We start from the raw sequence: 144,179 nt of genomic DNA, 5'->3' as shown, positions 1-144,179 counted from the left end.
CCTCTTCATTAGAAGGCTGATCCATGTGTTTTCATTGATTCCTTCTTTGGTCATATAATGTTATAACTTAAAAGATATCCAAGCACTTGAAAGCTTATAACATTAGCCCATTGTTGAGGCAAATTAACCATCTATTTAGTGGTTTATTTTGCTTTTATTTGCTTCAACTTTTATCTTGGAAATAATAATTAAATATTTTATTAATTAAATTAAAGAAAATATGCTAAATACTAAAATGGAGTCATTAGAATTGAAGCTTCTAATATCAATGTGCCACTGAAAATGGCCATTTCAATTTTCTAGAAGTTCCTTTCTTTGTAAAATGATGTAGTTGGATTTGTTGATCATGAGATGCCCTTTCCAAAGGGCATCTCAATCAGCATTCAATATAAAATATGCATTTAAAATACATTAGAAAAATCCATTTTAACTTAGAATTTAGAACTAAAGGATTCTAACAAGATGCTACAGATCAGAAAGCAACATGTAATGCAGAACTGCATTTCTAAAATATCTGTAGCCAGATATAAAGCAGTAGCTTTGGCCTATGCAGAATAATTATGTTTACATAATGCTTATGTGTTTGAAGAGTAAAGCTAATGTATAGCAATGTTCCATAACATATTTCATTTTTTAGGGATATAGTTCAACAAATTATTTAAGTTTCTATCTGAAAATTTTAGGGTTCCACCCAAATAAATTTGTAACAAAATTTCTATTTGTATGGTGGGAATCGCAACTTTATGTATTATATTTTTTCTATAAGAAATAAAAAATCTGTAATGTTGGTGGGAGAGTTCGCCTTATAGGGCAAACTTGGATGGGTTATCACTTCATGAGTACAGAAGTATAGAAGTTTAATTATATTTACATTGATATATACAATCTCTATATATTAATATTCTTAACTTCTGATTCAATGTCACAATTTTTCTCAGGTTTATAGTTTGGCAAGAAGAAATAACACAAATGCACAATATACATATGCACACTTATTAAAATATTTTTGATTTGTTTATCTATAATTAAAACAACAACAGCACAACAGGTGCTCCTGGTGTTGGTACGGAAGTGATTTATCCATGAGATGCTTTGCTCATGCTTTGCTCTATATGGAGTAAATTCTGCCAGTGATACAGTCCTTTAGGTGAAGTTTGGTACAAGAGTTGGGAAACAAGCTAAATGTCATCGCACCAAATATTTCTTATCCTGGCTTTTCATCAACATTCCAGAGCTTACATGAACAATCTACATGTTAATCTTAAAAATTGGATTCCTCTGATTTTTAAAACAGCATCAAAATCATTAAGAGCAAAGTATGTGCTCTGAAAAATGTTTCTCTAGCTTTCAGGATTCTAGAAAGACTGTCTCCACTCAGATGCTAATATATAATTTTATTTAAAAAAAAAAACAAGTCTTCTTATGTTGATGAAGACTTCTAATATAACTACCAATTACATAGTTTGCTCTGTCTTTGTCTATATATTAATATTTCCCAAATATAAATAATGTGTTTGCCTTTCAGACATATTAGAATTAAAAAGGCTGAAAGCGACACAAAAATAATTTAGGTAAATTGACAAATATAAGCATTTTGGGAATATTTCCCAGTACTTTTTATATTGCTAGATAGTCTATTAATACATTGATAAATAACTTCTATAATTCTGACATATAGTATTTTGTTGAGTGTTAATTTATATTAAAATATTATTATATGGCTATAAATAAATCCTTTCTCTATAAGATTAGATGTAATAAGAACAACATAAAGTTAAGAACAATATAAAGTTAAGTATTACCTAATATGGGGATAATTTGGTAACATCTAAGAAGTAAATTACTTCCCTTAAGGTTATATGCATTTTTACATTTGTTTATCTATTAATTTATTCATTCATTAAATTTTCATTAAGCATATAGTGTCCACAAAACACTTTCACCTTGTTACACCAATGGATAAAAGAGGGCTGAAATAAATTGTAAATAATTCCAAACAACATGAATCTTCATGATCTGCAAAAAATATTTTTAGAAATCACATTGACTAATGAATGACTAGACATTAAGTCAAAATGCCTAGGCCAACCACACCATCTCAGCACTGTGTGTGACTCTACTCACGTTTTCCCTTTCTCTTAGATCATAACTTCTTTTTATTCTTCCTGCTAAAACAAACAAGAAAATTGCTTCAATTTATGCATATATTTATTTCTGATCCCTAATTCTGGCCACATTGACATTGCCCTTATTGTTCTGCCTTATCTACATAAGATAACCTTTTAATTAGACCCATTTTTAAGAATCTGGGTATTTATAATAAGTAATTTTTCAGCCTATTTACTCTGAAATCTTTAGTCACTACTCTATCTTAAAAATGTACTTGACTTGCTATTCCTTGTTAGCTTTCCGAATGCGGTTTACACCATAGAACCTTCTTTGTTTCTTTTATTAGTTTTTTTCTTGTCTTCCCCTTTTCTATTCCTTCTCTCCTTTGAATCTGTTTGCTTCAGAAGTACCCTACTAACAAAATACTATGTAAGAAGACAAAGAATAAGTAATCATTTATTATTTGTCTTTGGTTTCTTTCTTTCTTTCTTTTTTTTTTTTTGACAAGCTTTGGACAAAATAAGAATTCCACAGTGAGAATAGAGGAGAGGCTGACTGTATCCATTCTCACTTTTGTAGCCACTACTGCAGTGTTAATATGAAGCCTTATTTGCCTATCAGATTATTTAATTTTCACATTTAATTTTAACAAAATTGAATGAATTTTTGAACCAAAATGTATCAAATAAAGTTGAAAAATAACTTTGAAAGATGGTGGAACCCCTTTCACTTCCTGGCTGATACATAAATGAAAATGTGACTCAGCTTAAAAAGAAACAATGAGTCATTGATATTGAGAATATTTGCATAGCAGTGTTTAGGAGACTAGGTGTTCTACAGGTAACTTAATCTAATAAATCTGAAGCCAAGTGTGAAGAATACAAAATTATAATTTTGAATTTTTATCTAACTCAGACATCATGTAGCTGAAGTCTCAGGAAAGTCATTTAATCTCTCTGGGTTTTGACTCTGGAAAATGATTAAACAGTAACGTGCACCTATCATTAGTGAAATAAATTAAAATATAAAATGTCCCACTAAAATCTTAATCTCATATTTTGACTTTTGACCATGCCTCTTCTCATATAAAGGAAAATTAAGGCAGGGAAGATTAAGGGGAAAAGGTAGGGGAAATTTTATTGAATATTTTATATGTGTCTGCCAGCATTCTGGGTATTTTTGTTGATTGTTCCATTTAATTCTCATAAGTACCCTATGTGGTAAATGTTATCTAAACTATAAGGTTGAGAACTTTGTGGCTTGACGAGATACTCTGGGTAGTAAGTAATGGATTGAGCAGGGACATACTTTGTGTGACTCTCATTCAAGTTTGTATTTGAATGATGTGATACTAAATGTGAACGAGCTCTACCTTTCTAGCTTCCCCCACCATCTGTTGCCTTCCCCGAGAAGACAGCAGAAACTCCATGCAAATAAAACACTTCTATTGGCAGAAACAACGTGTTAAATCTATACCAGCATCTTTTTATGTCCCAAAGGACTTCACACACTTGTTTCACCTTGTTCTTTAAGCAGTCTATAGTTCCCTACCCCATATTTGCACCTCTGACTCAGATTTTCTGATTCTGCTATTTTAAAAACTCTCCTTAGTGTCACACATTTTTTTTTTTCAGCTACTCTTTTTACTCAGGGGAAGGAAGGGAAAAATTATCTTAGTTGTTTGGTAAGGTGAAAGAATATATCAAGACCTAAATATTTCTTTGCTTTTATTGGCATTGAAAAATGCCATTTGACTATGGTTTGATTGGATTTCACTACCAATTATTTAACATTATTCTTCTCCCAAATACTAAGATATTTTGTATCCTCCACTTAAATTACATGGAAGCAAATAGCATTTACTTCAACCTATTTAACTATATTTTCACTGAACACACAATTTATTATCTCTTGGTGTACCTTAGCAGACGAATTTAGATTTTGAAAAAATGAAATTTATCAGTATCTACAGCATTTTATTTTGGCATTCATCATTATAAGAGAATAAGACACATATTATCAGGAGAAATCATAGACAAAAAGAAAAAGTAATCTAAAACAACAATAAAATAGTTAATTCTCTTCTGAAACATGAGGGAGCAAATACAAATGACCAAAATAACAAATCATCCACCACATTTTATAGTGTGTTATATATCATAAAAATGAATGGTGGTTTGCAAATAAGTGTTTTTAGACCTCAATTTGTTCCTGTCTTTTCAGTATTTGATGTGAGGGATTGTGCTACACTCTGAAAATAAATAAAGGCATGTGTGTGTATGTATATATATACAAAAGTAGTTGATAGCCGCTGTTCTAAATTATATGTTGTGATGTGTTGATTAAAAAAATAACTTTTATAGAAAGGCAATATAGTGTCATTGTGATACCTAAAAGAGTTTTCAAGGTATTGTATATCAGAGACCATCACTTGCATTTTTTCACTGTAATCTCCCATTGATTAAAAAAAACACTCCTAAACTAAATTATGTAGCGTAACTGTGAGAAATAAAATTAGTAAAAACAATATAATTATTTTGTATATATTTGAATTTTCATGGAAAATGTTCATGCTTTTCCTATAAAATGGTGAGTTGACATCTTTTTCATAAAATGTGAATAATTCTATAGTAAACTCGTGCCTTCATAGTTCTCCTTATTAAATAACGTTTATTAACTATATCTTTGTATCAGTGAATAAGCCAAGATATATACATATATATGTGTGTGTCTGTGTGTGTATATATGTATTTTATATATACATACTTAATTTAAGAAAAAACTTATAACAGAGAATTAGTAAAATTTGCTTAGATGATTATTGAGTATATTATAAAATATTAAAATGTCCTTTATTACTTACAAATTACATACTTTAAAAATAATTTAGTACATCTGGGAACAATCAATTTCATATATAAGCAAAATTTAATGGGAAGTTTTAATAGTTATGATTAAAAAGTAAAACTTTATTTTAAGAATACAACTACACAGAATAGTCAAATATTTTTTTCTTGTAAAAAGTTAATGATCCAGAGCAATACACTATTGGACAATTCTAGCATTGTAAATGAAAATAGCAATTCTAGTTTATAGCATATGAGAGAAATAGTTTGTATTTTAGTTTAAAAATTACAATGAGAAATTAGCATAAAGCTACAATTAAGAACTACAATTCTTTTAACTTAAGCTAGTAACATATAAGACACAAATTTTAACAACTTCAATACATGAAGACATTAAAGTAGAAATAAATGAAATATTTTAGTGAATATACTAAAATAATAAAAAAAAAAACTCCTCTCTGAGAGCTTGGTTAAATTACATAAAGTTGAGAATAGCCTATGTTCATCTACATTGTGTAGGTGCTCTTCATTTTATATACGTGAACTTAAAAAAATGGGAGAACCATTACATCTCAAGCTGTATGCCAATGTAAACACTGGCATAAGTTTACATTATATCTCAGCCACATATCACATTATATATGCCCAGATAAAAGAAACAGACAACGAAATATTGGGAGTGCAAATATCAGGTCAGAAGATATCCAGGAATAAATATAGTGTTACGTAAGCACTATATTACTTAACATTTAACATGACGTGATCATTATTTTAATACTTTCTTTCAAAAGTCACTGAAAGTACAGCATTAATTCCAAGTACCTAGTGTACAACCCTCTTGCCAAGCAATAACTATCTATGTTAACCAAATTCTTTTTTTGCATTGTTACTAAGAGTTCTTCCTAATATATTATTATTTAAATTTAATATCACAGGTCTTTATACCTTATTTATTTCTGATTTTATAGAGTGTTTCTCTAATTTATTATTTTGTATAGAGTTTCTTTATTTAACAGTTAGAGGTCTGATAGGAAGAGAAGATGACACTGTGTCTTAGAACTGAATGCTATTTCTCTAATTGGGTTATCATCTTCTGTACAGGTATGTTACTCCAAAGTCAAGCAGTGGAGTGCTACTGTACTTACCAACTATATAGAGTAAATCTTTAATTTATCTGATTCTCAATTTTATCATTTGCAAAATAGGTTAATAATAAGATTAATAACCATTTTATAGGTAAACATACAGATGACAAGAAGGTATACAGTGGTAAATAAGAACATGAAAAGATGTTCAAAATCATTTGCCATTAGGAAATGTGAATTAAAACCACAGTGAGATATGAGATAACACTACCCATCTATTTGAATAGCTAATATAGGAAAAAAATAACTGACAATAACAAATGCTGGTAAGGATGAGAGCTAACAGGAACTCTGATTCATTGCTGATGGGATTCTGAAGTGGTAGAGCCACTTTAGAAGAGAGTTTGGCATATTTTTATAAAGTTAAACAGAGACTTAATCATGCATCCTAAAAATCACACTATTAGTCATTTTCTCAAGATATTTGAAAACTTATCTCCATAGAAAAATCTATATGAGAATATTGATAGCAGCTTTACCCATAATAGCCAAAAACTTGAAGGAACTGTTGAGGCCCAGAACATGATATCCCCAAGTGTGGTACTTTGGCTGAGTGCTTTGAGCTGTAGGAGTTTGGAAGGGCCTCAGAAGCAAGAAGTTTCTCCAAACTTCTCCCACTCTCCTTTCTTTTTGTGCTAGTTTTTACTGCCAAAGAAGGTCATAAAAACTAGAATTCTCTTCTCTAAGGCAGATCATAGAAACCAGAACTCCTCTCCCTCACAGCAAGCCATAAAACCTAGAGAGGCTACTCTCTGACCTGCCTCCCCTAAAAGTCGTCCATAAGACCCTCATTTCAAAAGAACCATGCCCCATATCCAGGGGGAGGGGGGGAAGAATGCCACACAAAGAGTCCAAGAAGAATCTGAGAAAACAGTCTTGGCCAATCCCCCCAATTTATTACCGTGATTATACTCTTTTTATCCAATCACATTTCTAAATGGCAAGCCATTCTCCATCAAACCTATACATAAAAAATACACAGTTTTCCCTGGTCTTTGGGTCTTCATTTCTGAAGGCTCCCATGTCATATCAAACTCTGTTAAATAAATTTGTTGTAATTTTCTTTTGTTAATCAGTCTTTTATTTTAGGAGGGTTAGCCATGAGTGACCCTTGTGATGGGTAAGGAAAATGTATTACATATCTTGACTCTTACACAACCAATACGTGCTTCAATAGGTAAATTAACAAACAGTGGTACAGCCATACAATGGAATATTATTTTAAGATAAAAGGAATGAGCTATTGACCCATCTAAGAACATGAATCAATGCTTAATACATTTTACCAGTTGAAAGGAGACAGACCACAAAATCTACATATTGCATGATTCCTTTCATACGCTATTTTGGAAAAGGCAAAAATTGTAGGAACAGATAGAAATTATAGAAAACAAGGAGATGGGGGAAGGAAAAGCTGTTGATTAGAAGAGAATGTCCAGGAGGAATTTTAGGGTGAAGGAATGGTTCTGTATCATACAAAGGTAGCAAATACATGACTCTATGCAATTGTCAAAACCTACAGAACTATAAATCAAAAGAGTGAACTTTAATGTATGCTAGAGTTTAGTTAATAGTAATATACTTGTGTCTGTTTCTAAGTTTTGTCAAACGTATCACAATAATGTGAAAAGGTAAACTGGATGAGAGAGAGACTGGAAACTAGGTACTAGATTTGCAATTGTTCTGTGAATGTAAAATACGTAAAATAAAAAGAATAATATGTTCCTCATATGGTTGTTAAGAGGATTAAATGATTTACATATGTAAATTATATAGAACAATGCTTGGGATAGAAACATTATTTAGTGTTGGCTAAATATTTAAACTGTCATTCCAGCCTTTTCTTTTCCACTTTTTCTAAAAACAAAACAAAAAATCTTCTTTCCCTGGGTGAATTATTAATGTACAACTTGGGCAGCTCAAGTACTGCCCAAATGAATGAATAAATACATGCTGAACATAAAAACATAAGAAGAAACATCAAAAATAATATGTAGAAAAGCAGGCTGCTTTAGTTTTCCCTTAAAAAAGAACAGAGCTTGTCCTCTTCCTTTTTCTCCCTTTTTTTCCCAGAGCCTCAGGAAGGAGCACAGCTATGGAAACAACTCTGGGACTGGATGTGCAAAAGGCTGGCACATTGGGAGATAGGTTATATACAAGAGTGTGAGCAAGTAGTAAATATATTGAAGCTGAGGGGGCCAGGTTTCTGATTGTTAGAAAAGGGTTTACAGATGTGGGAAGGAAGAGGGCAGAAAGAACCAAAGGCATTAGAATGGAAATAGATATAGTGTGTTCCAGCAAATCTGACCGGGAAACAAGCCGAGAGCCACACGAGAGTACTGCAAAACAGACTTTTATTACGCAGGTGGAGTCAGAAGGACCTTGCTTCCAAATTCTGAGCAAAGTGGAGTCTAAGCGTGGTGGCTTTTATATGTTACAGAAGCAAATGGTTACAAAGTCTGCACCAGAGTGAGGTCTCCTCTCCTGTTACTCTATAGCTGCTTAGTCGTGCTATTTTGCACAAGATTGAAATCTAGTCAAAAGTCACTCTTTTAGTTGCTTAGTCATGCTAGTTTGCAGTTCTGCTACTATTAGGAAGGGAGTAGAAAACTTCTCCCTTACAAGTGAACTTATATTCTTTTTTAAAAATAAGCATTTATAAAGATATAAATATTAATACAAATATGGGTGTATGTATGTGCCTCTCTGCCTCTTTCTCTCTCTCTTCCTCTCTCTCTCTTTCTCTCTCTTCAAGTCTCTCTCTCTCTCTCTCTCTCTCTCTCTCTCTCTCTCACACACACACACACACACACACACACACATTTTCTTGGTTGCTCTACTGAGAATACATTAGAAGCAGTGATGATACAGGAAGCGAAGCTCACTGGGCATCCAGATCTTGATTTATAGGTCCTGTCTTCAACTAAAGAACCTAGGGCTTCTTAGAAAAATGGTTGTTATTGAGGCTGAGGCAACAATAGCACAAGACGAGCCCGGAACATCTCATTGGGCCAGAAAATAAAGAAGTACTCAAGACACAGAAACTCATGCTAAGAGTGTTCTCTCTGGCCAAAATTGGGCAATTTTAGCTTTAAAATGAATGTTAAAAATCATGAGCTGACATCTAATGAATAAAATGTAATGGTAGGCATCCAGACAAAGATAAACAAAAGAATATATAAACAAAGAGGGGAAAAGAGAAAGTTCTTCCTTAGAGGGAAATGCCAACTAATAAATTTAGAAGGAAGGATGGAAATAGAAAGTCACCATGTGACAACTTTCATTTTGGTGGTTGATTCAGAAAGACGTCATGAACGGATGCTAGAACTGGTGGGTGGAGATCTGATGAGAAACGGGCATTACATTTGAAAAAGAGTATAGGATTTTCTTAGAAATATCTCCCCACACAGAAGTTATCAAAAGGCTGTGAAAAATAAAATGTGAAAGGCCTATATTCCTAACATGTGAAAAGCTATAGGAATATAGCTGTCAAATTCAGGATGGACAAAGAAAGAGTAAGGAACTGTAGCAGATTGCAGGGGACGAAAGGGACAAGGAAAACCTGTCCAACCCAGGATCCTGGACCAGAAAGCAGATTGTTAGGACAGTTGGCAAAATTTAATGGAAGTCTATGAACTGGGTGGTAGTGTTGTATAATTTTCTGATTTGAATGGTTGCATTGTGGTTGTTTTGTCATTAAGTGATAGAGTGTTTTTGTTTTGTTTTGTTTTTCTGACATGCAAAAAGGAGTATTTAGGGATGGTGAAGTGTAGTTTTTACATCCTGCTCTCAAGTAAGAGAGGTAAGGTGATCGAGCAAACATGGTAAAATGTTAACAATTCAGGAATCAGAATGAATGAAAACTAAAGGATTTGGGAGCTCTTTGTATTGTACCTGCAACTTTTTGCGTGTGTGAAGTTATTTTAAAATAAAATATAAAAGTATGTTTAAAAGATAATAAAATGAGAAACAAGATAAGTTTTAGAGTAATTGTGCAAATTTTAAAAAGAGAGATGAATGATGTGATCCATAGATTAATCTGAATAAGATTTACTGCGTGCTTATCATCAAGTTAAGGACAGTAAGATAGTTGGAGGAGAGTAGTATGATCTTCTGCTCAAAAGACTTCCACTCTCTCTGGAGACATAAAGCTAAATTTGATGTTAACTGCTATATTTTGAAATACTATATTTTCATTTGCCTATGTACTTTCTTGTTCCTTGTCTTATGCCATGAATTTCTGAAGTAATTTACGATAATATACGTAATTGAAGAAATATACATTAAATTATAAATAAGAATAATATATTATTAAATAATATATAGTTATATAATATTTAAATTATAAAATTAAAACAATAATCAGGGAAAAATGAAGTAAAGACTGTATATAAATGAAATGCAATTTTGTAGAACCTATTGAATATGTCATTGTGTAGCTCAGAAGAGGCTGAGATAAAGACCATGGTTAACTATTAAAGGATTTGATTTTGATTTTTGAATGTAAATGTTTTAACATTGAAAATAGACTCAGTTAAAGGAAATTCTTGGGAAAACTTTGGGAGCTAGTCGGAATTAAGATTAGAAATGGCCAGGTTACATACAGGCACCTTGATGACAAGGTTTGATTTAATTAAAAGAAACACAGTATTGCAATAATTTTGAGACATAAAAATACAAGTCAGATTTGCTGAAATGGTTCCTATAGAAGTAAAGGATACTGTTCTTCCTTTCAGTTCTTTTAATGCACAGATATCTTATATTTTTCACCTGAGGGCTCCTTTTGTTTTCAGTACCTCATTGGGATTAGTTAATAGCAGTTATGTGGCAGACATATGGTGTCGAAAATTGGACTTTTAACAAAAGAATTTGTTTCCTCAGTTTTCCTGTCTGGTTGTAGCAAATGTAAGCATATATGTCTTACAATCACTTGTTTGTTGCACACAGAATTACTTTTGTGCCTATTTTGCTCCACCTGCACAAAACAAAAGCAAATAATAGTACAATGGACAGAATTTCCCTGAGTAAAGGTTGCTTCAATTACTACTTGTGTTTAAATTTACTATGTATAGAAAAAACATGTCTGTTTGTTGCACCCAGTACTCCTTTCTAAGTTTCTAGAAGATTAAAATTGTAGTTCAACCCCCACCCTATCAATTGACATCTCACTTTTATGTTTTGCTGCTTTATGGAGTGCTAAATTGCTTAATTAAATTTTACTCGTTTATTCTGCTTGCTCATTCATATCCTACTTAATCCAGCCTTCAACATTTTCTTCCTTTAAATGAGCATATGAAACCTTATGATGTATTTTTTATAGGTGCATTTGGGCTGTGAGAATGGATAAGTGGTTTAATATGTAAGGTGCTATTTGTTGAAAAAAGAACTTAATACCCCATGTGAGTATAAAAGTCATAAGCAACATTAGCATGTTGAGTGTCACAAAGCTTTCGGAGGAGCCAAAATGGGGTTAAATGTTTGTTTTTATTAGGTGTCATTATGGATTGTTTCCAAGCTTTTATTCAATCTTACACATTTGGAAAACCTTTTATGCTTGAAACTGAGAATTGTGCATGAAATACTCCTGTAACAAACTCCCTGTTTGGGGTGCATAAGAAGAGAAAAGACGACCATTTTCTTTGTTGGAATCACTTCCTAACTGAAGGTATCTGCTACACGATGAAGGATTTGAAATGTTCCCACACTGTTCACTTCAGCACTACTTCCAAAACTTCCTGGTTCTTCTTGGAACTCTTCTCTCTTCAGATGACTTCATACTTTTATATAAAAAGATTACGGCCATTTAAAATGAGTCCTTCACAGTTTCTCCTTGACATATTTAAGGCTTAAACACAACTTTGCCAATCTTGTCTCTGTCGCGTCTATCATGAATGATGTTTTTTCATGGTCCTGAATCCTGCCTCAGTTCTGCTGAATTAGCAACTATTAAATTCATTCTTTTTCTATTCCATGTAATTATGCTTAATATTTTAACATATTAATTATTTCTATTATTAACTATGCAGTTAACTCATTTATTGGCAGGACATCTATAAAACCGAGCTGCATCTTTTATTACAGACCAGATTAACAGAGTTAGTGTAATTACAAGTAGGATCTCTGTTACTGGTTGCTAGAGTTCAAATTGAAGCTCTATTATTGCAGTATTTTTAATCTCAAGATACTTCAGATTTTCATTTGTAATATTATAGAATTCAATATAATTGAGTAATTATTGTACTCAAATGAGCTAATATACATATAGGCCACAGCCTGATAATGTTGGATCTAATTTTATTAATATGTTTAATATTGTTAATAGCCAAGAGGGTGGGGAGTTCTGTAGGTTTGATTAGTACCTTCCAGTTGCATTATGTGACATTAGTCATATTATGTGCCCTATCACTAGATTGGGTGTCACAGGTTTCCCTGTGGTAGGTGCCAGTAGAGCAACGGCCAGCCAGTCCATCTCCCATGAGCACCTACCAATCAGAATGAACACAAGTAACTCACAGATTTAAAATATAAACAGCCCACCACTGATCCAAGCTTTAATCTGTTGTATGCTTGATCCTGGGAAGTTGAGGTTGGGCAGAGGCCGCTGGAATATGAATATGTGTGGTGGGACCATCCTTTGAGGACTCACAGCAAAAGCAAATTGCCTACCTGTGAGAAGGTGTTTCAATATTTTAACTGGCTCCACTGGGGCTCTCTCAATGAATACCATCCTTTCTTTGCCCCAGTGCTAACCCCTTTGATCTTAATCTCCAGGCAAATCTCCCACCAGATCTAGAGTCATGCTGTATTAATTTCTATTCCTTTTTCTCATGCAATTTAGGTCTATCCCATCTCATCAAATGATTCCTTTCACCTTCAAAACTGTAGAGATTTTTCTATCAGGGAAAATAAAAAATAATCTCTTAACCACTCAAATTAATATCTTATCTTGCTCCTTTTCATGGTTGAATTTTGTTTGTTTGTTTTCTCAATATAGCTTCCTGGGCTGGATGCCAGTTAACCAATAACCAGTCAGCCTTTTGAGTGAGTATTGACTTTAATAAACATATTACATTGAGTAGAAGTGGAATTCAACAGACCCAATGAAAAATGGAGCTCTACTCTCATTGTTAAACCATTATCTTCATGCACATGGCTTCTAAATACCTATGTTCTGATTTAACGTTCTGAGGTCCACTTTTATACATGCATTCACACACATATGCATAATATATGTGTGCATATATATATAACATACATATGGAGATGGATATATATATATAGATATGCATAGATACACAATATCTATAGATACACCTGCATATATACACTTATATGTATATGTACACACACATAATCATCTTTCACATGAATATCCTGTTGTCTTTTCAAATTTATTATTTCCAGAGCATGTTGTGTGTGCACTTAAGCATTTTTCTGCATTCCCCATCTATTAGTGTCTCCTTATTGTAATTATACAAAGTGAAAATTGTGGCCTCATCTGTGATCATTCTCTCTGCCCTTTACCTTATGTTGAATGAATTTTATATTTTCAACAGTTCAATCTCTTACATTTTAAATTTTTAAATTCTTACTTTTAAAATCATGACCATTTACTTGGACTGCTTGATATTCTTCTAACTTATATTCTTTTTATTTTTCTTTTAAAGGCTGGTCAAGTGAAGCAGTGGGAGTGGAGAAGAACAAAGGAATCTGTAACTGGTTGTGATCAATTAGTTCTAAATACCACTGCACTCAGATGAACTGATATTCTTCTAACTTATTTTCATGTTTCTACTTTCCTTCCTCTTGAAGGCAACCCAGTGATCTTTAATGAGTTCCGGAAATCTATATCCTAGAGCAAGGCAGAACTGGAAACCTTAATGCTCCATCAAATACAAGCACCAGCTTGTTCATGCGCACTCTCTCCCACGTCCACCATGCTTGCCTTCCCACAGTGCTCTCACGCCTGTAATCCTAGCACTCTGGGAGGCCGACGTTGGTGGATTGTTTGAGCTCAGAGTTCAAGACCAGTCTGAGCAACAGTGAGACCCATCTCTACTAAAAATAAAAAGAAATTAGCTGGACAATTAAAATATATATATAGAAAAAATTAGCTGGGCATGGTAGTGCATGCCTGTAGTCCCAGCTACTCGGGAGGCTGAGGCAGGAGGATCGCTTGAGCCCAGGAGTTTGAGGTTGCTGTGAGCTAGGCTGATGCCACAGCACTCTAGCAAGGGCAATAGAGTGAGACTGTGTCTCAAAAATTAATTAATTAATTAATTAATGGCTCCTTTATTAACTCTTTGACCAAAGCATGCAGTCTGGGAGTTACCCTTGATCTGCCATCACCAATATATAGTCCATCTCCAGGTCCAATAAAATTTATATATCTGAAATGTGTTTTATTCTGTGATCTTATTAAAATGCAGGTTCCAATTAAGTTTGTTTAGGGTGAAACTTGAAGTTGAACATTTGCATAAGATCCCAAGGGAGGCCAGTGTTGACCGATTGAGAACCCTACTTTGAATGACAGGAACCTATGGGGTCCTACATGATCTGGCCCTTTTGCAATCTGTCAGAATTCATCACGTAACACTTCCCATTTGCCTCGATAATCTTCAGGCTCCTTGACTTCTTTCATTTCTTTAGTGCATCAAACTCTTTCACATGTCCAGGCCTTTGCATGGAGAGTGTCATCTGTCCAGAATGCTCTTTACCACTTTTCATACCATTACCTCCCTGTATTCTTTAAATCTCAACTACTTGTATTCATCTGACAAGTATTTTCTGAGTGTGATGGTTAATTTTATGTGTCAACCTGACTGGTCCATGGGATGCCTAGATATTTTGCTGAACATTGCTCTGGGTGTGTCTGTGATGAGTTCCTGGATGAGTTTAACATTTGGATTGTTGACTAAGTAAGCAGATTACCCCCACCCCCACCCCCGCCGTGGTGCGGGTGGGCCTCGTCCAATCCGTTGAAAGCCTGACTTGAACAAAAAGGCTGATTAAGAAAGAATTCTCTCTCTCTTGCTCTGCCTAATTGTCTTTGGGCTGGGACATCAGAGTTCTACCTTAGGACTCAGATTTGGACTCAGACTAGAATTTATGCCATTAGTTCTTCTACATCCCTATATATATGCTCTCTAGTAGTACTGGCATAAATGTTTGAATAACATAGCAGTAAAGGACATAAAGGAAAAGAAATAGGATTATGAGAAAAGAAGATACAGGTTATAGGTAGTCAGGGAAGGTTCCTATTAGGAAGTAGTATTTTCACTGAAAATTAAAAGAAGAGTTAGCAGGTAGATTCCGGAGAATAATTTCATGAAGAGGGAAATTCCTCTGTCAAGATGTTGAAATAGTAATGTTGAGGCTTAGAACATGATAATCCAAAGTGTGATGCCTTGGCATGCTGAGTACTTTGAATTGAAAGAAGCTGGAAGAGCCTTAGAATTGAGAAGTTCTCTCTGACTTTCTCCTTCTCTCCTGTCTCTAGCCCATTTTACCCCCCAAGGGAGCCATAGAAACTAGAATTTCTTTTCCTCAAGGTAATTCATAAAAATCGGAAGTCTTCTCCCCAAAAGCAATCCATAAAACCTAGAAATGTGACTCTCTGACCTTGCCCCTTCTCCCCTGAAGACCTGTATGTGACAGGGGTCCTGCCCTATACCATGAGGAAGAAATGCTACACAGAGAAGACAAGAAGAATCTGAGCAAACAGGCCTTCCTGGGTTTTCCCCCTCAGTTTATTATCATCTGATCATACCTCTTTTGTCCAATCACATTTCTATATGGCTCTCCATTCTTCATCAAAGTAAGCATAAAAATACAGTTTTCTCTGGGTATTCTGGTCTTCATTTCTGAAAACTCTCATGCCATGTGAAACTTTGATGAATCTATTTTTTACGGTTTTCTCTTGCCAACCTTTGTTTTGTTAGAGAAGTGTTGGCCGTGACCCTCATGATGGGCATGGAAAAAGTATTACCTTTTGGCTCCTACAGTTTCATAACCAGTTGAGTGCTTTCAGAGTCTTAAAAATGAAAAAGAAATCAATGGGTCTGAAGTAAAGTAAGCAAGAAGATTTTTGCAGGATGATATTAGAAAGGAGGCAGAAGGTAAATGATACAGACATTTGCAGGCTTTGGTAAAGAATATAGATTTAATCTAAGTGCAATGGGTATGCAATGAAATAATTAATCACGAAGGAGATATGACTAATTTGTGATTGCTACATTTTACTCTGGTGGGATCTCTGTTTCTCTCATGATAGAATCACTGGCACCAGACTTGATCTACTCCTAAAAACTATTGTAAAACAAGATAAAATATATGAGAGAAAACATTTCCAATACAGACCAATAAGCAGAGAAGAACCGTGATCATGGGAAGAAAGGAAACACACAAAGTGGGCCAGATGCTTGTTCATGATGGCTTCAGGTTTCTGCCTAGAGACTTCTCTGCTGCAAAATATGAAGGCAAATGAATAGTGATACTGCTGAACTGAGGCGGGAGATATTAGATTTCTGGACTTTGAGATCCATCAATTGTACAGCTCTGGATATCTAAGAAGAGGGAGCTGTACAGAAAGGGCTATCCAAAAGTCCCTGTGGTGAACCGTCATGGGTTTTTGTGCGAGGGCTAAGTGGTTCACTTCGGATAGAACCCCACTCCAGCCAGGGTGGAAAGACCCCCAGAGCATACTGAGCAGTCAGTTGAGACTCCAAAAAAAAATGCCATAATTAAGCAGTAAGGACCTCAGCTTGCTGGCAAGTGGTATGTTCTAAATGCTAAGTGCAAAACAAAAATAGAATCTTCTTAGAGATCGAACCTGGCAGGACCAAAGTATTGGCCAAAATCGAAAAACCAACAAAACAAAATACATTGCCCATTAATGGGACACAAAATAATCCAAACACTCCACAGTATAATCCACTATGGCTGGCAAAAGTTAAAGAAAAAGAAAAACTTGAGATATGAAGAAATAAGGAAGGTCATCCATAGACGAAAGAAAGAGCAATTAAAAAAATCAATGCTGAAATGATCCAGATGTTGTAATTAGCAGGAAGAAAGTTTAGAGGAGCTGTTGATCCCTTTGTTTATTATGTTCCCACATAGAAGACACTGTTGTTTTCTTGGTGTGATACGGAAAGGAGAAAGGGCCAGGGTAAAAATGGCTAAGCTAATAAAAATAGAAAATGTTTATGTATGTTCATATATGGGAAAGTGAATATATGGGAATTCTTATTGATTCTGAATTTAAATCATCAACACATTTTTTAATATAATGTTTTCGTTATTTTTTGTTTTTTCCTGGAAATAATAATGCCTAATTATAGTGGATTTTAGTCTTATAAAGGGAATGGAACTTTCAATCTGAATTGCCTGATGACTTTGAAATGTGCGTGTTACAGTGGTACAAGATAATATTTGACATCTTGACTTTGAGAATAAAAGGCATTATATATAAAGTTCATACATTTGCCCTTGCTAATTCACTGTTATCATTTTAGAGTCAAAAAGAGAATATTAAGAGAAATGTTATATTAAATGATTTGTCACATAACACTTGGACTATCTTAAACATGCCTCAAGCTCTCTAAGCTTTCATTTCCTTCCATGTAAGCTCGAAATAATGACACAGATTTCAACAGGCAACTCTTTACTGTAAAGAGAGAGAGATGTGCTCCTTTCACCTCTCCACTTCCTGAAGTGGACACTGGAAACTCTATTCAGTTATTTTTGGAAGTGCAAATTCTTTTGCAATGTGCTATTTTTTATTTATATGTGACATGATCAAACATACACCAGCACCTAATGACACTGATTCTCTTCTGATCTCCTGTTTTGGTCGGTTAATCTTTTCTGGACAGAGTTCTTGCAATACAAACCATGTCTTCTCATGGTACAGTTTTGGCCACAAGTTTCAAAAATCGATTTTGAAATTCAGAAACCAAAAATTGATTCATCATTTTGCTTCACATTTCTGTTATGTCATCATTCAGAAAAGGCCCAACAGCCAGCACTGGAGCTATTAGTTTCTGTTTGGGACAGGGAGGAGAGATTTCAGTAAAACAAAATGCGTCAAAACAATTGTTTGCAAATCTATGGTCCTGTTGTTTCTTTAATATGTAAATAATAACAAAATTCAGAAGACCTTAATCCTGACTATGTTTCTTTACTTCCTAGGTGTTATACTATGTTGATGAGCCATTTAAGCAAAAGGATCCTGTTTCCTCCTGTTCAAGTATAGGCAGATGTCCAGCCAGTCTCTGAGAGATGTGGTGAAAATCAAGTCAAACTATTTATAGTGCAGGCAAGCAGTAAGAGTGATATAATGGATTTCATTATGTACTATATATATATATATATATATATATATATATATATATTATAACTAGTGAGTCAAACAAGTGATATTTTCTTAATAAAAATCAATAATATAAAATACAATAGGTTTTTATGGATAGATACATTTTATACAACATCCATGGCTAAGATATTTTCTTTGAGTCAAGAAATTAATTTCATTTCTTACAGTTTTCCTTTCTGGGAAAATTTTCTTCAGTCATTTCATTCCCTCTAACTATAGTTTTAAAAATGTTTAAGCATGTCAAAGCCAAAAAGCAATATTCTTGAGGAGGATCACCTATACATTAAATATTAATAAGGTCTCTACCATGTAAGAGGCACTGCTGCACATACTTGGAATACGTGGAATACAGCAAGAACAGAATAGAAAAAATAAATACAAAAACTCTACTTTTGTGGAGTTTACATTCTGATGAGCAGATTCCCAAAGGCACAGTAGAAATGAAGTTACTGTGTATCTATACTTAATACATTTCTTTATCATTTAATTGTTTACCTAGAAAACATTATTTTGTGCCTCAGATTTTAGGTCATCATGCAACAAATAAAACTTATTTATCGATTTGACATTAAAATCTGTAATGTGGAAACTTCTCCAGTATTGCCCAATGCAAGAAAACACATTTAATCATTATTTTATCATCAAGGTAGGTACTTATTTAGTAATATTTTAGTGTAATATTGTATTAACTATGGCAGAAAATGCTTTTATTTTACTAAAGTTTACAATCTAAGACTAAAGAATAATGACAGGAACACAATGTTTACACATGGTGCTTTTGGACTACTCCTAAATTTATTTTTTCTAATGTTCCTCCAGAAGGTTCTGATCACTCTTCTCAATCAAAATGGATACAAATAGTTAAATGCCTAGGACCAAATAATCCAATATTCTAGGTGACATGGAGGAATCCCTGATTAAGTGATTTTTAGGTTTTTTTGCACATGCAGAGCTTCATTTTAATAACTATCTCATCTGTTAAGGCAATGATTAATCTCTTGTTTTAAGGCAATGATTAATTCATTAAAGGAGAAACTGTTTAAAATCTGTACTTCACTCAAATAATCATAGCCATGATATTGATTTTTTTTTTTAGAATTCTAAATGCCAAATAATATAATTTTAAAACAAAGAGCTCTAAGAGCTAATCTACTTCAATACCCACCCCACACATTAAACAAAGGTAGAAATTAATGGCCAAATGTTGTTAAAGGTTTTATATTCTTGAAGCAAATTAGTAGCTGCTGAACCAGGACTTAAATAACTCCCAAACTTCTCAATTTCACACATTTATAAACTTGTCAGTATTATTTAAGCTCTTTTCCTTTTTTTTTTAAATCAACATTTTAAATTGGTGTGAATACAGCCCTTCATCTTTAAAGAAGGCTTACTATATGGTTAACTTTGAACAGACTTCATCCAAGTTCTGTATTTTACCAGGAGATTAAACAACTCTCAGTGTAATAGTGAGCTTTCTAGGTTCACCAATTTTAAAAAAAAATTTAAATGGTTAAAAATAGTTTAACATCTAATTTATAGCTAAAAATCACTCACGGGATTTCTAAAACATGAACTTCAAATATTTCTTATCTCTCATAACTCTCTATAGAGCTAATAAAACAACAATGAATTTTACTACCTTCTTAGTCAACAAAATATATAAAATTAATAAAAATTTAAACAGGCACTTGAGTATATCAAATTAGTAAATGGATAATTTGTGTTTCTGTGTGTGGGCATGTGTTTGCAAGCACATATAAGATCAATGTGGAATTCAAAGCATGCTGGAGGTTTTTTGATTACCCATTCATGGAAATCATTTATCCAACTAGAAAACGAGATTTTTACTTTTATTTATTTTATTTATTTTGATAATGGATTTGATCTAGGTTGCTAAATTGGGGCCAATCCCTTACTTAAATTATAAAACTTTGTGTCTCCATACTTCGGCCTGAATCTCCTTCAGACACATCACATCAGTTGTCAAAAGAATATTTATCCAATGAAAGGCATAAAGACCTCTGAAAATAAGAAACAGATTGCTTAATAGCAATATTCCCTACACAGAAGAAGATGACATTAGGTAATAAAACAGTGTCCCATTCTGTGACTCCGCACCATGTGGTCTCAGTACATCTGAGAAGGAAGCAGGCATTTATTACTTCATATCTCCTCTGATACTTTGGGATTATCACTTAATTAACTTGGTATAAATAGATTGAACAAGTGGTGCAAATCCCAGTAGACACAACACTTAGAATTCTGTGATGGATACTCAAAAGAAATCCTGGAAAATGAACTAACAAGAAACAGAGAAGTGACACCTGCTTCATTCAGATCAGGATTTGAGTTTATTTATGCTAAACACTATGTTTTTATTTTTTCTGCACATCATTTTCAGTGCTGGTTGGCACATTTAGAAGTTATGAATAGAGATATGGACAAACATTCATTGAACGATTATAAGACCTTTCCCGTGCTTCTCAGTTTGGGGGAATATTAAAGGATTAGAAATTAATTTAAATTCCAGGCACAACTTTAAATACTTGCTCAATCAAAAAAAGGAACTGTTAATTGATGCTGGAAATATACATTTATATTACAGGTATTAAAGAACATGTGTGTTTTATTTATTGTAAAAATACAAAAATTATAGATATTAATTAATGTGATTGAGGTTTATTATTTTTAAAGCTCTCCACAAAAGAGAACTTAAGCCTATTAATCAAATTTTTCTGTGACCATTTAGGAATATGATTTGACACTTTCTGAGAGTGTTCTACCTCATATATTTTAGAACTTGATTATTAAGTCAGATTAAAGTGTAGTATCTAGATGTTTTAACCAAATTGCATCGAAAAGCAAGCTCTGAAAAAAACCCCAAGAAACTATAATGCAATTTTAGCAAAACTGTATCTTAAATGCATGTTCTGGCAGTAGCTATTCCAGGACTTTATTGTTAGTGGACCTTTCTAAATGGAAATAAATATTCATATCAATTGTTAACAAAACTGCACTGGACATTTTATATTATAATACATTTTAGAGTATATAAAGAATAGCAAACTGAAGGATAATATCATTGACCCTCCTCATAATTGTTTTAGAGCTTAAATGAACAAATACACATTCGTGTTTGCTTCTAATGCCAAAAATGGCTTAATAAATGAAGCTTTTAGTAATGGACATCTCTGTTTCATGGAAGTCACTTATGAATTTCTACTAGATGTCTCAGGCACAGATCAATTGAATATATCAAAGTCTATTGTGCAGAGATATTTTTCCTCACTGGTACTAAAAAAAAAAATAAAAAATAAAAAAGGACTTTTTTAAAACTAGAACTGAGATGCTTAAATAAGGGATTCTGAGAGTCTGTTTTGCTTGATCAAAACTTCCAGTTTGCTGACAGACAGGGACCCTGGAGAGCCATCTATTTCAACAGCTGTTTGTATTTATTCATTCCAGAGATCACAGCCTTTTATTTGAAGTGACTGTATGGTCATCATATAATGAGCGAAGTCATAAGATTGTTCTGATAATATTAAAAAAAATGGGAAAAATGGCAAAATGCTGTGTAGGTTTTTTTCTAGATTATTATTCAATAAGAGTTATCTACACTTTTATGAATTTTTATGCTCTTTCATTTTCCAATATTCTATTTATTAACTTACAAACATAAGTAACAAATAAGATGGGCTTTACAAGATTATTTAAATTACTAACACATTAAATAATGTTAGTTTTTCTTCCCACTTTTCCCTTCTCATGTATACTAGGGGAAGTATCTATGAAAGTGCTGCCCACATGAAAGGTCACTTTATATAAGAAATAGCATTAGAAACCAGCTGATGATTCCAATTAAGAATGGAGACAATCCAGATGTTTTCTAGATCCTCAATATACTACTAGTGGGTCCACTTATTTCTGAAAATTTGAAATTCAGCAAATTGTTTTCACTCCTATTTTTGAATGGACACTTAGATTATGAGCTCAAGAGGTGGTTTTGAAAAATATCAGAATAATAGTATCATGAGAATAAAGGGAAATATTATCCTTAGAACTATACATAGATTTGGAATTACTTTCTAAATTTCATTCACACACGCTCATCACCAAAGGACTGGCTTGGGTTTTCCCTCCATCTTGTGGCAACTAGTCTTGGGCTGGCTTTCTGTTGTGCCTTTCTGATTGGTACTATCCTTATTCTTACTGCACAACATTTTTGACCATGTGTTGCTTCAAATAACCTGCTGAAACTGAAAATATCTTAACCCCTATTAGGTTAGGATCCTTTATTTAAATCTAGCAGTTCTTGGTAATCAATATGTGTAAGTTCTGGCCCTACAGGTTTTAAAGGGTGAATCCCTTTCTCTTCTCAAAAGATAAATATTAATTTTTTTAGCAATTTATGTATAATGTATAATTTATAATCAAATGATATAATCTGTATAGGAACTGCTGGCCCATTTCTATAAGGAGTCAGTATCATAAATTTACCACTTACTGTTAAAAGATATCTTTCCAGCTGAATTAATGGCTTTTATTGGTTTTCTTCTGGATAGAGGAATGGATTTTGACTTATTTGTCCACCAGGCCTTACTGCAAAGTAATAGTAATAATGAAAAAAGTTTATGGTCTGTTATTTGTTGAGTGTGTCTTCTATGGCCCATGCATTGTGTTAAATGATATGGATAGACAACCTAATGTAATCCTCACAATTTTGTTATTATTAATATTATTATTAGCTCCAACTTTCAAATGATTAAATGGAGAATCAGATAAATTAAGAGATGTCAAATTTAGTTTTGAATTACAGGAAGCATTAGATTTCAAGTCTATATAACTTAAAAAGTTAGGTTTTTTTCTACCATCTCCAATGTTCCAAATTAGGTCTCAAATACTTCTTCCTGGAGGTTGTGGACACAACTCCCATGTGCCCATAAATCAAGCCAAAATTGAGACTACAAGTGAATATGCAGATAGTTACAAATTTCAAGAAAATCCATGCCTGTGAACTATTTAGTACTGGAAAGAATTATTTTCAGAAAAGAAAGAGAGAGAGAGAGAAAGTTCTGTTTTTAGCTTTGGGGAACTTGGTAACCAAAATGAGGTAAAGAGTTTATAGGATATGTATCATCTAGCTATTTTTTCTATAATTGATTGCTTAAGTTAAGAAAATGATGAAGAAAATGATACATCTAATCTTAAGTTTGAACATAAGAGAATTGCTACATGAATTAGAACATTAACGTTTCCCTAATAGAAAAACACCTGGTCCCTTACATTATATTAAATCTCATGAAAGATGTCAGACAGCCTCCACAGCCAGAGCTTCTCAAAGAGAAGATGAATAGAATGATGATACCAGCACTAAATAGTTAAATTCTTATATTAATAATTTTTAATGATCCAAAAGGAGAAAAAAAAAAAGGGAACTCTATAAAAAACAAACTGGCTGCTTGTGAATTCCCATCTTTGGGATATTTAGAACAAATAAAAGGAAAAAAAAAAGATTATACATGCCTCAATTGGGGAAAGTTAAGGTTTATGACAAATTGCCAAGAAATGAATCATGGACAGAGGAAAGCTAATACCTGAAGTTCACAGAGGTAAGAGTGGCCAGCCCACTCTCGTCTGCCTTGGAAGGTTCGCTTTCTTCTGTCTGGTGCTTTAAACTAGTTAGTACATGAGGGGAGGGAGGTATAGGTTATGAAATATCAGTATGCTTTAGGCATTTCCATTATAATATTCAGAAATATTTTGTCTGCCTGGGTAGCTAACTGATTTTCCAAAAACAATGACCTAAATCCACATTTCCTAGAAGCATTTTGCCTAATGATTGATCTTCCAAGTAGAGAGTTCAGCCTCTCTTTAAGTATTTTTGGAGCCATTTTGAGATCTATTGTTTTAGTTGATGTATTATTTTGAATTATTGTCAATTTTATGACTTTTTAAGAATTAATCAATGCATCTAGAATTGCTTTCTCATTTATGTTTGTTTTTCTAACATATAGCAAATTTACAATATTTTCTAACTTTTTGTAAGTGCATTTTTCTTTTGTCTTTTTAATATTCAAACTGTTTTTAATATTTTAAAATATTTTTCCTTCTTTAGTTAAAGACTCCTTCTTCAAAAATATTTTATTCCTAGCAATAAATACTTAAGGAAGGGTTATAGCAGGTTTTAGAAATTTTATCCACTGCATTTATGCCTTTGTTCTTGCTGTTTTATTTCATTGTATGTGCTTATGTTCATTCCATGCATTAAACAAATTAGTACCTGCCAATATTCATTTCTGTTAGTGTTTTCTTAGGTATTGATATTCTGACAGGAGAAAAAAAAAGGGGGACTTTGATAAGTCAGAATCTGATTGAGCTTCATTAAATTTTATCTTTCAAGGTAATTTTTAAAAATGCAAATGCAAAACAAAAGGATACATTAAATATTGATATCAACATTGTGAGTAAAATTTCACTGTTTCAAAACACATTGTGATTGATTGTTCACTTCAGATAGTCAACAGTTAGTTGTTTATTGAGCAAAATCATATATAGCACTGTTTGAGAACTGTGAATTAGAGGGACACCTTACTCAGTAGAGCACAAATGTTGCTGTAATTAAGTTTTTTCAGCAATTAGTTGTGTAAATAGACTTTGAGCTAGAGACTTATGTTAAAATCCCAATCCATCCATGTTCCGAAAATATATCCTTATTATCCTCACCCCCATCTGTTTTCGAACTCTCCAGGGTGTCTATCATATGTAGAATAGGCAACTATTGGCCTTAACATACCGATTTGGCCAGTATTCATTTTCATTTTGCTGTAAGACTTGCTCCTATAGAAGCCACAGTTTTCAATGCAGGCAATATCCCTAAGGCTGGCAAACCAAGCTTATCTATTTGGTTCTGTGGCATATTGATAATAAATGGGATAAAAAACGACTTTCTGGGTCAAGCTACTTAAATCTGTGTTGTGTTTTTGGCTTAGTCATTGTAAAAGGAGGACTTTCATAGATTGCCATTAGAGAGATGTCATGTCATACCACAGGGGAGGGGGGAAGAACTGAGTGACATCCAGTACCCAAGCAAGAAGAACTGAGGGACATGGCACTTCTAGGGGTGGCTGGAAAGTACACACATGAATGAAGCAGAATAATATGTTCAGGAGAATTCGCTCAGTCAAGCCAGTCTGGCAAAAATCTAATAATATTTTAGAGTTAGAAAGCTTTATAAATACGGAATATTTTGGTATGTGCATTGTAGATTAGTGCAACCCAGTATAACTCTATTCTTCTGTGGACCGTACCATGTTTTCCATAAGGAAATGGACAAATAGAGTGAGAGCAATGTGAGTCTTGACCTTATCTGTTGCACTTCACATGCCAACCTATAGCTCTAACCTGCACTTAGTTCTTTCTAGAATAGCAAGAAATATAGCTCCTTTCCCAAACCACTCAATGTTTCTAAGTAGCACTAGCAGAGGCAAGCCGATCTAGGAAAATTTCTAGAGCAAAATCTATTCTACAGGCTAGATGCATAAGAGGGGAGATACGGGTAAATGGGTTCAAAATGTCATTGTAGTGTTGTTCTACTAAGAACTCATCAAAAAGATTAAATCATGAGGATAGGGATTGGTCATTTTGGAACTGTGGTAAAAAGGATTTGTAAAACTGTTTTGAGGTAAGAGGTTTATAATTAATTCAACCAAAATTTATAAAATTGTCTACTGTCTTCTAGGCATTGATCCAGGTCCTCAGTGCTGGGAATATAGTAAAGGATGAGACCGATGGCATAAAAATGCATAACTACCAAATGTAATTCTTTACAACTTCTGTAACAGGGATACTGTTATTAGTCAGGAAAGGGCATAGCAAACAGAGCTCTAGATATATGAAGAGTTGATTAAGAAGGAATGAATTGAGTTAAATATTTTGGGCTCAGGCAAACAACCTGGAACCTGCTCTCAACTGGAGAATGAGAAAGAGACCAAAATACTACCATTCTGATGTTTTATTGAGGGAAAAAGTCACAGTCAGAAAAATACAGATTAGTAGCCTCAATTTCACTAATTGAACAAATATTTGTTGAGCAGGATTGTCCCAGGAAAAGGGAAGCAGAGTTGACCATCTAGTGGGGCCATTGTCATGTTAAACAGCAGTAAAGTGAATACTATAATGATAAATATGTAATGTGTACATAAAACTAAAGAAAACCATGGCCACACCTCCTAGGACATGGAAAGAAAGTATTAGCTGTATTAGTTAAGATGCCAGTAAGTTTTATGTGCACATACAGTAGTAACATTCATTGGATGTCAGAAAGGTGGGAAGGAGAGAGAGGAGTGGTGTATTCACACATAACAGGTGCAGTGCACACTGTCTGGGGGATGGACATGCTTGTAGCTCTGACTCAAACAGGGCAAAGGCAATTTATGTAACCTAAATATTTGTGCCCCTGAAATTATATATATATATATATATATATATATATATATATATACACACACACACACACACACACACATATATATATATATATATATATATATGTATGTATATCTCACTAACAGAATACTGAACTAAACATGGCATACACATGAAGGACATTTATCTCATGACTTTTAAAGAATTTCAGGTTAATCCAATGGCTATCATGTATTCTGGCTTCTTCCATTGGTCTGCTAAACCATGTCACCCTTTATAATCAAAAGATGGCCCACACTTAAGACCCCTGATTGACAAAAATCAGCAGAATTTCCATGATGGCATTGGACCAGTCATGGTCTATATCTTGAGATTAGGGAGAAGCCTACACTTTGGGCCTTTTGCTTCTTCAACCCTGAACAAAATCCAAGATCTGTTAGCCAGAAAATGAAGGAAAGAGTTGTTGCAAAGCCTTCAACAGAATCTGCCATAAGAAGCTTACACAGAACCTTCAATATTTTACTTGGACAATTTGCTTGCATGCAAGGTTGACTAATCTATTAAGTACAATGGGTACAATGCATAGGGCCCATGAAATATTTGGAGACCAAAAAGTAGTTTAATTTGTTTTGAATCAAAAGAAAAAATGGACTCTTAAGACAAAGGTAATGCTTTAATACATAGCATTAATATATTAATTTTTATACAACATGTGATTGTGAACCATAAAGTTTAATATAGAGGAAGGGACCCATAGATGTCATAATAAATCCTTAGCTGTATAAGGGTAGCATGCTAAGTACACAAGAAGAGGAAGTGCATTCAAGATGAAGAAAACAGCATGTGCTTTCCTCATGGGAGAAGTGAACCATCTATCCTGTTCTCCCCATTTCAGAGGAATAGATAGCCACACTCTCAAATTCCCAAGTGACCCTAGAATCATTATGTGCATGAGCAGAGATCTGCAGTAAGGATACTCACGTTAATTTATTGCAAGTCAATTTTCAATTAAACTGGACATAATAAACAAATTTCCCCAGGGGTGCTAATGAAAATAATGCAGCAACATAATTTTAAAAAGTTTTGCTCCTTATTTTTCAAAATGATAGATTAATATATCCAAAAGGTAGGTGTGCTTTATTTCAGGCTAACTGTAGGCCAGGCCAACAGGATGCCTTAAATATGTGTGCACAAAACACACACACACACACACACACACACACACACACACACACACACACACACACACACACATGTTTTTGCTTTTGACACCTTTTCCAAACTGGTATATTTGATAAGTGGCTATCTCTATATCTTTGCTGTCAAGGTCCTTTATTTGCCAGCTGGTTAGAAAAGAAGGAGGCAAAGGTCGATTTGCTTTTCCCCAGAAACAAATCTGTCTTGTCACTGATGTCCCACTCCAGCAGCCTTGTGGGACTGAGGGATGCCAGTCTTCCTCCTTTCGGGCACTTCTTGCTCAAATACAACCACAAGAGATTTTGTTCTAGATGGATCGAATCTGACATGAGAATGGCAATCAAGGATATTGTGCCAGAAAAGAATCTAAATCACAAAAAGCTTGCCCAGATATTTCTAACAGAGCACTTTGAACAGCTTCTTGTAATATATCTGCACACATCTAAGTTTTCTGGCCCTTATAAGTACAAGAGTTTTATTTTAGAAAGCAAAACTGCCAAGTGGAGTGATCAAAAGAGTCAGAACTTCTCTGGCAGAAACAAATGTGGCTCAAGCATTAGTAAATATGTATGCCATAATGAAAATATATTTTTTATAATAAACTTTCTCACTCTCAGCTGTGAATTTCCATGGGAATTATTTCCAAAGACAGGCTCCAGGGAAAGCATCCATTAATCTGCTGAATGAATTTTTGAATCTATTCTCAATGCTGAGACCCCCTCCTGGTGCTTGGTAATTACCCCAATATTTTCTGCACGCTTGTTTAAACGGCTTCCTCTTGGGCTTCCTGTGAAGAAGGCCTCTCTCTCTGCTGGTCTGAAAGGCAGCATGCCTTATCGCTCTGCCTCATTCCATCTGCGGCTCCTAGGGGGTCCTGCTAATCATTGTCATTGGAACATTGGATGAGCAGGCTGTGGACATAGATAGATGCCATGCCAGAGGAGACCAGGGGCTTTCCAACAGAGTGCTCATCTTCATAAACACATCATCTCTCCAAGATTCAAAGCAAGAGATGAACCCCTTTACAGCAAAGACCTGCACCTTAATTATACAAATACAGTGATCAGAGATATTAGCACTCTTTTCAAAGGCCGCAGATTTAGTAGAATGGTGTTTTGTGGCCTTTAACAGAAAATAGTTGGTGCTCATGAAAAGCAGAACTCAACAGGGGGAGAAATAAAGCAATAGGAAGGAGAAAATGGTTTTAAACAAAAATGCTATTTATAGAGAAATACAATTTAACAAGCAGTTGAAGCAAAAAAAAAAAAAGACAAGAGTTGTAAAGTGTTGGGCTGTAAAAGAACTTCAAAGTGTATTCAAATGTCACCTTGATTTTCCTCACATCTTTAGGTAGTTAAGTTTCAAAAGATAAATGTGATCCACAATTTATCCACATGTGATTTATCTATAGACAGAGAAAATAAAGCACAGTGATAGTTTTTCATATGAAAAAATCCTCACACAGGAAATACTTATTCTTTGCTTTTCTTAAATAAAGATGACTTTTATACTTTTGGAGACTGTGACATGTGCAAATATTATTTTCTAAATAAGTTAGTTCAGAGGTTCTTTGAAAGTGTCTGAGAGGTATCTTAGGACAAGCTATGTAACTTTACTCGTGTAATAAATGGATTTGTGTAATTTGATTCAGCAAACTAAAAGATATAAGTTAAAGAATAAGAAATGAGATCTTTTTTTGATCAACAAGTATTTGTACAAAAGAAAATTAAGTAAAAGATTAAGGAAAAATAAACCATCCCTTTTAATCTTAGGATATAAGAATCTAAGTTCAATGAATTTATTCTGAGCTATCTGAGTCTCACTTTCTGAAGTGTTTGAAAGAGCTTCTCATTTATAATGACATTTATTTCTAGGACATAAATTTAAAATATTATAAGCGCTATTGTTCTACTTGTTTTTATCCAAATAAAGTAAAATGAATATTTAGGAAATAGTCTATCCATTGTCTCTTGGGAATCCATGCTAATCACAAATTGTCTCCACCACTTTACCAAAATGTCTTCACGCTATCAAGTCACTTTCTGCTGCTAAGACCAATGGTCAGTTGTCAGTTCTCATCTTGGTTGATCTATTAGCAACATCTATCATGGTTTCCCAGGCCCCCTCCTTGAGTATTTGCTTCCTGGACTCTAGGACATCATTCTCTCCTGATTTTTTTTTTGGGGGGGGGGTTAAATAGATTTTATTTGGCGAGCCACGTATCAGAATATCTGACCTGTCACCTCACTGAGGACCCAGAACGTGTTAAATTCGGTGTTGTTGTAGGAAATTCAAGCCACGCGGTGGCTTCCAGGGAAACCTGAGCAAGGGGGTTCCGGGTGGGTGTCAGATGGCGCCGCCCTGGGTTTTTTTTTTTTTTCAATTATTATTCTTTTTTATTTCGGCATATTATGGGGGTACAGATTTTAAGGTTTCAATAAATGCCCATTTCACCCCCTCCCCCCAAAAGTCTGAGTCTCCATCATGACCATCCCCCAGATGGTGCACATCTCACTCATTATATATGTATATACCCGCCCCCCTCCCCCTCCCACCTGCCCAATACCCTATTACTGTAGTACCTATGTGTCCACTTAGGTGATGCTCAGTTAATACCAATTTGCTGGTGGGTATATGTGGTGCTTGTTTTTCCATTCTTGGGAAACTTCACTTAATAATATAGGTGCCAGCTCTAACCAGGAAAATATAAGATGTGCTATGTCACCATTGTCTCTTAGAGCTGAATAGTATTCCATGGTACACATATACCACATTTTATTAATCCATTCTTGGATTGATGGGCACTTGGGCTGTTTCCACAGCCTTGCAATTATGAATTGTGCTGCTATAAACATTCGAGTGCAGGTGTCTTTTTTGTAGAGTGTCATTGGATCTTTTGGGTAGATGCCCAGCAATGGGATTGCTGGATCAAATGGTAGATTCACTTGTATTGCTTTAAGGTATCTCCATATTGCTTTCCACAGAGGTTGAACTAGTTATCCTACATCACTGACCAATTCGTCTGGCTTATCCCTATTTTGTTGGTTTATCCACATTCTCCTAATTTCTAATCATTTAAGCATCCAACCAAATTGCTCAGTCGTTGGATTTTTTCCCATCTATTTGAGCCCATTGGAGATCTCTTTCAGTTTCATTATTTTAAATACTACCTTTATAATAACATTCAGAAATTAAAGCTTTCATCCTGCATATCTGCCTTATACTCCAGACTCTTACCAACTTTTTACCTGACCTAACCATTTTAATGAATAATGAAACTCCCAAACATAACACACTCAAAACTCGTGACCTTCACCCAAATATGCTTCTCTTGAGATTTCCCCAACTCTATAAATGGAAAATCCATTTTATCGTTGCTGAATCAAAAAACCTTGGATTCACCCAATTCTTTGTTTCTTTAATTCTCCATTCTCAATATATCAGCAGTTTTTTTTCTTAACACAACATTCAGAGTGATCCTTTTAAAACTCAAAGCAGACCATGCCACTCTTCTGCTCCAAACCATCAATGGCATCTCATGTTGCTCAGATCTAAGACCCACTTCCTTTCATCGGGCTACAAAGCCCTACAGAATAAGATTTACTACAACTTCTCTGAATTCATCGTGTTTTATTTTTACTTTTGCTCATTGAACAACTGTCACATGAGTCTCCTGCTGTTCCTGGATCATGCCCATCACGCTCTCCCCTTTGCTTTCCAGATCTTTCCATCTTGAAAACTCAACCCTCACATTTCTGTCTGTCTTAATCAATTGTTTCTCTCAGATCCTTGTTCGTATATTAACCATGCTCTCGTGAGTGCCTGTGGGCAACCTTGCGTAAATTATCTTAACTTTCTGGTACACATTTTTCTCATCTGTACAATGCTAATAAAACTTACTTTACGGAACCATCGTAAGATTTAAATGAGATAGTCCAATAGCATTTATTAAAATCACATGAATGATATGCCCTACTCTCAGTCTGCAACGAAACATGCTCCTAGCGCTATACGACATGCTCCTAGTGCTATACAACCGTCTATAAAAGCTTTAAAAGTCTATAAAAGCTCAAATTGAGCTAAAATAAAATTTAAACAAGCATTGCTCCACCTATTGAAATGAGAGATGATGGATTTATCGGGTTCTCTGGAAATCAACCAGAGAAGGTTAAGATTAGTATCAAGCCAGACAAATTATCAAACTATGTGACTAGAAGTAGAAAAATCCCTGTTATATGTAAAAGCAACAAAATGAAGAGAGTTCAAGACAAAAATATTCTTCAAAGTGAGGTGTCTCAGAAGAGTCCCCTGTGATAATATCGTACAGCTCAACTCAAAATGTTTAGAATGTTCCAGAACTGATGCTGTCTCCAGGGTCATTATCACATACACCAATAGTCACATTTGAGAAGCAGGAGTGTAGCTGATGACATGGACATTGGTACTTGGTCATTTGGGCTCAGATCCACACTTCTGCTAATTAGTAGATCAGGACACTATGGCTTCATGTTGGGATCGTGATTCAGCTGGTCTAGCTGCCTAACTTGTCTTTGCCTAAGCTTCAGATTTGTAAAGTGGGAATAGTGCGCCTCCATATTATTATTATTATTATTTTTGAGGACTAAATAATCAGTGATATAAACTCTTAGGACAGTGTCTGATTTGCAGTAAATGGTCAATAAATACTAGTTATTAGTAACATAACCCCAAAGCAAATCTTTTCTAGAGCCCTGCATGGAGAATCATGCAGCTTTAAGGAAATGTGTAGCTAGGATCTAATGTACCTGGATGGCATTTTCCAGGGATAATTGTTTCTAGCTATTAGTGTTATGGCTCCAGCAATGCCAATGTTTTGAAATCACTGTCGGGAAGAGGATAAGGAGCCACTCTCCTGTCTGTCAGCTCTCTCCTTTCGGTCTGTCTGTAGTCTCAATTTCTCAAGGATGGGATAAAAACATTTTGAGCTCATTGCATTGGGTGATCCAGTTCTAGGTGCAGGTCTGATCTAACTCTCACTTGTCGGGGCAGAGCAGCCTAAAGAAAGTCAAACAACCCACTTTAGTTTTGGAGTGCCCTGAAACTTAAAATTATTCTCTAAACCCTTGGAAAACTTGAAACTCTTGAATATTACAGCTTCCTGGTGAGGCACTCAAATCCATCTGTCCTAATTTTCTGCCTTAATGATTTCTCAGGGATAGTTTATTTTTCATGAGCGTACTCTTCTAGGAAACAATCAAAATCATCTATTTTCGTCTGGACCCAATATGGGGCACTGTAAATCAGCTAAATCCTCAATATACCATGCCTCGTGTCTCACTCATAACTGGATTTTGATAAAAAGAAAAAGGGAATGGCTGACATCTTTGAGAATAAGGGTATCTTTTCTTTTCTAAAGTAAGTCTAACGTTGACAATTCTTGCTTCACCAACCATGTGTTTGGAACAAATACAGATTTCAATTAAAGATTATATTTAATATCTAGCATTATCTAAAATGCAAATTTTGTTTTACTTCCATTTCTTATCCTGCTGACATTTCAGTTGCTTTCTTTTGTATATTCTTTAATTCTTTGGACTGGAACTCGTTCCGCTGAGTGCATATGTGAGTATGTATGTAACATAATTGTGGAAGAATAATGCATCATCCCTATTTTTTGCTCTCATATAAACCACATACCATTTTAATTCTGAATAAACTGCACATTTAGTTGTGGCTCAGTATTTGGCTTTCTTCCTTTACATGTGTTATGAAAACTGTTCTTTTATGATTTATAACCATAAAAGGAAAAATATTTTTTTAAATGCTAATGTGAAATATGCACAGGTCTAGGTACAACCTCTGGTGGATTTACAAACTCCACTGATAAGTGAAATTGCATATGTTGGCCAGCCATGGTGGCTCACACCTGTAATCCAAGCACTTTGGAAGGCCAATGTGGGAGGATCACTTGAGGCCAGGAGTTGAAGACCAGCCTGGGCAACATAGTGAGACCCAGTCTTCACAAAAAAATAGAAAATTTAGCTGGCTGTGGTGGCACACATCGTAGTTCTAGCTACTCAGAAGGCTGAGGCAGGAGGATCACTTGTGCCAAGGAGTTTGAGGTTGCAATGAGCTATGATCATGCCACTGCACTCTACCTGGGACAACAGAGTAAGACCTTGTTTGTGAAGGAAAAAAAGTGATTATGCTGATATAAAAAGTGAGATGTTGATTTCGGCAAATGAGTACATCATTTAGACAACTTCATACATTGTCATAAGTTCAGGAAAATTCTCAAATTGAAACTTTGGGGGATGTAATGTCTGTTACATTTTCTTTATTTCAGTTAATTTTTCCCAAAGAAAGCTAGCTAGTTCAAAATTGCAAGCTAATTCTCATAGCAATAATCTTTTATGAAATATTTATTCAGTATCTTGGGTGAGTTAAAAGTTATCTATTCTCTCTCTTTAGCAAATAAAGATCTCATAAGATACTTTCTCATCCATTCTATGAATCCATATAATTGGGAGCTTGCAGCCTACAGAGCCCTCCTTTTTCCTTAGAAGTTTGAGGCTGGCCCATTTATAGTGAATTTCTTCTTGAAAAAAAAGTTTTATTAAATTCGGGCCCAAAGAAGTCTTTGTGAAATGTTTTTGAGAGGTAGAAAAATGGGAAATAAGAACAATTTGATCACTCAACTTGCAAATAGCTTTATGTGTGTGTGTGTGTGTGTGTGTGACACACATAAAATAGAATTTATTGTGTAAACTGTATGGATTTCTCTTTTTAAAGTGTAAAACATTTCACAAAAAGCCTGAAAATTATATGATGAATAAGGGAATCTCTGTGATGAAAGACCCACCTAGAGATTCCTACAAATAAATCATCAATCTACAAAATCACAGAAAACAAAAGAATGCCAGTTGTATAACCAACAAGTATTTGTTGAATCAAATAAGGCTCAGTAAAGTTAGCTCACAGAGAGGCAGAGCCTCTCACGTTTCTGAATGTTAGATAAGAGAGCACATAATGTTTTCTTTCAGGGCTGCCATTTTCTTCTCTTCAATCCACTTTGTAACTTACTCCGCACAACTTTATGGCTTGAATGGTAATTGCATACATCAATCTCATCTCCTTCTAAACTATCACCTTGTGTTCCGTTGCCACTTACATAGATGCACTTTTTTCCTCACTATTTTGACACAGTTTGAAGAAATGTTTCAGTGGAGACCTTTTTTCCCTTAAATGTGAGATTGCTTTTTTTGAAAGCTAATTGAAAAAACACTATACATGGAGCAAGCACATGTTTCTGTTTAGTATTCATTCTATAAACATTATTTAGCATCTATTATACATAAGGTGGTCTCTTACACACATTGAAAAATAGAAAATGCTCTAAGACCTCTCCTTTCCTTTCTGATAAAGAAGTTTTATCAGAACGATAAGAATATGGTGGCTACTATTTCCCCACCCCTCTGGGCTAGCCCAACGCTACTGGCAGACTGTGGAAATCACACCCTTCATCTCCCCCTATCTGTCACAGGTCAAGATTTCTGCTAGTCTGAGCCTCAGACACACATGTTTATTTACTACATCTTTTTTTTTTAAAGTTAAAGTAACTTTTTATTTATTTTTATTTATTTATTTTTATTTCAGCATATTATGGGGTACAAATGTTTAGGTTACGTATATTGCCCTTGCCCCCCACCCCTGAGTCAGAGCTTCAAACATGTCCATCCCCCAGATGGTGCACATCTCACTCATTATGTATGTATACACCCATCCCCTCCTCCTTCCTCCCATCTGCTCCACACCTGATGAATGTTATCCCTATATGTGCACTTAGGTGTCGATCAGTTGAAACTAATTTGCTGGTGAGTCCATGTGGTGCTTGTTTATCCATTCTTTGGATACTTCACTTAGTAGAATGGGTTCCCGCTCTATCCAGGAAAATACAAGAGGTGCTGTATCACCATTGTTTCGTATAGCTGAGTAGTACTCCATGGTATACATATACCACATTTCATTAATCCACTCATGTATTGATGGGCACTTGGAGAACAAAAGACATTCTATAAAAAAGACATCTGCAATTGAATGTTTATGGCCGCACAGTTCACAACTGCAAATATATTTACTACATCTTTTGAAACACACAAACAGACATAGACATGTGCACACACACACACTTTACTCATATTGGACATTGGGCATCAACAATCAGATATTGACAGTGCCATCTAAACCCCTTTGAAAACAGGAAATATTTCCTGGACTTGCTTGCATTCAGAAAATCACATTATTGATCAGAACAAAAATTATTTTCTTTCCTCCTTTTATGGATATGCTGAACTCAATATTAGGCTTTGTTATCTTTTCATCATTATCCTTGACTTTTTGACGAATGTTTTTGCAATATGCATTTTAGTTAAAACTCATTTTTGCAAAGATTTTTTTTTCTCTTCAGTCTCTCTGTTATATACAATGCCAATGAGCACAGCAAATACAACAATGTTGGAGATAGAGCTGCTATATGATTCACTGCCGACACTAACTTCTGAATCGTAATGGCCGATGTCAGATATTGACAGGAATCTTCTAAGAGAGACTTGGCTTAGAAACCCAATATGGGCCCAGAGACTCTGAAGAGAACCATTAGCATACTCTCCTTCCCCAAGACTCATCAGGACTTGGTAATGGAGGGTATCATTGAGAATCCTCCCAAAGTCCCAGAGTTTAGCTTAATCCCAAATGTCTCAAATTTGAGAAAATGCACTTACTGCTGAAGGAATAGAATAAAATTTGCATCTCTGTAAATGTGGTGGCAATTATTCCAAGAACATTGAGCAGTTTGGACTTGAGAAAAGAAAGGCTGTACCTTATCAAAACAGTGGAGAAATTGAATGTGTATTCATGTGGAAACTTTTTGATGAAGGGCTCTAATTCCTTAAATTCTTCTTTTATGAACTCTCAGGAAAGTACACTTAGGGGAAAAGCATGCCAGCTACACAATGTTGCAGAATTAGGCACTAGAAAAAGAGCTCGCAATGTTGAAAAATGTTTAAGGTCCACAAATCTCAAGACTTAAGACCACACCTTCTCTGCTTACCCCAAATAGCAAAGGGAGCTGATGTTAAAAGGCAAAGAGAAGAATTACAGTTTAGATACATTATTCACTTTAGCTGAACATTCTCGCATGATATGACCCTGAATAATTACCTGTCATATAGTTTTTTTTTGCTATTTACCCAGGTTATGGCCAAATAAAGATGCTCTTGTGATAAACAAGTACCATCACAAAAAAATGACTACAATTTGAAGAAACTGACTCCTCTACCTTATGACTTTGAATACATGTTTGAAGTCTGAATGCAGAAATCTGCCCACATGCTAATGCTGCAATAAACAGAGAGAAATACATAAAGATCTAAATATATTTATAGGTGTGAGTATAAAAGTGAAAATATATGTTACATATTTGCAAATAATCTCCTGTGATCAATAATTATCTAACATATTAAACATTTATTTTTCAGCTAGTAACTTAGCTGAAAAGTTGCAGTTATTTTTATTTAGATAATATATTTTTAAATGTATGCATAATCTATGTACACTGTAGTGGAAAATAAAGTAACTGGTTCACAATGGTAATCAGATTGCTTTACTGTAGTATTACCGGAAAAAGCCAACCACTTGTTTTAAAACCTGCATCAGCTAGCACTCTGGGAGGCTGAGGGGGGAGGATCATTTGAGCTCAGGAGTTCGAGACCAGCCTGAGCAAGAGCGAGACCCCGTCTCTACTAAAAATAGAAAGAAATTAGCTGGACAACTAAAAATAGAAAAAATTAGCTGGGCATGGTGGCACATGCCTGTATTCCCAGCTATTTGGGAGACTGAGGCAGGAGGATCGCTTGAGCCCAGGAATTTGAGGTTGCTGTGAGCTAGGCTGATGCCATGGCACTCTAGCCTGGGCAACAGAGGGAGACTCTGTCTCAGTAAAAAGCCTGCATCAGGCTCTGCCTTCCATGTGGCAATGCACAGTGTTATTTAGTTGAATAATTTTGATTTAATATCACCATGTTTGTGTACCTTTTGAAGGAACTTTTCACATGGACTACAAGGTGAATGATACCCAGTAAAATTGCATAACAGGGCAGGAATGCAAATCACATGAGCTGGCAAATATGACAAGGATTTTGCAATATAAAATATTTATCTGATTAAGGAAAAGAAATCTTTTTGGCGGATCAGTCTATAAGCAAACTTCTGTACATGTTTGACATTGCTAAATTTTTGAGTGAAGGGATATATATATATAATTTGCTTAACCATAAATACAAAAAATTGCGATCAGAAGGAATTTTAAGAGTTCTCTTTGCTAACAATAAGTGATTTCTTTGAAATAAAAGTGAGAATTTTCCTACTGTTTTCAGCAAAAACCTTTCATAACTAGGCCCATAAATTTGAAAATGAGACAGAATTATCCCTCAAATTTTTGCTTTTGATAAGTTCATTCGATTTTATACTATTTCCAAAGCATTATAGTTACTTTTTATTAAAGTATAATTTACATTAAAGAGCATGAACTAATGATGAGTTTGCAGGTTCATTAATCTTTATGAAGTTAACACATTCATGAACAAAATCCAGACCAAGAAATAGGGCACCACTTACATTTCAGACACGGCTCAAGCCCTCTCTCAGTAATGCCATCGAGTCTCTTTAGAGATAACCACTTTCCCAAAGATTAAATTGCTTCTGAACACTATTCAAAGGGACTTTCATATCATGTATGCTTTTATATCTGACTTCAAACTCATGAATGTGCTATTAAACCATATTGTTTTAGGTATAACAGCTGTCATTTGTTTCTATTTATTTCTATATAACATTCCATTATGTGACTACTATACAGATTAGCCACTCTATTCTTGTGAACAATTTTGCTTTTTCCAATTTGGGATCATTTCAAATAATGCTTCAACGGACATTTTTGAACCTGTCTTCTGCTGCACAAATATAAATATTTTTCTGTTCTTCGTACTAGGAGTGAAATTGCCTAGTTATGGGCACTTGTATGTTCCTATTTACTGGAGACTGTCAAAAAGTTAAACAAAGTGGTCATAACACCAGCTTGGAGCTTGTAGTTTTGTCCTAAAATCTGTTAGTATCTTATTTCATTTTTTGGAAACCCCTGTACTGCTTTTCTTCACATATTGCTTCTGCACTACTGTCTTTCTCTACTCCCTTCTTAATTCCAATCACACACATTTTACACGCTTTCTCCTTGTCCCATATGGGTTGTTAAAAGAAAAAATTCATGATCTGATCAGCTGGCAACTTGTGTCCAACTGAAGCCTGCCCACTGTGACTGGCCAAAACTCAGCTATTTGTCACTGAACACACTCAAGGTAGACTGCAGTTTGTTTACATACATAGTTAAGTTGCAACTCACTAGGAAGGCACCTTTATGCCAAATGCAATTTAATTTAACAGGATCTTACTTCTTTTTCAGTATTTCCTGGCCTTTTTAATCTATCTGTGCTTCGGTTTGGTCATTTACATCAATTTATTTTTCAAATCATAAGTTCTTATTCGAGTTGTGTCTAATGAATTGTCAAACTCATATTGAGTCCTTAATTTTGGATATTATGATTTTCTAATGTTAAAGTTGTATTTGAACTATTTTTTATAAATTCTAATTTTTGCCTGAAATTCTCCATTTTTCCATATATTTTCTTAATTGCAGTTATCTTTGATATCCATGACTGCTACCTCCATTATTTGTTTTTGTTTCTCTCCTGTGGTTTTTTTTTTTTTTTTTTTGGAGGGGAAGTTTGATTTTTCAATTAGTTTTCAGACAACTTTTATTTTATGCTAATATTTCTGGCATTTTTTGAATGCCAGATACTGTGTGTGAAAATTTGTGTAGGTTATTTGTAAGTAAAGAGACATATTTTTCTACCTTAGCTCCTAAGAAGTAGTATAACTATACATAAGGGGCAGATTGCTTTAATCTTTCAAGAAATTGAGCTGTCTGGAGGCTAGGTTTCAGTATTCATGAGTGCAATTCTGTATTCCTCTATGTTTCTTTTCTTTTTTTTTTTTTTTTTTTTTTTTTAGACAGTCTCACTCTGTTGCCCAGGCTAGAGTACCATGGAGTTAGCCTAGCTCACAGCAACCTCAGACTCCTGGGCTCAAGCAATCCTCTTGCCTCAGCCTCCCGAGTAGCTGGGACGACAGGCATGTGCCACCATGCCCGGCTCATTTTTTCTCTATACATTAGTTGGCCAACTAATTTATTTCTATTTAGAGTAGAGACAGGGTCTCACTCTTGTTCAGGCTGGTTTCGAACTCCTGACCTTGAGCGATCCGCCCGCCTCGGCCTCCCAGAGTGCTAGGATTACAGGCGTGAGCCCCTGTGCCTGGCCTCTGTATTTCTTTATATTCTCATTGGACTTATCTCCTCAGGGATCCCAGATGAAATCCTAGGATGTGTTCCAGGACTCACCACCCTTCCCTCCCTGTGTCCCATGTCTGTTCAACCCCATGAAACTCCCAAACAAAAGACTTTATCAGCTTCTGAGCCTTTCTTCTTCTGTTAGGCTGAGGACAGATCACCATAAGGTAATCAAGGTAGGGCTGGTTGAAGGTTTACATCCCGGATGCAACTTGTAAATAGGCAAATAACCCCCAGGGTCAGAGCCTCTTCCAATATCAAGTTCACTTCTCTTTGTTATTTTTTTTTAATCTCTTTAAGATATTGACCTCTAAAAGTGTGGTTGACTTGATGGTTTTATGATGTTTTAAAATTAATTTTTAGCAATACTTTATTCACATTTTTAGCTTTTCTCAGCAAAAGAGTTGGTCTGATTCCACTTGATCTCCCATAGCCAACAGCAAAAATCCAGGATACTTATTCTTCCCACAAACCGTGCTACATTCACACCTGTATTATTCAGCAAGTGCAACAATGCTATGGGTGGTACAATGTATAACTTTTGGTTTAATTTATAAGCATGTATTTTATCAGTTTAATAAAATATTTTAAACATAAGACCTAACATTAGAAATACAAATTTATTATTCACATATTTGGGCTTCTTTATGTTCCCAGTGTCATGTTTGGGTTTAGTTCCTTAAGCCTTATTTAAGCAAATTATTATAAGATGATTAGAAACTGTAGTCTAAGCATAAACAAAAAGCAATAATTTCATAAAGTGGTCTCTATTTGGTATATAAATGTAGCCACATGAAGCTATTAATTTTTGCATGAAATATGCAAATATTCTATACAATTCAAGTCATTTTTGTAGGACTATATTTTCTCCCTAATTTAAGAAAATATGTTTTTCCTTTGGTTTTAGCAATTTTATAAAATTAGAAATAATTATTGAAATAGTGCACTTAAGACATTTCTGATGATTATATTCAACCATGAATATGAAGAATTATATGTATATATTTTAATCCTACCAAGTCTCCTAATTTTGGAGGTGTCAAAATTTTTCATTTATTCTATTCCTGGCTCAAAAACCTAAGAACACCTTTTTATTTTTTTCCCCTCAGAATGAATTTCCAAGTTAAGAACAACTTTTTATTTTCACAACTTGAGAAGAAATAAGTATTTTTGGTGAAAATATGATATATTTATAGTTTGCCAGAACATCCTTCCAAATAATAATAATATAAAGAAAATAGCCCATCAGTAGAAATTTAAGTATTTATATGCATATATAGCGATGTCTACTTGAGCAAATTTTTTTTGCACTTGTTTTGGTGAAAATGCAAGTAATACTTTCATTACTTGTAAGTAATAATTTGTAATACTTGCACTAATTCAATATTGAATAAAATAAAGTGGAGTATGCTATACTGATTAAATAATTCAGTAAGCTCTGCTGTCTTGTTAAGCTTCTGGTCTCCCAACCATCTCTAGAAACCTGATCTTGCTAGAGACTGATGGTCTTTCAGTAGCTCAATGACTTTTACTCAAGTATAATTATTGAGCAATTATATAGTATGCCTCTCCTTCTTAGGCTCACTGGGGAAATGCGTTTGGTGCTGAACAGAAAACTCTTCAACTGCATGCTGAACCACAGGGCATAACCTTCTTCTTCCCCTCTACTGTGGTTCTCACTCACATCTCCACCGTCCTGCTAAAATAACTCTGCCAGCAGCCTGGCTTATTTCTTAATCTTTGTGCATGAAGAGGTCCTGACTCTAGTCTGGGTCTGTCCTTAGAATCTGGACCCTCAGTCAGATCATTCTTGCTCCGACTCCTACCTACATTCACACGAGTTCATGGCCGGATCTCTTGGCATCAACCTCTGTTAATCTATGACAATTCTCTGCCAATGTGCTGGAACACACCACTGCTGCTCTTCATTTCTCTTTGTAGTAGTTTCTGCCATTTGCCTTGATCATGACCAGAAAATTTCATTTGATAATGTCTTCCAGACTCATCTCCGCCACCAGGACCTGGGCACTAGGGCTTATTTCATGGTTGTGTCAAGCCCTGGCCACTCTCTTACCTCAACAGTAATTTGTTAAAAAAAAAAAAATATATATATATATATATATATATATATATATATATATATATGCCAGTGGTTCTCTCTCATGAATTCAGAGACACAAAATAAACATACAAACGATCTGATATAAACGACCCTTTGCTGTGTCATAGAGTTGACCTCTCATCTGTGTCCTCTATTAAGGACACAATTATTCTAACTATAGGGACAAGTTTATTACTTTAAAATGACAGATATAATTTTATCAGTTTTAAAAATAAGCAAACAGAACACATAATATCTGACATTCAAGGAAAATGTAAAGCTTGAAGAAATGAACTTTTATTTATTCATTGCAGCAAGACCCTGGCATATTTATGAATTTGGCTATTACCAGTGAAGGAAATTGGGTTATTAGCAATCACCAAAATGAAGTCCTATAGGTCCAATCCCATATTAAAATTACATGGCTTTTGATAAAGTCACTCCATTTGACTTAAGTCGCAGCTTCAGGTGGGATGAGAGTGGAAGAATGAAAAAAGAATAGCCACTCTAATGAGTCTACCTTGGGAATTGGGGGTGAAAGTATTTTTCAGCCAGATTATCTATACTTACAAACCATGAGACTTAATCAAATGAGTCAGTTAGTTAATCCATCAACACCCCGTCCCTCCAAAAATAAAATCTATGATATATGAGTATATAACATTTAGGAAAAAAACTTTTCTTTTCACCAGCTATACTATTGGCAGGATTCATTTCACTTAACTGTTTTATGTGATCATTCTGAGATAATTTAGATGAGGTACATTAAGAAAACTAAACATTTATCCATTTTTATTGCCAAGTAATGCAAAAGCATATATTCTCACACTGTGGCTGAACATTATGCTACCACTACATCCAGATGTGTTTGGGATGAGCTAAGACTTGGAAATTAGCCAAATAAAATATCAGAGTTCATAAGCATAGATGGATTTCAAATGGAGAGAAATTTATGAATGAGTCAGGTATAGAGTGAGGATCAGAGAGGGAATGAAGGATGGAATGAAATTCAGAGATAAGGCTAAGAACTATTTTTGGTAATAAAATATCCTTTCAACATTTTGATGCAGCAAAACCATTGCATTAAAAATTTTATGTAGAATCAAACATATCACATGTTCTGTTTCATCACGAATATATGAGATTTTATAATGAGAGACCCCCCCAAGGATTTATTCTCTAAGAGTTAAAGTATTAAAATATACACATGTAAGATTTCGTCATAGTTCTGCATCAATAACTGTGCATAGATGATTAACATAGAAATATACAAATTTAAGCAAAATGACTTCGTAGAAGTCTCAGTAGGGCTGGATGAAGAGGGTGATTTTGAATAAACAGCTTAATGGTCATTAATTGTACTATTCCTTAGACAAAGGCTGTATTAACAGAAAGATAATATTTCAAAGTTGCCTTTCAAAGTTGTTCAAAGAAGACTTTGCTACAGAGAGTGGATGTCCTAGCTCCCCACAATGAACGTAACAGTTATATAGCTCATTACAAATCACTGTTTTGTGATTCTGCTTCACAGCTAGAGTTTTTTAAAAATATGATTATTGTGGATTAATTTTTAAAGGACTAAACTACTTTAGCTACGTTGACAAAATCATGATTGTTCTCCAGAAACATTGAGGAAAAAAAGCGCATCCATTGCATCAAGTTAGACTTTTTTTTTTTTTTAATTTCAGAATATTAGAGGGGTACAAATGCTTTCATTGCGTATATTGCCTTGGCACGGCCTGAGTCAACTTTAATGTGCAGTCAGAAAATTTCAAAGATACAGTGTTCAGTTGATGGGTTCTGACAAATCCATACACTGATACTTAGAGCATTCAAATCAAAATATAGAACCTTTCTGCAACCCCAGAAATTATTCTCATGGTCCTTTTGAGTCAATCTCTTCCTACAGAGGCAGCCACTATTTTGATCTATGTCACCATAGATTATGTTTGCGTCTTCTAGAAGCTTACATAAATAGAATCATAGAGTATCTATCACTTTTTTCTTGATACCCTCACATAATACGACACCTGAAATTTTTATACTTCAGCATATTACAGAGGTACAAACATTTAGGTTACATATATTGCCTTTGCCCCACCCCTGATCAGAGTTTCAAGCGTGTCCAGACTGTGGGCACCATACCCATTAGGTGTGAATATACACATCCCCTCCTCCCCCCTCCACCTGCCGGACACCCGATGAATGTTATTACTATGTGTACACTTAAGTGTTGATCAGTTAATACCAATTTGATGGTGAGCGCATGTGGTGCTTGTTTATCCATTCTTGTGATACTTCACTTGGTAGAATGGGCTCCAGGTCTATCCAGGAATATACAAGAGATGCTAGATCACTATTGTTTTTGTGGCTGAGTAGAACTCCATGGTATACATATACCACATTTTATTAATCCACTCATGTATTGATGAGCACTTGGGTTGTTTCTACTGTAAAATCAACCCGTTTTGTTGTATTTATCAGTAATCACTTTTTCTTGCTTTATTTATTCCACTGTGTGTATAGACCCACAGTTTGTATATCTGTTTTCCTATGGATAAATATCTTAATTTTCATCCCTTTCTCCCCTGTTTAGGGTATTATAAATAAAGATGCTAAAAACTCTCTTCATGACTCAGTGGTAAGGGAATGCATGCATGCCCTTATTAATATTTTCATTAAATACCAAGAAGCAGAATTGATGGGTCAAGCAGGTGCATGTTTAACTTTATAAAAGAACATCAGCTTTCCATTTTGCACTTTCTATGGCAACACATGGCATGAGAGTTCTTCAGTTGCTCCACATCCTCAGAACATTTGTTTTTAAATTGTTTTTAAAATGTAGTCTTCTAGAGGCAATAGAGTGATATTTCATTGTTGTTTTAATTTGCATTTTCTTGATGAAGTACAATGTTGAACACCTCTATTTGCTTATTTTCTTTACTAAAGTGTTCAAGTCTTTTAAATAGGTAGTTGGTGTATTTAATTATAAATGGAAGCTATAAATATTCAGGGTAAAAGTCCTTTGTCATAAAATCTTATAAACATTTTCAGCCAGTATGTGCCTTTTTTTCATTTACTTAATGGTATCTATTAATAAATGAAGTTTTCAAATTTAATGAAGCCTAATTTATTAATTTTTTTTCATCAGTGCTTTTAAATCCTAACAAACTCTTACCTACCCCAGGGTTGTAATAATATGTTTCTATGTTTTCTTCTATAAGTTTTACAGTTTTAGCTTGTATGTTTAGGTCTATTATACATCTTCAATTATTTTTTGTACGTTTTATGATGTGATAAGAAATTTCATTTTTCTCCATTTGAATATTGAATTGTTCCTGCACCATTAGTGGAAAAGACTTTGCTTTCCCTTTATTGTTTTACTGTTAAATATCAATTTTAAATAGTTATGTGAGCTTATGTTTGAACTTAGTATTTAGTTTCATTAATCTGTTTGTATATCCTTATTAATTGAACTTAGTATTTAGTTTCATTAATCTGTTTGTATATCCTTATTAATTTCTGTGCCTTAAAGTAATTTTTGAAGACAAGCAGTATAAATCATCTGTCTTTTCTTTCCAAGATTATTTTGACTATTTTAGATCATTTGAATTTTCATAGACTAATAAATTTTAAGTTTACTTGTCACTTGCAAAAATCACTGCTGGGATAATAACAGATTATATGGAATCTGTATGCCAATATAGAGAAATTTTACTTTGTAACAATGTTGGGTCTTTGAATACAAAAATATAGTATCATTCCATTTATTTAGGCCTTAATTCATTTTAGCAATGTCTAGTAAATTCTAGCCTAGAGTTATTGCATATTTTTCATTATATCAGTTTTTAAATATTTTATGTTTTTGATGTAATTTAACAATATTTTATTAATTATATCTTCAAAATGTTTGCTACTATATATAGATACACATGATTTTTCTGTAGTGGCCTTGTGTCCTGTAAACTTGTAGAATTCACTTACTAGCAATACATATGTATAAATCCCTTAAATTTTTTTAATGACACAGTCTTGTCTGCGGTGAATGTTTCACTGCTTATTTTGACTTTCGATCTCTTTGCCTCGCCGTATTGTACTGCCTACAATATTAAGCAAAATGTTAGAAAGCAGTGGTGAAATAGGGCACCTTGCTTTATTTCAATTTTGGTTAGAATGAAATATTTTAACATTGTACCAATAGATATGATACTGGAAATAAGTCTGATAGGAAAGCCTTCCTAAGGCTTTCTTGAATTTCCTCTTGATTCTTCAGATTAGAACATTTTTATTGATCTGACTTTGATTTCTCTGACCCTTTTGATGGCCATCTCCAATTTGCTGTTAAACACATATGGTAAATTTTTCATTTCAGATATTATAATTTTCTCTTCCGGACTTTTATTTGTTAAGAAATATTGGTATAGTTAGCCCAGCATTCTAAATATGTTATATAATGGGTTTATTTAACTCGAGGCTTTGTGAAGGTTAGAAAAGGATTTTTTGAAAACAAGAGAATCCACATGCAATAATGAGAGCTGTATAGTTACTAGTGTTTATATTCATGTACAATGAACAATAAGGGATACAAAGGATGTTTTCTACTAAATGTTTTCCTTACAAAGGCAATTAATATGGTCCTTTGTGAACCAAATTTGTGCTACAACATCACCTTCTTATTCACAGTCCCAACCACTGACTTCTTGGTCCTCCCTTTTTCAATCCAAGGAAAGCTAGACAATGCTCGGGAGTTGTCTTTCTGAGCTAGGCGGCCATGTGGGAACTCTTTCCTCAGGAATGGGTGTTGTCCTATTCTGAAGTTTGCTGCTTAGTATGGAGGTGACAGGCCATGCGAAAAGTTTCATTCTGCTTAGATTTTAAACTAAAGTTGGGGTTTTTGTTTGCAGGAACAAAGATATATCAATCACTGTTTAATCATCTTTCCCATAGTGGTGTGCTTGCTACAAAAGCATAGGTCTCTGCTCTGGCCTTGAACAGTAAAATTGGAATAAATTCTATAATGCCTGTTTATCGAACAAATGATATAATGTACGAGGTAAAAATATATTCCTATACAATGGGATTTCTTATGGACATACTATCTCTTCAGAAACTGTTTCTTTTTCCAAATATGACAATACTCAGAGCATTAATTGGGTATAGTGAGGGGACATGAGCTATAAGTTTCCAAGCTAATGGTGGTTGGTTTCATAAAATAGAGCTCATAATTTTTCTTGATTTTAATATGTAGAACAAAAATGTTAATTATTCAGTGTTTTAGAAAAAAACATTAATTTATTTTTTCAGCAAATATATAAAGTTTATTTCATGTCATGTCATGTTTTGTGGTCTCTTAAATGTTTATATTATATTATCCCCTCCTCCGTGTGGGGAAACAGAAGGTGCATCACCCTCCCCTGTTTGTCACTGTTTCTAAACAAAGATACAGGACTAACCCATCCCTAGCTGACAAGGATAATTGAGACAATCAGCTGTCTAATGAAAACAGCTTATTATACGTTTAACTTAGCATTTTTAATCTTATAGGAAGTTTAAACACAGTTTAATAAAAGACATCTGAAATTTTACCTTTTACTTTCCTAAACCTAAACAATTTAAATAATGAGAAAGTGATACCCTAATCTGCATATAAATAACTCCCAAATCCATTAAAGATCCTGTGCTCTGAATTGTTCTGGATGATTAATGTAGGTACTTCAGTGATCTGTGTTCAAGATGAAAGATGCGAAAGATAGATGTGTTCGGGTTAAGGGATGTGTTAAAACAGGTTGTGCTAATCAGGAAATAAACGTGCTTAACCTCTGCTCATCGGGGCTGATCATATAACACTAAACTCCTGACTTCCCATGTATAATTTGTGAACACAGAACATTTGTTAGCCAAAATACAGGATGGTCAGCTTCCTATAAAAGCTGTGTTCCCAAAATCCTCTTAAATAAACATTTTAAAAACACCAGTCACAATACATGTTAAGTATCTTAAAAATGGAAATGGGAAATTACATACTTGGAGGTAGGGCATGAGAATCCAAAAGAATCATTTGGGAAAAACATCCAACATAGAAACTTCTTAAGAGAGCTTTACTGTCATAATAGTAATGATGAGCTTAATTCCTCCGGGTGCATAACAATCACATAAGGATGGGATTGTAATTTCAGATGAATGAAAGTGTCGTGAAGGGTGCAAATTGGCTCCTGCACACATAGCCACAGCCCATGGGAGAAGAGATGAGCCTGCGGCGAAATCCTTCTTGAGATTATAATGTTCTGCTTATGAAGCTTATATTTCACGTAGCAGAGAAAATATACCTACCCTAAAAATCTTTTGTTAACCTTCTGTTGCAGCTTTGCCTCACGCTACCAAGCAGTGAGATGCAGTCAATCACACAGCAAATGCTTATGTTTGAATAGAAATTGAACATTCCCAAAGGGTGAGAATATGGCTATTTGCACCTTTAAAATAGAATTGTAAGCCTGAGGCAAAAAAAAAAAAAAGAAAAAGAAAAAGTATAGTCTTATACGATATAAATTTGACACAGTGGACCACTCTGTCTCTTTCAAACCTCTCCCCAATCTGGAAGATACTATCATGTTTTAATACTTCTACAGATCTAATTATTCTGCCAGTCTCTCTCAAGAGTTTCTCTTTTTCTTCCTGATTGCTAAATATTTTGGGTTTGGTATCTTTAACTGGAAGTTGGACATTTCCTTTCTTTTTAAAATTTTTTATTAATGATAGATTTAGGGGGTACAAATGGTTGAATTGTACAGTGGTACAGTTTAGGCTTTTAGCACACCTGTCACCTGAATAGTGCATGTTGTACCCAACAGGTAATTAAAAGCCTCAGATTCATTAGCTCAAGTCTAACTAAGATCAAAGTCTTTCTTCTTAAACTGTTCATCCCTCCAGATTCCGCTGTCAAGATCAACGGTACCATCATTTTTCTTGTTCCACAAATCTAAATCTTCAGAAATATCTTTGAATTTCTTTTCCTGCTCCTTAACTTAAAGTTGTCTCATTAGGTGAGATTCCAAGTAAACTGTTAACATGCTGGTAACATCTTTATTTTCTTTTTCACTATATTTTTACCACTTCTCTAGATCAACTTCTCATGCTTGGATTGCCGTGCCAATATTCTAACTGGTTTTCTCATCCTGTGCATAAGCATCAAATTGGTTTTCCCCAGAAGTGTTTCCATAAGGGTCTTATCCCTGAGCATAGCAAACCTAAATGACCTCCAGTAATGATTCAAAAATCATGGCTCTACTATTCAATGTCCTCCCTGGTCAAACATAAATACCTTTTTTGTCTTATCTCCTTTCTCTTTATTTCCAGGTATATTTATTACTGCTACGCACAGTATCTCTTTCATAGATGTTCCATTTCCAAAGCTCATCTAACCTTTGACATCTAGCACTATTTTCAGCACATATTGATCCTTGATCATTTCAATATTTAATTCCTAATACATTGTCTACACCACGGATCAGCAAATCATGCCCATGGGCCCACTGCACTCTTCTACTTGTTTTTGTATTGCCTTCAAGCTAAAAATGCTTTTTGCATTTTTTTAAGTGTTTTGACCCCTGGTCTATACAAATATTTGGAAACTAGTACGTGAACATATTCTTAGAGGTTTCCGGGTTATCTATAATATTTTATTTAGTTTGTGTTTTTATTCCATTATCTAAAAGTAATAAAAAATATTTCTGAATCATCGGTGTAAACTCATCATAGCTGAGTATTGTCATGTGCTTTCAATTCCTGTGTTCAGATTCTAGTTTATAGGCAACAGAATTCACCCTAAGTGGCAGCATTAGATTTCAAACATTTTTTCAAGCGTGTGCTACTGACATTAGGATGGCAATCCTCAATCTTCAAATGCAATCTTCAAATGAGCATCTGAATTTCATAATCACAGCATAAGACTTTAGATCCGTAAGTCAATAACAACCCTCAATTAAAATTCATATTCACAGATTAAGATTTTAAGTTTGGAACAAGAACATCTCTAAAAAAATTTGCTATCTTCTTCAAAGACAATCTCAAGGTCTAGTCTTATTCAAGTTGGAGAAATTCTCCCACCCTTCAAGTAATCATATATTGCCCAATAACTTTCTTAATTCTTGAAATAGGTAGAAAAAGTGATTGGTGATAGAAGAACACCTTCCAAACAGCCCCTGTAGCAGTCCTTTGAAGGAAACTTGAGAGCTGCTCCTGTACACGGAGCTCATGGTTCCCACAGAAATGCGGGTACGGAGATGACTGGACAACTAGGGGTAAAAACAGAGAAATCTCATTATGCTTTTCTTGGATAGCAAACACCTTCCACTTTTTCCAGAGAGTGAAAGAGAATACACAGTGTGATGATTTATAATCACCACAGAGTTTTTACCCTATATTAAAATCCAAGTACTTCCTACATCTAAATCGAGGGGAAACAGTAATGAAAACACATCTAAATTGGGAAAGTTTTAAAGGTTAAGAAGAAAAATGAGGGAAACTTCTGCATAATGGATTATGGACAATATTATCATGTAAGATAGAGTTTGAAGGATTTCCTTTTCCATTTTAAGATTCAAACAGAAGATAGTTTCACTTGTCAATGATTTTTTTTTTTCTTTTTAAAGAAATGGTTCTGATTTAAAAAAAAAAAAAGAAATGGTTCTATGAGAGAAAATAGAAACTACAAATATCTTACTATTGCCTTTAGTGCAGGATATGAAGTTTCATTATGACCATCTAAACTGACTGGCTATGGTTAACAGATTTATACCCACACTAGTAAATCCCCAAAGAGGAGACAGAATATGTTCTTGCTCTTTAAAAATTTCCTTATTTTCCAACAGCATCCACAGTAACTGGGAGTTTGTTAGAAATGCAGAATCTACCCCAGCCCAGAAGTACTGAATCTGAATCGTATTTTAGCAAGTTCCCAATGTGAATTTTACATATATTCACATTTGGGAAGTAGTGCTTTAAAATATATAAATCTCAAATAGCCTACCTAGCCCTTCTTTTATTGAATATTGTTTGTAAAGAAAAACAAAATATTTGCACCCAGTCCACCTCTCCCCCAAAATTCTATCATAGCAGTAACAGGAAAGAGCAGTGTATCATGTAAAGGGTTAGAATTCAGTAAGAATAACAGAGAAGTTACCAGTTCCATCAGCAAGGATCATATTGCTATGTTTAAAAAAAAATAATTCAATGTAGCATTGATTGTTAATTGTTTCAGTTTATGCCAATCAAGTGGATTAGTTTGGGGGAGATAGTGCAATTATATTCAATCCCTATGAACAGTGTTAATCAATGCCAATTATGTTTTTTCCTCACATACAGAAAAAAATCCACATACAAGAGTTATCTTGTTTAATCAGTTTTATCACCTGAATATCATTTGTTAAAATTACTTAAATCTTCAGTATTTAAATATTTTGGGCCTACTCAGTTTCTCAGAAAGTTGATATATAGATATATTAACTATGTCATGAATCCAGCCAGTTAGCAAAATAAGAATCATCCTTTAATGTAATTTTGTTGCTTTCTTGGCAATTTCTTTAAGATACAACTTATTTTAATGACTTTCCTAATAATTTATTTTATCTACTAACAAAAACTATTCCATCTGGAAACATGCATTTAGTTAAGGGCAGAGAGAATTAATTTAACCATGGTGGCATTAAAATACAAATTAAAAGAACATGGTCTCAAGGGACCCCAGAAATTACATCAAGATAAAGATCATGCCCTTTTTGTAATGGATTTAAGTATTATAGTATGAGTCCAAAACACTAAAAATAGAAGGATTATATATGTAGTCATGTAAATAATTTTTAAGAAATATATTGGAATTTCTAGGTATATTTTGAAAGAGTCAACCTAGATGTCTATAAAATCAAGATGTTAACATTATTCAAAAATATTTAGATATTTTGTCTTTCAGAGTTATCTTTATAGCCTATGATATATTATCATTAAAAAGTACAATACTGTTTTTAATTTTTATTGTTTTTAAATAGATTTGATTTTTGATAGCAGAATTTCTAATACACTCGCTGAGGCATCAATTTAAAATTAAATTTTCTATGAAACATATTTGTAGTTGAACATATTTATATCTTGTGCAACAACATTCAAAAGTAATAGAGATAACGCTCTACAGATCTTATAATCTGTATTACTTTAGTGACACTAAATATCTTAAAATGGCCAGGACAAGACACCACAAGGAGTCACCCTTCCCAAAATGTCAACAGTGCCAAGGGAGAGAAATCCACCATGATTCTGTTTGCTCAACAATCTTTCCTCTTCAGCATTGATGACATTTTCATCAGAAAGATCACACTATCAAAAATATTTTAATTTGTGTGGGTGCCTCCTTTAAAGGCATATCTATGTTTCTGTGGGTTAATTGATTTACATCATAATAAATGACTATACTGCATAAAATATTAGGTATAGAAAATAAGCCTGAATAAGTAATTTCTTATGAAGTGATGGCTAACTCTTTTCTAGCAAAATGCATTATTCACTAAAAACCAAGTCATGATGTTTTTGTCCTCGATTAAGACATATTTAAGCATCAGCCATTGTTAGTAAGTTATTTAGAAATCTATTAAGTATACTTGATGCAATTAAAACTCAGAACAATGTTATGTTTAAGTAAAATAAGTTGAATCAGCTTATTATTGCATTTAGAGCTAATTTTTTCCAATATGACAATCAATATTTGCAAGGGTTAGCAGTTGTGTTTAATCTGTATGATTAATCATTATTAGTGCATACTTTATAGTGATCAATCACATTCAATTTTATGAGCAGAGTTGAACACAATAGAATGCATTAGTCATCGTCCAGAAACTTAATGGGCTGTTAGCTCCCATTTGAAGTCTTGAATACTGTATATTACCAATATTCATTTAAATATTTTGTATATTTAAATAATTTGTATATTTTTCAGGTTAAATTAATGTTGATTGACAGGATGGTTATAGTTAAACATAACATATGTAAAATTGTAAAATGTTCTATACTAATATATCTATTAACTTGTCATTTTTTAGTCTTTTTCATCTACTAAACCACAAAGGAGATCTATGTCTAGAAAATTAAATGGATTTACTCAAAATCAGTGGCATTTGAGTCTTTCGCAGTAATTCTCTTTAAAACAGCAGCCCCTACCTTTTCCGCTAACTTCCACTATTTTCCTTCCTTTCTTGATTTTACTCCATATTATACATTAATATAACTAATAGAGGATAATTACCTAGTGTATTATATATTTTATTTCTTCAATTTGATTATTTTCCATTGCCACACACACTGGCATGTATAAGAATATAAACTTTGGTTTATGACATCCTAGATTTTAATTACAGCTCTGTGTATTGCTAACAGTGGGACCTAAGGCATGTTAAATAATACCCTTATTTCTTAATAATTATGTGAATAATAGTGCTACCTACCTCACAGGATTTTTATGAAGTTTGAATAAGCTAATATATGTAAGCATGCTTAGCACATAGTATTAATACTATGAAAATGTTAGATTTAATAATTAGTCTTCACGAAGGCAGAAGTTTGTTTTTCATTACTCTAACCCCAGAACTTCTAATACATGTGGCACATGGTAGACAGCAACTGGCTTGCTTAAAGAAAGATACTCATCCTTAGTCACCAAAGTTCTTATGACTTTCTTTCATCACCAACATCTTACTGTGGTCTCTTGGAAAACATCACGACCTGCAACTCTTCTCCCTCAAAATGGAGGGAAGGGAGGGTGGAGAAAAGGCAACAATATTAGCAATTAAATTAAATGGAAATATTTTCCCTGTTACACCTTTTTTAATGACCACCTTTGTCATTTTTATCAAAATACGGTTGAGAAAACAGAGCTTACAAGAGCTAAAGTCAACAAAAAAGGCTATAATTTTAAAAACATGACAATCTCTTGTGAAGGCAAATTATATAGCACATCGGATTAAAAATAGCTTTCCACTTAAAAATTGAGCTTAGGTACACATATAACTAATAGAAAATGAAAGCATTCTGCTTTCTAACTGACAAGTCATCTGCATGGGGATTTGTGCTTGATGTATTATTGATTCTCACAGAGGGCATAATAAGCAATATTAAACTGATGACAAACATCAATTCATTTTCTTCTCATTTATACTTGAGAATGAGTTTTTATTTAAATGAATCGAATTTCTCAAATTGCAACTGAAGCAAATGAAAGCATACACATTTTAGATAATATTTTTCTCATTTTAGGTAACACTAATTCCTCAATAAATCCTCACAGGTTCTGTAACATTTCATATTTTAAGAAGTTGAAGGTGAAAAGGTTAAGTAACTTGCCCCTTCAGAACACAGACAGCATTGAAATTTAGCTTTTTATTGTGAGAATTGAGATCACATAGATTTTACCACTGACACAGGTCTTGCCTTTAATTTAGGTTTTAAGGTTGATCCTTGTGTCAACTTTACATAACAAATTTCTGCTGCTAGCCACGAAGGAAGAACAAGGAAAGAGTCTCCCACCATAAACACTCAGAAGCTGCCCAAAATATATGAAACTATTTCCAGACATTGGATAGCAGACAGTGCAGGTTTGTGATTCTTGAAAAATGGGACATAAATCATGTGAGACATACCATCCCCACATTTCATTGCCAGGAGACAATTTCCAGGTCACTGATGCAACAAGGGAAATCAAACAGCCTGGGCATGACTGAGTTGAGAAGATGAAGATCAGATTTTGGGGAATCTGAGTCAGCTAAAAGCATAAGCTAGAGTTGTGGATTGGAGGGAACTGTTGAAAAAGTACTGTGGGAATCTGTTTAGGAGGGTTGAGTCTTTGCTCAATACTAGGCTATGCATGTATGAATAAAACTGAAAAGGGCAGGGCAAAGAAAAACCAGGTATTTGTAAGCATTGCCATTCTAAGGGCTCAAACAGAACAATCAGATGTTCGAGCTGCAACTCAACTCACCGTAGTTGAGACTTTTCAGTAGTCACCCACAGCACTCGGTGAAGACATAAGAGGGCCCCTGGATTAGTAGTGTGGCTGAGATTTCTCTGGAGTCAATGCCCTTCTCTGCCTGCCCTAGCAAAGCTTATAAGCAAACACATAAAATTAAGCGAAAAATTAATTTTAGACTAAAAAGCTTTAAAACAACACTATTGAAAGGAAAAAAACCACAAAATCACAATGATCAACATTTAATCGAAATCACTAAGCAAGCCAAACAACCAGAAATCGTGACACATAATCAAGATAAATCTCATTTACCAAAAATAGACCTAGAAATCATAGAGATGTAGGAATTGGAAGACAAAAATACTAAGGAGCTGTCATAATTGCATTCATATAATTAAAATAAAACAAGAACATAATTGGATAGAAATGGAATGTATAAAAATACCTAAAAAAATTCTAAAGATAAAAACTAGATTATCTAAAATTAAATTTTTATTGGGTGAAACTAATCTTAGATTAGACATGGCAAAAACTTTAATGAACTCTAAAGCAAAGCAGTGCAATCTATTCAAAATGAAGAAAAGAGCAACAGATGGACAAAAAATTAAATTAAGCCTCTAGATCTACAGAATAATTTAAATCAAGACACATTATGTACAGAAAAACAAAAATAAGAATGGCTAGAATTCATAATAAATAATGAAAGCCAAAAGATAATGGAGAACGCTTAAAGTAATAAAACAAGAAAATCCGTCAATCTAAAATTCTATACTCAGCAAAAATATTCCTTAACAATAAAAGTGGAATATAAACTTTTCCAGAAAAAAGGAAAGGAAAAGAATTCCCAAAAGAATAATAAACACCAGAAATGACAAATATATGAGTAAATATAAAATATAAAATATTATTTCTAAGTGAAAGCAATCCATTGTAATGTGTATGGCATATGTATAAATAAGTTATATGACAACAATGATATCAAGGATAACCGGAAATGGAAGCATCATTTTTTCAAGAATGTCTTACATTAAACATGAGGAATGTATTATCTCAACGTGGACTATCATGAGGTAAAGATATACATTTTAAGTGTTAAAGCAACCATTAAAACCAAAAGAGTTTAATTAGCAAGTAATGGAGATATTTAAAAAAAAAACACCCAATGTGAAGAAGAAGAAAAGGAAATAGAAAAAGGGAATAAGAAACAGATTTAACAAATATAAATCAAATGACAAGATTATAAACCTGGATATATTGATATTTACATTAAATTTAAATGGTCTAAGTGTACTAATAAAAGGGGATTATAAGATTGATATAAGAGGCACACTTTAAATGTATATAAAAGGAAAGAATATAAGTAAGAAAATAAAAAAATATATAAATACTGTAAATATTGAGCATAAGAAACCTGGAAAAGCTATAGCAAAAACAGAAAAAAAATATTATTAAAAAGCAATATCACTAGAAACATATAATACGGACATTTTGCAATGACAAAGAAGCCAACTAACCAAAAAGGCGTAGAGTAACACTCCTTGATGTTTATTTATCTAACAATAACTGCAAAGTAAATGAAGCAAAAACTAATTGTAATGAAGGGAGAAATAGGCAAAACCAGAATTATGGTAAGAGTTTTACACATCTTCTCTCAGTAACCAATAAACATATAGTCACTAAACATGTAGAAAAAAATTAACAACATCAACCAAATGGACCTAATTTACATTGACTTCTACAGCCTGCAACAGCAGAACATACATAATTTTCAAGTATTCATGGAAGGAACAAAACAGGCCACATGACGTGTCATAAAATAAGTCTTATCAAATTTAAATGAATTGAAATCATGCAGAGTGTGAATAAAAAACATTTAAAAGAATTTACAAACTGAAATTTTAAAAAGTAAAAACAATTATAACAACAAAATATTAAATATATAGAAGAGCAAGTTAGTAAATTGATTCACATGTATGCAGGCAATTGATTTACCACAGAGGTGCCAAAGTAATTCAATGGAAACTATGAATTTCTTTCATATGATCTGACTTAGTTGCTTAAGACGATCATAAAACCCAAAGAAAAAAACTTCAGTGGCCCTTCCAAAGCTGCCCCATTTTATCAATGGTTTTTCCATTTGAAAAGCTGTCTTTTCCCCATTGAATTACTTTGGCACCTTCATGGTAAATCAATTGCCTATATACATGTGAATCAATTTACTAACTTGCTGTTCTATTACACTGATTAAGATAATCTATTCTTATGCCAAATAAAAGGTCTTGATTATTCAGCTTTACGCTAAGTCTTAAAATAAGAGTGTTACTCCTTCTTTGTCCTGCAATTGAATGTTTATTGCAGCACAATTCACAATTGCAAAGATGTGGAATCAACCCAAATCCCCATAAATTCATGAGTGGATTAAAATAATGCAGTATATGTAGACCACGGAATACTACACAGCTGTGAAGAAGGATGACTTTTGCAACAATTTGGATGAAACTGGAGACCATTATCCTCAGTGAAGTATCCAAAGAATTTAAAAACAAACACCATATGTACTCACTATTAAATTGGAACTAAGAGAAGCATGTGCATCAGTGGAAATCAGCTGCCAGGCGGGGTTGGGCAAGAACCTTCCTAACAGGTACCATGAGCACTAGGTGGGTGACAGATACACTTATAACCATGACTAAAGCATTATAAAAGTGATCCATGTAACCAAAAATATTGTTACGCACCCCCCCAATACTTTGAAATATATAGAAAAAGGAAACTTACCAGCTCTTACCTCAGTAATGCAGTATCTTTTAGGGTGGGGGGGATTGTTGGTACCTGTCAATATCGGTGGATATCAACCTTCATTACACTGAAATGTCTTTATTACTGACTTTGACATAAACCCATGTTCTGAAATGAAAACATCCTGTGGAGGAAAATTACTTGAACACATCAATTCTACTTAAATAATAATCCCAATGCGAGTCTTTTGGGACAGAGTAATTCAGAGTACTGAAAATCGAAATTGTGCTTTTTAAAGAAAAGAGTGAGTTTTATCTTACAAAAAGTGCAATGTATTGACCACAACTTTTAATTTCTGATTATTTCTTAGGATAGAATGTCTTCTGTCTTTCTGAAAGCAAAGTATTTAAAATCATTAATTAATGAGTACTTCTAATTTCTGCATTATTCTTATTTGTGTCTTTGAAATACTAATATAATTATTGCATATTAAAAATAATTTTACATAGAACTTGATATCTACAAATCTACCTAATAGATGTTAATAAATTTTACATTTATGAATGATTCCACTTTCTTAAAGTTGGCTTATATGGGAGAATCAGACATAATTTAAGGTTTTCAGAAAAAGTAGCAAACATTTTGGAACTTCTTGAATGTGAAATGGTTAAATGCCTTCTCAGATAATTCACTCATTATGCTCCAGCCATTTATGGATTTTATTCCTCTTTTCTTTGCAATATTCCAAATGATAGCAATCTCCTATGGGTTAATCAAACGGTTTCAGGACAAAAATGAAATTTTTCATGTAAAGAACTAAAACAAAATCAATCAAGCCATATTTATGGGACTAAAGGAGAACTTTCATTTGGAAGATTTTTATTGGGAATTATATTGGGATAAAAATAAATTATGCCAAAATGATAATGTCTATAGCTAGAATTAAAGAGCTAATGATAAGTAAATAGTGTAATTGTTTAGTAATAGAAATATTTTGGTACCTCTATTAGAAATGTAAATTTGCTTAAAAAGTAGTCCAATGTCACGCATAAAAAATGAAAGTAGATGCTCAATTAAAGTTGTTGCTTTAAAAATGTTATGCAAGCAAAAGGAAAAAGAAATCGCCTATAGTTTCACTACTTAGACGATGATTATTAACGTTTGGTTATTATCTATAGATCATTTAATTCTCTCATTAAATCTGGATCCCATACATTTTTATCTGATTGTTATGGGGAGCCCTTGACCTGTGCCCCTAGAATCTAGCAGACAGGGAGTTTTGTGCCTGGCTCTGGAACAGAAGTCTCAGGTCAAGAAGCTGTGGTGTCAGAGTGAAGAGAGCCACAGGTGGAGCTGGCTTTAGCTGGGGTGTTTAACAACGGGACGATTTCCCTGTGTGACATATTAGACTCAAGGGCACTGCAGGGGGGACTCTCTTAAAAGGACCCTGTCAGAGGATCCCGCCTGAGAGGTCCAGGCAAACCCAAAGAGGAGGGCTCACCAGTGCTCAATTACAGCAGCAGTTATCTAGGACCTTGCTGTTTTCCCTCCCTTCCCTCCTCTCCCCTCCCCTCCCCTCCCCTCCCTTCCCCTCCACTGCCTCCCCTTCCTCCCTCCTCCTCCTCCTCCTCCTCCTCCTCCTCCTCCTCCTCCTCCTCCTCCTCCTCCTCCTCCTCCTCCTCCTCCTCCTCCTCCTCTTCTTCTTCTTCTTCTTCTTCTTCTTCTTCTTCTTCTTCTTCTTCTTCTCTCTCTCTCTCTCTCTCTCTCTCTCTCTCTCTCTCTCTCTCTCTCTCTTTCTCTCTCTCTTCTCACTCTTCATCCTATCTGACCCTGGAGGAGTCAAAAACTGCTGCTTAAAATTGCAGATCCAGGTAAAGGAAGCAGCTCAATAATCCAACAATGCCTTCCCCTCAGTATACCACTGAGTTTGGGTTGGGCCTTACCTGAGCAAAGACGAGAAGCTTCAAACTGGACGTGAGTAAAGAAAAAAATCAAAATGATTTAGATCAGAGGGTACTTTTTAGCTGCTGAAAAAAATGATACAGTCACTCTCCAGGATGAATGATAAAGCTCAGGGACCTGCCAACATAATCTCAAGAACTGAGATTCTTGAGAAGGAGACCATGCACAGGTGACTCAAAAACAAGGGTCAGAGGCAAAATTAAGCTATTCACTGATTGCTCCCTACTAAATGCAGATGTTTCAATACACCTATCTTATTTGACTTTTCATCCACAGTGAATACCATATGCCTTCAACAGATGAAAAAATAAAAGACAATTGAAAGATCCGTTACTTTGTTCTTTTGAACTCATCATTTTTTCTACACATCTAGGAACCAGAAAGTGAAATGCTAATTTTCTGGGAAAATTTGCTTTCAGGACAAAAAGAGAATCTTGGAGTACAGTTGCATACCATGGTGCCTGTGTGCTGAAACAGAAATCTTAAATTGCAATGTGACTTCATCAAGTTCAAATTTATAAAATTGTTCTAATTCTTTAAATGTATGCCACTTTTCCTAGGTAGGTTGTGAGTCATGATTTAAAATGGATTAACTGCTTCCAAATGGACTTCTGTAACCTTCCATTGAAAATACATGTGAGGATTAGAAAATAAAACAAACACAATGATAATACTCAATATTGAAACTAATACAGTGTACTGCTGGAAAGCCATACACATTTTATATAATTTTGAATTTATAAATGTTATACAAACCATCTTTGATGTTTTTGCTTTATTTGCAAGCCACCTGCATTGTTGTTTACTTAATTCATTTATTGAAATAAGATTGAATTTTTATTTATCTTGGTACTAAACAATAACGCTTTGGCTGTCAATTTTGTTTTTCTCTCAAAAAATTCAAATCTCTTTAGGAAATTTCTATCAAGCAAATTCAACAGACCTACCAGTCCATGTACACATAGATTATACATCTCTAATTTCTCATCATTTCTGTTTTAGAATCTTATATAATCCCTCTTGCGACATCTGAGATGAAACAATAACTTCCCCATCGTTCTACAGTGAAAAGAATATTGGGGGGAATCAGAAGATGTGTCACTTCTTATTTCTCCAGTGAATAAGTGTCTTGCTATAGGCAATAGGCTTTCTAGAAGAGAAAAACATATTTGAAATGTGAGAAAAGATTGTATTATCTATAGTCTCTCTGGTACTTGAACTACACACTTAGAAGCCATTTGCTTATTACAAGTTATGCCTTTGTCTTCTATTACAATCTTAAATGCACAAACATGTCCACAAATATACATTTATATTATATAATGGCTTTCTTTCCTCATTTCCACATCCTATTTATAAACCAATTTTGTTACTATATCTAAGAATGTTAAAAGAAGTCCCAGAGACAGTGATTAAATCCACACAATTTGGCAAGCTTATTGCACTCAATTTGAGCTCTTTAAAGCATGTTTTCATATAATGCAATGAAGTCTAAATGTTGTTTAAGTCAATACTTATTGCATTCAAAGAACACATATTGTGTATCTGCTCCATGCAGAGTTGTGTACTTGTTTAATGGGAAGGACAATAATAAATAATTTCTGAGATAAAAATCATGCTATAAAAAACTTGCTATCAATAATAGAGATGTGAACATAGACATAGATCTAGATCTAAATAAAGAAATACGAAAATGTTCATTGGACCTTATAAAGCAAAGTGATATATCTAATAAAATTATTTTCAAAAAACTCTTAGACACAGAACTTTTGAAAGTATAGATATTAAAAAAAGAGAAAGCTAAAAACCATCTCATTATTCTTAAATACTATCAATGATTTTTGTATATCATCTAGCTTCCTAGTCCTATAGTCAACTAAAATGAAAAGGTTTCATTACTCTTTTGGAATCCCCTTTTTACTTTTCCAGGTGCAATTTTTTGAAGTGCTTTGCCTTCATAAGATATTTCTCTCCTAGGCAAAGATCTCTCTCAAAATTGTGCATTGATTTTCTAATAATATGAAGGTCCAAAAGCCAAAAAATAATATCTACTTACCATTAATAAAGTATTACTTAGGGAATTGTTTCAGAAGTAAGACCTGCAACTTTTTTAAAGTTGTAAAATAAAGAGTATATACTGTATTAAATATAAACATCTAATACATTTTCTCTCCTTTCACAGCAATGTTTGGAAAACTTGGTTAGGAAATATATATATATATATATATATATATATATATATATATATATATATGTAAAGGAGGAAAATAGCATCTATTGAAGATAAACAGATGAGAAAACATTAAAATTGAAGGTCTGTTTTTTAAAGATTTCTGGTTAAAGTAGAGATAAAATGGCATTCATGGTAACTCCAATATTATTTACTGACTCTGTTTACTTGAGTTAAGCACAGAGAGAAAAGAAAAATTTTAGAGATTGAAAAGCATATATTCCCTTTTTATTTAAATGTATCACTCTAAATAGCGTTGATCAGGTTTTTTTTTAATTTTTAATTATTCTGGATACATAATAGTTACACATATTTATGGTACATATGTGATATTTTGATACAAGCATACCATGTGTAATGATCAAATCAGGATAATTGGAGTATGTATCACCTCAAGCATTTATCATTTCTTTGTGTTAGAAACAGTTTTGATCTAATTTGCTTTGCATTGATGTCATAGTACTAGCTTCATTCTGGTGGAAATATATACCTCAAAGAAAAATAATTCTTGCTTTCTAGTTGTTTTTGTAAACAACTGATTGCTCCTAGCCAGAACAATCAGGCAAGAGAAAGAAATAAAGGGTATACCAATCAGGAAAGAAGAGGTCAAATTTTGCTATTCACTGATGACATAATCTTATACCTAAAAATCCCCAAAGACTCCACCAACAGACTCCCGAAATTGATAAATAAACTCAGCAAAGTCTCAGGATACAAAATCCATGTACATAAATCACTAGCATTTCTATATACCAATAACAGTCAAGCTGAGCGTCAAACCAAAGACTAGATATCATTCACAATAGTTACAAAAAAAATGAAATACCTAGGAATATACTTAACCAAGGAGGTGAAAGATCTCCACAAGAAGAACTATGAAACACTGAGGGAAGAAATCACAGAGGACAGAAACAAATGGAAAAACATATCTTGCTCATGAATTAGCAGAATCAACATTGTTCAAATGTCCATATTACCCAAAGTAATTTATAGATTCAATGCAATACCCATCAAAATACCAATGTCTTGCTTCATAGACATAGAAAAAATAATTCTATACTTCCTTTGAAACCAGAGAAAACCCTGAGTAGCCAAAGCAATCTTAAGCAAAAAGAACAAATCTGGAGGCATCACTTTGCCATACTTCAAACTATAATATACAACAAACCTATAGTAACCCAAACAGCATAGTATTGTTATAAAAATAGAGACATAGACCAATGGAACAAAAAATAGAGAACCCGGACATAAACCACCTACCTACAGACAACTGACCTTTGAAGAAACAGACAAACAACACACACTGGGGAATAGAAGCCTACTTCAGTAAATGGTGCTGGTAAAATTTTACCAGCAGAATAATTGGAATTATTTTACCACATGCAGAAGAATTAAACAAGACCCCTACCTGTCATTGTTCACAAAAATTCAAGATGGATATAAGACTTAAACGTAAGGAATGAAACCGTAAGAATTCTAGAGAAAAATATAGAGAGAACTCTTTTAGATATCAGCCTAGGTGAAGAATTTATGACAAAGATCTCAATGGCAATTGTGGCAACAACACAAATAAATAAATGGCATTTCATTAAACTAAAAAGCTTCTGCACAGCTAAGGAAACAATCAACAGAGTAAATAGACAACTTGCAGAATGGGAGACAATATCCCCAAGCTATACATCTGATAAAGGCCTAATAACCAGAATTTACGAAGAACTCAAACAAATCAGCAAGAAAAAAAAAATAGCAATCCATTAAATAGTGGGCAAAAGACATAAGCAGAAGATTTTCAAAGGAAGACAAAGAAATGAGCCAATAAAATATGAAAAAATGTTCAATGCCACTAATCATCATGGAAATGCAAATTAAAACCACAATGAGATAACAACTTACTCCAGTTAGAAAGACTTTTATTAAAAAGTCCAAAAACAATAGATGCTGGTGTGGGTGCAGAGATAAAGAAATACTTATACACTGTTGATGGAACTGCCAGTTAGCACAACCTCTATGGAAAAAAGTATGGAGATTCCTCAAAGAACTAAAATTAGACCTACCATTTTATCTAGCAATCCCACTCCTGAGTATCTACCCAGAGGAAAAGAAGTCATTTTATCAAAATGACACCTGCACTCAAATGTTTATTGCAGCATAATTCGCAATTGCAAGGTTGTGGAGTCAACCTAAGTGCCCATCAATTCATAAGTGGGTCAATAAAATGTGGTGTCTATATACCATGGAGTACTACTCAACCATAAAAAAGGATGAACTAATGACTTTTGCAACTATTTTGATGGAACTGGAGGCCATTCTCCTAAGTGAAGTATCTCAAGATTGGAAAAATAAACACCATATGCACTCATTATTATATTGGAACTAACTGATCAGCACACATGTGCACAACAGGAATTAAAATTCAGTGGAAATCAAGCAGAGGGAATGGGGCAGCAGCAGAGGGGCAAAAACCTACCAAATGGGTACACTGCACACTGTTTGGGTGAGGAGCACTTAGGTATCTTTGTTGCTCCTTGATTAGCAGGGCTCCCTTCTAGAGCTTTCACACTTGCTCTTCCCAGAACACTCTGCCCAAAGAAATCCTAAGGACTTTGGCCCTTTCCTCAGATATTTGCTCAAATGTCTTCTTATTGGAGAGACATTTCAAAACAATTTACCCTGCTCATATTTTTTCATACACTCTTATGGCCTATTATAGCATATTATATAAGCATTTTCTATTTGTTTATTTTCTGTCCTACCTTTCACTAACATTCCAGGTCCATGAGAAGTTAGACTTGTTTGTTTGTTTGTTTACTTCTATATTCCCAAAGCACACAGCTCTACTGGTCAGTAGTGAGCACATGAGAAATATTGTTTTGCATATTTATTGCATCAATTAACAAGGATAACATGCCATGAGTTGAGGCATTGCTATGGCATTGCTATTAATTGCCTTGAAGTACTATATATTTGTATGCTATTATTTGCACAAAATTGAGTTTCAGACTAAAGCAAAACAAAAAAAATGCAGAGGTACTCACATATTTACTCATATGCTCTTTTAAAACATTCAAAATATATGAATAGCCATGATAAGAGAAGGGTAGCACAAAATATTAACAACACTAAAAGCACACATTTACTAGAGTATTGTCTCCAATGTTTTAAAATTTGCTATACTAATTGAGTGTTTGAGTGCTTTTTAGCTCTTCTTGTATCTTTTAAAACATTGTATACTTTCATGACATTTGATTCAAGTGTTTGTGAAACCTCTTGAAGTATCTCTGTAGAACTAAAAAGCTTCACAGAACACAAGTAGAAAGCCCACTAGAATAGAGGAATTTAGGTCTCAACAGAAGATGAATTTGATTTAAGCAGACAGAAAAGGCAATAAGCTGTGATGAAGGCTTGCTTATTTTTTTGTCTTTTCTTTCTTTACCTTCTTCCTTCCTTCCTTCCTTCCTTCCTTCCTTCCTTCCTTCCTTCCTTCCTTCCTTCCTTCCTTCCTTCCTTCCTTCCTTCCTTCCTCCCTCCCTTCCTCCCCCCTCCCCCCTCCTTATTTCTTTGCAAGAAAGATTAATGCAGGCATAGAAAATGCAACACTTTTATATGGAGAGCTAGATCCTGTATATGTTACTAGTTATGTGGTTGAGCTCTTTGACCTATTTATCATTTTGAAAGAAACTGAAATGACTCTGTCAAATGTTGTAGAATGCGCCCAGAGTACACAATGCCCAGCCCTTGTGTCATGACTAACAGCAATATATTTAAGTATCCAATATTTATATTCACTTCAACTTGTTTGTTCATTTTTCATTGTCAGTGACCTTAGAGATGAAAGAAGTTAGTTTCATTATTGATGGCTTTTAAATACAGACAAGCTTGGGGAGGGATGAAATCAGACACATGCGTGTGTTCCAAAATGAATGTTGCATCCAACTGGTGCCTGTTAAAGACAGCTAATTAAAATGGAGCTTTGGCTAATGTGTTTACAAGCCACCTTCTTTATTCTGTCATTCACGTACACACGTGTATGTCAAACTGTCCTTACTAAAGAGTTGACATCAGAAAAATCAAATGTCACCTTTGTCTTTTGCTCTCACAAACACGTAGGTAGTTTGAGCAGATTACTTTCAGCTGAAAAGGCCCAAAAGCTTCACATATGACTCAGCTTGCTCTTCTAATGTAGTATTCATTAATCTGCAGGGCTTTCTTGGGAGAGAAGAAGCTTCACCATGAAAATAGTAAATGTTCTTGTTTCCCAGCATCACCCCGTAATCCATATCGTCCTGACAAGACTTGCAGGATTCTTCCCCCGAGTTACCTTTGTGACCCTCGCTTGAGCAGAATAAAATGGGAAAGGGTTCAAGTTTAAAGTATTCCAACAAGAAAACTAACTTTAAAAAGTTTTTTACTGATACATAGCAAAAGAATAATTTAATACTAAAGAATTCCTAGCAATGCTAATCAACTTCCTGAAAATCATCAGGCTAAGGCAATCATTTGCGCTATATTGTCGTTCAGGCCTTTTTGCAACTGAGCCCCTTAAAAGTAAATAATGTGGCATTTCCTTCACTAAAAAAATATCTTTGACCATTTCCATGAAACATACATTAAGTTGTTTTGGAAGTCACTGCTAATAACCCTGCCCTTTAGACCTCTGCTTGCAGAGATAATGAGTTGGAGTTTGCTGAACATTTCGTCTCTGCCCCAAGTTCCAGTATGGTGAAACTATCGAATGACCCAGACTGGCAAGACATACTGCTCTTTCTTCATCCTTGTCACCGCTGGGAAGTAACATCTCATTACCCGACTGACTTGAGAAGCCTGTATGGTTAATTGAAATATTACCCATCAATTGGGAAGCTTTACTTCTTTTTTTTTTTACCATTTTAAAGTTGTAAGGCAGACTAGGAGACCTATGAAAATCCAGTTGCTCTTCAACAGGAAGCTTATTTAGCCCTTAATAAATACTGTCTCTAGAATATAGTTCTGAATTCATTATATCCTCTTCCTGAAGTTTTCTCAAAATGCTCCTGAAATGCAGATTAAGGTAAGAGGGTGTAGGTTCTTAATCTACTTATCATTTTTAGTTATACATATTTATTGAAACAGTTATAGATAAATATATAAAGTTCTTACTTTAAACACCACTATAAAAGCTAATATCATTTATCTAGATACTAAGCATGTTATGATATTATGTGTATTAATTCCAATGATTCAGTTCAGTCAATATCAATTAATATATGACTGTGGGACAACTGGATTTATTAATCTACAGACTAGTTATTGTCTCATACTACACTGAGCAGTGTTGGTACAGAAATTCTGATTAAATCTTGCTAGGTTGTATATGTTTAGAAATGTATCCATTTCCTCTAGATTTTCCAGTTTGTTAGCTTATAGATGTTCATATAGTCTCTAATGACATTTTGTATCAATGGTTTTAGTTGTAATGCCTTTTTTGGTTTGTTTCTGATTTTGTTTATATGGATCTTCTCTATTGGTTAGTCTGGTTATGGTCTTATTGATTTCATTCATCTTTTTAAAAAACACACAACCTTTTGTTGTGTTGATCATTTGTATTAATTATTTTAGTGTCTTTCATTTAGTTTTGCTGTGATCTTTTATTACATCTTTTCTACTACTAAGTTTGGGTTTGACTACAAAGCAAGACTCTGTCTCAAAAAAAAAAAAGATCTAATTAATTCATATGCAGGTTAAAATGTCTAAGCTGTCAGTAATTTATTAACATGGAGAAATATAACAACAGTTAAGAAATAAAGGCCAAATGCATGAAGGAAATATGTGATTAGTGTTAAAGAGAAACAACTTGGATAAGGGAGACACTAGCATAAGGCAGAGTTGGATGGAGACATATTTCACACAAGGGTTCAAAACAGAGAAATAACTACTTCTGGGGCATGGATAAAAATGCAGATGGAAATATTGGACTAAATCCTGCGAGTAAGATAAATATTCTAGAAGGTACAGATGCCAATTTGTACAGTAATGGTGATTAGTGTGATTTGGTAATTAACAAGAGACAGCAAAGGCAGAATCTGAAATCTACTTTCAGGTCCTGTGATGTGTTGTTATTTGACTCAGTTAATTTAAATAACCAAGACATAACTGAATAAGTCATACCATGCACTATGACTCATCTAAGCACATGTCATTTAGTAAGGAAATTCAGAGTTTTGTTAGCTGTAAATTAAAAGTTAATGGGAGTCTGTAAACAACATTTGATTACAGGAGCACAGCTTTCTATTTTCTTAAGGAAGACTAATAGCCTAAAATGGCATCTTGCCTCACTGGTTAAATAACAAAATGAGAAAAAATGCAAAGACACAGACTGTGAATCTTTATTTTGAATAATAATTAATCTCATATTAGGGGAGTCAATTAGCTTTGGTTTCTTTGGGTATAATATGGAACAAATAATACCCAATTACCTTGTGGTAACATTATAATGAGAAACTCAAGATGCATACTTATAAATAAAAATAATATAAAGTTCTAGATTATAGAAATAATGTTTTCAAATTCATCCATCACATGCAAAGTATGTTGCCAGTTTTATGCTTCCTTGTTGAGCTCATGACATAAAATGGTGCATGAAAAGTGTGAAAGCTGTCTCCATCCTTCTAGATAAAATGACTCTAAGACAAAATTAAACTTATCCAAAGAAACTTATGGTTACAAAATTTAAGACAGAGTGGCATTGGCCCAAGAATAGAAAAATTGAACAATGAAACAGAAAAAAAAACATTGCAGAAAGAGACCCACACACATACAGTCATTGAATTTATCAAGATAATTATAGCAATACAGTGAGAAAAGAATAGTCTTTTTAACATATGGTGCCAAATGATTAGATGTAATAAGAGAAAACATGAGAATATACCATAGCTACAACCAAACACTGAAATCAATTACAGTTGGGTCATGGACCTAACTGTAGAAATATGTTGCAGTGAAGCTTCTTATAGAAAACATAGAAGATGCTTTCATGACTTGGGAAGTAGTCAGAGATTTCTGATATATAACATAATAAATATTAACCTTAAAGAAATAGATTAATAAATTAGACAATATTAAAATTAAGAACCTTCACTTGTTAAAAAGGTTCTATTTAGAAAGTGCAAAGTAGAGGGAGGGAGAGATGTCCAAGATGGCCAACTAGATACGTTGCTTGTTAGACCACCCTTGTAGGAAGGCAGGATATTGGACAGAGGAGAGGAGAGAAGAGTTACAGCTAAGGTGTGCACCACAGAGAGAGAAGTAAGAAATTGCTGGAGACCCCACAGGAAAAAAATCAGAAAGCTGAAACGAGGATAAAGAGGAGAAGTTATCAGTGAGGATCAAACCCAGAGAAGTTTGGAACCCAGTGAAAGGATGGGGGGGGGTCCCATTCCCCTCATATGTGCCTTTGGTGAACAGTGGGACACTAAGTATACTGAAGGCTTTTCCATCCTCCAAAAACCCAGGCATGGCAGCAAATATGGAATAGTGGGGTGAACTAGTGAATCATGGGAGTTTGGGCAGCACAAGTGGTGCACCCCCAGGGACAGTGCCATAGAATGCTGGAGTGCTGGCTTTCCCCCATCCGGGCACTTGTCCCTGGCACTTCCCCTATCCACTGCCACAAAGAAAGCAGTATGACCTCGAGCTGTCCAGGAACTGCAGCCTCACCCCCTTAGGACAACCGTGAGGGAGGTTTGGACCAAGAAGTTTTTGACTGGTTGTTTTGATCTGGTGGGTGGACATCCCAGGCTGTGGGCTTCTCAGAAGGTGGGACCGACTCCTTTTACCCTTGAGGACTTGCAGTGGAACAGGGGTGAATAATTTGATAACTTCATGACCACCAGTGTTTTGTGGAGGTGCATGCCAGTGGCTCAGATAAGCAAGCCGGTCTCGGCATACCCCAGACATAAGAGGGGTGCAGAGGGGCATGGGGAGAAGTCTGAGAGTTCCACTGGGAGGCAAGGAAGCCTGCAGGGTGATATCCCACAGGAGAGTGTAGTGGGGAGCTGAGAAATGGGGATCTGAGAGTGTGCCCATTCCCCCTGTTGGAGAATCAGCATACTGGATAAGGGTGTGGCATTTGAAGAGGAATAGAGGAATTGTCCGTTCCATGCCAGTCAAATGCTTCACACTCTGGTGCTCCAGCTGACCAGGTGTTGTGACCCCTCCCCTACTCATTACAACAGAAAGAGCAGTTTGTGCTGAGAAGTTCACAAGCAGCCATTTCTTTCTGGTGGGCATGTGCTACAGGCAGATGTCCCCATAGAGAGAAGGGCTGCATACCTCTTCCGCCAAAGACTTGTAGTAGAAAAGGAGTGCACAGATTTGGAACTCCTTACTCACTGGCATTTCACAAAGACGTGTGCTAGTGGATCAGACACCAGGACTGGGGGGAGGTTAGAGAGCTGGACTCAGGTGGTGAGGGAGCACACGTGGACTGAACTGATAGGAGTGTGGGGGTGCAGATCCAAGGAGTGGTGATGTGGGGGAACACTCACCTCTCCCTGCAAAAAAAATATACTGCTGGATAAGGGCAGAAAGATCCCAGCACAAGGCCTGCACACTCAGGATATAGCACTCTCCTCTGTGAACAGCCCTCCCAATTTGGTGAGCCCCTCCTCACCCTCATACCAGAAGTACCCCCTAGAGGCCAGAAAAGCATTTTCTGGGCTCCACTGAGGCTTTGCAAAGCCTTTCAGTCTCCCACAAACTAGCCACTACCTGCCATGCTCCCCACTCTACCTTGGGTGGTGGAGATTGGGTGGTGTGCTCTTGGGTGGTGGAGATTGAGCAACCCCTGGGAGCTTCAGGGTCTCTCCTAAAGCTTGGGGTATTCAAGTACTCTATTTAGGAGACTGGACACTGACATGGGAATACAAGAACAACTCAGCAGCTGGTTCTTTCATTAAAACAAAATTAATGAGAGGAAGAACAATTCTATAGAACATTATAGCATTGCCCAACTCAAATGAGCAGGGTGTGGCAGATTCATACACACAAGTATCACTCTCTACATTGGAGATTAAGGTGGGGGACACACCACAATTATACTTCTGCAAAGAGGTAAAAACAGCAGGACAGAGGCAATCCAAGAGGGTCCTCCAACCTGCTTGAACACCTGAGAGGCAGCCTGGGACCCGAACTCTCCTTTCTGGCATGGTCAGGGATTGATCTTTGGGGACCCAAGGACAGGCCTGCAAGTCAGGCCCAATCAGGACAGAACTGAGAGGCCAGATGAGAAGGAATCAGTAAAATAATACCAGAAGTATGACAAATCAGAGGGAAAGGTCACCCCCAAGAGGAAACAACAACTCTTTACCAATGGATACCAAAGAAAATGAAAGTATCAAAATGATGATAAAGAATTCCAAATATGAATTATAAGGAAGTTCAATAAAATACAAGATAAAATGGAAAACCAACATAAAGAAACACCAAGAACAATACAGGAAATGAAAGAAAAATTCACTAAAGAAATTAAATTGTTTTAAAAAACCAAATAGAGCTTCTGGAAAAGAAACATTCATTCCAGGAAATGTAAAACACAGTGGAAAGTAAGAGGAATGAACAAAGTCTGCGACAAACATGGGATTATGTAAAGAGGCCAAGAATAAGAATAGTAAGCATTCCTGAGTATAAAGAAGAAAACACACAAAGGTTGGAAAAATTTTATGAGGGAATAATTGAGGAAAACTCTGATTTTGCTAGAAATCTAGATAGGCAGGTACAAGAAGTTCAGCGAATACCTGAGAGATTCATAATAATGAGGCAATCACCATGACACATAGTCATCAGACTGGCCAATGTTAATAAAAGGAAGAAATCCTGTGTGCCGTAAGGCAAAAACATCAGGTAACTTACAAAGGAAAATCCATCAGGCTAACTGCAGCCTTCTCAACTGACACCTTACAAGCCAAAAATGATTGGGGCCCTATCCTCAGTCTTCTTAAACAGAATAAAGGCCAGCCTAGAATTGTGTATCCTGAAAAACTAAGTTTCTTATATGAGGGAGAAATGAAGACATTTCCAGAAAAATAAATACTGAGGCAATTTGTTAAAACCAGACCGGCCCTGCAGGAAGTAGTAATATCTACATTATACATTGGCAAGCACAATAGACACCCACCAGTGTAAATTCACTCAAAAGCTAAAGCTCAGAGCCCATACATAATAATAGATTAAGAAATAAAATAAAACAATAAGGTTCTACCTAACAGGATAAACAGAAATGCATCCCACTTATCAATTCTTTCAATAAATGTGAACAGCTTGAATCCCCCATTTAAGCAACATAGGCTGACTAAATGGATAAAAAGAAATTGCAAGCCAAGTATCTGCTTTCTCCAGGAAACATATCTAACCCAAAAGGACTCATTCAGACTCAAGGTAAAGATCTCTAGAAAGATAACTAGGAAACACTGAGGAAGGAGATTGAAGATGATGTAAAAAAAATGAAAAATCCTATCATGCTCATGGATTGGCAGAATCAACATTGTTAAAATGTCCATACTACCCAAAGTGGTATACAGATCCAATGCAATCCCCAACAAAATATCAACATAAATTTTCACAGTTCTAGAAAAAATAACTATAGCTTTGTTTGTAATCTGAAAAGAACTCAAATAGCCAAAGGAACCTTAAGTAAAAAGAACAAATCTGGAGGCATAACTTTACCAGATTTTTAGCTATGAAATAAGACTATACTAACCAAAATAGCATGGTACTGGTACAAATATATAGACTTAGACCAATGAAACAGAACAGGGAACAAAGATGGAAAACCATCCGTATATTGCCATCTGATTTCTGACAAAGCAGACAATAATATAAACTGGTGAGAAGAAACTCCATTCAATAAATGGCGCTAGTAAAATTGGATAATCACATGTACAAGATTGAAACAGGAGTCATACCTTTCACCACTAACTAAAATTAATTCAAGATGGATAACAGACTTAAACCTAAGACATGAAACCACTAGAATTCTAGAAGAAAGTGTTGGAAAAACTCTTCTAGATATTGATATAGACAAAGAGTTTGTGAAGACCCCAATGGTAGTCACAGCAACAGCAAAAATAAATGGGACTTGATTAAATTAGAAAACTTCTGTACAGCCAAGGAAACAATCAACAGAGTGAATAGGCAACCTACAGAATGGGAGAAATTATTTGCATATTATACATTTGATAAAGGGCTAATAACCTGGATCTAAAAGAATTCAGCAAGAAAAAAGTCAAACAACCTCATTAAAAAGTGGGCAAAAGACATGAACATACGCTTTTCAAAAGAAGAGAGATTCATGCCAATAAACATTTGAAAAAATGCTCAGCATCACTAATCTTCAGGAAAATGAAAATCAAAACCACATTGAGATATAACCTAACCCCAGTGAGAATGTATTTTATCAAAAAGTCCCAAAAGAAAAGATGTTGGCATGGGTGAAGTGAGAAAGGAACACTTACTCCCTGTTGGTGGAATTGCAAACTAGTACAACCTCTATGGAAAATAATATGGAGATTCCTCAATGAATTAAAAGCATACCTACAATTTTATCCAAAAATCTCACTACTGGGTATTTACTCAAAGAGAAAAAAGTCATTTTATCAAAAAGACACCTGCACTTGAATGTTTATTACAGCTTAATTCACAATTGAAAGATGTGGAATCAACCCAAGTGCCCATCAATTCATGAGTGGCTCAATAAAATGTGGTATATGTATACCATAGAGTTCTACTCAGCCAATAAAAATGTATTAATTCCTTTTATAAATATCTGGATGGAAGTGGAGACCATCCTTCTAAGTGAAGTATTACAGAAATGGAAAAGCAAACACCAAATGTACTCAATATTAAATTGGAACTAATCAAACAGCACTCATGTGCACAGATGGAAGTAGAACTCAATGTAAATCAAGCAGACGGGAGGGAGGAGGAAGGGACGGGTGAAATCATACCTAATGGGTACAATGTACACTATCTGGGTGATGGCCACACTTATAACTTTGTTTCAAGCAGTACAAAACCAATCCATATAACCAAAACATTTTTACTCCTGTAATATTCTTAAAAAATTAAAAAGAAAAAAAAAAGAAAGTGAAAAGTAAACCACATGATTGATAAAAATATTTTGAAATAATCTGACAAAGGATTCACATACAGAAAATATTAAAAACTCCTAAAATCAATAAGAAATAAAAAATACAATAGAAAAAATGAGCAAAGTGATTTAAGAGGCATGCAGTTCACAACAAAATGTTATCTAAAGGGCTGCTAAACATGTAAAAAGGTAATCAACCTCAGTAGTTATCAGGTAAATGTAAATTGGAACCACAGTGGAATAATTTCCAGCAGGATGGCTAAAATTTAAAAGGTGACTGTTCAGGCAAAAATGTGTCTTTCAAAAATTCATACGTGAAACCTTAACTCTCAACACCTCAGAATGTTATTGTCTTTGGAGAAAAGATCTTTAAACAGGTAATTAATACTTTAAACAGGTAATTAAACGATCTTTAAACAAGTGAAGTGAAGTCATTCGAGTGAGCTCTAATCCACTATTACTGCTTAAGGAACAGATTAGGACACAGTCACACACAGAGGGAAAACCATGTGAAGACAGATATAGAGAGAGAAGATGGCCATCTACAAGCCCCCAAGAGAAGCTTCAAAAGAAATCAACCTGTCGACACCTTGATCTTAAACTTCCAGCCTCCTGAACTGTGAAAAAATAAACTTCTGTTGTTTATGTAACTCAGTCTGTGATACTTTGTTATGGCAGCCCTTTTAAACTAGTATTAATACAATGACAATACCAAACTTTGGTTGGTTAAAGTTGTAGAAAAAACTGCATCCTCATACATAGTGGATGGGAGTGTAAAGTTGGTACAACCACTCTGGCAAACTTTTAGCAGTATCTGCTAAAGTAGAAAGGATATTCTATGATTGTTTCACTCCTCAAGTGAAAACTTTCTCACCAAAGGACATGTACAACAATATTCCCAGCATAATTTGCCTTACTAGCCCAAAAGAGTAACAACCCAACTGACCATCCACAGTGGAAAGGATGAATTAGTGGTGGTATTTTTATTTTATATATTTTTTTGCTATGTATCTTTTTGAAGCAATGAGACAGAACAGATGATTATTACATGCAGAAACATGGGTAAATGTTACAAACATAATGCTGAGCAGAATGCCAGACATGAAAAAGCACATATTGTAAGGTTTCATTTTCTATAAAATTCAATAGGCATAATTAATCTGCAATGAAAGAAATGAAGGTACTAGTTACTCCTGCGGAAGAAGAAGGTAGAGTGGGAAGGGAATAGGTTGGGGAATAAGCCACATTACCTAATGTTCTCTCTCTTGATCTGGCTGATGGTGACATGACTGTATGCACTATATGAAAACTAATTAAGCTGCAAACTTAAGATTTGTAAAGTTTTCTGTATGTATATTATTCTTCAATATAAACGTCACTTAAAATTCAGAGTGGAGCATTTCTAAAAATGTTTTAGATCCTTCTGAAGGTTTTTTTTTTTTTATATAACTTAAAACAATATAGGGCAAATATATCACTCTTCCTTCAAAACACTACCAACACTCTGCTTCTCACTCAGAGTAAAAGCTGAAGACCTTCCTTAGCTTAGAGCTGTGGTCCTCAACCCCCAGGCTAGTCTGTGGCCTGTTAGGGACCAGGTCACAGAGCTCCACCACCCTTCCCACCCTCCATCCGTGGAAAAATTATCTTCCACGAAACTTAGGAACTGGGTGCACAGCAGGAGGTGAGCAACAGGCCAGTGAGTGAAGCTTCATCTGTATTTACAGCCACTCCCCATTGCTCACTTCACTGCCTGAGCTCCACCTCCCCTCATCCCTGGTCTGCGGAAAAATTGTCTTCCATGAAACTGGTCCTTGGTGCCAAAAAGATGGGATACTACTGGCTGAGGGCATCCATTCTACTCCCTCCCTGATTTAACCTCATGCCACATTCACCTTTGCTCATAGTGGCCTCCTGGGCTCATGGTGGCCAAGCTTCTGACACTCCAAGTGTGCTGCCACTCAGGGCCTTTGCATAAGCTCATGCTTGCTTCCTCTCTTATAACAGGTCTCTGATCAGATAGTACTTCCTCAGTGAAATTTTCCATGACCTTCCTATATAATCCAATAATATTTCTCTATACAAATGTCCTTTCCTATTTTCCTTTTTCTGCTTCATTCTAAGTAATTATTTATCATTATAGATTAGATATTGTAAGTCTGTTCCAAACTAAAATATAACCTTTTCACCTGGAATTTTGCCTGGATATGCTTTGGACATTCAGTTAATATTAACTTACAGAAATAAATGAATCAGTTTTTTTTTTTTCATTTTTATATTTAGGCCACAATATTACTCTGTGACCTATGACTTTTAGTAAATAAATAATTATCAAATGAGAATAACTTGTGGGTTACATTAAATTATGATAAAGATGAGAGTAAGAGCCTAACATAGCACACATTTACTAACATTAATCAAATGGTTTGACTTAACACTTACCAGTTTAACAGATTATAATGATGTATATGACCAAATTTGGTAGAAAGACACTACACCAGAGATCTGGGGAATGTCATTGTTTCATTTTCCTCAAAGTAGTTGTTTTATTTCATGTAAGTACAAACTACATAATGATATATCATTCTCAAAATTGTTCTCAGCAATGATTTCTTGAGTAAGATCTCAATAGGAAAAGCAACCCAAGCAAAAATAGATAAATGGGACCATGTCAAACTAAAAAGCTTCTGCACAGCAAATAAAACAATCAGCAAAGTGAAGAGACAATTACAAAATGGAAAAAAATATTTGTAAACTCTTCACTGACAAGAAATTAATAACCAGAATATAAAAGAGGCTCAAACCATTCAATAGCAAAAAACAAATAATCTGATTAAAAATAGGCAAAAGATCTAAATAGACATTTCTCAAAAGAAGACATACAAATGGCCAACAGATAGATGAAAAAAATTGCTCATCATCAGAGAAATGCCAATCAAAGCTACAATAAGATATCATCTCACCCTAGTTAAAGTGCCTTTTCTCAAAACGACAGAAAATAATAGATGCTGGTGAGGATGTGGAGAAAGGAGAAGACTTATACACTGTTGGTGGCAATGAGGTCTAGTATAGCCACTATGAAGAATGGTATGGAATTCCTCAAAAAACTAAAAATAGAACTACCATATGATCCAGTAATCTAACTGCTAGATATTTATCCAAAATAAGGGAAATCAGCATGTTGAAGAGATACCTGCACTCACATGTTTACCATAGCACTATTCACAATTGCCAAGAAATGGAATCAATTTAAGTGTTTGTCAATGGATGAATGGATGAAGAGAATGTGGCATATATACAGAATTGAATATTATTCAGTTATAAAAAGAATGAAACTCTGTTATTCATAGCAACACATATGGAATTGGAGGACACTCTGTTAAGTGAAATAAGTCAGGCATAGAAAGGCAAATAATTTACGCTATCACTCATATGTGGGAGCAAAAATGAATTGAGGTAGAAAGTAGAATGATGGCTACCAGAGGCTGTGAAAGGTAGAGAGAAGGGAGGGGTTAAAAAGAGGTTCAGTAGCAGGTACAGAAATATTGTTTGATAGCAGGAATGTAACTAGTGTTTGGTAACACAATAGGGTGACTACAGCTGATGACAACTTCTTGTATATTTCAAAATAGTAATTAGGAGTAGTGGATTTAGAATGTTCCCAAAGAAATGATAAATGTTTGAGGTGATAGATATCCCAGTTACCCTGAATTGATCATCACACATTGTAGGCTTCTATTAAAATATCACATATGCCCTATAAATATGTACAACTATTATATAACCACAGAAACATTTTAAAAATTGAAGACCACAAAAAAATGAAAAAAATTATTTAAGCTATATAATTGGAGATCTATTACTTAAATTAAAATTCAATATAATCAATGAGATAATTGGTGGAACAAAGTGGTAGTTTTGGCCTAGCTTCTTTCATGTACTGTCATGTATCATTTAAAAATGGAGATGTGATCTGAGGAATGTATCATTATGCATTGTGCAAACATCATGGAGTTTACTTACCCAAACCTAGGTGGTATAGCCTACTACACAATTTAGGCTATATTGTATAGCCTATAACTCCTAAGCTACAATCTGTACAGCATTCTATTGTACTGAATATTGCAGGCAATTGTATTATAACACAGTGGTATTTGTGTATCTAAACACATCTAGATATAGAAAAGGCACATTACAAATATGATATTGTACTCTTATGGGACCATTATAATATATGAGGTCCACCATTGACTGAGACATCATTATATAAAACATGACTATAGAATTATTTGATTTCCCCAAATTATGATCTGAATAATTATTCAGTTTGATTTAGATACTATTTCCTTCCAGTCAAGACAAGTGTATGTTGGATTGTTTAATAGAAAATTACTTTCTTCAATTCTACATGTTATGCCCAGCACAAATCTTTTTGCTCATTCTGTAGATATATCATACACCTCATTTCTTTTTTTTTGATGATATTATAAATTATGTTTTATTAATACAGACAGAAGGCTGTGTTTGGAATTAGAATTTCACTTTTCTAAGGAGTTCTATTAAAATTCTCTAGCTAAACACTTACTTCACAAGTTACTGTCCATAGGAAATTCTCATTTATAGGTGGCTGATTTGTTTCTTCATTAAGAGCACTCCAGTATAAGCTATCAGACTGTCCTATTTCTCCTTTGTCAGAATTGGCCCACAACCTGCTAGGAAGCATTTCCATGGAGCTACAGATAAACACTGCAGGTCACCTTCTACTGATTTATTATTTTATTAAGATTTGAAATCATTACCATGGAAGAGTGCCTTCCAGGTTATCTTGTTAAATCAAGATCAAGATTTAACTCAGTAAGACACTCTTATCTGGTTCCCAACTTGCTAAACTTTTGTCATTTTTATCTGTTTTGTTTCTTTCACACCGAAATCTCTAGTTCATATGCCTGTTCTCCCCATTTTTTTCTGTCTTCCGAACAATCCGCCACATCCTCTGATTTCTCCAACTCTACCTTAATTTTTGTCTCTTTTGGTTTATAAGATTTATTATTGTGTTTGGTCTTTCGGGGTGCAATGTGAAAATACTCCAGAGATGTTTCCATGTTTCTTCTTCAATATATTGTGAATCACAGAGTTTTGAGAAATCAGAAGACGAAGGATCTGGGAGACAGGGTAGCTAGTAGAATTCATTTAACACACGGCTGGCTCTACCCCAGACTGTGATCTCCACATCATGATTTCCTCTGTCCTGTTCATGGTGACTTCTCAGTGACTACCTTAGTGCCTGTCACATAGACCATGCTCAAGAAATGCTTGCAAATGGAGTATGTTTGTTAGCTTTTGTTTGACATTCACACAGCATATCTATACTTCAAATATCCTTAGCTATTCATTTACCTTTATTGATTATTAAAATTTCTAATGGAAAGGATTCCAATTAAAATGCATTTTGAATGCATTTCTAGGCAGAATGTGGAGCTATAAATAATAGGACACAACAATATTATTTCTACATCTACATCTTTCTTCCTAAAATCTTATAGTTGCCAATAAAATAAGAGAAAAATACACCATTTTCTGTCCTTCATTTCCACCCTTTTATACTAGAGAAAAAATAATTCTCAAAGAATTCATAATGACATTGGAGAAAATTATAGGGAAAAAGGTGAGTCAAAACATAACTGCATGTGAAGTATTCTGACAGACATTAACATGTAAAAAAATTATTTGCAAACATAAAAGCTATAGCACCAAAAAAGGGCAGTATCTTTCCTCATTAACCTACAATGAAAAGATGCTTGCAAGGACAAAATGTTAAGTGATTTGTTAAATAGGACTCTTCTTACATTACTTTAGAAAAATTGATATAGGCTGAAACCCAGGTTCAAAAAAAAATAGATACAGAATTTCGGTATCTTTTAAATGCTCTGAGGTAAATATATAAACAATATGAAATAATGTCCCACTCCTTGAGTAAAGTATTTCAATACAAGGGAAATAAAGAATGCAAGAAAGGGCTTCAGAGAATTTATACACTCCGTTTGCCCTTTTTAGTTAATTAAGTGACCTCAATAAAATGGAGGGCATCTATTTTTAAATCTCAGTATCTCAGGACATTAGATTATATCTGAAAATCAAAACCCAAATGGTCATCTCTGTTATCACGGGAAAGACGATTTCACGGATGGATTAATTTAGTTTTTTGTTTCATCTATTTCTTTCATTAACTTTCTGTCTTTCCACTACTTTTATCATTCCTTTTAGAAAAGAGCTGGAAAAAAGGGAACTTGTATTACTTGATTTTTCAGTTCTAATGAGGGAGGGAGAGAGAGGAGTGAGAGGGAGAAAGGATATATGAAACTGTTGGCTAAAATCAAGTTTATGAGATGGCTTCTTTGTGTTTTCTCTCCCTGTTGACTATTAGCCCACAAAATCAATTATTTTAGAATTAAAGATCTCTATTAGAATCATTTGTGAAAAGAATAGCTTATAAAAAGGTATAGGAAAAGGAGTCCCAGGGTTTTTGTTATTTTGCTATGAAGTGGAAATGCAGGTTTCCTGCCAGATACATCTAACAGATGGGCCCACAACCCTGGCTTTTCCAGGAGGCCTGTGCTGCTCTGGGGGCTGCCAAGAGCAGCTCCTGGTGTGACAGGTCTAGGTGGTGCCAAGGAGAGTGCTGGTCACCAGGTCTACGGAGACACAGGCGCCTGCATGGGGAATGCCGTGGCAATCCAAGGACACTAAAAAGGAGGTGAGATTGGAGTGACCAAACAGGGACAGGGAGCATGGAAAGGTTTGGCTTATGAAAACCTGGTTCACAGTCTGGCTCAATAAATCAAATGTGAACCTGACTTTCCTATGTGCTTGCATGTATGTTATGGGATTTGCGTGCATTTTTCAAAGAGCTGAGCCATATAGGATGAGCGCTGTATTATTACTATGTGAAAGGCTTTGTCGTATTTAACTTGGCGTTTTCCCAGTGCCTACAGTGTTTTATAAATGTTTTGTCATTCAATATTTGTATAGTTTGGATTAATTTAACTTAATTGTAGATAGGATCTCCAGTAGGCATAGATCAAGCCTGAGAATGACTTTTTATTTTCTTGTTAAAAGAGGTCGACCCTTTACTTTGTAGGGAGATAGGCTTATTTAAATAGCAGAGGCATTTATTTAAACATTAAGAAAATCACAGACTAATAGTAAACCTTTCCAAATACAATTTCAAAGGTTTCTCACATTTTTTACATTATTTAATTTATTTAAACTAATTTAATTGTTAGGTTAGGTTAGGTTTGATTGATATTGGTGTAATGTATTCATAGATTAAAAGGTAACTTTAATTCTAGGATAAGATTTTATCAGGCTTAAAAAGATAATTCTAACAGCATTATTTATTTACTCAGACATAGAATGGTATTCCTCATTAATCTGAGATAGCTCAGAAAAAAATAACTTTTGGATGCTAATTTCAATTACTCTTCCTGATATTTTTTTAAAAAGACAATTTTATATTATAGTACTATATCATAAAAGTGAGTTTTCAATGTATGGAGATACTATAGCATGATTTTTCTGCTAGAAAGCAAATTATCAAGGCATCAATCATTTTTGATGACTTAAAAAATGTTCTATTTTATAGGATTAGGACAAATAGTTATTACTATATATGAAACAGAAAATACTGCTTGCCTTCCCACAAACATCAAATTATTGTTGGTATGCCTTAGTTTTACTTGTATTCCTTTTTACTGTGACCTAACCCACCTCATAAAATATCATTTATCATGTAGCTGTCACATAGACTATTCTATTAAAACACGGCAATATCAAGAACCTGATATAACAACAAACATAATATCAAAATTAAAAGACCGTAATGCAATTTTTTTTTTGCAAAGACTGTCTCTCACTTATGTCAATTATTTGCTAAAGGCTTAAATAATATACATATATTGATTGTTCTTGTGAAGCCTATTACATTTTATTGTCTGGAGACTTGAGCACTAACTGAGAAGAATGTTGCATTTAGAGTACATTTTGTCTTTGGGTCACACTTTTTACCAGCCCTCATTTTCAGGAATTTTAACTACTTAATACGAGGCATAGTTTTGTTCCTAATAAATAAATGCTCTCAGTGATTAAAGTTGGTTGATGTGAGAGGGGTGTAGTGATATATGAACATGTATTATTTTATGACAAAAAACTTGATCCTTATTTGTCTACTTTATTATATTTTGAAATGTTATGAGGGTCTGAGAAAGGGCTAGAGCTCAGTGCCTTTCCCCACCGCCAGGACTGAGTATAGAATTTTCACCTTCTGGCTAGGAAACAGAAAACAGACTGTTTCGGTTTCAATTTGTGTGTGTGTGTGTGTGTGTGTGTGGTTTGTTCTTTTATTATTATTATTATTATTATTTCAGCATATTATGGGGGTACAAATGTTAAGGTTACGCATATTGCTCATGTCCCCCCTCCCCTCTCTAGTAGGAGCTTCAACTGTGACCATCCCCCAAACGTTGCACATCTCACTGTGTTTGTATATACCCATCCCCTCCCCCCCACCTGCCTGACACCCAATAAATGTTATTCCTATATGTCCACTTAGGTGTTGATCTGTTAATACCAATTTTCTGGTGAGTACATGTGGTGCTTGTTTTTCCATTCTAGAGATACTTCACTTCGTAGTATGGGTTCCAGCTCTATCCAGGAAAATACAAGAAGTGCTATACCACCATTGTTTCTTAAAGCTGAATAGTACTCCATGGTATACATATACCACATTTTATTAATTCATTCATGAATTGATGGGCACTTGGGTTGTTTCCACAATTTTGCAATTGTGAATTGCGCTGCTATAAACATTCAAGTGCAGGTGTCTTTTTCATAAAGTGACTTTTTATCTTTTGGATAGATGCCCAGTAGTGGAATTGTTGGATCAAATGATAGATCTACTTGTATTGCTTTAAGGTGTCTCCATATTGCTTTCCACACAGGCTGAACCAGTTTTTAGTCCCATCAGCAGTGTAGGAGTGTCCCTATCTCTCCACATCCATGCCAACATTTATTGTTTGGGAACTTTTTGATAAAGGCCATTCTTACTGGAGATAGGTGATATCTCATTGCAGTTTTGATTTGCGTTTCTCTGATGATTAGAGATGTTGAACATTTTTTCATATGTTTGTTGGCCATTATTCTGTCTTCTTTTGAAAAATTTCTGTTCATGTTCTTTGGCCATTTTTTGATAGGGTTGTTTGATTTTTCCTTGCTGATTTTCCTGAGTTCCAAATAAATTCTAGTTATCAGCCCTTTATCAGATGTGTAGCTTGCGAAAATTTTCTCCCATTCTGTGGATTGTCTGTTTGCTCTCTTGACAGTTTCTTTGGCTGTGCAGAAGCTTTTAAATTTGATCAGGTCCTATTTATTTATTTTTGTTGCTGCTGGGATTACCTTTGGGGTATTTTTCATAAATTCTTTGCCTAGGCCAATGTTTAGAAGAGTATTTCCAATATTTTCCTCTAGAATTCTAATAATTTCGCACCTAAGGGTCAAGTCTGTTACCCAGCTTGAATTGATTTTTGTGAGAGGTGAAAGGAGTGGGTCTTGTTTCAGTCTTCTACATGTGGCTATCCAGTTTTCCCAGCACCACTTATTGAATAAGGATTATTTTCCCCAGTGTATGTTTTTGTCTGTTTTGTCAAAGATTAGTTGGCTATATGAGGATGGTTTTATATCTGGGTTCTCTGTTCTGTTCCACTGGTCGATGTCCCTGTTCTTGTGCCAGTTCCAAGCTGTTTTAATTATTACACCCTTGTAGTATAGTTTGAAGTCTGGTAAATTGATACCTCCTATTTTGTTTTTATTGTATAGGATTGATTTTGCTATACAGGGTCTTCTCCGGTTCCATATGAAGCATAAAATTATTTTTTCTGTATCTGTGAAAAATGATGATGGTATTTTGATAGAGATTGCATTGGCCCTGTACGTTACTTTGGGTAGTATAGACATTTTAACAGTGTTAATTCTGCTGACCCATGGTATATTCTTCCACCGGATTCTGTGATCGGGTCCAACAAGAAGGAGTAGAGAGTTTTCATTCTAAGAAAAATTTGTGAATTGGAATAGATAATATAATTTTTTTAAGTGGGCAAAGTTGGAATAATAATGTAATAACTGGGATAACAAAGGAGAATGAGGGAGGTTTAGGACTGTAGATTGAGGGAGTAATTGATGGTCTGTAGCAAAACATCAGGGTCAGATTATCAGCAAAGGCCCATAAGTGTTAGAATGTAGGTAGCAGAAATAATTATTTGTTATCAGGCCTTGGACAAGTTATATAAGTTAAGCCTCAGTGTTTTTCATTTGTAAAATATTAACAAATACACTTTGCCCAATAGGGTTAATAAAAGAAATAAATGTGATGAGTGCATTTTTTCATTCAGTGGATATTTATTGATCACCTACTCTGTACTTCTAGGCACTGAAGAAAACCCCAAAGATCAAAATAGAGAAATGTCCCCACCCTCACAGAGACCATTTCAGGAAAAAGGTAAACATAATATGTTATGTGCAAGACAGTAGTAAGTACCAAAGAGAAAAAAATAAGCAGGGAAGTAGTATGACGATTATAAAGGCTGGGCACAGTGGTTCATGCCTATAATCCTAGCAGTTTTAGAGGCAAAGGTGGGAGGATCATTTGAGGCCAGGAGTTTGAAACCAGCCTGAGCAACACAGCAAGATCCCTGTATCTACAAAAAAATAGAAATATTAGCTAGGTGTGGAGGTATGCACTATAGGCCTAGCTACTCAGAAGGTTGAGGTGAGAGGATTACATGCGCTCACAAGTTTTGAGACTGTAGTGAGCTATGATGACAGTACTACACTCCAGCCTGGGTGACAGGGTGAGACACCGTCTCAAAAAAAAAAAAAACCCAGAATATAAAAAGGATTTCTATATAGCACCCATGACATAAGTGATTCCGTCTTACATTTCAAAAGGTGTCATGCCAACAGGACCAGATGTCCCCAGATGTCCACCTTGTCAATAGGCCACATCCAACTAGAGAAGGGAATAACTAGACACACCATTTACTATCAGCCCTCAGTGGAGGACTCTAAGACTATGAAAGGAGCAGGTCTTCACCAGTTCCACACCACTGTCTCACTAGACACTGTCTTGTTGTCACTCATGTTCAGCACCTGGCATATGCTAACAAAGGCTCTGCCCAAATCAAGGACTCTTTTTTGCAAGGCGTTGGTCACTGTCTGGAGCCACCCAAAACACTCTCTTTGTCCACATTGCTCTCCTTGGATTGCATCATTAACCCCTTTTCTTATCTTCTTTTCTCTTGACATCAAATGTTATTCTGATGTGAAAATTTTAATCTATAATATTTATTCATTGATTAAGTTCACTGCCCTGTATAGATGGCAATATTTACCGACTGGTGGGTTGCGTTGAGCTTGTGTGCCCATGCTCTCATGGAAGTGACTCTCTTTAGTACTTTAGTACCTGAGTGAATGGGTAGTGGTAAAGAGAATCACATCCTTTTGAACTACATGTAGCTCGGTGGCTTTTATGATTGAATAGGCGTCAGTACAAATCTGGCCTTGTGGAAAGACACAAACACTCATGAACCTGGTTATGTCTGACCTTGCACTTCTCATGACAGGGTTTAAACTTAAAATAGAGTCACCAAGACAGGATTGTTGGGAAGAAAAGATTTCAGAGAGTGGGCTACACATCTATTTGGAGAAACAGGGTTACAGGCAGGGTAATTACAGGCAAAACATTCCTGATAACTGTGCCTAGGATGTCAGACAGCGATACTCAGGTGGCTGGAGGAAAGGTGCAGGAGTTGATGAGTTTAGAGAGCTCACGAGACACCGTGAAGTCAATGTAAGTACTTTGGCATTTGCTGAGTGGGATGGGAAGTCTTTGGAGGGTGTTGGGCAGAAAATAGTCTTGATCTCATGTACGACCTACTAGGATCCTTCTGGCTGCAGTGCTGAGAATAGAGTGCAGGAGGCACTCACAGAGGCAGGGAGACCCGGCTGGCCAAAGTCTATCTTTATTAGAATGGCAAATGTTTACTGAGCATTTAGTCAAGACAGACACTCTTTTATACACATTATTTTAAATCCTGAGAATAATTTGGCAAGGTAGGAGTATTTAACCCTATTCACAGATTAAGAAACTGAGACTCAAAAGAAGGTTCAAACTAAGCTCACACTGCTTTTTCGTCAGACCCATTAGAACTTCCATTCTGTCACACTGCCTCAGTTTTCAGGCACAAATTTGTCTTATTGTTTCTAAAAACACAGATTTATTGCTATTTTCCTAGTATTGTATTTTTTATCTCAGACCTCTTGAGTTTATTTTTACCAAACTGTATGTGTGCCACTGAAATACTATCCTCCCATCTTTTTGTCACTAATTGTGCCACATACAGATAGAATCTTTTATTTTTACCCTTGTATTATAAAGCTATAAATAATTGATACCCAAAACCCTTGCTGAAAAACAAAAGCTAAAGTAACAAATTCCAGTTTCCTAAATGTAGTACTAACGGTTTACAATGTAGCAAATAGAGCACTGATAAAATTCTCACATGAATTTCTGCCTTCATTTCCTGAAGCACTAACATTTTATTGTTTTACCTCTTAAAACGTTTAGGGGATGATCATATGAGCAGAAATGAGCATTATAAAATTTAAGTTTCTCTAATACATCAATGAATATGATTTATAATTATTCAATTTTCTTCCTTTTGTGGAAAGGGTCTGATATCAGATCTAAATATTCCATAGCATTTTTTAGGCTGATGTAGTTTGATATAATCACTGAATCACATTAGCATTTGTTATGCAGAGACAGATACAATACACAGGGAAAGGAAGAGACTGGAAATAAGGGCCCACTGCTACCGCACTCCTTAGACATTACCCTCAAGTGCTAAGGACCTGTGTCTCTCTCCCTCCCTCCCTTCCTTCCCTCTTTACTTCCTTTCTTCCTCCTTTCCTTTCTTCCACTCTTCTTCTCTTCCTTCCTCTCTCCCTCCCTGCCTGCTTTCCTGCCTTCTCTTTTCACCCCTATTTGTTAGGCATTTATTAAGATAGATGTTTCATACTGATAGTGCTCTGGGATTTATGCCCAGGGGAAAAAATTATATTTATGTCTACTTGCGCACAAAACTTTCGAGTTGATTTTATTTTTTGATTCTTCTTCTATGACTCTATGACAATTTTATTCGCTGTATTGGTGACAAGTGAATGCCATTTCTGCTGGCAGCACTGTAATTGGTATTTATGCTTGTTCATGAATGTTCAGTAGTGACCTTCATGCCTAGAACATTTTCATCTTCTTCCAAATTTTCTTTATTTGTGCATTAAAGGACTCCCCAAGTCTATACCACCTGCACTTGATGCCTTTGGATAATATAGTCTTGGATTTACCTACTTGTGCTTTGTCTATCTATTGCAGCCCGAAAAATGAGACAATATTTCTTTTCCTTTTGATATTGATATGAGCCATAAACTCTCAACACTGGCTTCTGTGGAATGACAGAGAACAATAGACCTGTGCTTAATTATTTCATCCCTATGCTCATCCTTTTGTTCCTGATTTTGTGGTTGACTTTCATTAACACTTTAAACAATCAAAAAATACCTCAGTTAGAAGCTATTTAATCTTTTTAAACATAGAAATAACAAATGCCCAACAAGTAATGTACTTCACTGTGGTTTAATGTAAAGTACAGTGTTTCATATATTATATCTTTTTAAAATTATAATTGGATATTCTTCTCACAGCACCCTATTTAATTTCTTAGCGTGTAACATCGAAAGCTCCATTTAAATATTTTAGGAGAGACTAAGGAACACATAACTAGAGTTGGTAAAAATACATCTCCTTCCTTCTTACACATGTATTGCCAAGGTGTACTTACTATGCAAAACTGTGGACCTACTACAGGAGAATGTGAAGTGGGAGAGCAGGAAGGAGCAAAGTAGTCAGGCCATAGCCTTGCTAAAAGCCTCTTTTATTTTTATTCTTCCCCCCAACTCACCCACAAACCCAGAGCTTCCCAATCCTCAGAGCAAGAGACTAAAATATGAACAGTAATAGCCAGCATTTATTGAATGATTAAAATGTGCTATATATAATAGAAAGCCTTTTGTATACATTAATCATTTATTCTACACAATAATCTTAGAAAGCTAGCATTTTATCTGAACTCCAGCATTGATAAATAACATTAGGTCTCAAAGAGTGTTTGTCAAAGATCTCATGATTTCTAAATGCCCAACTTTAAATAGAAATGCGGGTTGGACTGGGGAAAATGGCTTACCAGAGAGACCAGCTGCCAGATCATCTCAGAAAGAAGGAAGAGTTTTAGATGATAAACAAACAAGCATATATTTGGTAAAATTCTGATAGCAAAGTGCCAGAACCTAGCAGAGATTCCATGGGAAGAACTTGTACAGCAGAACAAGAAAGAGTAAGATATCAGCAGAGATCAACCCTCGAGAAGCTTGGAGTCCAGTAGAAAGGGTAGGTGGGATGGTTTGCTTCTCCCTCCCTCGCAGCTCTGGCAGTCCACAGGCTCCTGAACTACTGGAGAGCCTTTCTACTCTCACTAGCCCTAAAGCTGCTGCTGCCAGTAAACTGGGAGATTCTTGAGGACAAAGCACAAGGCTCTCAGCTTCCTTGGGGTCACCTCCCATTGACAAAGACCTGAGCCAAGATGGCAGGCAGCATATTGCTTCTCCACCCACTGTGCACCTTTGGCATCCTCCTGTGGCTTCAGTTCCTCAGTTTTAATCTCACTCATTTCCACAAAAACATTTCCCAACTCTGTCACAGGCATGGGAGCCGTAGGGAGCCATAGGGATCTGGTGAATCATGGGCGATCTGTGTAGCCTCAGAACCTGGACATTCTGGGCAGGCCGCCTTCTAGAGAGAGAAACAGAGATGACCAGAGTGCTAGCTTTCCTTCATTCAGAATTTTTTTCTCCTCTTCTCCTCCCCTTCCTCTGGTATCTGAGAGAGATGATTGAGCCATGGCTATCAGGAATGGCTGTTTCCCCTCTGATGGTGCATCTACCACACCAAGGTTTTCACAGAGAGTGGTGCTGAAACCTTTCCTTTTAAAGACCTGCAGCAGACTAAGGGGTGCTTAGAGTGTGAGCTCCTTGCTCACTGGCTCTCCCAGGTGTTGTTTGCCTGACTGCTCCATCAGAATAGGGCACACCCTGAAGTGGAGGATAACCTGCTTGAGCACCCCATAGGCAACTTGGGGCCAACACAATTCTCTCTGGCCTTCAGACAGGTCCACAGGCCAGATCCTGTAATCCCAGGACTTGATCGTGTTTCTTGGGGGCATGGAGAAGAGATTTGTGAACTAATCTCAGGAGGTGAGGGAGCCCATGTGGGCAGAAATGAAAAGAGAGAACAGCATGGGTCCCAGCCCCAGTGAACTCGTGGAGCACCCCTGCCCCAACAGGAAAGCCTTGCTTTCAAGCCAGGGTGGGATCCTGCACAGGGAAGCTTCCAGCCCATAGCGCCATCATGGGGGAGCTCAGCTAGTTTGAACTCTTGCTGCTGGGAGACACCATAGGAACACTGTGGCACAGGGGATGGGAGAAAAGAGTGAAACCTGCTTCTAAACAGCCAAATTATGAATCACGGACAGCTCCACATTCACAAGTAGACTTTCTGGCTGGATGGGGTCACTTCAGCCCCTCTTTGGCTGCTTTCCCAAGAAGCCTGGGCGCAGACTTTTGACCTACATCGAGACAGCTACCTTACTGGCTTTTCTGGAGCCTAAGGGCAGACTTATCCAACCCAGCCCTTCCCAGCCTCACTCATCCACCCACGTCTGTTGTGGTGGAGAATAGGGATTCACCTGGAAGTTCCAGGGCCCCAACCACAACCCGGGGCATTCAGGTGCTTCTCCTGAGGAGTTATAGCTGGTCACAGGACTCCAAAACAACACTGCAGCATGTTCCTTCTGGCAAGCACCACCTACTGGCAGGGGGCTCAATTTGTACAACCCTTTGCAACATTTACTGAGTTAATAATACAGGGTGTGCTTGATTCTTACCCACAAATACCACCTACAGTATGAGAGAGTAAACTGGGCATGCCAATATAATTCACACTATGAGGATACCACAAGGCTGGAGAAAGAGAATGGATTTCAAAGACCTCCCTCATCAAAGAGTGACAGGGAATGAGAGAATCTGTCCAGAAACATAGCTCACCACTGCTATGGCCTACAAAAAACTGCCAACAGAGACAACCACCACAGTAAGGTTATCTATAACCAATCCATCCATTAAGATCCAGGACCACCATCAAAGCATTGACAAGAAAAGCCAAAGGTTCTTACTCATCATATGCTACAGACACACCATTGCAAGTGAGGTAGACAAAAGAGCCAAATCTGAACAAAAGAAAATCCAAAAACCAGAAGCAACAATTGCTCCAGACAAGAAGAAATCAGCATAGGAACTCTGGAAGTATGAAAAATCAGACTGAAAGGACACCCCAAAGGGGCACACCAGCTCTCTAGCAATTGATCCCAATACAAATGAAAATATTGAAATGACAGATAAAGAATTCCAAATATGAATTTTAATATAGCTCAATAAAATCCAAAAGAACATGGACAACCAACTCAAAGAAACCAGAAAAACAATTCAGGAAATGAATAATGCACTAAAGAGATCAACATATTAAAGAAAAAAACAAATGTAACTTCTGGAAATGAAAGATTCATTTATGGAAATACAAAACACAGTGGAAATCTAAGAATAGACAAGACAAGGCAGAAGAAAGAATTTCATAGCCCGAAGACAACTCATTCAAATTAATTCAGACAATAGAAAATAAAGAACAAAGAATTAAAAGGAATGAAAAAAAAGCCTACAAGAAATATGAAATTATTTTAAATGGTCAAATATAAAAATTATAGGCATAACTGAAGGTGAAAAACAGAGGATATACAAAAAGACTGAAAATCCTATTTGAGGAAATAATTGAGAACATCCCTGCTCCTGCTAGAGACTTAGCCCTTCAGGTACAAGGAGATCAATGAATACCTGAGACATTCAATGCAAAGATAGAATCAACAAGGCACATAGTAATAAGACTAGCTAAATTCAACATGAAGGAGGAACTCCTGCATGTCATAAGGTGAAAATATCAAGTAACTTACAAAAGAAAACCCATCATGCTAACTGCAAACTTCTCAACTGAGACCTGACAAGCCAGAAGAGATTAGGCCCCATCTTCAGTCTTCTAAAACAGAACCAATGCTAGCCTAAAATTTTGTACCCTGCAAAACTAAGTTTTATATATGAAAGAGAAATAAAGATTTTTCCAGACAAGCAAAGAAGGAAATTTGTCAAGACCAAACCTGAAATGCAGGAAATACTCAGAACCGCATTATACATGCATGAATCAGCACAATAGACACACACCAGTATAAAAGTACACAAAAGCTGAAGCTCAGAAATAATACAATGCAATAGCACAAGAGGTAAAACAAAGCAATAAAACACTACCCAACAAGATGAACAGAACAACATTTCACATATCAATTCTATCAATCAACACGAATGGAATAATATCCCACTAAAGAAACTAAGGCTTGCTGAATGGATGAAAAAATAATATCCAAGTATCTTCTGCCTGCCACCCCCCATCCCAAGCACATTTAACACACAAGTACTCATACAGATTCAAGGTGAAGGTATGGAAAAAAATTCCATGCAAATGGTAACAAAAATAAAACAAGTGTAGCCATTCTTATATCACACAAAAGTGACATTAAATCAACAATAGTAAAGAAAGACAAATATGGTCATTATATAATGGTAAAGGGAAAAATTCAACAAGAATACATAATAATCCTAAATATTTATGTTCCTAACACAGGAGCACCCATATTCATAAAGCAAATTCTACTAGATCCAAGTAAAGAGTAAACAGCAGCATCATAATTGCCAGGGACTTCAACATTACACTGTCAAACAGGACAGATCATCCAAGCAAAAATTTTAAAAGAACACTGGACTCTAGAAAAAATGGACCTAGCAGACATTTACAGAACACTTTATGCATTTACAGAACACTTCTGAATATACATTTTTCTCATCAACACTTAGAACATGCTCCAAGATTGATGATATCTTAAGCCACAAAACAGGTCTCAACAAATTCAAAAAACTACAAATCATACCATACACCTTTGTAGACCATAGTGGAATAAAACTAGAAATCAACTCTAAGAGAAACCTCAATTCTACACAAAGCCATGGAAATGAAACCACCTGCTGCTGAATGATCATTAGATCTACAATGAAAGTAAGATGAAAATCAAAAGATTCCTCAAACTAAATGGCAAAGGGGACACAAGCTATCAAAATATATGAGAACCAGGAGATTCCCATATATTTTGATAGCTTGTGTCACCTTTGTGGTATATGTATACCATGGAGTACTATTCAGCTCTAAGAAACAACAGTGATATAGCACACCTTGTATTTTCCTGGTTAGAGCTGGAACCCATACTACTAAGTGAAGTATCCCAAGAATAGAAAAACAAAAATCACATATACTCATCAGCAAACTGGTATTAAGTGAACAGCACCTAAGTGGACACATAGGAACTACAATAATTAGGTATTGGGCAGGTGGGAGGAGGTAGGGGGGTGGGTATATTCATACATAATGAGTGAGATGTGCACCGTCTGGGGGATGGTCACGCTGGAAGCTCAGACTTGTAGGGGGAGGGGGAAAGGGCATTATTTGAAACCTTAAAATTTGTAACCTCATAATATGCTGAAATAAAAAATATTTTAAAAATAAAAATAAAGAAATATAATGCTGAATAATAAAATATATGTGTTAATACATTAAAAAATATGAGAACCATCAAAAGCAGTCCAAAGTAAAAAATTTATAGCCTTAAATGCCTATATCAAAATGACCAAAAGCTCACAAATTAACAAACCTAATGACACATCTCAAGGAACTAGAAAAGAAAGAGCAAACCAAACCCAAAGCCAGCAGAAGAAATAACCAAGGTCAGAGCAGAAGCAAGTGAAATAATAATAAAAAAAAGAATACAAACAAACGATCAATGAAACCAAAAGTTGGCTCTTTGAACAGGTAAACAAAATTCCTAGGCCCCTTCCTGGATTAAAAAAGAATGGAGGAGAAAGTACTTAAATAAGATCAATCAGAAATAAAAAAGGAGATATTACAACTAATACCACAGAAATATACAACATCATCTGTGAATACTATGAAAATCTCTACATACATAAACTCAAAAAACAAAGAGGAAATGGAAAAATTCCTGAAAACACACAACATCCCAAGACTCAGTCAGGAATAAATAGAACTTCTGAACTGACCAAAAATGAGTAGCAAGATTGAAGTAATAATAAAAAATCTTCTGACAACAACAACAAAAATGCCCTAGATAAGACAGATTTACAGCCACATTTTACCAGACCTAGATAGCAGATCTGGCAGCCATACTGCAGAAATTATTCCACAATAAAGAGCAGAGTCCTCCACAACTCAATCAATGAAAGCAGTATTACCTTGATAGCAAATCCAGAAGAAGACACAACAAAAAAAAGAAAACTACAGACCAATATCACTTATGAATATTGATGCAAAAATTCTCAATAAAATATTAGCAAACCAACTTCAACAGCACATCAAAAAAATAATTCATCATGACCAAGTGAGCATCATCCCAGGGATGCAAAGATGGCTCAATATGAAAATCAATAAAAGGGATTCACCACACAAACAGAAACAAAAACAAAGACCAGCTGATCATATAAATAGATGCAGAAAAAGTATTCAACAAAATTCAGCACACTTTCATGACCAACTATGTTGACAGGAATATACCTTAAAATTATAAAAGCCATACATGACAAACTCACAGCCAGCATCATACTGAATGAGTAAAATGTGAACACATTTCCATTAAGAAATGGAACAAGCCAAGTGTGCCCACTGTCACCACTTCAATTCAATATATTGCTGGAAGTCCTAGCCAGAGCAATGAGACAAGAGAAATAAATAAAGGTTTTCCAAATCAGGATATAGGAGGTCAAAGTTAACACTTTTTGCTGATGATATAATCTTATATCTAGATCTTATATGATTTTATATCTTAAATCTAGAAAGTTACAAAGACTCCATCAAGAGATCCTGAGAATAGATAAATAAATTCAGTAAAGTCTCAGGTTACAAAATCAATGTACACAAATCAGTAGCATTCCTATACACCAATAACAGTCAAGCTTAGAGTATCAGAAAAGACTCAATAAAATTCACAATAGCTACAAAGAAAACAAAATACCTAGCAACATACTTAAACAAGGCAGTGAGAGATCCCTACAAAGAGAACTACAAAACACTGATGAAAGAAATCAAAGATGACATATACAAATGGAAAAACATGTCATGCTCATGGATTGACAGAATCAACATTGTTAAAATGTCCGTAGAGTACCCAAAGCGATTGCAGATTCAATGCAATCCCCATCAAAATACCAATGTCATGTTTCACAGACTTATGCTTTGTTTGGAACCAGAAAAGACTCCAAGTAGCCAAACAGCAAAAAGAACAAATCTGGTGGCATCACATTACTAGACTTCAAACTATACTTTAAGGCTATAGTAAACAAAACACCATGAGATTGGCACAAAATTAGAGATATAGACCAATGGAACAGAACAGAGAACCAGAAATCATCCACATGCAGTCCACTGATCTTTGACAAGACAGATAACAATGCACACTGGGGAAAAGAAGCCCTATTCAATAAATGGTGCTAGGAAAATTGGACAGCCACATGCAGAAGTATGAAATAGGATCCATTTCTCTCACCACTGACAAAAATGAATTCAAGATAGATAAAACACTGATACGTAAGGCATGACATCATGAATTACAGAAGAAAATGTAAGAAAAACTCTTGTACATATCAGCCTAGGCAATGAATTTATGAAAAAGACCCTAATGTCAATCACAACAACAACAAAATTAAATAAATGGGACTTAATTAAATTAAAAAGCTTCTGCACTGCTAAAGAAATAATCAACAGAGAAAATAGACGTGCTACAGAATGGGAGAAAATATTTGCAAGCTATATCTCCAATAAAGGGCTAACACCAGATTCTATAAGATCTCAAACAAATCAGCAAGAAAAAAAACAACAAAGCAGCATTAAAAAGTGGGCAAAAGACATGAATAGAAGCTTTTCAAAAGAAGATATACAAATGGCCAATAAACATATGAAAAAAATGCTCAGTGTCATTAATCATCAGGGAAATACAAATTAAAACCAAAACAAGATACCATCTTACCCCTGTTAGAATGGCTTTTATGAAAAAGTTCAAAAACAATAGATGCAGACATGGATGCAGAGAGAAAGGAATGCTTATACACTGTTGGTGGGGCTGCAAATTAGTACAACCTCTATGGAAGACAGTATGGAGATTCCTCAAAGAACTAAAAGTCAACCTACCATTTGATCCAGCAATTCCACTACTGGGTATTTACCCAAAGGAAAAGAAACCATTTTATCAAAAAGACACCTTTATTCCAATGTTTATTGTAGCACAATACACAATTGCAAAGAGCGCAAAGATCAATTGTAAAGATCATCATCCTAAGTACTCATCAATTCATGAGTGGATTAACAAAATGTGTTATATGTATACTATAGAATACTACTTAGCCATTAAAATGATGGATTAATGCCTTTTGCAAAAATCTGGATGGAGGCTGGGCGTGGTGGCTTATGCCTGTTATCCTAGCACTCTGGGAGGCAGAGGCGGGCAGATCATTTGAGCTTAGGAGTTCGAGACCAGCCTGAATAAGAGCGAGACCCTGTCTCTACTAAAAATAGGAAGAAATTAATAGGCCAACTAAAAATATATAGAGAAAAAATTATCCGGGCATGGTGGCGCATGCCTGTAGTCCCAGCTACCCAGGAGGCTGAGGCAAGAGAATTGTGTGAACCCAGGAGTTTGAGGTTGCTGTGAGCTATGCTGATGCCACAGCATGCTAGCCCAGGCAACAGAGTGATACTCTGCCTCAAAAAAAAAAAAAAAAAAAAAAATCTGGATGGAACTGGAGACCACTATCCTAAGTGAAGTGTCTCAGGAATGGAATAACAAACACTACATGCCATATCTATTAAATTCAAAGCAACTGATGAGCACAACTGTGCACAGAGGGAATTAAAACTCAGTGGAAGTCAATTGGGGTTAGGAGGGAGAAGGGGATGGGAAAAAATGTGCTTAACTGGTACAATGAACAGTATCTGGTGATGGGCACACTTATAGTGCCCTCACTAAAGCGTTACAAAATTAATACATGTAACCAAAAATAAATGTACCCCAATAATATTTTAAAATAAATAAAAACAAGAATAAAATTAAAAAAAAAAAAAAGAAATACAGCTCGATTTTATCTCAAGGCCCATGTTTTGAGGATAGTATATTGAACAAAACCACAAATGAAGGTTTAGTGCTTAAGTGTCATCTTTCAAGTACTAGGAAATAGTCTCTTTGGTGTCAAGAATTTGGGAATCCCCAAATAAAATGTTTAATGACTCACAATACTTCACTACCGCTGCTAGGTTTACCCTCAGCTATCTGACCGATGAATCTTCTTGCTTGCCTATATTTCTTACTGTTTATATTTATATCCTCTTAGACTTACCTCAACAACCAATGGATCTTTCAAATCTCCTCTGAATCTCTAACCCTTCTGATGGGTCCTATTTCTAATACATGTTTGGGTTTTCACAAATATTTGTTCTATTACATGTCGGGAACTAGCTAAGTTTTGAGTGCATAAAGGGAAACAAGAAAAAAAAAATGTCTGTTTCCTTGTAGAAATTGTAGTCTAGTGAGAAAGCAAAACAGAAACAAAGAAAACGCATTGAATGTCAACAGAAGAGCTATTAAAGAAACAAAAAGGGTTCTGTGACAGGCAAAATGTTGGTTAGGTAAGTATTAATTTAGTGATGTAGTTATGTATGGCCTTTCTGAGAAAGTAGGATTTAAAGTGGAGCATAGAATGATATCATAAATATATGCAAAGACTGACTAAAAAGAGGAACGTTGTAAGGAAAAGAATCTGTACATGTTCAGGCACAGGTAGGAAAATAACTCAGTATTTTCAAGGAACTGAAATCCAGCTAGTGCAGTGTGGTGATAAAGGGCATGAGATGGGGTTGGAAAGGTAGGTGTAAGTCAGATCATAGCCAGATTACACCACGGATAAAACAAACAAAATGTCAAGATTATATTTGTTTTTAAGCAGAGCATTGACAAAAGCTGACTCCATTTTTAAGAAGATTTCTCTAAATGCATCTTAAAAATACATTGGAAATGAATAGTATCAACATGGTGAGATCATTGGAAAGTTATTCCCATATTGCAGGTAATCGAAGTTGGTGGCTTGGGTGAAGGTGGTGACGCCCAGGATGGAGACAAGTGGAGGCCCCGTATATGTTTGTGTGATAAAAAATATCACAAGTCTCAGCTAGGATGGGAGTCATGAGAGAAAGGGTGGGTGATACCAAGATTTCTAACTTGACTAATCAGGTGGGTAGTAATGCCATTTAATTAAACGGGAAGCCCTATGGGGGTTAGGATGGATTTGGGAGGAAAAATCAATAGTTCAAATTTAGACATGTCTAGTTAGAGACATGTGTGAAGCATCCAGGTAGAAATGTCAATCGATAGTTGCACATTTGTGTCTGTAGCTCAGAGAAGTCTAGGCTGTAGATAGAAATTTGAGAATCTCAGCTTATTCCCCGGGAATGAATGACAACCTCGGAAAAAGAGTGCAGAAAGCAAAGGAAACAGGATGTGGGATGGATTTCTGTCTAACCCCAGCATTCAAAGCAGAGGAGGAGAAGCTACTAAAGAAAAGTGGCTGGTGAAGTAGAAGAACATCTAAGGGAGTTTCTCTGATCCAGAAGCAAGAATAGGATCAGCATTGTTGAATGCTGCTAAGATATGAAACAAAATGATGGTGCTGTTAAATTCCAATGCTGTCAACCTCATTATACCAATACTTTTTGCATCAATACTTATTATTTCTTTTAGTCTCTGTAAATAGTCCTAATAGTGGTCAAGTCTCTTAGAGAAATCTTCCTGGAGCTGAGTAACTGAGTCAAACATGTGATTATCAAGCACAGCCATTTAATCAGTGAAGTGATCTTAAAATGTGAAGGTAATCCTATTCTCAAATGCTTATGTTGAGATTCTTTCTGCATAGTTTCTGTTTAAAAAACCAACAAATTAAAGTGAGGTCATATTATTTAATAAAAATAATTGTGTCTTAAGACAATGTTCCCACAATATCGATTTTGTTAAGCTATAAGATTTAGTAATATTTATTGAAATTTGGCATATTGATTAGCCCTCAGCTATAGACATGATTCTTTTTGACTAATTGGCTTTTCTTTCATGTTTTACAACCATTAGAAATAATTGCACAAAAGATTAGAGATTATCATAATACCTTAATTTTTACATGGCTTTACAGCTTGCTTGTTTATTGGGCTGGGATTTCTCCCAATTGCAATCTGTTCATTGTTATGGTAATAATTATGATCACATCTGCTAGTCAACATTGCATTCTATATTTAAGTAGAAAGAAACTCACAGATATATAATTACTTCATGAAATAGACTTTATCTTGAAAAATTGTATTAAGTGAAAGGATATAAAACTCAATTAATATTTTCTATTAAAATTATAAGCTACAAAATAAGCCACAATAGCAGAAAAACTTTGGGGATAAAGGATTAGAGAAAACCATCAGCTATAGTACAGTTTACCCTTTAAAGTACATTACTAGTTCCATTGATATATCCAGTGTTTGTTCATGAAGGTAGGTTCCATATCCATTACCCTTGGCAGTTGTACCTGCCTTTTACTTTAAGATCTTTCAGCAAATATTTCAGAATGAGTTAAAAATGATAAAATGCCAGATTTGGTTTTCTAATATAAATATTCCATTTATAGCTTTACTTTACTTGCATATCAGCCCTATAAAGCTAGTTGCATTCTGCCATCTTTCATATATGGAAATTTTTACCAATCATAAGGTCAAATGGATTTATACTTTAAAAGGATAAAATATAAAAGAAAATTAACTTGGAATTTGTTCCCCTACTTGTTTGCCTTGACAATCTGTGGTTAGTTCAAAAAGGTGTTTCCCTACAAATACTTTAGAATAGCTAAAAAAAAATTGTGACAATACCAAATGCTATTGAGGATGCAGAGAAACTAGATCACTCATACATTGCTGATGGGAATGTAAAGTGTTACTATCGCTCTGGAAAACAGTTTGGCAGTGTCTTATAAAACTAAGCATTAATAATCATGTGATGCAGCGATTACACTCTTGGCCATTTATCCCGGAGGAATATAAACTTATATTTACACACAAAAAAACTATAAAGGAATGTTCACAGACACTTTATCTGTAATAGCCAAAAGCCGCAAGTGAGCAGATATTCCTGAATGGGTGAATGTTTAGACAAACTGTGGTCCATCCAAACCATGGGATCCTACTTAGCAACAAAAAGGAATGAACTATTAAAACACACAACAACTCAGATAAATCACTAGGGAATTGTTGGAGTAAAAAAATGCCAATCCCGAAAGTTCATACATCATATAGATAGATAAAGATCAATAGACAGACAGATTTGTATATTTCAAAATTTTATGTAACATTATTGACATGACAAAATCAGAAATGCAAAGTAGAGTAGAGGTGCTAGGAAGAGGGAAGTAGGCATGCCTATAAAAGGACAACAAGGGGAATCCTGTGACGATGGAACAGTTCCGTATCTTGAATTTACAATACTCATATAGTGGTTCTGGTATTGTACTATGGTTTTGAAAGACGTCATCATTGAGGAAACTAGGTAGATAATAGACTTGATCACTGTATATTATTTCTCACAATCTATAATTATCTCAAAATTACAAGTTTACTTTTTTTAAAAAAAGTGTTTTCAAGACTTTTCTGGATTTCATAAATCAATTAACATAACAGCCACTATCACCAGAACAGCAATATAACTAATGGTGGAGATTGGTACGAGAGTGCTAAATTTTATCTTAATCAGGCAGGGTATTTTAAAAAGCAACAATAATGAATCTTCTTTCATTACCATGACATACTAGGCCCTAATCCTAAAAATGTAAAAATCAAGTCAAAGCATAATCCTGATTAAAAAAAACATGAATTGAGCTTTGTAGACCTCTCACTATACTGCCATTATTTTTTTTTCTATTAGTCCAATATTAATCTGCATACAAGCATTTGGGTACTACTGTTTTGGAATATTATATTACCTATAAATTTCAATATCCAGAAAGCAATTTGCCTGAGCCTAAAATATGCAGAGTATATAAGTACCAAAATGGTCTCAGTCCTGGTCATAACCACTCAGTAAGTGTGCAGGCTGTTGGCTGTGTCCCCAGTCCCCTCCACCCTCCTGCACCCTTCTTCCTCCTCTTCTTCTTCTCCTCCTTCAGTAAGAGGAGCCCTGGACTGGGGTTTAACAGAAGGTCTACCGCACAGATAGATGTTGCCATGTAACTAAGTTTTGAACAATGGGATAGAAGTGGAAGTGGTGTGTACAACTTCAGGAAAGATCCTTAAAGAGAAATGGAGTCACCCTGCACAGCCATGCCTCCTTTCCCACAAACTGGAATGCAGATATCATGACTGGAGCCTGAAAAGCCATACTGGACAGTGAGGGAAAAGCCACATGTTTTGTATGATGGACTTCCAAAAGAAAGTGAGCTCAGGTCTCTGAGGATCTTAGAGTAGCCATTCCAGCCCTTATTTTCTTGCATTTGTGTGAGACAGAAATAAACTATATATTTAAGATTTTACCATTATTTATAAATAAACCCAAACAAAACAAATGCAATATGGTTCAAATGCTTCACTTTGAGTTTATTCAAAATTAGGAATATTGCGCCTCTGTTGCATATTTCAAACAAGTCTAGTAAATGATTAAATAGAAATCATTTTCTTATGTAAATTGTGATTACAAAATTATTATTATAACTGAGCTATAATTTATGCTCTAAAATGCATAAATTACTGAGGGGTTTTTACCAACTTGAAGGCAAATGAAAGTCAGTATGACCAGTGTGAATAGTAGGGAGAATGGTAGATATGTTTTGCTGTATATCTCTTAATCTACTGTTTCTCCAGTTTTTAACTGGTAATTCCTTTAGTCATAGAAGGCATACAATTAAAGATACAATAAAAGATTAAGTTTTTATAATGGGACTAAAACATGCACATAAATAGGTATACTACATGCTAGAACATAGGTAGTACCTGTAAAGCAGTGGCATGGGAGATTCAAGGAAGCAGTTTCTTCTCTTTGGGAGAAGCAGAAGAGACTTGGGGCAGGTCAGCTGGTCCCTTACTGGGAGGTCAGGGGCTTGCAGACATGGAGGTATGAGCGATTCTAGCAGAAGCAACCACATGGGCCCTTTGGCAAGGCTCAGATGAAGTGGCCTTGGAATATGAAACAGAAAGATTCGATATCAGAGAAAAGAAAAATGTCTAGAAAGCAATTTCAGAAGGAGAAGATGACACTTGGAGGAGTCCTTCGAGAATAAAATTCTTGTGAATTTTGTATATCTACCTAATTAGTAATTATTCAATTGTGATGACCTTAGATACCAATTTTTTAAGTCATTTGTGTGTTGCAAACTGGGAGAGAAAGTAGTATTTGCAAATAGCAAGAGTTTTTTTCTCTCTCTTTTCAGAAATGGCTGTAGGAGACCCTGAAACCCTGATAAAATGAATGGTGATGTAATATCAGCTCCAGGAAAGCTGGCAGAGAGGGCTTTGTGAGTGGCAGCACTATCGCCCTGGGAGGAAGGGGTTAATTTTCTGCAGATTGCATACCTGAGCCTGAACATCTCCTAGGTATACTAGAGATACACTAGGAGAGGCTGAATATGAGAAGTTAGGAACAAGTTTTATGTGTGGATGATGAGGTTCAGTGTGTGTGGGGGGGTGGGAGATGCATGAATAGCATCCTTGGGGGGCTCAGTCTCTGCAAAGCGTCAGAGAGTTGGCCTCACCAATGTGCAGCAGTACAACTGACAGCTGTGTGACAAGAGTCACCCGGGGCCTTAAGAGAAGCAGAAGTTAGTAAAGAAAGTGGGAAAAAATGTGGGGGGTGGTAAAGAAGATGATTTTTATGTAGTTGGGGGAGGTGGAAATAAGAAAATAAGATAGCAGGGAAACAAAATGCTAGAAAACAAGAAACAGCTGCCTGATGGTGGCAGGTGTACTCTGGAACTTACTACTTTTACTGGGGAGTTTTGGGGAGAGAAATAAAAGAAAAAGAGGACACTGTGAGGAAAATTAGAATGATTTGAGACAACCAAAAAAACCACAGGGCCATTAAAAAAGAGATTCAAGAAGTCCTAAAACAAAGCAACATGAGTATAGAGCAAAAGTTGAGAACATATAAAACAGATGAATATTTAAAGAACTGAAGTGAAAGCTTGAATAAAAGAAAGTACAATGATAAAAATAAAAGGTAATATTTGTATAGTACTTATTCTGTGCTAAGTACTGTTCTGAAAAACTTATAGATATTAATATATTTATTTCTATAATAATGCTAGGAAGTGGGTACTTTCTCATTTTATACGTGGAAAAAGTGAGGAACAGAAAAAGTGCAAATAAGATCTGGAATTCCACACCAGGCTCTGGCTCCAGAGCCTATATTTTTAACTATTAAGAATACTGACCCTAATCATAATGAGAGATCACTTCAGAACTATTAGGATGGCTATTGTAATAATAATAGCAAACAGAAAATAACAATTCACTATGGTCTCAATGCTCGTATGCCCCCAAGATTCATATACCGAAATCCTGACCCTCAAGGTGATGGCATTTGGAGGTGGGCCTTTGGAAGGAGACTAGGTAATGAGGGCTGAGCTCTCATGAATGGGACAAGCACCCTTACAAAAGATATCCAGAGAGATCCCTTGGCCCTCTGCCATGTGAGGTTGTAGCAAAAAGACACCTGTCCATGAACCAGGAAGTGGATCCTCACCAGACACCAAATCTGCCAACTTCTTGATCTTAGACTTTCTAACATCAAGAACTAGGAGAAATAAATTTCTGTTTTTTAAAAGCCACCAGTCTATGATATTTTGTTATAGTAGCCTGGGTGGACTGCGACACAAGTTGAAACCTTTGTGCATTGGTGATAGGAATGTAAAATGGTACAGCCACTATGGAAAACAGTATGGTGGTTCTTCAAAAAACTAAACATAGAAGTACCATATGATCCAGGATTCTACTTCTAAGTCTATACCCAAAAGAATCAAAACATATTTTCAGATATTTGTACACCCATGTTCATAGAATGTTTCATCATAGCCAAAAGGTGGAAGCAATCCATGTGTCTATTGATTAAAGAGTAAACAAAATATGTGTGCGGTATATATTCATATATATTCATATACTCCATAATAATATAGAATACTATTCCACCTTAAAAAAGGAAGGAAATTTTGACACATGATACAATATGGGTGAACCTTGAAGACATTATGCTAAGTGAAATAAAACATTCACAAAAAGACAAATCTTGTATGATTCCACTTATTTGAAGTACTAGAGTAGTCAAATTTATAGTGACAGGAAGTAGAAAGGTGGTTTCCAGGGATTAAGGGAAGGAGGCATGTGGAGTTAGTGTTTAATGGGTACAAAGATTAAGTTGAGGGAGACAAAAAAAGTTCTGTAGCTAGTTGGTGGTGATGATTACATGATAATGTGAATGTTCTTAATGTCACAGAATTGTACACTTAACAATGGCCAAAATAGTAAATGTTATGTTTTATATATATAACCACAATTTTTTAAAAAGAATATTGCCTTTTTATAAATTGAATTGAGTGCTGTGAGAATTTAAAGGCTAAAAGACACAAATAATAAGGAATGAGAAAAACACACAAAAACAGGAGATTCAAAAGAATAATAATGTGGGTTATCTGTATTTATGAGTTAATTACATACATGCTTTTTCAGTTTTATTTTAAGTCTGTCACAAGGTTAATAAAAGAATAATAAGTATTGAACCAATGACTTTTTAGAGTAAATCTGGCAAAAATAAATAGAATAAAATTTTGACAAAACCTTTTGAATAATGATGAATGCTAAGGCTTGAACGTGTACCCCAAAGTTTATGTGTTGGAAATGTAATCTCCAATGCAACATGTTGACAGGTGGGACATTTAAGGGGAATAGGTCATGAGGCCTCTGCCCACATGAGTAGATTCATCCTACTTTCAAGCGAGTAGATTTGTTATCACTTAAGTGGGCTCCCAATGAAAGGATGAATTCAGTTCCCTTCCCTTCTCTCTGCATGCTATAAGGAGGCCCTCACCAGATGTGCGCCACTTGCCCTTGGACTTTCCAGCCGACAAAACTATAAGACATAAATCTCTGTTCTTTATAAATTACCTAGTCTCAGGTATTCTGTTATCACAGCAAAGATGAACTAAGGCAGTGCAATTACTATAAACCACTCTAAGGGGAGCCTCCCTTAAATACATGTCCTTAGGTAAATATAGCATATATTTAGTATCCCTCAGTAGCCTGCACTATCTCTGTAGGTATTACAGACCCTTGAGTAGGATTATACCTCATTTTCAGTAATTCTGTAATTACCATGTAGGATATTATTCAAATTTTTTCATTATCTTTTGTCAACAAATAGGGTACAATATACCATAAAGCAACTGAAATCTATGTATTATTATATAGTAATAATAATATATGTATTATTTTCTCCAAATTTGAAAATGTAACAGATGTCAGAAAAACAGGACAAGATATTCTAACAGGTTTATTATACTTTGTTTTCAACCAGTCCTTATACCTAAAAATTGGAAACATTTCCAGAAAATTTTGATACGTCATTTTATATTTTGCTTTTATTTTTGCTTGTGGATGTAAAAAAAAAATAGAATTAGTATAAAAACACAAAACTTATTGGATAACATCTCAACTGTTTTTATCTCCAACTTTATAAAAAGAAATCAATTTTCTGCCTTGCAGAATATTTCCTAAAACATTTAGAAGAATGTTTAATATAGTTATCTCTTACTAGAAAGGAAATTTAAGAGGTAAATTTTACTTATATTTAATGTTTCCATTTATTTTCTCATTGTAAAATCTCAGCAAACACATAAATGGAGAAAAGAAAATTTTACTTTTAAACAAGTGATATTTAGGCCGCCAAGATGGCTGCCTAGAGACGCAGCTTGTTGGACCATCCTGGCAAAACAGCAGCGGGCTGGACTCAGGAGAGCAGAGAAGGTTGCCGCTAGGACCATGGACAGCGACAGCAGATACTCTGAGGACCCCACCAAGAGGGGCTGCAAAGCTGAGAGAGAGGAGAATACAGAAGAGAGATTGGTGTGCCGACCATATCCAGGGAGCCCCAAATCCCAAGGAAAGGTAAGGGGGGCTCCCTTCCCCCCACCTGGGTGCCTCTGGCCAGCAGCATGACGCAGGGCTCCCATCCCGTGGGGGCAGTGCCACAGGGACCAGAAAGCTAGCATTCTTGCATCCGGATGCCTTCTCCTCTGCGCTTCCTCCATTCCTGGCATCCTAAAAAGTAATTTTGGCTAAGGCCACCTTGTAGCTATGGCCCCCCAATAGTGACAGCGAGAGTGCTCTGTGCTGAGAGGCCTGCCTCGCAGTGATGGGGACACATTTCCAGCCGAGCCCGCCTTGGAGAGCAGAACCGCTGTAACAGTGCTGCACAGGGTCACCCGCTGGTGGCTTGGACGGGCAGGCAAGACCCATGGCCCCCCAGGCATGAGAGTGGTGCAGCTCCGGAGACCATAGCCCCTCCCCCCACCACAGTGGCCACTAGAGTGCCCTATGCAGAGAGGGTTGCTTCACGGTGACAGGGCTGCATTCCTGGCCTAGCCGGAAGGAGAGTCACAGTCCACAAGCTTCCTGCCCAAGGGCATTTCCCAGGATCACCTGCTGGTGGCTCATACAGGTTGGCCAAACCTGGTTCCCCCTAGTTGTGTGAGTGGGGTGGGGAGATGTAGGGAAGACATCACGGTTCCGGGCTCAGGTGGCAAGAGAGCCCTCATGGTCACACCCAACAGGAGGGTGTGGACGGGTACAGAGGACTGGGGATCTGTGAGCTTGACCCATCCCCCATGCCCCTGGAGAACCACCCTGTTGAAGAAGGCCATGGCACTTCGACTGAATTAGCACAGCTCCTGGTTTCCCTGGCAACCAAATGGCTCATGCACAGGATCTGAAAGAGAGCCGGGGCCCCTCCCCCCACTCACTACAATAAGGGAGTGCAGCTTGATCCAACAGACTCATGAGCTGCTGCTTCTCTCCTGGCAGAAGCTTGCCCCTGGTGGAGAACTCTGTGGATAGAGAGGCCTGCCTCCTTCACCTTGGAATCTAGTGGCGGAACAGGATGCATAATTGGATATCCCCCTACCCAACAGCATCACACGGAAATGCATGCAGACATGTCAGATACATGAACTGTGGGGCAGCTCAAGAGCCAGTCTTGGGCAGAAAGGGAAGGCATGTGGACTGATCAGAGGGGAGAGTGCTGTGGAGTCACAGGGTAGAAATAGAGAGGATGTATACCTCACAAAGAAACCAGGCTAGTGGACAGGGATGGAAAAAGCCTGGCTTGGGGCCATAGCGATTACACCGTTGGGCCTCTCTCCTCAGGAGCTAGTCTCTGGGCATGGAGAGGCCGCTCTGAACTCCACATAAGTGGCTCCCCCTAGTAGCCAGATCACCGCAGAGAGTTTTTCCAACATTTTGGTCTAGAATTCGTATAGTTTTACCCTTTAGTGTTAAGTCTGTTATCCATGATGAATTAATTTTTCTGAGTAGTTAGGGTTGTGAATCTTGTTTCAGTCTTCTACATGTGGCTATCCAATTTTCCCAGCACCATTTACTGAATAGGGATTCTTTACCTCAGTGTATGTGTTTGTCTGCTTTGTCAAAGATCAGATGGCGATATGAGAATGGTTTCATATCTGGGTTCTCTGTTCTGATCCATAGATCTGTCTCTATTTTTTGTGCCACTGTCATGCTGACATTGGCCTAGGCAAAGAATTTATGAAGAAGACCCCAAAAGCAATCACAGCAACAATAAAAATATATAACTAGGAGCTGATGAAATTAAAAAGTTTCTGCACAGCCAAAGAAACTATCATTAGAGCAAATAGACAACCTACAGAATGGGGGAAAATATTTGCATGCTACACATTGCATAAAGGGTTGAAAACTAGAATCTATACAGAACTCAGGACAATCAGCAAGAAAAAAAATCAACCCCTTTTAAAAATGGGAAAAGGACATGAATAGAAATATTTCAAAAGAAGATAGGCTTATGGGTAACAAACATATGTAAAAATGTTAAATGTCTCTAATCATCAGGGAAATACAAATCAAATCCACAATGAGATATCACTTAACTCCAGTGAGAATGGCTTTTATCAAAAGCAACAAAGGCTGGTGTGGATGCAGAGAGATAGGAACACTCATACACTGTTGGTGGGATTGCAAGCTAGTGTAAACTCTATGGAATGGAGTATGGAGATACCTCAAAGAACTCAGAGTAGAACTACCCATTGATTCATCAATTCCACTACTGGGTATAGGCCCAAAGAAAGAAAAAGGCATTCTATGAAAAAGACACCTGCACTCAAATGTTTATAGCAGCACAATTCACAATTGCAAAGATGTGGAAACAACCCAAGTGCCCATCAGTCCATGAGTGGATTAATAAAATGTAGTATATGTATACCATGGAGTACTGCTCAGCCATTAAAACAATGGTGATCTAGTATCTTTTATAACAACCTAGATGGAACTGGAGACCATTCTTCTAAGTCAAGTGTCTCAAGACTGGAAAACAAAACAAAACAAAACAACAACAAAACTCCCACCACATGTACTCATCATGGAGTACAATTGGAAGTAATCAATCAACACTTATATGCATGTACAGAGATAAAACTCAACAGAAATCAAACAGGGGAGAGAGGAGGAGAGGGGACAGATGAACTCACACCTAACAGGTACAATGCACACTATCTGGGTGAAGGGCATATTTATAATTTTGACTCAAACTGTACAAAAGCAAATTATGTAACCAAAATGTGTGTACCCCCATAATATTCTGACAAAAAGTGACATTTAAATTGAGAAAACTACCAAATATGAATCACCTACTTTATCATTAAAATTTGGGGACAATAATCTAACCATCTTCATATTGCTTAACTCTTATTTTTATTATGACATATGGCAATATTATAGCATGTATCCTGATTGTAGAGAATTAAATATTTTTCTTTTTAAAAAGATTGTTTTAAGATAAAATCCAGAAAGCTATAAAGGGTGCTAAAAATACAGGCAGTGGATAACCAATGCAAGCTCAATTGAGAGCATTCATTCTTTTACTGTACAGAGTGTAATAGACTTAAATCATCTCCCATATGGAAATTCGCATTTGACAGCCAGTGAGCTGTGAACTTTCCCCATGTATCACAATTACTGCAACACCTGGACCACATGTCTTTGTGATGATGCACTATGATGGCCTTATAAAGTGTTAAATAGCTTTCAGAATCTCTCATTCCTTCCTTAAAATGGAATTTCTACTGATGTAGTATTGAACTGTATTTCAGTATCTTTCTAGACTTTGATTTAAAATCAACTGACTTAAGTCAAATATTACTCATAGAACGACCCATCTCTGCATCTGCATTTATAAATAGGTGCTTCTTCTAATTTTCTGCTTTTATCAAGAGTACTGAATATATCAATTCTAAAAACATACTTAGATTTAGATTTGGTTTATGCAATTTTAATAGATGAGAATTTCAAGCATTTCTCTCGTAATCCTAAGGTAGTTCAAAACAAAAATAATGATATAGAAAATGTAAGCCTTTGAAATGATGCAAGTTAGGTGTATGGGTTAAGTAAATACATATAATAATTAAAATGCACATAATGTTTAATATGTGTCAGGTACTTTTGTAAGAATTTTACATGTCTTGATTTTGTTAATCCTCATAATAATGCTATGAGGTAGGTATTGTTATCATCCTCGTTCTGCAGATGAAGAAATTTAAATGACTTGCTTGCACCAATTAATGAGCAAATCTATGATTTGAATCCAGAATTCTGGCTGCAGAGTTGGTGATGCTAACTGTAAATTTTAGTATACTTTAACTGATGTTGCCTAGCACAGAATATTTTAGCCTTAGCCATGGGCTACCTTCTAAAATTGCTCTTCTTTAAGGCTATGCCAAAGCAAAGCACCTCCTTCGCTGGCCCCATGAAGATGCACACAATTAGGCTGGTGCAGGGCTGGGGCAGCTTCCCCAGACACTAGAGTATTTGAAAAACAAATGGTGGCACAGGAGCCACGCTGCACTGGGCTAGCTCTCTCTTTGGCTAGCTGGTTGGAATATGTCTTTTGTGTGGTAGTAGAGAGAACTGTGGCAACACATATTTCTAATAGAGGAAATTCTTTCAGATGCATGCTCTATAGCTGTAACCCCCAAATATGCTTCATGGAACAAGAGTTGCATAGGATTATTATTTTTTTTTATTTAATACTATTGAGTCCCTTCAATGTGTTAGAAATGACATAAATTAATTGCTGTTCCTTAAGAAGAAGATTCACATAGAAATCAAATATAGTAGTTCTGAAATCTTATTTCATGAACTCAAGTGTACAAGAAATACTATTAATATATTAATCTATTATAAAAATCAGATTAAATTCAATGTTGAGCTACACATCTTGCTGCATTAGCAGGAAATTCAACATTGGCCATTATCAGAGTCTCTACTGCCTGCCTGTAATCCCTGGTTGCACCAGAACACAAGTGGCTTAGATGGGTCCCAGGTTAGGATCCAGGAGTACTACTCCTGCTCAGGCCATCTTGGCAAAAGTCATGAGGTCCCCCATGGTGACTCCATGGCTTTTGTGCCAAGCTTGGGGCACAGTATTTTAAATTGTTCTAAGGTTTAGAACAACAAAGCCTTAGGACAAAGGGGTCTATCATGCAGCCTCTGCCTTCTAGGTTTTGTCACCTGTTGAGGGTAATGTCAACCAATGAGACGCGTGTTCCTGCCATACTCAGGATCTGTATATTTCAGGTCTGATTCCCAGTCTAGGGAAATTTCTCATTTATATTTTCTTTCCAAACTCTCCCTTTCACCTTTAGAATCCTTGCCATCCTTCCTTTAATAACCCTAGGCTTTCACAAAGAGAAAAAGAAAGAGAAATTGATCACTTGAAGCATCTCCTGCTTTGGGCCAAGAAACCAGAAAGGACCTGGCTACTTGCCTGAAGGAGGGGAAGAGGACATAGCAGTAAATTGAAAATGAGACAAAACCACAATAAATTATTCTGTCACCAAAATTAACACATTTCTTTTCCTACAGCATTTCTTAGAGTTTTAATCTACGCCTATGTATTATTAATCTAAACAAAGGATATATTATGTAGTATTCCCCAAATATCTTTGCCCATAAAAATTTTGTTTTTTTCTCTTTTCTGAAGAGCATCTTTCAAGAACTAGTTAGGGAAATGTTCTAACTGCTTAGACTTCTAAGATTTTCTGCATTTCTGGGTTTCCTAAACTTCACAGTTTTCCCAGCTGCCCTTTCCCAGTGAGTATAAGGAAAGATATCTTGTTATGTGAAGGCTCAGAAGGCTTATTCTATATTTTTATATTTAAACAGAAGATAGGAATGTTATAACGGACGCCAATATGTGCTCTTTGTGAAGTTATTTTCTGAGATAATAAATAATACATTTTTCTCTAAAGCCTGCTCTTTACTGTAGAGGTCTCTGCATCTTTCCTAATGAACAAAGCAGCAGGTGAGAGAGGTACAATTTAGTGACTCAGCTTTGCTTTATTTTAGGGATGATAAAATTGAGTGTACGCAAGCTACCTCCATCTGAATTACTGGATTTATTGAGAGTGAAACAAAAGGAAAAATAGAAACACTTCTTTTTCCTATACTCTAGGGAAAATAAAACTACAAAACAAAGAGCAGGGAAGAAACTCGTTAGTACATAACAACAGGAAGTCATTTGTGAATTCTTTGGATTAAGGCTTAGTGGTATATTGAAATGTTGGATAATTCATTGTTTAAACCCTGAGTCTTTTCTGTTTTATAACTTGAATTCAGAAATGTGGGTTTTTTCTGTCTTTTTAATGACAATATTTTTGCAAATGAAGGAGAATCAGATGAAGTGCTGATCAAATGTCTTTGGGCAATTGAAAGAAAGAAAGAAAAGAAGAATATGACTGCCTAGTGACTTTCGGGCCAGACACTTAGTAACTATCTGTTGGGTATGAAAGTGGAAGCCAAGGGCAGGAAGAACACTCCGTACCTACGGATCAGGCTGTGAAGAGAAAGCAAACCTTACTTATATGTCACAAAATATATAAAGCACACTCGTTTTTATTTCTATTCAATTTGTTCAGGCAAAAGATTAAATAAAAGCAAGAGCTCCTGATCTTACAGATTTTGTCCATTTACACTGTTCCTTGCAACTTCTGCTACCCACCTTTATTCTCTCCTCATCAACAAGTTTTAAGTTTTTCTTTTTTTTTCTCAAATATAAAGCCCAAGTTAAAATAAAAACCATAGATTATGAAAGTGGTTTTTACACAGGAAAATCAGATATTTACTTTTCCCCAATATCTTATCGCTGTATTATTTCCTTTCTTCATCCACATCCAAACTCATAAATGGCATTTGAGAATAATGGACGTGATTTGTGAATAAAACAAACAGTAGCTTTGCCCAAGCACAATCCTACCAAAATCTTTTTCATGGTGCTCTAGAGTCCTAGACGTCTCTCTGGTAGCACCCACACCTCAGCTCCCACCAACACCCTCTGAACTTTCCTGACACAGCATTCCTGGTTGTGATTACGGACCAGCGCTTTTCTGTAATGTGAAAACCGTCAGGCTTTCTGATGTTTCACCAAACAGCTATTCCAAGTCCTGTGTATTTCATGTTTCTGCATTACTAGCAAGTTTGAAAGATTTGCCTACTTTCCTTCTTAGTAATTGCTACTATTGACTTTGGCCTTTAGGGTTGGAGGGGAAGAAAAACTATTATTTTCCTCTACCCATCTTAACTTCATTGATTGAAGTCCTCTAAATTAGACAAAAGACAGATTAATAAGGAAAATAAAACAACCCAATGTTTATTAATGTGTCCTTCACACATACACACAGGAGTAATCAGTGAAGGGAGGGGGGTTAGAACTTGGGGTTCTATGACATCTTAGTAAAGAGAAAGAAATTTGTGGAGAAATGACAAGACAAAGGAAAAGGACCTTGAAACTCCAGGGACTGAAAATTATGAGAAGATAAACAAATGGGGGAGCTAATAGAACACAGGATTGGTTTTAGCAAAGTTATTATGTCCTTTCCTCTGTTGTCATCTCTGGTCTGACAATGGTCTAGAGTTGTCTTTCGTGATTAGAAATTGCCCTGCCCTTCCTGGTAAAGAGTTTTTCTTATGTTTGTTATTTTCCCCCCCTCTTTTAATTGCGTTCAGCTCAAAATAATCTTTATGCCTCGGTGGCATTTTCTGGGATGGCATGCACTGAACACCTTCAAGATTTTATTTTCCCAAGTTAGACTGTGGAATGAAATGCTAATTTCACAAAGCGACCGTCCCATCCCATCCTTGTCAATCCTAGAAAGAGGCACATAGACCCTGTCATATATCTTTGTTGTTTATCTGATCACTTACCATAATTTTTATGCCTTTTCTAAAATGTATTTGCCTGTTTACTTTCTGTTTCCCTCACTATAATGCAAGTTTGGTGAAATCAGGAACCTCATCTGCCTTGTTTACCTCTGAATCTCCAAAGTCTGAAACATAATCAGTGTTCAAATTGTTCAATAAATTAATGCATTTTTGTATAAATTAATGTATTCAGTAATAAACAATTAATTAATTACCTAATAAATTAGTGAAATATATTGATATTTATATCTCCTCCTTTAGCCTAGTGCTTAGTAAACTATGCATATTTACTAAATGCTCAAGTAAAAGTTTCAATAGGACTGATGGAAATTACTACCATAAAGTAAACAAATACAAACAAAAACAAGCATAGGAAACTTAAAAATGCTTAAAATTTTAACAAATGTGAGTTACTTAATTTAAAAAACAATTTCTAGATATATAACTCAAGTCTTTGTAGAATTCTTTGAGTTTGAACTCATAAAGTATGATGTTCTTCATGAGGGGTATCTCTTCCTTCTGCAGGTAACTGACATTATGGGCATCTTGGGGTCACCACCTTGTAGTGAAAGTGCCACAAGTCCCACAGGTATTTAGAATGTCATCCAGGGAACCTGAGATGCTTGCTCCTAGCAATGTACTGGAGACAGACAATGCCTCTATCAGTCCCACTTCATCAATACTGTCACTGGATTTATTTGTCATATAACAGCCAAAGGCATTATTGCTGTCAAAAAACAGGGGGGAAATGTTGACAGAATTGAATTAACTGGGAAACTTTCCTCATTACCACTGGCAAATCCCTCTTCTTAAACAGGTTATCATTTATATCAGACCCTGGTACCTAAGTTGCTGGTGAACTAAAATGTTCAAATCATTAATTTCATATTAAATAAACTGAGTTGTAATGAAAAAGTTGATCACATGAATTTACACTCACTCAACCAGGAGTTTCAGGAATTTCCTCAATTAACCTTATAGGATACAGCAAGGTGGACATATTCTTCCTTAACAATTTCCTGATCTTTGTAAAAATCTGAAATACAGGGCAGAAATTCTTAACACCAACTTATTTCAGTCTATGTAATGGATCTAAAACAATATTAATTGGGTTGTTGGCATAGCAAGCATCAAAATTAAAGAATTAAAAGCAAAAAATTAATAATCCAAGCATACTATATATGAAAATATGTAGAATAAATCTACATAGGCTATTCTGACCCTTGAGTTTGTATTGTTTTTTCTATTTACAATATATGCTTTCCAATTGTACTCATTGACACTCATCTGCAGAGGATCAGCAATAAATTCCTGGGTTGACTGTCTCAGTTGTTTGTGGGTAAGTATCATCTACCTTCAACCATGGCTCACTTGTTAATTTTATGAAACATGAAAGATACATGAGTTTTTGCTTGTTTTAGTTTTGTTTTTACTGCCTGTAATTCTTTCTCTCTCTCTCTCTCTCTCTCTCTCTCTCTCTCTCTCTCTCTCTCTCTCTCTCTCTCTCTCTCCCTCTCTCTCTAACCCTAACCCTAACCCTAACCCTAACCCTAACCCTAACCCTAACCTCTCTCTCTCTCTCTCTGCTGTATTCCTGGAAATGTCTGCTCCATCTCCAAGTTAGCATATCATTTCCGAACTCTCCTGGTGGCCTATTCTGCCTACCCAATCCACAGACTCATGTCATTCTGATATATTTTATAAGACTATATGATTACAATGGCTTCCATTTTAAGGTTTTGTTTATTTGCTTTTGCTACTTTAGTGATGTAGCTTAAGAGAAGAACATCTTGTTCTTGATGATTCTTAATGAGATGACGTTTTGTGCAGGACTGCCACCTACATTTTCTGGTGGGCACAAAATCGATAGTAAAGTTTCTCATTTTCATAAATCTGTTTGCCAATCCTTTTGGGGAAACAATAGAAAACTAGTTACATTTGTGCCAATTTTGGAATTATTATTTGTTATTGCTTCTCAGTATTTACTAAATAACATTTTTGGCTTACAGTTGTCAAGAGATGTTAAACATGTTGCCATGGAAATAAATTATTTGATATTTTGAGATTTTACATCCAGATTTGATGCTAAAAACTGTGAGCCTGAAAATAGAAATTTACAAAATGTAACTATAAAAAAGTAAGCTTGAAAATAGAAATTAGATGATCAAGAATTACTGGTAATGAATATTTAATTATCGGTAATAAAAAGTTACATAGCATTTTCTCTAATAATATTTTAGCAATATTTTTAAACTCTTAATTAGAATACAAATATTTACATTATATATTTGAATACATTTGTGAACTAAAATATGTAATCAAATTATCTTAATAATCTCTAAAATATTTGAATTAGTGATTAACAATAATTCATTTAAACATTTCATTTGTAGACAGTGAACATCATTGTTTACCACTGCTATTAAAATTTGTTAAAAATAATAACCATTAAGAAATAAGCCAAGTTTAAGACACCAAAATGCTATAACATTGCATTTATTACTTTTTAGTTATATTTCGAATTGTGTAATTTTCAAAACAACAGAACATTTCAATATTACCTACAAATATTCTTTGCATATATATTACATATGTAATGAGTATTATATATGTAATATATTCTATGCAGAGATATCACATTCTCAGAACTGAAGTTTTTACTTGTTGCTCAGATGGCATTTCATTAACATGCTTTGAGATAGAAATTGGCTTGTGTAAATTGAGAGAAAACTCCAATAATCATAGATACTGACATATATTTTCTTATGGAGGAAATTAAAACTATTATTTGCCATACCAAAGTCATAATCACTGGAATTTCTTGTCTATGTATTGTATGACGCATTGAAATGCCAAAGTGGTAAAACCTCATACATACTTATGATAAAAAATACTTATTACCTTGAGAAAAATAAAGAATATAGTATGTATTTCTTACTTTATTTAGACTTTATAACAATTGTTATGTTACTCTGTAATTTTCATGGTGAAACCGCCTTTCATTACGTAATGGTATTTGTCCCATATAATCTACTAAAACAGTAGTTTTCAGACATTTTTGCTAGTATGCCACCTAAAAGAATTTCCAAAAATGATATACCCCCTCCTAGGTTTCATGTTGACACTTAAAATTTTATGTTTAAATAATTGCCAGGATAAAATTTCTGGGGTACTGTATATGTTTCACATATATTTTCATAAAAATCTTGAAGATACAGTTTTAGCACATTAGATTTATGGAAAATATTTGACAATTTTTAGTCTTTGTTATAAAAAGCAGCCAATTGGGACTATTCTGTATAAAATGTGTGGCTTTCGTTTAAATTGGAATTTATGTGTTAATATGTATTACTGAGAAAACACTCCCCCCTCCTAGATGTTAATTCTAAAATATAGAGAGAGACTCTTTACATACACAGATAGAATGTTGTCCTAAGTTTGTACCATTTAAGAAATTTTGTGCTTACCCTTTCCATGGTTTTTTTGTTTTGTTTTTCTTTTTTAGAAACTCTATTTGTTTTGTTCTCACAAAATTCACCACCCCTGGGCAATGCAGTCTTAAAATAAACCTTTGTTTCATTTCCTAGAGCTGTTAATAGTTAGAGAGATCATTCTGTCTGCATTATAGAAAATAGATGAGAGTTAAGATAAGATAAAAGCTAGTAACCCAGACAAGTGGAAGAAGCCAGCAATGCAGGTGGAGATGTGATGAATAGAGCAATGAAGATGGAAAGAAATAAACATGTGTGTGAAATATATGCAAAGAATGATCAACAGAACGTGCTGATTGCTTGCATGACTCTATTTTAGCTCCCAGAGTCCTGGCTTGGGAACCTGAAGGATTGATGATACCATTTACCAAATCAGGAAACACAAGCAATGCTACTGGCTTGGCCAGTAGGAAGGAAGAGAAGATGAATTCAGTTTGGGAAACAGTCTTGAGGTTCTCTGTGACATCCAAGTCCAGATCTAAGTAGATCATTAGTTAAATAGCTCTGACCCTCAAAGATATCTCAGAAGAAGAAGTTAAATATTTCCTGTCCTTCAGTCAAGCAGTTTCAGACATCTGCTATTCATAATCTTAATTGATTTATTATGAAGTTAGTGACACTGGTCCTAAATACACACTTTACAATTTCTCCTCTACTTGTTAGGCAACATATTGAACACTACTTTCTTTTATATATCGAAATAAAATATATTGATTTATTCTTTCATTCTTCGATAAATATATTTATTACAATATACGGACAGAAAATTACACAAATCATGCAGATATCATGCAAAGAATTTCCACAACCTGAATATGCTTAAGTAACCAACTGCCACCCAGAGCAAGAACTAGAACATCACCAATATTCAATCCTGTCATAACTCTTCTCAATCACTTCCTTCTCCTCAATAAAACTAACATGTTTCTTGTCTGCTAACTTTATAAATTCACCTGGTTTTTCTTTCCTTTTTTTTTTTTTTTTTTTGAGACAGAGTCTCACTTTGTTGTCCAGGCTAGAGTGAGTGCCGTGGCGTCAGCCTAGCTCACAGCAACCTCAAACTCCTGGGCTTGAGTGATCCTTCTGCCTCAGCCTCCCGAGTAGCTGGGACTACAGGCATGCGCCACCATGCTCGGCTAATTTTTTATATATATATCAATTGGCCAATTAATTTCTTTCTATTTATAGTAGAGACGGGGTCTCGCTCTTGCTCAGGCTGGTTTTGAACTCCTGACCTTGAGCAATCCGCCCGCCTCGGCCTCCCAAGAGCTAGGATTACAGGCGTGAGCCACAGCGCCCGGCCATCTTTTTTCTTTTTGAGACAGAGTCTCACTTCGTTGCCCAGCCTAGAGTGAGTGCCGTGGCATTAACCTTGCGCACGGCAACCTCAAACTCCTGGACTCAAGCGATCCTCCTGCCTCAGCCTCCCGAGGTGCTGGGACTACAGGCATGCGCCACCATGCCCGGCTAATTTTTTCTATACATATTAGTTGGCCAATTAGTTTTCTTTCCATTTATAGTAGAGATGGGTCTCGCTCTTGCTCAGGCTGGTTTTGAATTCCTGACCTCGAGCAGTCCACCCGCCTTGGCCTCCCAAAGTTCTAGGATTACAGGCGTGAGCCACCGCGCCCAGCCTCACCTGGTTTTTTGTTGTTGCTTTTAACTTCATATTATGAGGTTGTCGTTTTTAACTTCATATTATGTAGAAACACTTAGAAATACCCCAGAGTTGGTATGAACATTATTTTAAGCTGAATACATTTGAGATTCAATAGATGCAGAAAGTAACCTCGGTGGAGTTTTTCTGACCTTACTAGAAGGAGCGACTTCTGGGAAATGATGTCTCCATTCCCTCTCTAAGGAGATGTCAGGCCATGAGGAAAAGGGAAAGGTCACTGGCTCCTGTACAGACACACTTTCTTATTTCCAGTTTGTTCTAAAACCCATTTATCTATCATTGTTAAAGAAACCTATTTATTATTCCCATTTAAATCTTTTCTCTCCTCTCCCTTTTCCTTTATACTTGTTGAGTTTCAGCTGATAACTTTAACCATTTAGCCAGCTAATTGTTAATTTGGTAGTTCATATGCATACAAATAAAGCTTTTTTTTTTTTTGTCTTTTTTAAATCTGTCTTTTGTCAGCTTAATTTGTAGGTTCCCATCATTGCACATAAGAGGGTAGAGGAAAATGTTTTCTCTTGACAATATAAGTGGAATTATTTGTTATGTTTTATTTTTTCTATGCCTGGAATTTTTGCTCAAAATCTTATTTGTGTGATTAATTTATTTTCAATGCTGAATAGGATTGCTTTGTATGAAATTACATCAATTTATCCATTTTGCTATCGAAAGAATTTAAGGTTGTTTCACTCATTCATTAATTTATCAATGTGCATGACATGTATTTATTGAGTACTAATTTAACACCAGTCATTGTGCTGAGTAAAGATAAAAAATATAGATAAGACAAAGTTTTTGTTCTCAAGGGACTTACACTCCAATAGAAGTAATAAATGATGAACAAATATAACCAATGCAAATAATATGAAATTGTTATGAACAAGATAGAATATACTGGGACAAAGAAGAATTTGATTAATTCTGCTCAAGAAATGAGAGCAAAGAACAACTGAGGAGCTACAGATCTTTGATCTAGAAGCCTAAGGGGGTGGAGGACAGAGAGAACAGCATGTGCAAATTAATTTTAGGAGGGGAAAAATAGGATGCATTTAGAAATAGTAATTCCAAGTGCATATTATTTTTAAAATTGTGATTATAGGGATAAGTGATGTGACATCTTGCAAATGAAGGCTAGGACCCAATAATGAAGTTCCATGTATTTTTTAAATCAGATATTTATTTTTAAAAGGATACTTCTCAGTCTAGAGCTGCAGTCCCCAACCCCTGGGCAGCAGACCGATACCAGTTTGTGGCTTGTTAGGAACCAGGCCGCACAGCAGGAGCTGAGTAGCAGGCAAGCCAGTGAAGCTTCCTCTGTATTTACAGCCGCTCTCCATTGCTCACATGAGCTTCATCTCCTGTCAGATCAGCAGCACGAGCTCTACTATAAACTGTGCATGCAAGGAATCTTGGTTGCATGCTTCCTATGAGAATCTAATGCCCGATGATCTGAGGTGGAGCTGAGACAGTGATGCTGGCGCTGGGGAGCAGATGCAAATACAGATTATCATTAGCAGAGAGGTTTGACTGCACAGTAAATGTAATGTGCTTGAATCATCCAGAAACCATCCTCCCCCTACGCCAGTCTGTAGAAAGAGTGTCTTCTGTAAAAGAGGTCCAGATGCCAAAAAGGTAGGGGACCACTGCTCTAGAGGATGCGATTGATGGAGACAAGGGAAAAACAGAAATTAATGCAAGAGGCCCATTAAAAGATGAAGGTGGAAACAGATGAGAGATGCTAAGGCATGGAGCAAACAGGGCTTGGCTCTTGACTGATGGACGACTCTCAGCCCACAGATAGTTTTTCCATTTTTTAGCTAATGATGTTGACCTCGGTATCTAGGCTGAGGAGGACATTTTGCAAAGGTTGTACTAAGTTCAGCTTTGTACTTGTTGAGTTTGAGCTGATAGAATTATCTAGTAAGCATTTGTTCATAGACCTCTGGAATTTGAATTGTCAGTATTCGGGAATTTTCTGGTGGGAATAAGATCACACAAAAAGTGAGGAAAAGAAATGGCAAAGGAAAAACATAGTGGAAAGTATATTATATGCATTCCTTTAATTGTATATTTTTTTATAATCTGTTTTAATTATATTTCACCATTATCTAGGTGTGAGTCAATAATTCTCACATTCTAGAAAAGTACTTGTTATCAGTTCCTGGAAAATTATCAAAAGGAATCCACTTATTTTATACTTTCATTTGTTCCCATTCATCATTCCTGCTATAAAAAACATTAGAATGCATTTAATGTCTGTATTTTTGTGTGTATATGTTTGTAAAAATGCATGATTGTTTTTAATTTAGAGAAATTAAATTATCCATTCAATATTATGTTTTAAGATCCATCTATGCTATCATTTGGATATCTAGGTTATTCCTTCCAACTGCTAAGTAGTACACTAAGATGTACACCTACCACATTTCTTCCATCTATTTTCCCAATTATGGACACCTTTCAGCTACTTAATACAACAGAGGAGCCAGAGGCTTGTGAATTATTGCAGAATGGAGATATCCAGGTTCAGCATTGTTGAGTAATAGGCTAGGCTGAGTATGATTTTATATTGTTACATTGCTCTCGAGATTACTGTGTAGCTTTTCGAGGAGTATTTCAGAAGTGATGAAACCAGGGTACCCTCTTAAATAAGCAGATAAATACACAAAATACAGTATAAAATGAATATATACTTACTTAAAGCAAGAAATCACAACAAATTTCAATTTAAGAATAGTTGACAAATATATGATTATCATAACATTCAGAAGAAAAAATAATTTAATCACCTAACACAATACTTTTTTCTAGATTTTTAATGTATTATTCTTTCATTTCTTCATTTCTTCTTCATATGACAATAATTTTGAAATATCATCTTACGTAGATAATGAAACTATCATTCAACCTTCCTTTTTTATGGTTGAGTGAAATTCGTTATTTTTGTAATTATGTATAGTTGATGTGCATAAAGCACAGATGTATGAAATCTTTTAGTAGTGAGACACATATGTTTCTGAAATTTGATACAATCTATTCCATACAATTCTTATAAAAAATTTACATGATATATTTATGATAGTGAGCGTTGCATTATTGATTATATTTTTTCAGGAGAAAACTCTTTTTTGATGAGCTGTCAAGGACAAAATTCTCTTTGTGATTTTAAACATGTAATGATTGGAATAATTTTCCATAGACCTCTTTCTGGCTTATGTCTTTAAATACCTGGTTCTTTTCATATCTTCATACTTCTTTTTTTATTTGTGAAAATTTATGGGGTACATGTGAAATTTTGTTGTATGTATATAATACATAGTGATCAAGTCAGTGTATTTGGGGTGTTCATCACCCAAGTTCAACACATTTTTATTAACTATAGTCACCCTACTCTATCGAACATTGAATTTATTCCTTCTATCTAACTGTATGTCTGTACCCTTTAACCCACTTCTCTTCATCCTCCCTCCTCCCCTCCCCTCACCCTTCCCAGTCTCCATTATCGATTTTTCCACTCTTTACCTCCATATGATCAAATTGTTTAGCTCCCACATATAAGTGAGGAGAAGTGATATTTGCCTTTCTGTCCTTGGCTTGTTTTACTTAAAATAATGACCTCCTGTTCCATCCATGCTGGTACAAATAACATGATTCATTTCTTTTTCTTATGGCCAAATAGTATTCCATGGACTACATTTTTTTATTCATTCGTTCGTTGATTGCTTATCTCTGTTATTGTGAGCAGTGCTGCAATAAACTCACAAGTGCATGCATTTTTCTGCTACTTTGGTTTATTTGCTTTGGGAAGATATCCAGTAATGAAATTGCTAGATTGAATGATAATTCTATTTTTAATTTTTTGAGACATCTCCATATTGTTTTGCATAGTGTCTGTACTAGTTTATGGCTCCCACCAGCCATGTATCAGAGTTTCATTTTTTCTGACCCCTTGTCAATATCTCTTATTTTTTGCCTTTTTGTTAACAGCCATTCTGACGGGGATAATATGACATCTGATTGTGGTTTTAATTTCTCTGATGATTAGTAAAGTTGAGCACTTTTTCATATACCTGTTGGTTGTTTGTCTTCTTTTGAGAAATGTCTATTCATGTCATTTACCCACTTTTTCATGGGTTTATTTGTTTTTTTCTTGTTGACTTGTTTGAGTTTCTTGTATATTCTGTATATTAGTCCCCAGTCAGAGGGATAGTTTGTAAATATTTTCTTCCATTTAACAGGTTGTCTGTTTACTCTGTTGATTATTTCTTTTGCTGTGCAGAAGCTTTGTAGTTTAATTAAGTCCCATTTGTTATATGATATGACAGAACATATTTACATTGTGGTAAAATCTTTGGGCTGACACCTATCTGCCAAGATAGTAGGTAGGTAGTAGTATATTCCTGGAATCATTTCTACATTGGAATGGGTAGCAATAACTTAATTATACATTGTTACATTTTGGGCCATATAATCTTAGATTACCTCCTCATGTAAAAATAACTTGTAATATTGTTTCCTATAAGGAATATATTATAAATCCAAAATATATTCAACTAAATCTAAAATAAATGTATTTATTTTCAACTCACCTTCTACTTGCCCAAATACCCAAAATATCTGCAGCTGCTCTAATGGTACTTGACATAGGGCAAGTGTGACAGCAAATATCCTACTTACTGGCTGTGTGCAAATTTTAAATTCAGGAATGCTATGATGGAAATAAACCATGTCCAACATAATGAGACATGAAGAAAATTATGATAGGACTATTAAGAGTCAGTTCACTATCCATCATAAGAAGCATTGAACATCTGACATTGCTAAGAATTCTAATGTAAATCTTATAAAATGTTCAATAACAAAGATATAGCTATTTTTGTGGTAATTACTTGTATAATATGAATGTATACCTTAATATAGTACAGAGTATTAAAGACAACAATGTCCTTACTAAATAAAGAAGCTTATGGAGAAACAATGTAAATGATATCATTGTGGTGCTCATATCCTCGGGTGCATCTTAATACATTGTGATATTTTCCAGTTGAAATAGAAGTTGCAATTGAAACAATATAAAAATATACTTGCATATGTTTCAAATGTTATGAATGTTAGTTATTTTAGTACTTACTTTCACTCTAAAACATGTCCTGACTTTGATGATATAAGTGACATGAGCACATTAGCCAAAGATAACGAACAATAAGCAAACAAAAATACTGAAAAGTGAAAATTGTGGTCTTCATATGTTTTACTAAAAACTTATGTAGCATTGTCTTATGGTTATTTACTTCTACTCACTCTCAATTTGCTTCAGATTTCAATAGGTGACTTCTGGGTGAATGATGCCATTTCCCATAATCTCGAATGCATCCAGCTACCCCACACAAAGGAGTAGCATCTTTTAACGGTGGATGTTAAATCAGTTTTCCCTTTGGCACAAAATGTGAAAGTTTTGCAGTACACTAGTCCTCAAGAATGTGTCAGCTCCTCAGAATGAATGATTTCTCTGTGTTATATTTCACAGCTTACACAGTGAATTCCTTCCTGACTTATCTGTTATTTTTATAAAATCAGCACTGCAGTAGTTATGAAGATAAATATTAGTCAATACATCAAAAATATGAAGAAAATTAGAATAGAACTATTAAGATTTGGGCAACAGTCAAGCGAAGAAATGTAACAAACTTTCCACTTTCATTATTGCTTATGCATATAGCACAGCTCAGACTAAAAGCTGTAAGCAAATGAATGGATGTTGGGTAGAATGCAGCCAAATTTTCCTTTGCAAATGGAGCTGACCTAGACAAGTGATATTTTAGAATATTTGAAAAGATAAAGTAATTTGGAAACTTGTTTAGGTGATATTTTCTCTGGGTTGCAATTGGCAGCTAATGTCATGTAATGGCTTTATACTTGAAGATTGAAGTCAAGAATACACAGAAATATAGAGAAATGATAAAGCAAAGACTATAGGTGATGAAATAAGATGGTATAACTAATAATCAGCTAAAATCTTTGGCATGGTGTTGAAAATCTCCACGGAAATTCACGTTGACTTCAATGACTGTTACCCTATGTATAAATCCGGTTTTGTGCTGCAAGATCCTGGTCTCACTGTGGAAAGGCTTAGCACAGTGCCACCCACTGGGCATTTTATTGACCTAGCAAAGAACAGTTACAAAATCTTTGAATTAATGAGAATATCAGCTTGACACCTTTAATAGACAAAAAGCACCCCTTTAAAATATAGCAACAGCTTGAAGAATTAGAATGTAATGCAAATAAATTCTAAGCCCCCAGTTTTCCTTATCTATGGGCAGTTAGTCCTGGTTTAGAGGGAAATTTCTATGTTAAGTAATTTAGCACAATACCTAAGAATACCTTCTGTATTTTATTATGGAATGATTGTAGCTCTTCCCCTGTAGTGATTAAACAGTGAATTGTGGCTCTGAGTAATAGTAAATTTAAAATTTGTTAACTATGTTTAATCTTTTATATGTTACTTAAAAGAGACAACCCGTGTGTGTGTGTGTGTGTGTGTGTGTATGTGTGTGTATAAAGTATTTGATAAATTGCAGACTGACCACAGTAGATTTTAAATAGATTTTGCAGTGTGAAAATGACAGGGATTCTGAGAGAATTTAATTATCCTTTCTAGAGGCACATAAGATTATGAATAGTTAACTAACAAATTATGCATGAGGCTATATTTCCTTCTCCTTGCATTGTGAGGTCACCTAGATACACTCATCTAGAGCACCAGCTGGTAGGTAACCAGGAGGAAGGGATGCAACTTTTTCAAATGCATCCAGCAGAAAGAGCATCAGATAGAAAAAGGAGTGAAATTGAAACCAGGATTCTGTGTAGATAAAATCTGGGCTCATCCTCAAATGTCGTAGAATCCTCCACTTGAAATTAATGTTAAGAGTTCATCAAGTTCAGTCAATTAAAGTGCAGTCGTCATGTGATTTGTCAGTATTACTAATTTTCACATCCATGATTGGTTTATATCATTCTCGCCTAAAACACCACCATTAAAATATAAAGAAGCTGGTCATTAAAAAACAAAGCTGAGTATCAGCATGTGGGAAAGCAGAGATACCCAACAAATCCCCCGCATAATTTGTAGTAACTAAAATTTTCAAAATAGTATGAATAAAAAATGTTATGTAGAACATGAAATGACAGGTACTGTCCTATATATTTATTTCCTTACTCAGTCAGATCTGTTAATACTTTTTTGACTTCCTCTTCTCCCATATCCTTTTAATCAACTTCTCTTTAGCACTATCTCTATTACTTGATCAAAACAACTCTTATCCAAATGGTTACTGATGATGCATGCTACAAAATCTAAAGGATACATTTTATTCTTATCTTGTTGAACATTTTCTCCTTCTGTACACATGTTCTTATGTTGGTTTCTATGATGAACAGTATCCTAGTTTCTTCCTACCTGTGCCTGTGCGAAATGTTTGAGTTACCAGAGCTTGATCTGAGGTTTTGTTCTGTAACTCAGCTCCAGCCTGACAAGATTCTCATATATTCCAAATACATTAAATATAATTTATATGCTTACATTTCCCAAACTTACATTTTTTTATATCAAGCTTCTTTTCTGAAGCAGGAAGCTCGTATGTTCAAATGTCTTCTTATCAAAGCCTATTGAATTTTTGTTGAAATACCACAAACATAATATGCCCCAAGAGGAACTCGTGACTATTCTTGACTTTATTCTTGACTATTTTTTACTCTCTGAAATTTTTTCACCCTCTCGGCTTCTCCAGACCAGCAAATGGTACCACAATTAACCAACCTGCTTTAAGCTGCAAAACTGAAACTCATCTTGATTTCTCCATTCTTCACCCCCTAATGTCTAATCCAACAGTGCAGCTTGTAACCCCAGATCTATCTTAAATCTAACAACTTATTTTCAATTTGATTGATGTCCTGGTATTCCAAATCCTAATCAGTTTCTCACCTAATAAAACTGCTTTCTAACTGATCTTCCCATTTCTTCTTTAATTTTTCTTAAACTATTAATAACTGTAAAAGCCAGCATGATTCTTTTAAATCTTAAATTAATACCTTCCTTAAAACCTTTTGATGGCATCTTATTGCAGGAAGAATGAAATAAAAATGCCTTGGCATGTCCTATATAATCCTTTGTGATAAGATGCTGCCAACACCCCCACTCTCCTTCCTTTCTGTCTACACTCCAATCCCACCGGCCTTTTTTTCAAGTTTGAAAGTACAAGTTAAATCTCAGCTCTGGATTCGTGCACATTTTGGGCTTTGTTCGTTTCATTTGTTTGTTTGCTTGGTGTGCTTTTTAGCATGCTTGACAGTTCACTGGTTTTTGCTAGTTCATTAAAATTGAATGGAAAATAGGCATTTTTCAGAAAATTACTGACCTATTTAGATGTTCCTGAAACTACCAATTTATTTTATTTTAAGTGACTTTGGGCAGATATTTAGAGACAAAAAGCAAATTTCATTAGTCTCTGGACTGAAGAAGTATGTTTGTTAGTGTTATGTAAACTCAGTGAGCTGATAAGTATTATGAGCATCAGAACCTTGGAAACAAAAGATAGAGAAGAATATATAATAATAAACATCAGTGATTCTGTGTTTCTACTCAGTATAAAGGTAAACGTAAAAAGAAAAGCCACAAAAGTCATGGCTAATTTTTTTTAAAGCTCTCTGTCTAGCAGAGTCATAGAAAATTGTTTACCATTGATCTCTTTTCTTAGAAGACCAAGAAGAAAAGAAAAGAAAAGAAAAAAAAACAAAACAGACTTTAATAAGCCTCCCTATGTGTTTGTTCTCTTCCTCCTCCTTACCTTCCTTCTAATGAGACATCTCTTAAGTTGGGACAAAATATATTAGTCAGTAATTCAAAGCATTCACTGCATTGCCAGTGGGAAAACAGGGCTGCTTTTTATGTCTGAATTATTAAAAGTGACAATCTATGAGCTGTACTGAAGGCCTCTTTTACCCAGGGATTCACATCACTCAAACTATAATGTTGCTCTAACCGGGCTGCTGTATGTAGCCCTTCTGTGTGTGTGTGTAATTTACCATGTCTCAACTATGCTTCTAGATGTAGTTCAAGTCCCCCCTTTCCAATAATGCTCTTGCAGACCAGGCTAGCTTCTGACTTCCTCTGAATTATGTGTTGGTGAACAGATAACCACTGCTTACCAACACATAACCACTTGGTCACCATTAGCCTTAACTTTTTGTAAAATAACTTACAACTAAAAGTTGTTCTTCCCCAGTGATATTCTAATTTTCTTGAAGGTAGTAATAATGTGTGTGTTGTTTGTTTCTTTTTTTTTCTTTCATATCTTTTCTAACACTACCCAGTCCTAGGTATTAATTTTGTAATAGAAAATATGATTTATTCACCATATGGTTACTGAAATCTGTCATGAAAACATAATGTATCATAGTCCATTGGGAATATACAGTGTTAATATAAATTAAGCACTTAATATGTGTTGAGTGTTGTTTTTTTTGTGCTTTACTTTGAAAAATTCATTCAGTTCTCACTGTAAAGTTATGATGTAGTTGCTATTTTCATACCTGCTCCTCAATTTACAGATGAGGAAACTGGACGCAGTCATATTAAATAACTCATTCAGTGTCGTACAGCTTGTAAGTAATAGGGCCAAGACTTAGTCCAGAGAGTCTTAATGAAGGTGTTATTAATTCCTGCACAAGCTTGCAAAGAACACAAACAATTGAATGAGCAATCCCAAGAAAATATAGGGATAGACAGTATGTTACAGAGCACACAGGAAAATATTTAATGTAGACCTGTGGGCTCAAGTTCTATATACTTTGTGTGTGTCTATACATGTATATAAATTGTATATATATACACAAAAGTTGTACAAGTTATATGTATATATACATAATTTATATTAGTATATACACTATATAATTCATATATTAGTGTATATGCATTGTAAGTAATATAAAATATATGTATATGTATGCAATATATATATATATACTATATTAGTCCTTATAGGTGGTTTTGGTCTTCAGTTTCTTTCTTGCTTTTGCATAATGGCAGTTGTGCATTTAAGCCATTTATAAATGAATTTGCAAAATAAACATCACTGCCCTGTGACCTTATCATCTATATTTTCCTACTGAATTCTTGAGAAAATAGTAGGTTTTGATTATTTTACAGTGTGAAATATATTCAATCATCTAAAGTTATAAAAATCAATTTCTTCCAGAACAGGTTACAAAGTTATGTAAACTATATTATGCACATTCAAATGTTTGTCTTTTTGAATTAATAATTCTATCTAAAGTGCTCACCAGAAAAAATAAAATACTCAAAATTTATGGGAGCCATATTGTTCTAATAGCAATGGAATTTCGAAATCTTTACAAGCTTCTTGGAAAAGTAGCACTCTGGATATGTAACAAATTGACTTAATTTTTCAAGTTTGAAAGTTCCTACAATGCCTCCAAGTATTTGGCATATTTATCATCTAGGAAGAGGACCCAAAATTTCACTCTCAACTTTTCTCGGCAGTCTTTGAACACAGAAATAAATTATTCCACCAAGAGTTTATTTTCCTTGTTCGTTCATTACTTATAGATTAAGCTCTGAGGAGAAAAAAGTGATTTGGCTGTCAGGGAATCCACAAACTAATGGAGAAAGATGCCCTGTTTTTGCTTAATCCTTTTCAGATGAAAAATCAGTATGGACTAAAGTCTGGACTTCAGTGTTTGCAAATACACTGGGGAGGAAAAGCCTGGTGTACAAAGAGAAACTGACATGAAGAATGAGCCATAAATATGTTGCTAAAATAATGCTTCAACCAGGGCTACTGCTTGCACAAGTCCTGGAGACCCAGTCACTTTGTTGCCTGTGTAAATAACACTCCTGGAAGTTGCACAGTTCACGGCATGCTTAACCACACTGGGCAGTCCTGACCAGGACTTCACTTTATTCTCCTAATACTCATTTCGATGAGTTCATTTTAGGAACATGAAAACATCAAATAAATAAAGGCAGTTCCTCTTAGCTTCAAAAGCAGCTGAAATTTCAACATAACGGAGGAAAAACAAAAAATTTTGTCATGAAATCCAACATTTACGTTATAGACCATTAATGATTAGTTTAAAAGACCGTTTTCAAGTAGCCATGCCTGCTGAGAGACACGGAGCCAAAGTTCTGTGAATGATTTCATCTTGCTCTCCAATAAAGCTTTTAATTATGAATACTTTTCAAGTACATTCCATTAATTAGCCATTTGCTCAGCAGGCTGTTTCCCGCCTCCTTCCACTTCCCCTGGACTTGGTGGCAGGACCTGGCAGTCACCACAGCAAGAGTACGAGTTCGAATGTTTGAAAACAGAATTCAATGATCTTTTGCCAACATGAAGAAGATAGACATGAGCATAAGGGAAAAGGAAAAGAGTGCATCTTTCTGCAAAACACTGCTTCATTTCTCAAACATAGAGGAAGGCCAGAAAGGAATACGTTTTATCAGACAATTTTTCTGGGTTAAGATAGAGATTTGCAAAGCAGTTCCGTTTTTTTTTTTCTACCGTACATCATGGCTTTAATATTATTTGGATAGAAAACTGATTTAACTCAATTACGCTTAACTGAGTTCAGGGCATTTTAGTCACGCATGCAGGGAAGGAAGTAGCATGAGAGTTATTAGGGTTGAGCCAGAGATCAAACGCTCCATTCCCACCCCCAGCTGCCCACTAGTACCTTTGCTTCTCCCGTCCACAATTGCATTCTATGCGTGGTTTTATTCTCTTCACAGAGTCACATCCTCTGACTTTGGAAGTTACCTTTCTAAAGCCATAACATATTGGGAGAGATTCACAACATCAAAGGCCCTATTGAAAATACTGGACCTTTCTTCCCCAAACCATCTCCTCTTCACTATGATTTTAACCTTCAATTGAAGTGCTTAAAAGTCTTGGTTTGGAACTATTTTTCAGTGGTATCTTCCTTACAACACACAAGCATGAACTTGTTGCAGGAAATTTGGCTACAATAAAAACAAGGGGGAACGTGAAACCTAAGAAGGCAGGACTGGGGCCGATTTGGATATCAGTTGGCAGAACTTGGCAAAGTTGAGCATCTCTCTGGCACAGTTTCTGGCAGCTGTCTTGACTACTGTCAAGCTCTCTCTTTTGTATCCTCCTGTCCTATCCTCCCTCCACAAGCAGGGGGATCCTTATAATGAGGCCATGATGCACTACTTCATCCAAGACATAAGATCCCCATTTCCTGGTTTCCTATTGTGGAGCTGACCTTGGTAATTCCCTTATTGATAGCACTGCCTAATCAGGACTTGAATGTGTGGAACACTGGTCCAAACACTACCCACAGAATTTTGTGGGGATGGGCATAGCTCAGAAGGACATCCAGGTAGAATCTCAATAATTTTTTTTAAAAAATATAAGGACTATTCAATAAGGTGAGAGAAAAGATATATATTGAATATGTTCCCTCTTGCTGAATCATTTCAATTTATGCCATATGCCAACATTGGCGATGGCCTTTCTGGAAGAAACTTGCTCAGGTTGAGATTTTCAATACTTTAAGCATAGGTTCCAGAAATGGACTGTGTAAATGATCCTGCTTGTAGGTAGAAGTAGAGGGGGCAATGGACTGTGAGTCCACTGGGAGCTTCTCCAAGCTGGGCCTGGGACTCAGATGTTCCCAGGAAGGGAAGTCTTGTACAGAGCCCACTGGATTGACATTCCCTAATGTTAGCACTCAGACCCCTTAAACAGGGGCTAATTCTCTCTGTTCTGCAATTCCATGTCACATTACATTGATTGAACCTGGTTCAATCAGAGACAAAAGAGAAGGTGTGGACTCTTTTATCTACCTGCATCTCTGCACTAGGCATGAACAGAAATAATAAAAGAAAAATGTCTGTGTGTGAAAACTGACACATACTTTACAAAGGGCTTATTAAAGGTGATCGTTTGATTCTATTCCTACCACAAACATGTTAAGAAAGGATTAACTCCATTTAAAAAATGATGAAACTCAGGTGCAAAGACATTCAAAGGTTTACTCCTACAACAACTGAGTGCAGAGAGGAGGCTCCAACCCAAGTATTAGTTTTCTAAATTCAGTGTTCATTCACTTATTGCACACCTCAATATTTCCATAAAAATTAAAAGAATTCTATATCATCTTAAAGGCCTTCTAAAAATTGTCCAGTGATCCAAAAGAAAAGAAGGGCTAGATATACTAAAAACCAGCTTATGATTTATATGTTTTCATGGGGAACTCTTTTTTCATTTGGTAGGAGCACTAAGAAACTGGAGAAGTCCTACATTAGAGGATAATTTCCTGGAATTTAAAAATAGAATTAGACTAATTTGTTTTTAGATCACCCAATATATCTTGTGAACAACGTAGCTGCTGACTTGAGGTCATATTTATAGCAGTGATACACACAAAAGAACATATACAATTTTTCTCACAAATCTAAGTTAATGTGGTCATCACAGTATGCAGAGAAGTGTAACTGAAGCTCACAGACAAGTGTTATTTGGTTTCTTTCTAGATTTCTCTATTTTCTGATTTCCTTATTCCTTTTCCTTAATGGATAAATGACAATTGAACATATTCATGGGTACATAGTGACATTTCAATTCATATAATATATAGTGATCAGATCAGCATAATTGGTATATCGATTGTCAACTGAAGAATGTGAGCTTCATAAATTTGTAAAGGAGAAGTTTCGTATTTCATAAGGGGTTGCAGCCTGCAGGCTGGCCATATTGCAGGTGCTTCCAGGGAATGGTAAAGGAAACAGGAATTTATGCTTAGTGAGGTAGCAGAAAACACATATTTGTTAAGCTATAAGAGGAGTCATGAATAATTATGAAAGTAGAAATACAAGCATGCACAATTGAGCTTTGCACAGCTTCATGAGACCTGTGTGTTAATACAAAATTAGCTATGTTAGCATGGTCGGAGGGTGGCGTTTTCAGCGCCTTGATGTCAAAATGTAAAGCAGAGAACATGAAAGTCCTGTTCATCCTCACCATGCATCCTCCATAGACTGCCCAGAGCCATTCTGTGGCCAGTGGTCTCTTCTTGGGAGGAAACACTGGTCAGTTGTATTGAAACTGCAAAACAGAAGGAGCAGCATTAGGTGGTTGGTTGAAATCAGCAGTAGAACAAGGCTTTCCAAAAGGGCTAGTTTCGTTTACCTATTAGGAAAGAAAGCCCAGTGGCAGGTAGTGAGGCAGGAAGATAACAAGGTATGTCTGACCTTTCATTCTGTCATGGCCGGATTTCAGTTTTTAAGGTATCTATGGAGTCACCTTGGCTAAGAAGGTATCTGTTTAGGGGGCTTAGGATTTTATTTCTCACCATAATCTCAAATGTTTCTAATTTATTTGTTTTGGGGACATTCAATATCCTCCTTCTAGCTATTTGAAACTATATGATATATTACTGTTAACTATATCCATCTTACTGTGGTATAGGACACTTAAACATATTCCTTCTACCCAACTGGAATTATGTATCCTTTAACAAATCTGTCTTTATCCCTCCCTTCCCCCTAACTTTCCCAGCCTATTGCATCCTCTGTCCTACTTTTTACTTCTATAATATCAACTTTTTTTCAGCTTCCACATATGAATGAGAACATGTAGTATATAACTTCTGTTCCTGGTTTATTTCACTTAACATAATGTTCTCCAGTTCCTTCCATGCAAATGATAAGATGTCATTATTTCTTATAGCCAAATAATATTCCACTGTGTTTATATACCAGAGTTTCTTTATTGATTCATCTGTTGTTTTTATTCCATAACCATGCTGTTTTGGTTACTACAGCTTTGCAGTATATTTTGAGTTCTGGGAATGTGACATCTCCATTTTGGTCTTTTGCTCAAGATTGGCTTTGGCTATTTGGGGTCTTTTCTTGACTTTGTAGGTAATTTTTGTATTATATAATTGCAGGTGCCTATTAATATTATTAGCTTTAAATAGTATTAAAAAAGATGTTATCAGATACCCTGAGTTTTTAAATGGTGATTGTATACAAAATATGATTCTTTTATAAAATGTTTCTCCTTTGTAGAATAAAAAGACATTTGTTTCAAATAATCAATTTTACTTGATTTGCATTTTAAATTCAAATGCTTTAGAAGAGAATTTTAATAAATATATGTCAGCAATCATTGTGTTTTCTCCCATGGTTTCTCATTTTATCTTGTCACTGATTTCTTTTTGGATGTTGCTTTTATAAGAGATTTTGTTTCACACTAAAATTTTTCCTAGGTTTGCAAATATGTACAATCTTAAAAATATGAAGTAACAAAGAAATTGAAACCAAATGTCCTTCTCTTCATAACTTTATCCCTCAAATTATCACTTTATTTTCCCTATCCTTTTATTAGTAAATATGTTAATATGCAGTTTCTGTTTTGTCTTACTTTTTTATCTCTAAGAGTGTCACAGATACCTGTAGAATCCCATGTTATAACTAACTATTTAATTAGATCATGACTGATATTCTGTCTTTGAGATTTCCCTCTGTGATCTCATTAAGAATCAGATAGGACAAAGACTCTTAGATCTGCATCTTCAGTGCTCACCTCCTTTCTGCCCATTTCTTTCTCTTACTTACATTGATTTATCACCAATAAATCTCTGAAGACTACCCATATTGGCTCCTTTCTAAAACTCCTTAACATTATAATAACAATCACCTATCTTGTGTCTGTATTTTCATCTCTCTTTCTTTCTAGAAAGATAAGACTTATCTTTCTAAGATATAAAGTAAATATGATAATCCTATATTAAGATTCCCCAATAATATTTGAAAAAAGAAATACATTTTTTAAATATTTTCAGGATAATATTAAGTACATACATTGAATAAAAATTCAGTATGCAGTGTTAGAAAAACTAGATGAATATTATACATGCACCTTGGGTGAAACAAACTTCTAAACATTTATTCATTATTGTCAAGCATGTAAAATATTTTTAATGTTTTTTCTATTGACTTTTAAGTGTAATTTTAAAATTAAATTATAGAAATTTTTATTTAATAACTATTCTGCCTAGCATACTTAGTCTAACTACGTTAACACAACATAGAAAATTAGAATTTCAAAGCCAGACTTAATTTTTCTGAAAAAAAATTTTAAAAAGAATTATATCCAGGTGCACAATGCTATTCAAACTTTTAAAAATATATCTTGTTGATTCACATCCTAGTTTTGGCACATGAGATCCGTTTTTCAATGCTTGTTTTTCATTTTTCCCTAGAACTTATCTAACTTTTCTAGGTAGTGAGGCTTTTTATCATCTATGTTTCTAAAGGTCTCTAAAAATTCTTTGGCAAATTGGGTCTGTCATTGGACCATGGCCTCCTTGAAATGAGGAATCTTAACTTTTCATTTTTGAATCTCTCTTTTATTTCACAAACTCCTCCAGAACACTTTCTCTCCCTACCAAAAAAAAAAAAAAAAAAAAAAGTCTCATCCTTCTTACCCCTAACTTCAGTTTGTAGTGTCTGGATAGGAGTTGAATCAGGGGCTTTCTGCTGAAATATTGTGTCTCTTGAGACTTTATATTGGTTGTAAGTTGAAATAGAAGCAACATTATTTAAAGAAAAAATAGAACCCAAAAGAATTTGTGATCTCTAGTCAAATCTTCTACATGGAAGAACAAACTTTGGAGAATCTTTTCATTTCCCATTATGTGAAACAGTTACCAGATCTCAGAAAGGTATTTGAGAACAACTGCAATGAAGACATATGAAAGTTAGAAGCCAATGAACAAACTCATGGAATGTCCGCCTCTCGTGAAGAATATGAGTCTCCTTGGTAAAGGACGATTTGGGCTCTGCTGTAAACTTCTAAAGTGCTTAGTGTAGCGCCTGCCTCCTTATGTGTGCTCAGTGAGCATTGTGCATTATTAGATTAGTATTGGGTCCCCGTAGCATGGCATCAACCTGTCCTCTGGACGTATGATACTAATTCTTGAATCATTGCTCTGAGTTGCTTGATTTCAAACCCAGTCTTATCTCAAATTTTGTTTACACTAGCCATCAACCTGTAACAGAAGCTCAGCCTGCCTATTTTACCATACTAAAGTTAATGAAAAAATGTCATCTTTTTTAAAAGATAATTCTTGAGCTCATGTCCAATTTTATTCAATATCTTCATCCGGATCTTCAATATTATTAATCTCCTTAAAGCCCCCATATCATGGTAACCAAACTATGAAGTAAAGTTACAAAATCTGGTAATTGACTTGGATGTTTATTGTAATATCTCTTATTTAAAAAGAAAAAAAAACACAAGTTATTGTCTGTTTGAGAAAGATTCAGTAGAGTTGTTAAAAAGAGAAAACCCAGAATATATTAAGCAACATTAATGAAGCATATTGTCAAAATATGAGAGGACTAGGTTTGGTTTAGAAATCAGTTACAAATGCATTATTCAAAAAACAATTTACTTAGTAATCAACTCAGGGCTCTATGGATGAGGCAGCCCCTAACTAGCACGATTTTCCTTTTCATGAAAAATAAATGAAAGAAGGAACGATGGGATTTGGTTAAATTGGAGGCTTCCTAGTTTTCCAAGCAATGTGGACTTGATCTCACAGGTTTGGATTCTATTCTAGGAAAGAAAAGCAAAAAAAGCAAGTTTCAGACTGGGAGTGTAGAGAGGGTTTTAAACATTATCTGTATGGCACTTCTTGAAGAAAGCATTTAAATGACAATAAATTAACTATGCTAATGCTTATGAAATTGGACTTAAAGTTTATGTTAATTGAAAGGGACAAGAGGCACTTACTGGAAACCTTGCTTTGAGCTTGGCCACAGCTGCAGGAGTTTTAATTCTTTTTTTATTGTTAGGTTATTAACTCAAGGTACATTTGAAATGTTGGTTAATTTCCCTCAACACTAAATCATAGCTTGTCCTTTGCCTCTTATTATGCAGAGAGAAAAAGAAAACATGTGACTATGAATGCAGAGCATGAGAATGAATAAGTCAATCAGAAAACAAGGAGCCACTAATCATCATAATAGCAGACTGAGAGTTACCACATTGAGGCTTTATTTTTTAAATCATTTTTCCCTTGACAGTATTTGACTTTGTTAACAACAAGAACATTTTACATCATCTTAGACTTTGAGTTTTCTCAGACATAAAATGCTGCAAGCATACACCACACTCCTCAGAGGATCTAAGACCAAATAGTGAGAACTTAGTTTTAATGACAGTCTTTCCTTTTGTGTGCTATGTAATTTTGTCTTAAGTATAGCTTTACAGCTGAACCTTAGTGCTTCCATCTATAAAGGACGGCAAATGCACTCTGTCTCCTATTTGCAAGTACACAGAATCGATAAAATGCAGTTAGGTCTCTATAAACTTGGGTAGTTTAAGACTTCTATAACACTTCCCTTCGTTGAGAATCTCTCAATATGTGATAAGTTATGGCCCTTCCAATGCAACTCATTTATATAGACACACTCTTCATTTTCCCCATCTCTCCTTGCTTGTCCTTTTCAGACACTGTTTTAACACCACCATTATAGTAGAAGTCAGCACACTTGCTTTCTTCATTTCCATGGTTTTGCTACTTAAACATCATCATCGCCATTGTATTTTGAGTACCTACTACGTAAAGAGCATTTTCACATGACAAAAATACAGTGAGTTTGAGGGAGAATCCATTTTTCTTTCATAAGTCCAGAAGCATGATTAATGGCTCTTCATGGAACAGTGTTTAATCATCATAATAACATGAGTTACAGAAGAAACTCTCAAAAGCGACCCTCTTTTTGAATAAGAAAATGTCACATGGTACCCCTCCCTTTTCTAGGACCAAGTATTAATGTTTCTTCATCATCACTGCAACCAGATAGATAGGCGTATTCCTATTTGAGAGAGGCACATGCAACACACTTCTCAATTAATGGGAGCTATGTGTACTGATATAGTACAAGACACTTCTTCTCCTTCCCACTTGTCCCTATAAGGTGGAGGACTGCTCTTCATTTCAATCACATTGCTCTCAACAGTTCAAAAGAGCTATTTGGCATGGACTTTAAAAGCTGAAAATAAAATGCACACTGTGCTATTTTAGCAAAGTGCAATGCTTTAAGCAGAGTGGCAAAAGGACTGCAGGGCAATTTATACTCCTGTCTTTACCACTTGCCTCCAAACTTCAATAGAGAGCCCGCTTGTCATAAGCAATTGCTCTTCTTCATGCACAGACCACATGTACCCGTAAGACATTTCTTCTCCACCAGCCATTCAAAAATCACATAGCAGGATATCAAGATATTCTAATGTCTAATTCCATTGACTGCCTGATAGTTTTAAAATTTCTTGTCTGTTTACCCAATTATTATAGTTACTATAGAGTTTGGTTCTTTCTTCCCTTCTTAAACTATTGTTATGGTCTACCTTGCATTCTTTTTGTGGAGCTTAAGAACGCTGATAATTTGAGATTTATGAATCCACTGAATAAAATCATTTTTTTAATCTTTGAAACTGTGGTTCATATCCAGCTAGATCCTCCTAAATAAATGCACTTACTCCAGCAAACTGAGAAGCATAGAACTTAATGTAAATCTGCACTAGGACACAGGGTATGCTGGGGAAGATGCTAGAAAGACTGTTTAAAAAAGTACTTTTTTAAATTTTTAGGGTTTTTTTAAATTTCAGCATATTACAAGGATACAAATGTTTAGGTTACATATATTGCCTTTGACCCACCCAAGTCAGAGTTTCAAGTGTATTCATCCACCAGATGGTGCACACTGCACCCATTAGGTGTGAATGTACCATCCCCTCCTCACCTCTCCCACCTACCCAGCATCCGATAAATGTTACTACTATATGTGCACTCAAGTGTTGGTCAGTTAAGTCAGTTAATACCAATTAGATGGTGAGTACATATGGTGCTTGTTTTTCCATCCTTGTGATACTTCACTTAGTAGAATGGGCTCTAGCTCTATCCAGGATAATAGAAGAGGTGCTAGTTCACCATTGTTTTTTGTGGCTAAATAGAACTCCATAACATACATATACCACATTTTACTAACCCACTCATGGATTGATGGGCACTTGGGTTGTTTCCACATCTTTGCAATTGTGAATTGTGCTGCTATAAACATTCAAGTGCAGATGTCTTTTTTATAGAATGTCTTTTGTTCCTTTGGGTAGATGCCCAGTAATGAGATTGCTGGATCAAATGGTAGTTCTACTTGTATCTCTTCGAAGTATCTCCATATGATTTTCCACAGAGGTTGTACTAGTTTTCAGTCCCACCAGCAGTATAGGAGTGTTCCTATCTCTCCACATCCAGGCCAACATTTATTGTTTGGGGACTTTTTGATAAAGGCCATTCTCACTGGAGATAAATGATACCTCATTTGGTTTTGATTTGTATTTCCCTGATGATTAGACATGTTGAGGATTTTTTCATATGTTTGTTGAACATTAATCTATCTTCTTTTGAAAAGTTTCTGTCCATGTCCTTTGCCCACTTTTTGATGGGGTTGTTTGATTTTTTTTCTTGCAGAGTTTCCCGAGTTCTATACAGATTCTAGTTATCAGCCCTTTATCAGCTGTGTAGCATGCAAATATTTTCTCCCATTCTGTATGTAGGTTGTCTGTTTGCTCTCATGATAGTTTCCTTGGCTGTGCAGAAACTTTTTAATTTGATTAGGTCCCATTTATTTATTCTTGCTGTTGCTGTTATTGCTTTTGGGATCTTCTCATAAATTCTTTGCCTAGGCCAATGTCTATAAGAGTTTTTCCAACATTTTCTTCTAGAATTCTTACAGTCTTGTGCCTTAGGTTTAAGTCTGTTATCCACAGTGAGTTGATTTTTATGAGAAGTGATAGGACAGACTCTGTTTCAGTCTTCTACATGTGGCTAGCCAATTTTCCCAGCACCATTTATTGAATAAAATTTTTCCCCAGGGTATGTTTTTTACTGCTTTGTCAAAGATTAGATGACTATATGAGGACGGTTTTATATTGGGTTCTCAGTTATGTTCCATTAGTCTCTGCTTCTGTTCTTGTTCTTGTGCCAGTACCATGCTATTTTACTTACTTGTAGTATAGCTTGAAGTTTGGTAAATTGAAGCCTCCCAATTTGTTTTTTTGCTTAGGAACTGTTATTTTTGCATATTTTAATTCTGGACTTTTTTGATTTGCTTCATTTTCAAAATTATTGTAGTAAGCCCAGTTTCCATGAGAAGACCTGAATTTCCATCCCAGATCCAAATTCCAATCTCTGTTGTCAATTTGGTTAAGTCACCTAACTTCGCTGAGCCTTAATTTGCTCACCTGTAAAATATTAATAACGATATCTGACTAATGAGTATACTATTATTGTCAAATGGAATAATTTAAGAAAAATTTATCACAAGGCACGAAACCTTTACAAAAATATAAATGTCTTCCTACCTAACGTAGAAAAGTAAGTACTTCTGTGTTTTGCCTTCCTTTCATAATGTCCCTCCCAGTTTCTACCCTGTACCACACCCAGTGGAAGCTTTCAAAACTACAAAACTCAAATCACAATATGTGTTCGAAAGTATTATACAATGCACTTAACAAGATATATTTAAAGCAGCAGCTCTCTTGAGGAACAATCTGCAATTTAGAACAAGTTTTTCCATGTGCAAAAATCGAGTGAGGTACATTTCCCAATTCAGAGAGGGGGAAAAAAATGACAGATATCATTATCATTTTCAAGCTTTTTTTCTCTTGTATATTTTTTCTTAAATTTTTCCTTCCTGAAACTCTTTGCCCGCTAGGGGACCTGAAAGTAGCAAAATGAATTGTTGAGTATCAAACACACATTAATTAAAAGTCTCAGACTCAGCCCTTCTTTTTACTAGGCAGCAAGTTTTCTGATTGAGACACATATTTGTGGTTTCACTCTTAACATTGTATTGATAAAATGTTTTGTCTTGTTTTTTTTTTCTACTATTTAATGGTTATGATATCAGGTAGAAATGTTTCAAGCTAGAGTACCATGCTCCAAAGTGATCAACTCATATGGTGTTTCCCACTCTGGGCATGAGTATTTTTCAATAATTAGGTAGGAATTTATCAATCCAAGTAGAGATTTCTAAAACTCCTTGTAGATATTCTTTTCTTGAGATGAAAAACTTTAAAAAACTATGTAAAGTGAATTGTATAGTTAACTTAAACTTATTTTTTCCATCAATATTGGAAACCATATAGTGATGTTCTGATTTTTAAAAATCTTAGCCATTAAATAACTAGTGGAAGTTCTTCATCAGATGTGGCTAATAAAAATGTTCTCTATTCCTCATGTCATTAGAAGGAAAAAAGAAAAAAAAAATAAAATAAAAAAAATGTTCTCTGATTCTTCTAGTGGAAAGAAGAACACTCTGATAATAAGTCAGAATTGATCTGAAATTCTTTTCAATGGGAGCTGTGATTGGATAGTGTTTCAGACTTGCATTTGGTTAGGCAATTCTTCTGAACCTCTTTTGTCCATGTACCCCTGTACAGAAAAAAGTACCCCTGAAAGCAGAAAAAAGTGATCTTTGGACACTTCGCTTTGAAGTTTTCTGTTTTATTTTTTAAGTTCATGAAAACTTTGCATTATATTTCTTAATATAATGCATCTCTTTTAAACAAACAAAAAAAAAACTGAAAAAAATAAAAGTTAAATTAAAAGTAATATACACCAGAAAGGTGTCATACTTATCACACCTCAAGGCAGTGTTATCAGATTTTTAATGTCCATACAAATCTCCTAACAATCTTGTTAAGATATAAATTCAGAGTCAGCAGTCTCGAGGAGGGGCTAAGTTTCTGCATTTCTGAAGCTTCCTATTTGAGGCTGATGCTGCTGGTGCTAGATCATATTTGGAGCAGCAAGAATTTAAAGGACAATTAAAACAATATCCAGATGAGTCACATGTAAACAGATTACAGAGGTTTCAGATTCTGAAGTCATATAAAAATGTACAGTTAATGCATTGATTAGAGTAATGGAGTAATGATTTCTGAATTGTTAATAAAATATAAAAATGTTTTATGTCAATTAAAAGCTAGCTACTTATAATAATTTCAATTACTCAAAAGCTAATTGGTATCACTCAGTTTGAACATATTTTTTTAGATTTTGATTTAGTATTATATTGAACTGAATGGGCTCTTTTCTATTTCTGAGTAATTCAACTTGCACCATGAAGCCAGTTCTGCCACCCTGGCCATGGTGGTGGGGCTAAAGATCAAAGTCAGAACCGCAGATTTGGAAAGTCACAGAAATAGTAAATGCTCTGGCCAGAATTTGAGTCCAGAACATTGCTGCATACTCTTACAAGGTAATGTTTATTTCCTTTGCTCTAAACTCTAATACTCTATAAATGGTAAAGGTATTTAAAATGAAAAAGTTACTATAGCATATTAAATATAATTGTTTTCTTGAAGTTATCTTAAAGGCAGTTGATAACATTTTTCTTTAATGTAAGTACCTAAGGTACTGACAAGATGTTGAAATGAATACATTTGTAAGGTATATTCTAAAAGAAAGCAGCAGAATTCCATGACATTTGACACAGATATGGGTAACACACAGTCTCAAAAACCCTGACTTGGTGTTAACATAATCAGAATAATCATAATATGAGAAAAGTGAGGCTTTGAATTCACCTTAAGATGATGCGTTAAGCCATTTTGGAATAAATCTACTCACCATCCATTTGAACAGCTCCAAATACACTTGTTGCATTTTCCTTGTCTGTGCAATGGATGTTTATCTATTATGTCTATTTATCAGAATTTGTTTATCTTTTCACAGTACCTTTAAAATCAGTGACTTAGGGAGAAGGGTATTGAGTGTCTAAAAGCCTATTTTTTTGGGGGGGGGAACCCTATCAGACCTTGGCCTAGGCAAAGAATTTTTGAGGAAGACCCCCAAGGAAATCATTGCAGCATCAAAAATAAAGGAATGGGATCTGATCAAATTAAAAAGTTTCTGCACAGCCAAGGAAACCATCAGTAGAGCAAATAGACAACCCACAGAGTGGGAGAACATATTTGCTCTCTACACCTCTGATAAAGGTCTAATAACAAGAATCTATCTAGAACTTAAAAGAATTAACAAGAAAAAATCAAACAATCCCATCAAGAAATGCGCAACAGAAATGAAAAGAAATTTCTCCAAAGAAGACAGAATAATGGCCTGCAAACATATATATATATATATATATATATATATATATATATATATATATAAATTGGTACTGACTGATTAAAAGCCTACTATTTTTTTAGCATCGGCAAAATGCTTGGAAGGTGTGAGAAAACTAATACACAAAGCTACACTTTCTCCAAACTATTAAATAGCTTTTGAAAGCTTAGCTTGTGCAATTAGATCAGGGGCAGCTAAGGAAGGGGGAAGTTTAAAGAGTGGCTCAATCAAACCACAAAACTAGGCAAGTGGAAAATTGCATTTTGTTGCTTTGAATTAGGTAAGCTATTACCTGATATGTATGCATATATTTATTTTCCATGTTTATTAATTTGGAGTTCTTCTATTTTACTCTTTTTGTAGCCCCTTCTTTAAACAAGTCAATATTATGGTTTCATTTCTTTAAACCCTGTATGCTATTTCTCACAGAGGGAGGTTTTTCTCATCTCATGTTAGTATCAATTAATATTTATGAAGGGTACCTACTTGTGAACCCCAGTGTATTAGTCATGCTCCAAAGTAAAAATTATGTTTGAGGCCTCTGGAAGCATTCAAACTACACTAGATAGCACTTAACTCAAATAAATACAAGGCCAACGTGCCTATAGTCAGAGAGCAATCTGCAATGAATGATCCCATTTTTGGTTATTTGTGTGTCTTCATGCATGACTGAGATGTGTGATAATCCAAGGTTTGTTTAACTTGGAGTCTACAGGGCTGTGGACTGATCTCAGAAATCCATAAACTAGCTGAAATTTGGTGCAAATTTTATATGTGTGTATATATATATGTGTGTGTGTGTGTGTGTGTGTATATATATATATGCATCTGTATATTTCTTAAAAGAGGAGCTATTGTTTTCAGCAGTTTCTCACAGGAGGTTAAAGCCTCCTGAAAACATTAAGAATCATAGGTTTAAACCAAGAGATATTTGGTTTGGCATTTAGATGTGTGTTTTAGCAGATTAGTAGGAAACACAAATAATGCAAGCTAAGGCCAGAAATGGATGAATGTGGCAAACTTTGCCAATAGTTCTAAAGGTCTTCAGAGGGCAGAGAATACTAGCATTTGTTGAACTATGAGTCAGTCACTGTGTCACATGCTTTTCATATCTAATTAAATATTAACTACAAT

The sequence above is a fragment of the Microcebus murinus genome, chromosome 29, assembly GCF_040939455.1.
Source record: "Microcebus murinus isolate Inina chromosome 29, M.murinus_Inina_mat1.0, whole genome shotgun sequence".
In the NCBI taxonomy this organism is placed as follows: Eukaryota; Metazoa; Chordata; class Mammalia; order Primates; family Cheirogaleidae; genus Microcebus; species Microcebus murinus.
Note: the sequence above shows the minus strand (reverse complement) of the source record.